The 130,897-nt window shown below is 40.5% G+C and overlaps 1 protein-coding gene across 3 annotated transcripts; it reads left to right on the forward strand.

The window, feature by feature from the left end:
- The first annotated feature begins 2,542 nt into the window (after positions 1-2,542).
- GADL1 (glutamate decarboxylase like 1) lies at positions 2,543-121,185 on the forward strand. 3 transcript variants are annotated; one of them, XM_076331132.1, is made up of 15 exons: positions 2,543-2,587; positions 48,542-48,711; positions 49,536-49,662; positions 51,343-51,433; positions 52,124-52,230; positions 53,685-53,800; positions 59,597-59,676; positions 59,791-59,845; positions 63,249-63,365; positions 67,699-67,763; positions 68,434-68,515; positions 75,679-75,878; positions 80,181-80,232; positions 83,336-83,425; positions 118,206-121,185. In XM_076331132.1, the coding sequence occupies exons 2-15, from the start codon at positions 48,562-48,564 to the stop codon at positions 118,377-118,379; spliced, it is 1,506 nt and encodes a 501-aa protein (XP_076187247.1). In that variant the 5' UTR covers positions 2,543-2,587; positions 48,542-48,561; the 3' UTR covers positions 118,380-121,185. The 3 variants fall into 3 exon arrangements, with proteins under 3 accessions (XP_076187247.1, XP_076187248.1, XP_076187246.1); XM_076331133.1 differs by lacking the exon at positions 2,543-2,587 and adding an exon at positions 23,257-23,307; XM_076331131.1 differs by lacking the exon at positions 2,543-2,587 and adding an exon at positions 35,892-35,983.
- Positions 121,186-130,897: the final 9,712 nt, after the last annotated feature.

Raw genomic sequence — 130,897 nt, forward strand, 5'->3', positions numbered from 1 at the left:
TCCCAAGCCTGAAGAAACACAAATAATGCTATAAAAGTTGCACACATTTTACCACCGTCTCAATTTTTTACTACAGAAATGTTGATTTAGTTAGACCTTTAACTGTCTTTTCCCTGTAGTACCCTCAGCATCCCAGTAACAAAGAGCCAGCTGCTTTTCCCAGCCTCCATTTAACACTCGAACAGGAGGAGTCATGCTGTGCCCAGCATTATCAGGGGTCACGAGGAAGAAATGGGAATATGTTCAGCCTACATTTTAGGGTTTGCCTAGCAGCTTTGGAAATCAGCGGCAAGATTCACCCTGATGTTAGAAGCTTGTACATATAGGCATTGCTCATCTAAAAGACAATTTTTAAGGTGTTCCCCATAGCTTTCTCCTTCTACCACAATAAAAACCACAAGATGTGCTCCACAGAAATTTTTTGGGGAAAAGTCCACAGGTATGACCTGTGCTCATTTTAGAGCCTGTTAAATGTTGAACAAGGTAAACTAATCTGCAGTTATTTTGTGGGACTATGATATTTTGTTAATACTAATGATGGGTGAAGGATATAAACATTACATTTGGTGAGGATCTGACAAGAACACCTATCTTTGTTAAACTTAGTGAGTTGGTGTTGTGAGTGGCATTCTGGGAATCAGAATTTGTGAAAAGGAAAATGATTCTCTGTATTTGTTGATCTTTTGAAAATGTTCACTCCTAAGCAACACACTCAATATTTAAGATGCTCTGCTTTGTCATTCCTGCAGTAGAGCCTTACTTACTTAGGCCTAATTAATTTTTTGTTTAATCTCCCTGTGGTTGAAAAGATGCATGGACTGAATTTGGCTCATCATCCCTCCCACTGACGCCACTTATGTCAGGTTTGAATATGAACAAGAAATCAGTGTTGTGCAAAAGGGATACAGTGTAATGACAAAAAAACCTGTGTAGCAGAGGATTTTTTTTTTAATATTAGGGCTAAAAGGATGACTGTTTTGCAGAAACTTGTTTAAAATGGTTATAAAATAAATGCTCTACTCAGGAAAATGATAGAATGCAATTGGAATCAAAAGGAGAATTTCAAGGGGATAAGAATCACTGCAATGCTAAATGGAAATGTCTGATGTATTTACAAGGAAAGACATTAGCAGTATGCTGTCTGACATTGCTTCTCATTGCCCAGTATCTCAAAGTCTAACTTAGGAAAGGTATGAAGAAATGGAGAAGATTTGTAACCCATAGACTGTGAGGATCAAGTGGGTTTATCAGAGAGGGAAAAACCTGATGTATTGTAAGTAAGTCTTCTACAGAACCGGTAGGTGAAAGTAAGATTTTAATAAACATCTGCCAGCAAGCACAATGTTGAAATACACGTGGTGGTAAACATTTTGGAATCTGTAAGTCTTTCTGGGCTGCATTCCGGTAAACTAATGAAAAGAATTTTGATGTACGTTTGGCTGGTGAGCATTTGGCCACCCACAAAGTCATCTGCTTGAAAGCATTGTCTTTGGCATTGCTAAGTGCCTATATCTCTAAACAAGTGCTTGTTAGAAGTCAATCCAGCATGGACATGTGTAGGGGAAGAGAGGTAAAGATTTGGGGTAAAACTTAAACAACATTTTTAAGTAAGACAAGTATAAAGCCTAAAGGCTATCTGACATTCCCCTGAACTGGCAAATTCTTTGAGGTGAGTTATGAAATGTAAGCGAGATTGGCTTTTTCAAACCGTGAAGCTTGCAGGAGAGTGACTGTGAGGAAAATAAGACCCCTTTTTTGTGTCTATGTTGGTGGCAACAGTGGGAAGATATATCTTCAGAAGGCTGTGATGCTGCAGGTAATGGAGCTGAACACAGTGCTCACTGAAGCCTAGCCAAAACCTCAGTTTGTCAAAGACACCCTGTTTGCAAATATTAAATGGATATTGAAAGCATGGTTGTGAACAATTTGTATTTTTAGCAACAGGAAAGCAGGATAGAGAACTGTGGTGCCAAGACATAATATATGTAATATACACTTCTTCTGGAACTAATTATTATTTTCTGAAACTACTGCAGAGTTGTATGCTACCATGATTGAAAAGAGAGGGCTTTGTATAATGTTAACATCAGGAGATACAGGTTCTAGTCCCAGCTTTTGCAAGAAATTAAAATAATTTTAATTCCAGTAGTGCTAAGTCTCCCCATCAACACTGGATTGGCTTTTAGACTGCTTTGCCCTCTTTTAAAACTGCTAGCCTAAAAAGATCAAAGTGCTTTGCAGGAGTTCAGGAAGCAGACACCTACATTTATTTTTACTACTGTGAAAACTGAGGCAGATAAGTATGGTAGTCTGATTTTCTAAGGACTCCACTCACTTTAATGTGTCTAGTAAGATGGATGTCAGCATATGAAGGAAACAAGAAGCAAAAGTCTTCTATGACACAATAGGCTAAATTTCTGGATTCACAGCAGAATATCAAAGCTTGCTTTCACTGAGTATTTTATTTTCCTCTGTGTATTTTCCTCAGCAAGAAGATTGCTTCCTTGTGGTACATACATAAACAACTAAAACAAAGATCTACTGTGGGTTGTTAAAAGGTGTCCAGACCTGATTTCACAATTACAAGGTATGGATAATCTTGTGGCCTTTTGAAGGCGGAATATAGGATGTGCAATCTGGAAAAATGGGTTCTGATGTACCGCAAGTATTAATTGGTGAATGTGTTGCCAACGTAATCTTCAGTTTTCATTATGTTGCTAAAAACCAGGCCCAGGTAAGGAAGCACTTGAGAAATCAAGCTGACAGTGTGCGAGATATCCTACATCATCAAGGAAATCTGCCGAAGCAAAGCGAGTGGGCTGATACGATTCCAGCTCCCGGTACTGCTCACAGGTGTCCGCTGGAATATGTCATGCGACTGAATATGAATGGGCTCCGGTGGGAGGGATGGCCTTTTCCTTGCATATATTTCTTCAGCTCTTATGTTGCCCTTCAGCAATAATGGTTGGCTTTTTATAGAATACTGTCTGATTCGTCTGCAACCTTTAGGTATTTTATTGATTTAACATTTCTTCAGAGACGCAGTGAAATATATGACCCATGGACAATGTGATTTTTTGAAAGCTGATGCTGATGTCAGGGGTATGTTGCCTGTTTCAAGCTCTACTGTCTCTGGAGTTCATTAGAAGTTGTTTTAAATATGCTTTCTACTCTGTTTATGAACTACATTTCTTTTTTCACACTTGATAAGGGTCCTGTTTTACATTGCCTTTGGTATATATTTCAAACCCACTTGCTGAATTCAGTCATTTCACGGTGAAGTAAGATGAATGTAAGAGAAATATGCCTTGGTTGGGACACTGTGGTTTAGTATATCAAAGCAATAAAGAGTGAGGAACAGTCTGGGAGAACTTTCAGAATCCATTTTATTTATTACTTAAAAGTAATGAAGCAAAATGTAGTTGTTTGTGCCCTCTGAATATTAATCTGCCCAGCTGCTGAAATCACAGTGAAAGGTGATAGCAGGCTCTGAAAGAATTGTGTGTAGCTCATCTGAACATAAGGCTGGTTGGCAGGATACTGAATCAGAACCTAATGAGCAGCATTATGGGATGGGATTTGGCCAGTGGGTTCACCACACAAGGGTTTCAGAAATAGAAGTGCAGATCTGAACAGCCAGGTTTGTGTTGAGACACAGGCGGGCTAACTGTGAAAGCTTCTGAGCATGCAGCAGCCACCACTGACCATTTGATGCCAGTGTCTAAATGTAGCTCTAACTTTAGGTTTCTATTTCTGAAAACTCTGGCCCAAGTCTTCAGGGGGTTTTTAAATTGTGCTGCAAAGGACAAAACATGTAGCAGAATAGAGATAATGGTATTCACTGTCCTTTGGCAGATACTTTGTAATACTGACATGTCAGGCTGAGCATCCTTCAGCTCCTGTTCCTGTACATCCGTATGTATCAAAAGAAGATGTGATTGAAGGAGCTCCTACTTTCTCCCTCCCCTTCCTCACACTTCCTTTATCTTTCCAGGCATCCCCACAGGTATTAGCATTGCAGCTGCTGCTATTTAGCCAGTATTGCTGCACAGTCCCCGTTCTTCTTTTCCATTGTAGAGATGGAGCAAGAAGACATTTGATAAGCTTAAAGTTCCTCCTCATCCACTGAAAGCTTGAGCCAAGAAGCTAGGAGACCACGTAGTATGGCAGCACTCTTCCACACCACGCAGGGGATGGCTCAGTGATGGCACTGTATAAGCGGGCCAGAGGACTGGAGTTGGTGCTTGCTGGATTTGGTGGCGGGGGCAGTAGCAGTTGTTGCTGGAAATGAACACGACTAGCAAAATGTGGAAATAGCTCCATGTAGAAACAGAAGGATTTCCAAAAGTGATGGGGCAGTTTCATGCTAGAGCCAGCGCTAGTGTAATACAGACTGAAAGCAGCTGGCCAGCTGGCCTTTCCAAATTCTGGCATGAGCTGTAAATCACAAGGTCCCCCTCTTACATAAGCAGACCTACTGTAACACACACGGCTCATCTCTGAAGAGCTCTAAATAGCCAAGGCTGGAATAACTCCTGTGTCACTCCAGGTTTCTGCTGACGCATGATAAAGTTACACTGAGATGGAAATGCCATGGTGAATCAGATTGGAGCACAAACGGTAATGACTTTTGCGTGTTTGCTTAAAGCCAGGTGATAGCTGGTTCTACAGAAAAGCAGAGTGTAAGTGAAGTCTTCCTCATCCTGCTCTCTGCAGTGGCCAACTTTTGTAGCCGTGAGGACTGCATGCGTTGAATAGCTGCTGGTGGTGGTTGGATTAGATTTCCCAAAAGAAACTCTGATGAAAACAAAACTGTGGTCTCTACCCATCTCTCCAGCGCAGGCAGCAAAACTAAGGCATGTGAAAGGCAGTGGACTTTACAGACCCTCTAAAGTGGCTCAGAATTTGTCTGAGGACTTCTGCTGACACAGGCACCCTCCTCCCCCCCCCCCCTTTCTGACAAACCTGGTGTTTTAGAATTGATTCTGATGTTTTAATCTTTAAAGCAGGAAGCAGTGAGAGCAATAAAATTTAATCAACAGAGTACTTGTTTTATCAAGTAAATGGATAATTGTGACATTTGACATTCTTACGAGACTATTTCTTGAACATTTGCTTGATTATCTCCCCCCTTTGAAAATTCTGTTCACATTCTAGTTTAGCAGTTCATCACATAATCAGATTCAGTTTTTCTGAAACATTTTTTAATTATTGTTGTTGTTGTTGTTATTGTTAGATAGTGCATTCTCTTGGAAATGTCAAGTATGTTGTCAAATATTGTACCAATTTCAGTTTCCTTTGTCACAGCCCTGGACTTTATTAAGAACTTACATACTGTGAGTAGGTCATTCCAGTAACCGGCTCCATCCTAAAGGGCAATGAGATCACTCAGATCAGAGGCCAGAGAATCTCTGTATAGTTAAAGGGACTCTCTTAAGGTCCCTTTAAACTCCATTTTCTGGGTTTCTTGGATCTGCCATTTACGGCAATCTTTGCATTCCAGAGGCATGCTTTTGGCAATGAATCTGTGTCACCTAACTATAGTTGTCGTAAGCTAGGCATTCATCAGGCTCCCTCCTAAGTTAATGGAGGAAGAAACAGCATCTCCAGGAGGCAACTTATCCCCCATGTCTGTAATACTTAATCTTAGGATGAGCGGAATTTCCCTCTGAAAAGCCTGCTTCTCCCAGCTGATAGAGGAAACAGAGAAAAAATGGCTTAGACTAGCTATCCGAGATCTAGACAGCAGAAGTTAGGTAAAATTAGGCCTGCCTGAAAGAAGTGTCGTTCTGTACCTGACAAGTTTGTTCTGAATCTGACAAGGTTCCAAAAGTGACAGGACAAATGCATGGACTAGGAAATAAAAATACATCATCAGTTGTTCAGGAAGCTGTAAATTGCTGGTGGCTGGCATGGTACTTGGGGACAGCATCGCTACATGTTAACTCTGTTTTTGTTTTCTTTCCTAAGCATCCCATTCTGGCCCCCGTCATAGAGAGGATTCTGGCAGGAAGGACCTCTGGTCACACCTGCTGTGACTGCTACTACATTCCTGAATTCCACCTACATCAAATATTTCTTAGTATTCACTCGGGTGTAGTCACAAGGGATAGATTTTGTGCGTTTGGAGGATTAGTACAAAGACTGTGTATCATGAGTTTCCTTTCTGCTTCAAATAGTCCATAGACCATGTGCCAGCCCTCTGCATGAAGTTGGTATTGAGTCCACAGAGTGTGAGCTGGTTTTCTGAATGGATGAGAAGGCAGGTGGCAAGCCAAAAGAAGCTAGTTTTCAAAGCCTGTGACTGGAGAATGAAAGACACAGATGTGTAAAGAAATATCCGTACTACAGACCTAGACAGACATTGAGTGTGTGTCCTAACTATCATACCAAGCCCCTGCTTACACACAAGACAAATCTAGTTTGTCTAGCTCAAACACTGGCAATTTAAACTCCCTCTTAATTACAAGATTTATGCCTTTGCCTTTATCCAAAGGGCTGATCTAAAGGAATGAAAGAGTACTTCAGTCTATTAAGTCCCCTTGCTTCTTGTTCTCTTTATCATAAAGGTAAAGATGCCAGTTAGAGTAGGTCAGACATTTTTATAATTAAAGCTTTAAAATTTAATAGTGAAGCGCACGTCTTACACTTCAGCACCTTTGGTTGCTCCATCATATATTGTTTGTGATCTTCATAATGAAATGAATGTGGTGGGGTGCTGAAATACTTCAAGTAATTTGTCCTCAGGGTTTCTTCCTCTTGATCTCCCTTTTTGTCTTATAAAATTGCTTTCCCATGGTGCAATGTTTTGTGAAGTTCTGGCAGTGTCACCCAGTAGGTCAGAGATTAGTCCTGAGTCATCCACAGGATAAGGAGTCACAGGTGTATGTTATGTGTGTCTGGAACTCCTCTGAATCTGCCAGCATCTCTGCCACTTGTCCCAAGGCCAGTGGAGAGTAAGGATGGCTCATTTGTTGTATTGATGGCAGGGCACGTGGAGCTTTTCAGTCATTCAGGACCTGATTTTCCTCATTTTAGAGTTTACTAGTCAGTCAGAGTGATTTCATGTTGAGGCTTGTCTCACAGCTTCCAATTTATTCCAATTTATCTTTAAAAAGACCAGGAAACATTTTGGTACCAGTGAATTTGGTAGGAAGAATCTCAAAGGTACTCCAAGTGGAGCTACAAATGTCTCTTCTGTTGCACCTCTGACCTCATAGATGATCTCGTCCTTTCCCCTATTCCTCCTCCTGCCTCCTTTTCAAATACACTCACGTTTTCTTGCAGGCATTTTGTCCCCTCAGCAGTCCCACAAACACTTTATGTGCTCTGCACTCTGCCGGTAAGTGCCCACTTGGTGGTGGTTTATGCTGGAGTAGTTTGCTCGCTACCCGGTGTGTCCTGGCAGGTGGGGTGTCCTTCTTCACAGAGAGGTGAAGAAGCACGGCTGTCCTTGCACACAGAGATCAGTAATTTCCTTACCAGTGGAGCAGTGGCTTTAGTGCTCCTTCACTGCCTGCCTACTGAGACTGACAGTTCAGACTATTGTGTACATTCAGAGAGATCTAGGAAGAACATAACAAGTTCCTTGTGCCTTGGAAGTTACTCCTTTTACAGCACTGATTCTGCTAGATAGGCATATACTGTTTATATGAAGAAAATAAATCAGTATGTGTTTGTTTTGAGAATACAACATCGTAGAATAGGTTTAATTTCATTGCAACATTATCAACGTTGATAGCAAATATCTTTAAGGCAGAACAGAAGGGTAATGTATTTCTTCTTTTTCTCTTATCATCTTTGTATTGTTTTCCCTTCTATTTGATCCTGCTGCTGTAGACTGAGAACCTTTGTGCAAAGCACAGAGACAACTTCAGCTCTGTTCAGATTACTCAGTGCCTAGCAAAACTGGATTTTAGTGGGCGTTTTATGTCATGTTGGAAAAATATTATTTTGTGCTGCTCCATGGCAACATTATTTTCACATTCAAATCCTCGAAAAAAAAATGTGCTTGCATGCTGATTGGATCAAAAACTGTACCTCACTTTTACAAGATCTATGAATCTTTTAAAAATGCGCTACTGAAAGCATTGATTATGGTAATAGGTCCAGCAAAGTTAGCATACCTTTTCGAATTAAAACAAACTATGAATCCCTCTTGAACCACACTTGCTGAAGTAGCACAGGTAACCCTGTGCACATGATACTTTTTGGATAGTATGTTTCTGCTCTGTTCCACCTAAGCAGTCAAATGGAATCGAAAGGAAAATCCTCTGGAGTAAATAATACAAAAAAATCCACATAGCTTTTATGGCTGTGCCTACCAAGCAGTGAAGAGGCACAGCGTGAACACACTTACCAGAAAGTATCCTGTACACTAAGGGCACTTCTGCAAATGGGCAGGCTTCCGAGGAATTCACAACACCCCTCTGTTTCAAAGTCTTCATTGAAACAAATATTTTTCTGCTCACCTGTGGCATTTCTGCAGTTTTTCAGAAGAGTATTCATATTTACACTAACCTCTTGGGAGGCAATTCAGCTCCATTGAAGAGCCAGGAAAAGGTATAGGCAACCACTTGTGTCTCACTTAAAGTCTTGTTTTGAAGGTTTAAGTGCAATTTTCTACACGGAGATGAATTTCATTCTCCAGTAGTTCTAAGTATGCTGTTAAAATTGGCTATATGTCACACTGAAGGGACAGCTCATCTCATGGTCCCTGTGATGTTCCTTAACTTTTTTTACACATACAGTACCTATAAACTGCCTTTAGCCAGAGCACAACTGCATCTTGCTTGCTTCCTTCCTTCCTTCAATAATAAATAGGCCATATTTGGTTGGTCAGAACAATTCTTGAATTTGAAATTAATTCAGCAAATTATGTTGGCGGAAACAAACAAACAAAAAACCTAAAAAGAGATAGAAATGTTGACAGGAATAGTTCTGATATTTTCCAAACATGAGTATTTCAGCATTAGAGATTTGATTCAGAAAGGAACTTAGATACCACTTACAACAATAAAGAAGGGAGTGATCCCTTCCTTTTCTCCATTAATAGCCCATATTCCAGTGGTTCTTGCTTGGGATTTTGATGAGGAAGATTTAAATCCAAGCTGAACCTAAATCACAATAGTGTTCTCACATCTTGGAACAGCCCTTGTTGCTCATCTTTAGGATGTTGTGTGCTGACTCCTTCTGTTCTAACATTTTTACTGCACAGTAATACAGAAGCATTTATTGCAGCAAAGAAGAGAGGCCAGATAGCTTCCTTTACAAGTAAGACTTGAAACCATCCAGAGTGAGTCTCTTTGTCCCTCTCTTGCCAAACAACTGTTTGAATATGCTCTATACTAAAGATAATATTCAACTTGAAAAAAAAAAGTTTAGCGTTGAGTCAAAATATTTTTTTTCCATTTCTTGGTTTGGTGGCTGAACCAGAACAATTGGATATTTTTGCTTTTTATTCATGACTAGGAAGAGCTTCAGAAGACTATGCTTTTAGTAATGTACATATTAGGTATAATGTGCACTATTAAGTGCTAGAGCAGGAAGCTTTAAGCAGGTTAAACATTAGTTTGAACAGCGTGTATTATGCAGACATAGCTATTTCAGCTGCAAACTCCCACCAAAGGTAAAACTGATGTAAAAACTTATAGACTTTTAATTAACAAGATATAGCTGAATCACCTTAATGGATCGTGGGGGTAATAGACCTGGCCTGTAAAAATCTTTTGCTAATCATTTTCCAGTTTTCCAGGAACCTGGACGTAGTAAACAAACCAAGAAGTGGACCTGTTAAAATAATTAAGATAAACCAAGTACTGGACAGCCCTCAGCCCCAGGTTCAGTGAAAATTCTGTCATTAAACAACAGGCTGGAAGGAGAACCGTTAATATGTAAACGGATGGTCATCCTCTGCTGCAGCTCTAGCCCCTTTTGTGGCTATGGCAAGAATAAGGTAGAATTCAGTGCCTGGGAAAGGGATCTGGTGATGATAACTATTGAAAACCAGCTGTGCTATTTCCTTTGTTAAAATCCTGCTACGTGGTAACTTTTTGCAGGTTCCCAAGAAGAATTCCTTTTCATACAGAACTTTATCTTTGGTGCAGAATCAATACGTTTCCTATTGTGGCTATGGAAGTTTGCTGACGTAGGAAAAATTGCATGGCTTTTGCATTTTTTTTTCTTAGAGAATGTATCCTGGAAGATCCCCAAAAGTATGTTCCTTAATATAGGCTAATTTTCCCCATCTCCAGTCTCTAGCCCCAGCATTTAGAGCTCTCCTCTGTCCAGCAAGGCCATTATGTTTAAAATTAAACTTTTGCTAGCATTTTGGGTAGCATGTCCCAGTTGTCTTCCAAGACTTCCCTACATACAAAGTATCCTCTTTTTAACAGTTGTATCAGCTATCTTAGATGAAGTTTACTATATACCAGCTTCTCTTTCCCCGCTTGTCACCCTCAGGAAACAACATTAAGGGCTTCTGCTTGAATTGTTACCATTTCCATTGGGTTGCTAAGCACATTTAAAATGTAGGCTGTAATTTCTTCAATTTCTTTCTCCCTCCTCTCTTTTCCTCCCTTCGTCTCCAAGTCCATTTGTGATATGTTTGTGGAGTTGTTCTTCTTCGGGTTCGTTAGAGCATTGATTTTTTTTGGTTAATTTATCTAATTCCCAGTCAAATGAGGACATGGTACTTGTAAATCATTTAGTTTCTCATTAATCTCTTCCAGTGCTGGCTCCATTTTTCAGCTGTCTTCCTATTTACTATCTCTAGCGAAAAATATCCAGTGTTCCCATCACTTGTCACAAGCAATGTCACGGTTGCTGTGGATCCATTGGCCTCAATAATCAACATAATTTTTTTTATTAGAAATCAAAATATTTGCTGCTGGTGTAGAAAGCCGCATCTTAAATCCCATGCAAGGAAGTTCACTAAATGAGATGCAATAAACAGAAGATCTAAAGCCTGCCCTGTTACTTTGTGCCAAATCTTATTAATTAGTTTTTCTTTAACAATAGCTGTAGAATTTTAAGATGCTGTTTAGAAGAGCAAAAATCCTGAGAGCTGCATCATTATGCCTTGATACCTCTCTGGCAGAGATCCCATTGAGATGAGAGGAATAAGGACTTCAGCATTCACTTGAGAGATGCAAGTATCAGCTTAGTCAAACCCACAGGTAAGAATTCTCGGCTGCTATCCTCTACTATAAAACACTGGTATCACATCAGACTTACAAGCTGCTTACAGGTAGACTGGCAGGCCAGGCAGGGTACCTGCTCATGTAGCAAATTAGCAAGAAAATAATTTTCTCCTGAAATGAAGTGGTGCTTTTCAGGGCAATAGGTGGTACTGTCCCCTCCGGGTCAGCACCAAACAGTGCCCTAGCAGGGTAGGAAAGAGAATTAAGCTAAATCCCCTATTGAAGGGAAGGGTTTAATTGCTCATAGCCATTACATCAGTTTTATTGTTGAGGTAGAATGGGCCTTACCTTTAATATTCCCTGGCCAAATCTATCCTTCAGCTGCATGAGAAGAGTAGACTGTTGTCTTCTTCTACTCTACATTGCTACTCTACAGAGCAATGTCCCCTAACATTGCTTTGTACTATATGACAGCTTTTCAAAGTGGCTTTCATTGCATTTCAGAGATGTTTGCAGCTTATTTCTGTATAAGCATATATGTGCCTTGTGATCTTTAGATCATTAATCTCAGCCACTGGTATTCTCTTATTTTGAAAAGAGACAGATTTTGCCAATAGTCTCTTTCTTGGTGTCACTCATCCTGACTTTTTCCATAGGCTTTGTGCAATAGTCACTGAAAACAACTTCAATGCCACCGTTATTTTAGTTGCCACTCAGTGAGTCATCTTCCTCTGACTGTAATGGGATTTAAGGAGCATTTGATGTTCTCTGCCATGTAAGGGGCAGTTATTTAGCCAATAGAATGATAAGCATCTTAGACTTACTATAGATAGAGACGTTAGGCTGATGGGAAGGATTAAAACATGTACACATTACGTATGTGAGACAGCAAATAATAAATACTGCCTCTTCAAGAACAGAAGTCCTATGTAGGGAAGATCAGGCCACAGTGTTTCTTCATGTGGGAAAAATATTAGAGGAGATGGAAGAAATTGGCGAAGCTTTGTTTGTAAAGTGTGCATTGGTTAAATTGCTGCCCCTTGCTGATCAGTCTAATCCTTTTAATGAGGCTAGGTAGGCAAAAAGGAGGCAGTAATGATGCTGATGACTCAGAGATTTCTCTCTGTGAAAGAAAACAAGCAGAAGATGGTTGTCTAAACAGTACAGTACAGTGACTCTCCAGGTGTCCTTTTTACCTGTAAAATGGTGCTGGATAGCAAGCTAACCAAACTCAGAGGCTCCTAGTGTCCCTGGGTACAAGTACTAGAATACAAATCAGTATATTTTAAGAGTGTGAGATTTGTTATGTTTCAGCCACCCTTCAGCTTGCAGTATGCATTTTTTTTAAGCCTGGATTTGTGTCGGTCCTTTTTGTCTAAAGAATGATGCAGCAGCACAACAGCTCAGAGGCTAGGACCAGCACACAGAGACACTGGGGCACTTTGTTCTGCTCTGATGGATAGGATTTAACCCATCTTTCTTGATGAAACTGCCCTGATCTGAAGATAAGGGACGGTACTTCTTTTACACCCCCTCATTCTGGTTTTTGTAAAATAATTAAAGATTTGGGGGGTATGCTTTGTACTCAGTGATTCCCCCATGGAAAGTCCTGGGACACCATCCCTTCACCAATGTTGATTTGACTGTTTATTGTAACTTTTCATTGCAAAATTTGTAGTCACTTCTATTGACGTGGGACTTGAAACTCCCTGGGGAGAATCCTGACCACTAGGTGACAGAGTCAGGTTACTTTCCTTCACCCAGTGAGCTTTTAATTTTTTATGCAAAGTGAAGCAGACTCAGCCAGAGAGATGGTAAGGACTCCTGCCCCATAAAATAGCCAGACACTTGGTAAGAGAAGTTTTTTGGAGAGGCCAGTTGAATCCCATCAGGCAGAAGATGGCTTTGAATGTGTGTTTACTGCCGCTTCATTTGCTGGATTTACCACTAGATTGTGGTATGGAGCAGGAGTTCATCTGTTAGCTGTGCTTCAAAAGGCAGGAGTAACACTCTTCCTTTAGACGTGCTGATAGACCACCACCTGGATCACCCGCCAACTGGAACACCAACTGGTGGGACCCAGCAGGGCTTGGCACTCAATTGCCAAGTGATGTTAAGTATTTGTGCGCATGGCCAGAAGTCGTCTAGGTACTTGGGGAACACTCACCTTTACACTTGAGTCCCTTGAGGGACTTGAGGATTTACATGCCAACTGGGGAAGGAGGCAGCCAGCAGTTCTATGTATCTTAGCTTCAGGGTTGGGTGGCAAATACAGAGATAAGTGAAATGCAGATGCCCTAGCCTTTTTGTGGATCTGGTACTCAGTAGCTTTATCACTTGAACAATGTGGCCTTCTGCCATTGCAACCTCATGCCAAGAAAACCACAGTAATGCATGTTTGGTGCCAGTTGTACAAGTTACACAAAGAAAACTAGTTAGAGGAAAGTTTAGAAAATCTGAATGATTTCTGCAGGTGGTTTTTTTTTCACCTGCAAGGCTTAATTAATAGGACTCCAGATTGTAACAGTGCAGTGCTTGAAAACATGTTGGATTGCATTGAGACATGTGCTTTTTATGGGATGCTTTCATATGCAAGTTTTGATGATGTAGTGAAGTTGTTGAAAAATCCAGCAGCACTTCCTCTGACAGCTCCAGCTCATGCACACTGCTTTGGATATCAGAACCCGTTTTGTTGCATGCCAGAAAGTTTCACATTTGACTTCTTTTTCTTCATACAGTTCTTAGAACAGTTTTATTTTTTGATTTGTCACTATAGAAATCTACATGACCTTTACTATAATCTTGGATAGTTGTAGAAGGCTCAGTACAATGTACGTTCAAATGTACAAGGCAGGTGAGAATGTCACATGCAGCACAGAACATCTCTGTGCTTTGCCTGGGGAGCTATTAGCCTACTATGCACAAGAAAGCAGAACAGAGCACAGTGCATTTCACAGTGCATAAGGCTAGCTGAGCACTTGGTAATATTTTTCACTTTCTATCAATACACTATAAAGCAAAAATGTTAGTATACATATTTCTAAGCAACAGTGCATTTTTGCACATTGGTAAATACCATTATTCTCTTCTGCTTGTCAAGATGTGCTACCTACAAGCATGGGGCTTCAAAGGAGGCCATTAAAAAACGTAATTTTCCAATCTGGATTGGCACTTACGTGCCCCCTTAAAAGCGAGTCATTGAGACTGCAATTTTGAAATCCTGCTAAAAGAGGCAGTGTCTCTCTCCTGACGTGTCTGTGCACTTACTGCTGGAAGCCAGTTAAACCAAAGGAATATTTATAGCACCAGTGAGAGAATAAAGTTGGTCCCTTAACTGTGACAGACCCCATTTCACTCCTGTCAGCTGTCTCCTTTCTTAGTTGAACACCAGAAAGCAAGTTCCATTCAATGGTGGCTTCATGCTGCTCTCTGCTGCTAGCTGAAGCTTCAATGTCCCTTGAGTCGGTTATTAGACCCTTCTGTCTGTACTGGCTGCAGCTCCTGCTCTTGATCCCTTGATCTTGATCTCTTGCATCTAACATCCACCTGCCCTCTTGATTGTGTAATGCTTCATGGAAGTTTTCTAGTCCATCTGTGCGTAGGAGACTTTAAGTATATGCTAATTTTATTGTAAATTATTGACAAGATGAATACGGAAAGATCTGTTTGTATAATGCTTTTGATACTGGAGAAATCTGATCAGACGTTTTCCATCAAGGAAGCCTCTTGTCCTGTTTTACTCTCTTTGTATACTTCATTGTGAGTGTCTCCTGCTTTGCAAGTGGTCTGAGAAACTGAGAACTAGCCCCCACAGTGTTCGTAGCTGCAAATACATGAAGGGTATAATCAAGTTTAGGCAGCTCAGGCTGACTCATTATGTTGGTGTCTGCATATTTGGCTCTATGGTGACTATCGCCAATTCCTTCCCTGCAGGTTAGGGTGGGGAGGGCCAGTGAACACCTTCTGAGACATGCTAAAGAGAGCCCAAAGTACAGTGTTTAAGGCAGTTGGATATCATTAATTAAAACCGTAAGTGAATTTCCTTAGCTAAACCTAGTAGCAGTCCCTCTTTGACTTTTCAGTTATTGTGGGTTGTTATTAGGATTATTTTTAGGATGTTATTAGGATGATTGTCATCAGGATTAAGGGCCCCAAGCTCTTTTCCTCCTTAAAGGATAACATGTTCTTTCTATTTTAGATTAAGGAAATCACAGACCTGTCAAATCTCATGATTGCTCAAAGGCTCCTGGCATGACATCACATCTGGTTTTCCTCACCTGCCTGTCCTTTATCTTAGACACCCACTATATAAACACCCTGCCCTTTCTCCTGCTTTGTGGAACCTGATGACGGAGGATGTGCATGACCTATGTGATCTGTAATTTGCCTGTAGTGGCACCTAATGCATGGGTTGGTGAAGGGGCAAGGCCACGGTGCTACCATGAAGCACAGATATGCCCTCTCATGAGGTCCAGTATTCGAAAGAGACTTTCAGGACTTCTTCAGCAGGAGCCTTTTGCCAAGATCCCTCCCTGTCACAGGCTTACCAGATCCACTCCTCTATCACACAATGAAGGCGCTGTGACTTGAATATCGGGAAAGAAGCAGCTTGCAAAGACTACAGAAAAACTAAACCAAAACAAACCAATCTCCTTCAGTGAAGGCTATGTGAATACTTTCCTTAACAGCCAGAAGTGACTCTGATATAAAATGTTTGCTATGCTAGGAATCTGAAGGCACAATGCACAGAAAACAGGTACTTTGGCTGCATAAATCACAGAATTTGAGAATATTACCAGTGTCCCCTGTTGATTATCTGTATTATAGTGAATATAGTTTTTATTTCCCTCCTGCAGATTGATCTTGTACATATCTGTCTGACATACGAACTTTCAAAAAAATTTTGATTTTTTTTTTCGGGTCCAGAGGCTGTAGCTAACTGAGGTCCTCCAGTTAGCTACCAGAAATTAAATCCAGGCTCTTTGGCTCATGACCATGTCTCTTTTCCATTATGCCTGAGCACTGATACCCTAACCACTGAATTCTGGGAATTTGATTCCGAACTTCACAGTCTTGGCCTCTCCATCTGTGTGCACATACCCAATGGATACTATGTCCTTATATGCTCTGAACTGGTATCTCTGTTTAGGGATTCCTGTCTGATATTTCTGGGACTTGGAATTTGCTCTTTTGGATTCTCTTGGCAGAGAGACCTGAACTTGGCCCTCTGCCTGCTTCCTTTGGCCTTTAGCCTTCACAGTGGTATGTTCTTCTTTCCTGAGACCTGTCTTCATCTCAGCTGTCTGGGAGAACTCTCTGACTTTTCCCATCCTTTGCCCTCTGGTTTTGCAGGGAGTCTGAGCTGACTGTGATCTGCACAGGTCACTGATATTTCAGGGAATGGGATTTCTGAGAAATCTTGCTCTTGATGTTCTTTTTTTTTCCATTTCCTTTCCCAAGTACCCATCTTAGCACCTTTACTTTTCACTTGGCCTCAATTTAATATCTCATGCAATTTCACATTTTGCCCACTTCACAGCATTTAATCTATTTGATGATGTTAAACCAATTCAAAATGTCTTGCAGATTCCTGATTCAGTTGCAACATTATGAAAATATCAATATGGAGAACATTTCCTGAAGAGGAATCAAAACAAGAGAGTTAGATACTGTCTTCTTATTGTTTTAAAAAACACTAAATATTCACATCCATTGCACTTGGGCATAGATTGTTGGAGTTGAAAATGTCCTTGTTAGATTAAACATTGTGGAAAAAGTTCACATGAGATCATTAATGACTCCAAAATACAACAGTTAATTTTCATTTCCCGTCCTCTTGAAAAAAATGTAATTTGGTAATCTAAACTGTGATGATCTGAACTCTTTCAGTACAAGTTTTACAGATTTCCTGAGCAGTGTCAAATGACTTTCATTGTTGGAAAATGTTCTAGTTTTATCACACCTAGATACATACTTACTCTCTTTCAGATAACTTTTTTAAAAATAACTCCTCTTGACCACATGTCAATGATTAAAATTGCTTCAGTCTCAGTGAGGAGACTCACAGAGCTCAGAGTGAGATCAGAGCCCTTCATCTGGTAGATAAGTACACCTGTAAGTGTACTGTGAAGCCTAAGATGCATCCGTGGTCGGTCGGCTTCCCTCTCTGACTATCAGTGGATTCAACACAAAGCCATCTAGAGGGCTTTCCAAGTGGCAATTAGTGTGGCAATCTGGCCTTAAGATGGGCCTCTGCTGCACAGTACTGTAAAGATTGTGTAGGGGCAGTGTCTCTAATGCTAGATAAAACAGGCCAGGGAGCCTTCTCCGCCCTTAGGCCAGGTAGTGTAGCCTAGCTCATGTTCACATGGCTAAATTCTCTTTCCCTCCTCAAACATGATGACTGAGCTCAAATGGCTTAATAAGTACATGCCAATACTGTTCCATCCTAAAACTGAGCCCAGGTAGGATGTGGGAGAGTGGGAGTTAGCATGGGTGAGAAGTCGGCTGGGAGCATGCTAACACCTAAATGGCATCGATGATCACGGTCCAGAACTCAGGCCAGTACCCAGCCCTGCTTAGTTTACAGTATACAGTTATTAAGATCGAACTTCTTGAGTATTTTAAGTTGCATTGTAACACACTGTAATGAAGATCACTGTGATGGCAGGGTCATAATGATGACAATTAGCAACAAGGCTGACCAGCAAGGAAAAGAGCCTTTGCTATTAATGGCTAACAATTTCCAGCAATAGTAAAGAAACTTCGTGAAGAAAAGGTGTGAATACTTACTCCACTTACTCCATTGGCTTTGAAACGGTTTCATATTCTGTGACTATGAATGTGTAAGTGGGGTAAGATTGGAAAACCTTTGCTTCTTCAAGGGAAAAAAAAAATGATGACCTCATGGTGCCTTTGCCTTAGAAGTGTTGTCCCAGTTTGAATCCCAAGTAGCTTCTTTTTGGACCAAAATAGTTTATTCCCATGGAAACTCTGCATTTGCACGTTGCTGCTCTGAGCCAAGTCCTTTCAGGCTTTTGCCTTGAGGTACTCCGTCCTGTGCAATTCTGATCATGTAGCCATAATCCTGTGCTTCAGTACAAGCCTTCCTTTTCATTCCTAAAAATGCATGTTTTCCAGCTCAGTTATAAGATGACCTAACAAATATATCTCCTGTAACCTCATCTATTTGTTTAATGGTCAGTGCAGCCCAGCAACAAATGTCAGAAATTTCACTCTTTCAGTTGCAGAGGAAAGAAGCAGAAGTTCAACACATGGCATGTCAGGGATGGACAGAGAAGCATAGGCCTAATTAGCATTCCTAGGTGATTTTCATCCACTTCATTTTTTTATATCTTGACAGGACAGTACTGTTTTCATAGGTCTCTGATCTGAAAGTCACAAGTGTCAAAATGGATCAGTGTTCTCTTCCTCTGTGTCGTGACTTATCTTAATTTATTTTTCTGCTTTTAGAAGAATAATGATCATCCACTCACTTGGGTTAAAATATAAAGGCATCTGGGAATTCCAGGTCATATTTTTTGCTGGAAAGTTCCAGTTAAAATCTTTTCTGATAAACAATGAAGTTGATAATATCTTTGAAATATGTGGGGTTTTTTTAGTAATATTTGATCATTTGGAGGTAAGTTTTATTTTTCCGGGAAGAGCTATGAGGAAAGAGCTTCTTATGGTACAGCTTTGTGTGTGATTGTCTTTGGCCCCAACCCTGCAACTTGATCTTTGCAGATGCTGTATAGAGGCACTTGAGGTCACGGAGGATGTTTCTGTATCAGGTAAAGAAACTCAACACATAGACTATTGGCCTGCACTCACACATGCAGATGATGCAGAGATGCTAGCCTCGATCAAGCAATACTGCCGAAGAGCCACTGGTTATGATCAGCTGCAAAAGGGTTCACTGAAGTGAGGCCTAGACTAAAAACGTTGGGAGTCAGTGGTCTACAATGTGCCATATTGAAGACTTTTGTAACACTTTTGATTCCCAGCTGAGTTGTTCACAGGAATGCCCAAAGTGTTGTCAAATGCATGGGGATAGTCCTGTAAAGGGATTTGGCTTTGATATGGGCCTCCTCAGACAGAGAACAAAGGTCCCTCCACTCTCCATCCATACACAGAGCCTGTACAGTTTAGTAATTGGTAATAAATAGTAATAAGTAGTAAGTAGCGAGTAATAAGTAATAATTCCTTCTGACAAGGGGGAGGGTCCTGACAGGCTTGTTTAGAGCCTGAAGAATTGCTCTATTCAGCCTGCCCCTGAAGAGAGAAGAGGACAGGAGGGCGCCCCACTGGGAAACTGCAGAGCACAGTCCTGTTGGTGAACCTGAGCTGGATGCAGTGAGCAGTACAGCTGAAGGAGTAGAGAGAGGCAACCTTGCCCACAAGCCTTCTTCATCTGGAGCTAGACTGCTATTTCCTTTCATCACAGGTAGCTCTACTCAGACTATGGCCAAGCAAGGGAATGTGACAAGTGCTAACTTATTGCCCATTTGGTGAAGCTGCTAGAACTGTGTGTTTGCAGTTAAGGCTAAGTCAGTTGCTAAGAAAACAGCTGCATTGGTTTATGCTCTTATAGCCTCTTTGCTATTTGCTACCCTCCCTCTGCCAGCAGTTACTATTCCTGTAGGAGACCTGGCAGAAAGAAATGTGTACCTGTGGCTCCGCCATTCCCTTTCACAGTCTGTCACCTTAGTGGAAACCCACGTTCTTTGGTATTGCAAGCTATATCAGGTGCATTGGGAGATAACGTGATTTTGTTTTAAACTTGGTGAGCAGGGTTTAAATAACACACTTCACATTTAAATTAACTTTAAATTTTAAATTACTTTAAAATAATTGAAAATCATGCTTTTGGTTAAACTAATGTTACTTCATTGTGAAGTTAAATCTTCAGATTCATATCTGAATACTCAGAAATGTGAGCTGTTGTGGAGTTTTTTTTTCTTTACCATGGAATTAAGAATTTGTTGCAGACAGAAGTAACAGGTTTTGGTACTGCGCCATCATAAATGTATGTTACTTGAATCTTTATTGCACCAGATCAAATGCTTCTATGCAAACCAAGAAAATGAAATCCAAGAAAATTGCCTTCATTAAGGTATAAATGAAACCATTTGCTGCACTTACAAAGACATTCCCAACCTGCTTTTGGCATAAAATGTGTCTTTTACAGCCTATCTTGGCACACACATCTCCTGCCTCCCAATTATGAATGCCTTGGGGTGACCAAGTAAGCAATAATTCCAGCTGCTCCTGACAGAAGAAGGCACTGCTGCACTGCATTATTTTTCTGATGAATGTATCTTCCCAATGAGCTGAACAGGCTTTGCATCAGCAACATCTGCAACAACAGGGATTTAGAAAGTGGGTCAGGTATACTGATGGGTTGGAGAAGGAGAATGGATGAAGGAGGGTGTGTGGGAGCACGTGTATAAATGTGGATCTACTTTTGTCTTCATATTTTCCTCCATATACCTAGCTAATTGATTCAGGTCCTGTGGCAGTAGTCACAGAGGGAGCTTTCAGTATAAAGGGCTTTATTCGGAGCCTTAGTCACCACGGCTGAAAAATCTGACTCTGTTACAGTTAATAATAATTCATTTTCTTGACTTGTATGGGGACAGCATTTCTCCTTGTAATTCCTAAACTAGTTCAGGGCAGGATCTAGGTAACACATTGATTATGCTATTTCTCCTCAGCACTGCTCTTTACTATTGGCTCTGGAATTGTGTATGTGGCAATGACAGTAGGTTGCTTGAGGTTAAAAAATGTCTAAAATAAGATGACAAATTTCAGGAGGGAAGGGACTAAAATCTGTAGACCAAGGATTACAATCAGCTAGAGAAAGAGGTAGATGGAAAACCTGTGTTGTTTTGAGTCTGGTGTTAATATATCAGGCAGCCGGGCAGGAGGACGTATAGTGAAAACATCTGCAGTACGAAGTTTGATTCCCTGGGGTGAGAAAGGAGGTGGTGGAAGCAGCAGCAGCTGCAGTCAGACTGAGAAATCTCTGCTTTTGTTGTTTATTTTAACAGCAATATTGAGCTTATGTCGTGTTGATGGCCTGGAGACTGTCTAGTTTTCTTCTCGCTGGCCAGGCAGGGCAGATTTGGAGCATGCTTCCTGGGAGCTGCCCATTAGGTTGGCTAATGCATAAACTGGAACGGCCACCTAGAGGGAACAGGGATCTTGAAGGAAGCACCTCAGCCATCAAATTTCGTCCTTTGCAGTAGCAGGGAGCCCTGTGGTAAATGTTTAGCTCAGATAAGTCAACAGAAATGCTACTCTGTGTAGTCAGGAGCCACAGAACACTTCCCCCAAACTTGTAATAACATTAAAGTCCATAATACAAAAGGTAGAACCACAAAAGCACACCACACCACAGGAAAAGAGCAGAAGAGATTGGGGCATTACCAGTGTGTTCAGACTCTAAAGTTTCAGGAGAATTTGTCCCCTAAAGAAGTCTAGACAATCCTCCAAAGTAAACAATCCCTCACGCTATTGATAGAGACCAAAACCTTCCAAGCTTTCCCTGCCAATCTGCTCTGAAAGAATTTTTTGGACCCAAACGTGGTGACCAGCTTAACCCTCAATGCCTGAGCAAGATGCATCATGATTTGGACAGGTGTTTACCCTCCACATCCATTCAGTTTTCTCACTGGCCTCTATCTTCTGAGACAGCTAACGAGGTTCTCTGTTAGTATCAATTACGGATACAGTGCTAGTGAGACACACTAGAAACTGACTGGACACAGACTTTCAGACCCATCTTATGTTGACCATTCACCCACCATTACAGAGATCTTGTCAAATCTTGTAAAAAAAATTCTGAAAATAAGCTCACTTTCTTTTTATGTTTGTTTGTTTTCCTGTTGGACCTTGCTGCAGGGTGAAGGAGAAGGGGCTCATTAGAGACTAGCACAGGAGTCTTGTTGGTTTGCTTTCCTATGTTGCCACCACATGTGTCTATCTTCTTTTTCACTGTTGTTGTCTATAGTAGCAAGGATCAGATAGAAAATCCGGCATTTCCTATGCATTTGTATACATTAAACCGCTCCAGGTGGGACTGCTGTCAAACTAGGTTAACTTTTAGACTCTTTATCATAGACGATGTCTCTTAAAATTACCCTGTGGGGTTTCAAGGCCACTGAGGGCCATGTGCTTCTGGCCTTTAAACAAAACAGAAGATGTGTAGGCATTGTAAATGAGAAATCAAGTGAAAGCTTCAGCCCATTCTTCACACCGAGAGGTTGTACATAACACTCTGGAGCAGGGCACAGCAAAGAGGGGACTGTGAAAGAATCCATTAGTAGTTATATTGTCCTGGAGCAGAAACTGGCATTTCAGTGCACAAATCACCAGGTACTTTCTAAACAGACGAACTGAACTCTGAGTTGCAAACCTTTGAAAGTCTCATGCATAGTTCCCAATAGGTGGGAAAGATTGGGTTTATAATGCATTGATATACCAAAAGTTCCATATTCTTTTTAGTGCTGAGTAGATTCTGGAAACCCCCTGAATGCAGTCCTCTTATTTACCATTTTGCTGTAACCTTTTTATTGAATTGATTTTTTTTGGACTGGTAAGGGAGAAATACTAATTAGCTCTCTCCATTTTTGATAGCTTGCCTTATTATAAAACTAATTAGTGTCTGACTTTTATTGCTGTGAGAATGAGAACACTGAAAAAAGCCTCAGAGTAGCAAAATTAAAAATATGAGATTTTTCTAATGATTCTGTGCTGGGTGAGACACTTACGTATTTCTTCCAACAAACTTTCATTTTCTTTGGTGTCCTGGTTTCAGCTGGGCTAGAGTTAATTTTCTTCCTAGTAGCTGGTACAGTGCTGTGTTTTGGATTTAGGATGAGAACAATGTTGATAACACACTAATGTGTTAGCTGTTGCTAAGTAGTGTTTATACTAAGTCAAGGACTTTTCAGCTTCCCATGCTCTGCCAGGTGCACAAGAAGCCGGGAGGGGGCACAGCCAGGAACGCTGACCCAAACTGGCCAAAGGGATATTCCATACCATATGATGTCATGCGCAGTATATAAACTGGGGGGAGTTGGCCAGGGGGTGGAGACCGCCGCTCAGGAACTGGCTGGGCATCGGTCGGCAGGTGGTGAGCAATTGCATTGTGCATCACTTGGTTTGTATATTCTTTTATCATTATTATTGTTATTATTTTCTCTTATTTTGCTGTCCTATTAAGCTGTCTTTATCTCAACCCACGGGTTTTACTTTCTTTTTAACTGATTCTCTCCCCACCCCACCGTGGTGGGGGGAAAGGGTGAGTGAGCAGCTGTGTGGTACTTAGTTGCCAACTGGGGTTAAACCACGACATTTGGAAAGGAAAAAGAAAAGGCAGTACTCTTTGGGATACTGCACTGTTACTGCACCAGTTCTTAAAACTAGCCTCTGAGAAAATGGGAGCAGTAAAGTGTAAAAGATACTCAGGGCTAGAATTGCTAAGCAAAAAATCCCGTTTGCTATCAACAGAGGTTTCTGCTTGAAAACTAATGGCATGATTATTACATTCATTCTAGTACTGAGAATAGTCATGAATTTGTTTGACATCTGAAAAGAAACCAAAGCATCCAGAATGGAACAAAAGCTCTTATTGCCACTCTGCTGCTGCAAATAAACTAAGTAATAAGGGACTAGGATTAAAGAATGTATTAATGGATTTACAAAGAAGGGTCAAAAATAGTAGCAGTGTTGCCTTTTGATGGCCAAATACTGTAATAAAAAGCAAATGGCCTTAAAGGGTCATCTTGAAAAACTGGAAGTAATCTGAGATACCTAATTTTGTTGCAGTGGGTCAAGTTATGTTAGGGGACTATATTATTGAAATTTTATTGAAAAGTTCTAAACTATAGGGATTGACCTTTGAAGAGGAATCAAACAGCTACAAGATTAAGAAGAATTATCTATATCAATATAAGTAGCCTTTTTTTAACAGGCAATATGCTGATTTGAGCTACTGATTTAGCACTTCTAAATACCAGAGGTAAGAGAATCTGTTTCAGTGATTGTGTTAGTTTTTCTATGTCTGAACTGCCACACTGACACTAGAACCGTGTCTAGACAAACCTTTAGAAATGGGTTGCTTACGTGCAGGATGCAACACACATGATGTAAAATTACATATTTTGGTTTTATGTTGCTGTTGACATTAAATGTTTGAAGACAGTTATGATTCAGGAGGGAATGTAACTGGTTTTAATGGACCACAGTTGGTTGTGAAGTGTATAATTTAATGGCATCTTTATTCCTGAATGTGTTATATACCACTCTGTATTGCTTTACATAAGTAGGCACTAAAAGAATATGTTAAAATGATGCATTTTTCTCTTTGTTTAATTTTTAACAGTATGTATGTTTATACATTTTAGGTTTATATACTTGTCAGATATTCCCTATAGTTCAGTTTATTTGTAAAACTGTACTGGCTTCTTTTCTAAAACAAGGTAGAAGTTAATTTTGATTTCTTTCCATTGTACTGCTGGCCAGCCTTGTATTTTGTGACTCATTTGGTTCCACTCTTTCTGATATGCCTGCAGAGTAAGTCTTTGTATCTGTATTCTTCTGTGTTGTCAAGTGGAGGAGACTGTGCAGTCTTGTCATCTCTACTATTTTGAATACAGTGAGCAATCACAGTCTGCATTTCCTTACCTGTTAAATCCAAAGAGACCCCCAAGAGAAAAGATGTCTTGGCAAAGAATGCCTTAGAAATTTGAATGGAGGGTGTTTCAGGAGAAAATCAGTTCTTAATGATTAAATTAAAAAATGTTCTTGGAAATAATGAATCCTTCTTCCTGCCTTGGCAGCCCGATACCAGCACACCTTGTGAAAGAGTCTACATAACTGAAAGATCCAGGACTTTGAACCACTTCCCTCAAGTTGCAAATTTTGCTTTGCAGCTGACTAAGTTTTTCTCTAATTTTCTTCCTAAAAAAATTCTCAAAAATGCTGTGTGAATTGCTTTTTTCAAAAGAGCAGTTCACATAATCCTAATATCTAACAGTGCTCCCAAAGTGTTTGATGGAGAAAAAAATAGCAGCGCACAGGCTCCCGTTCAGCTATTCAGTTGTGAATGTCTTTGCCAAAGTGAAAATGTGGCTGAAAATGGTCAAAAGGCCCTCTTGTTCAAAGTTCTCCTATTCTGTCATTTGTTTACACACTGCCATTTCTACACTGGAAACTCTAGTTTCTTTTTTTATTCATATACTGATCATATTGCAAAAGGTCTGTAGGTCTCCACGTCAAAACTCTACTCCAGCATAAAGGCTGTGCTATACTCCACGTAAGATGTACCACATCTTATGTTAACAGCGCCTTCCTCAGGTAGACCTGCCCTAGCTTTGCCTCAACTCTATCAGCAGAAACAGCTGGTGCTTTTCCTGGGTGCCTTCTTTGGAGGAAGTGGTCTTTCTAGTCCTTAAGAAGCAGAAACAGGGGTTACAGTGTTTCAGCAACACGGATAGGCTTTTCTCCTAGTTATGGGCTGGGACTTCCATTTCTTTTGCTGTGTAACCATTCAAAATCACTGGCTCATTCTCAGTCTCAAAACATGAAATGTACTCCATGTGCAGGGCACTACACCGGATGCAGGAGACGGGAGTTCCGATCCTCGCTCTCTCAGGAGTGTAGTAGGTAACTTTCAGCAAGACATTGGCATTGACTTGACCTTTCTGTACGCTATACTGTCTGTACACAAGCTGTTTTCTTCAATCTAACAATAGGGACTTTTGAAAAGTTATGTAAGAGCTGAAAATGCTAAGAGGAGTGAGCTGCTTAGCATAATTCTTGTCCTGAGAGGTGCTTATAGTTCTTGTTTATATCCTTTGATCTCAGAAAAGATGCTTTGTCACAAACTAACCTTTTTCCTCGGTAGAAAATTGTTGCTGGAGAAATAACTGGAAAGAAAAAAAAAGTTGCGACATATGTGCTGTACTGCGCCCAACTCCCAATCACCTCTGCTTCTTGGTCTTAAGTTTGAATTTGCAAGGCCAGCTTGTTGCATACGTTGCCTATTTGTAGCTGATGATGTAGTTCAGTGTTCTGAAAACTGCATGAAAACCAGATGAATCAGGACAGCCTCGAATTGCAATTGAATGTGTGTCCGTTGGATGTAACTGGTCACTTTACTTTCTGCAGGGGGGCCTAAACATTAAAACCACTTCCAGTTATCACAATAACAAGCTTTGGCATAGCTGTGCTTTTTGACCAACAGTGTACAGACAGACAAAAGGGCCATTGAACCACTTAATTTCTGCCTCTGCTATCATGAGAGAGCTGATATAGGCCAGAAGTGCCTTTTGGTTTCACGTAGCTAATACTGTCCTGAAGAGGTTAGTCCTCTCCCTATTGCTGCTTCGTTTTTCCTGAAAGACAGAGGAGTAGTAAGCCACCTAACTGAAACCGATTCTCTAATCTACATGGCAGTATTTACATTATTTAAAACATGTTACCGTTAAAAAAATACTTTGTTCTGGGTGTGGGCTGGTGACATCTGTTTGCTTCCTGCCTGTGCCTAGTCTCTGTATCCCAGCCATGACATCAACTATTACAGTCCCTGCTTAACAGCAATTGCATTTTACCTCAGACTTCTTTAGCCATAACAGGTCTTCGCACAAATACAAGAAATAGTGCTCATTGCAGTGAAATTGTACAAGGTCACATCAGATATGAAGATGGCTCAAAGAAGCTTTTTTTTCTCCTTGAATGCAGTTTCATGATGCTTGGTGTACACTCTACACAGAATTCTACATTTGCCATGCAAGTGAGTGTTGGAGTAATTTCATTTGCAGAACCCACAGGCTACTTTTTTGCTAAATAACGTTCCTCAGTATGGTTCTGAAATTGCCTGCTGCTTTGTATCCTTCTGAATGTTATGTGGTCCATGACGCTTGTTTTGCAACAGGAGAGAATTCATACAAAATCTGTCTTGAATTGATATAAACTTCATTCTTTTCCTGAATGTTAGAGAGACGGGAAGCTCATGCATTAGGCCTCCGTACTTAATATGGTTACATGCTCTGGAAGACAATGTAGATGTGTTCCACTTACACTCTGTGGTATCTGTATCCGCTTCCAAACAGTACCACGCAATGCCCTGCATTGGGTGGAGTGTTAGACTTGTTCGAGTGCATTTCTCGCGCTCATGTTACCTTCTGGTGGCTGCAAGTTACAAAGAACAAAAATCCTGGTTCTAGAAACAATATTCATGCCTTTTATTTTATGGCTTGCTAATGTGACAATTACAGCTTTTGCCACAAAGGTATTTCAGGATGGCATATACTTAGCCTGCTCAAAATTTCCTAGTTTTTATTCTTTTGGAAAATCACGAGAGATTTTTTTTTTTTAGGTGGGGAACAAACATGCAAGCTACTTCATGTGGAAAACCAGATACACAGGGTTTTCTTAAGATTCCTGACACTAAAAAACTTGAAAGTGGAGAGTTTGCCCCTTCTCTGCTTCATCACCTCTACTGTTGTGCTCTTCAGAGTTTATTGTCTCAAGAATATCTAGTGAAGCCTGATTCAAAAGTATCTGTAAAAGATTTTGGAAAAGAGCCATTGTGGGGGAGTCTAATTGAAGCAGCTGACTGATGAGTGAAACCCTGTCTTTTTACTAATTGCATCTTCAACTTTTGTAATCTTCATACATGGATTTTATCTCCTAACTTCCAAGATAAACCAAGGACTGATCTTTCATCTGTTCTGCCAGCACATATGATCATCTGTTACAGCCCTGTGCATGATAGCACTCTGGCTGCAGCAGTGTGTAGCTCCGTGTGGGCCACGTGCCAAACACCCAGCCTTGAGGAAGAGCCTGCAGCTTGCCTTGAGCATTGTGTTACTTTTGCTACTTCTTTAGCAATATCCAAGCTTGCTAGTTTAAAGATAGCTCATACATGCCCACACTAGCTGCAGTGACCACAGTAGAGCAGTATCTGGTGTTTCTCTAATTTTTCTCTATCCCTCCTCTGTGATCCCCTTTCTCTTTCTATGCTTAAAATCGAATGTTAAGATTCTTGCATTTGAAAAAAAAAAGAAAATAAAAAAGCTATGTGCACTTCTAGTATCTTTTTTTTAATTAAAAAACATCAAGTACAGACACATAGTAAGGATGAAAACACCTTGCTTTTATTAGCCATTTTTCCCTAGGCTTCTCTGTCTAGAACACAATGAAACAGGCAAATGTGAATTATATGGCTATCAAAAGATTTTGGTAATGTTATAAACCATAAGAATGAAGCTTGTCTAGTCTTTTTCTTTGTAATCAATGAGATCTTGAGATAAAGTTAGTCTGAGATTTGAAATATCCTCATTTGTTGCAATTCTTGAACATGACTACTTCTGCTCCCTCTTTTGTCTGCCTGATTCAAACAGCAAACAGAAGCCCTGCTCTAATCAATCGTTCGTCCTATTTTTAATTTGCAGGAGAGATTTAATCCCTCTGAATTACAGAAGGGGCAAGTGACTTCATAAACCTGAGTAATGAGATTTGTTAAGCATTATTTTATCATGAGGATCTTTCCTAGAGCACATATCTACCCCAGGAAAATATTTGATTAAAACATAATGGGTGAAACAGTATGCTGATTCCTAAATCCTGCAAGGTTCCTCCTCCTATGAGGTTTTAAATTCTTTCGCCTCCCACCAAAATCAGCATTGGAGAAGGGATATGACATGACCTGGTTTGCCAACAGTGATTAAAGGAGAATGTACAAGATGTATCAGTTATTCAAAAACAGTATTACAGTTTTGAGATCAGGCACCTCAGGTAGTCTACCCTTTAATAATGTACGTTGCAAGGCTTCTTTTGTTAAACATGGGAATAATAACAGATCTGTAATTATCATTATTGACTTGAATCAACAAAAGTCAGTTGTGCTGGTTTTGGTTGGGGTAGAGTTAATTTTCTTCATAGTAGCTAGCATGGGGCTATGTTTTGGATTTGTGCTGGAAACAGTGTTGATAACACAGGGATGTTTTCGTTACTGCTGAGCAGTGCTGACACACAGTCAAGGCCTTTTCTGCTTCTCACACCACCCCACCAGTGAGTAGGCTGGGGGTGCACAAGAAGTTGGGAGGGGACACAGCTGGGACAGCTGACCCCAACTGACCAAAGGGATATTCCATACCATATGACGTCATGCTCAGCATATAAAGCTGGGGGAAGAAGAAGGAAGGGGGGGATGTTCGGAGTGATGGCGTTTTGTCTTCCCAAGTAACCAATATGCATGAGGGAGCCCTGCTTTCCTGGAGATGGCTGAACACCTGCCTGCCCATGGGAAGTAGTGAATGAATTCCTTGTTTTGCTTTGCTTGCATGAGCGGCTTTTGCTTTACCTATTAAACTGCCTTTATCTCAACCCACGAGTTTTCTCACTTTTACCCTTCCGATTCTCTCCCCCATCCCACCGCGGGACAGGGAGTGAGCGAGTGGTGAGTGCTTAGTTGCCGGCTGGGGTTAAATCATGACATCAGTCTTGAAAGGTTGCATGTTCAAGGGTTATAAATTCCCCTATTTGGATTCCCCTACATTTTTTCTCAAGAAAATATAAATGTGATTTAATAGATTTAAATACACAACATGGGTATCTAAACTGGGTCTACGAAACCACAGAAGACTTGCCAGCAATTTGAGTGAGCTTCTGTTTGAGCAGCAAGTGGGGATAAAGCTAGCAACATGAGGTTGCCACAGGCCTGAGCGGGATGTCCAGCCCAGGCCTGCAGTGGAGTGGTGGGATGTCTTTTCAGTGCCTCTGACTCTTTAGGCTGCTGTTGTTGTCTCCTGCTCATCCTGCCCCTGGCACCACCAGCAGGGACAGCAGTGGGTTCTGGTATTTGACAGCTCCGTGCCCTGCCTCCTAAGGATGCAGAGGCTTTTGCTGCTTGTGAACTGCTCCCCGTGCTTTCCTCCACCTAGACTCTTCATAGCATGTGCGACCTTTGCACATCTGAATATGTGATGTCCAAAAGAAGATATGGCCTATGTGTGTCTCAAGGGAATGACATTTGATCACCTCTGATATGCAGAATATAATCTCTGGAAAGCGTGCTGTAGCCATATTTTGCTGCTTAAATTCAGTATTCCTTCTGCTGGCTTTGTCGTCTCTGCTGATGCCTTTAGGGTCTGAGCCTCACCTACTGATGTTTTGTTGTTTTGAGCCTTGATGTTCTGAACAATGTGTTGTGCCAGCCAGCTAGTGTAATATTGTTCCTTTGAAGACATCAGATGCTGCAACTTGAGAGCCTAACTACTTCTTCACTTTACTGTGTAGAATGATCAGTCTTCACCTTTGGTTGGCCTCCAGTAGCACAGCAACGTTATTCCTCTAGGCATCAAAAAGGTAATGAATGCCCTTCAACCTCTTAATGCTTTTTCTTCCCTGTCTCAGTTACCAGCACTAGACTACTAATGTTTGAGTTCCATAGGTGATGTTGATACCAACAGAGGTAACCATGACACTTCAATTATTAATGCCCCAGGATCTGATTTTCACAAGCGCATGGATCCTGCAGCTTTTGTTTACTCCATTTGGAGTTGGGAATTCTTTGTAATTCTAAAAATGGAGCCCACAGCTTCTCCTGGGGAAAAGGCAGAGAAAGAGCTAAGACCCTACTTTATGCACCTTCCAGGTTAGATTTGCAAAGTATCTGGTAATTTTGAAAGCTTCCATATTTAAGACCATCTAAAGGGCCTGGCATTTTTCTAAATAATTTCTAGAAGTTAGAACCGTTCACAGGGTGTTAAGGTTTGCATACCAAAATTAGGCAGTTCAAAATCTTTGAGTCTCTTTTGGATAAAATTGTTTTCTTGTTTGGAAAGCACCCTTGTTTTGAATTTCGGGGTAGCAGAACTGAAAAAACGTTTACGTGCTAACTCCAAAATGAACTCTCCCTCTCCCACTTTATTCTTTCTTCCTTCAGTTAAGGAATGTATTATTATTCTACTGTTCTGCTTTAGCTATTTGTTTACGGCCATTGGTTTTCTGCATAGTTTAGATGAGGTTCGTTACTTGATAAAAAGGTTGTGTCTTCATATAACAAACTTCAAGGAGGGGGACAGGTGATGAGAACAGAAAGTGCACTGAGGTGAACATTGCCGTATCAACTTTGTGAGCAGAAGAGAGAAGATGCAGGTTCACATCCTGGCAAATACAACAATTTAAGAAGAATGTTAGTTCATTAATGTTTAAATGTAGTTCTCAATAGTTTATGTGCAACACAATTCAGTTGTGTCATCCTGGCTGCTTTCAGAGAGGTAGGTATTACTTGTCAGTGTCAAACCTTTTAGTCTTCATTGCATACCACAGCTCATTATGGGGGATCATAGCTTCAGGTGAGGTAACTTAATTCATTTATACACAAGCTGGGCAATAAATCCATAAATATTTAAAACTGATGTATATTTACTAGTGTAATATTGCATATAGAATTAGTTGTCTGGTTTGTCTGCCAATGTTTCAAAGCTTGCAGCCTAATTATCATGTTACCTAAGTCTGATGGCCAGTGTTTTTAATGGATTCATGCTTCTGCCCTTTCCTTCAGCTTCTCCTTAAGCTCTTCTGAGCACCTGTGTGACCCAGATGAATTGAAATCTTGTCAGCTTAGTGCACTGACAAATGAAAATAGGTGACTAATGTTGATTGTCTTTTGATATTTCATACTCTGCTTGCCAAGAATGTCTCGTGTACTGCGATCACTTAAAATCCTACACACTCAGGATAGTCATGTTTTTCACAGAGACTGATTGCAGTCAGTTGACAAAGAATATAATCTTGAGCAGATGCTCACAAGTAGCCACCCCTTCTTATATTTACTTAGTACAACAAGAAATAATGAAGTAAGACCACAAAGGACCATTTAGTCATATGATCTGATCTCCTCTGTATTCTTGTGTTCCCCAGGGCTCAGTTTTGGGGCTGGTCTTGTTCAATATCTTTATCAATGATCTGGATGAGGGGATCGAGTGTACCCTCAGTAAGTTTGCAGGTGACACCAAGTTGGGCGGGAGTGTTGATCTGCTTGAGGGTAGGAAGGCTCTGCAGAGGGACCTGGACAGGCTGGATTGATGGGCCGAGGCCAATTGTATGAGGTTCAACAAGGCCAAGTGCCGGGTCCTGCACTTCGGCCACAACAACCCCATGCAGCGCTACAGGCTTGGGGAAGAGTGGCTGGAAAGCTGCCCAGCAGAAAAGGACCTGGGGGTGCTGGTTGACAGCCGGCTGAACATGAGCCAGCAGTGTGCCCAGGTGGCCAAGAAGGCCAATGGCATCCTGGCCTGTATCAGAAATAGTGTGGCCAGCAGGAGTAGGGAAGTGATCGTGCCCCTGTACTCGGCACTGGTGAGGCTGCACCTCGAATACTGTGTTCAGTTTTGGGCCCCTCACTACAAGAAGGACGTTGAGGTGCTGGAGCGTCTCCAAAGAAGGGCAATGAAGCTGGTGAGGGGTCTGGAGAACAAGTCTGATGAGGAGCGGCTGAGGGAACTGGGGTTGTTTAGCCTGGAGAAAAGGAGGCTGAGGGGAGACCTCATCGCTCTCTACAACTACCTGAAAGGAGGTTGTAGCGAGGTGGGTGTCAGTCTCTTCTCCCAAGTAACTAGTGATAGGACGAGAGGAAATGGCGTCGAGTTGCACCAGGGGAGGTTTAGACTGGACATGCAGAAAAATTTCTTCACCGAAAGGGTTGTCAGACATTGGAACAAGCTGCCCAGGGAAGTGGTTGAGTCCCCATCCCTGGAGGTATTTAAAAGACGTGTAGATGCGGCACTTAGGGACATGGTTTAGTGGGCATGGTGGTGTTGGGTCGACGGTTGGACTCGATGATCTTAGAGGTCTTTTCCAACCTTAATGATTCTATGATTCTATGATTCTATGTCATTAAATTTCATGCATGTACAAGCACTGAGGGCAGTAACCTGCATTTGGCTACAACCTGTCTTCCAGAAAGACATCATGTCCTGGTTGGGGGACATAAAAACATTAAGAATTTCTTGGTGCCCTTGTTAGCTTATTCCAGTGATGTATTGTCACCTTAAGAAGAAAAATTGTGTGCTTCATTTGAATTTGTCTGACTTCAGTTTCTACCACAGCTTCTTGTTATGCAATTCACCGCTAGGTTAAAGAGCCCTTCAGAATTCAGTATTTTTTTCTCTATAGAGGTACTTATATGCTGTAATCAAGTCAATCTTTTTGATACGATAAACAGATTGAGCTCTTTAAGTCTCACTTAGCAGCATTTTTCTTCGATTCTCAAATCACATTTTCAGCTCTTAATCTGTCCCCTCTCCAATTTTTCAACCTTTTTTTTTTCAAAATATGGGCAGGAACACAGTATACAAGATTGATCTCATCAATGATATATCCAGAGATAAAACTATCTCCCCTACTTCCTACTCCCCTGATGCAGATTAATCCTGTTACCAGTGTCAGAGGAAGCGTTTATGATGAGTTGGTGACTACAACCCCTGTATCTTTTTCAGCAAGTGCCATTTCCCTCTCAGTACACAGCACCTACAATCCTTCATGCTTGTTACAGGGATTTAGTTATAGTAAATGTATTTTGCTTGACAAGGCCCAGTTTGCCACTCAATTCAAACTACTTCCTGTGGTTGCTTGGTCCTTATTACCTTTACCATTTCTCTTCTCTTTGTGTAATTTTCAGATGTGACCCCCTTTTCACAGAAACATACCCGTTTGATGAAGGTTCCTTACTGTCAGCTACTTTTTGTCATCAGTCATTTAGGCAAGTCTTAGTCAATTCAGCATGTGCTACAATGATATCATGGGGTACGACATTTTCTTTTGGACTGTCTTAAAGGTCTGAATCATCACTATGCACTTAACCATATGAGCAATCTCATCAAAGAATGAATTTAGAGAAGTTGGATTAGACCTGATCTTCATAAAAGAGATTGGAATTATTTCCATTCCTTTCTTTGAAATCTTTTTAAATGAAATCTGTTATTCCCATTATTATTTGGGGTTCTGATGTTGGCCCGTATTTTCCTGTCATTGCAATTGCCCTTTTTTGACTACTGGTATAACATTAGCACCCCTTTGGAATTTCACAAGTATTCCAAAGTTTACTAAAACAGGTGAAAGAGCCCAAGTATCTATTCTGGAACTGGGAGTAAAAGTTATCTAAGTTTGCTTATAGGAGAATGGTCATGATTCCTATCTTTCTTAATTAGTAGCAGGCTGGAGCCTTCATAGTCCCCTTGAGATCCATCTACCTGTTTCTTTTGTAGCACAGAAGCACTTATTGAACATATTTACATTTTCCACATCAGCACACTACATTTACTGATGGGCCAGAATCACCACTGGATTTTCTTTTATTCCTAACACACTTAAGATGTCTCATTTGTCTAGCTCTCACAACCACAGTTTTTTTCCTGCCTATTAACTTCCCTTATCAATTTTTGATATTGTAACTTGTAATTTATATCAGCTGTAATTTATATGATTTCTCTTTGTTTTCCATTTTATTTCTAACTGCCACCTTTGTGCTTTTATGGGAAAGTTGCTGCCTTCTGTCACTGCAAAATCATAGTGGTTTGGCCATTTAAGAGAGTCCTTAAGAGACCCTTTTTTCGGTGTTCTCACCTTTTTGCCCTGTCAGTTCCCCTTACTGTTCTTCTCAGTTTGTGGAAATTAGCTCTTTTGAAGCAGCGGAAATACATAGTTTCGATTGGGGCTGTCCTTCATTTACCACGACGAATGCAATCAGGCCATGATTGCTTGTTCCCAGGCACCTACGAACTTTTAATTTAGTGATATCTACCATTTTTATCTATCACAATGAGGTTCAAATACTTACCTCTTATGGCTTCGTAGAGGCTGCAGTTGAAGCTAGGAAAGGGCTACTTTTGTTTCCTCACAAACAAGGAAAATTAGGATACTACGTGTGAATAAATGTTTGATTCACGCCTCAATATTTCACCAGCTTCCAAAAATCTTTGCCAAACTTAATCAGACCTTAATTTTAATGGAAGGCATGTGCTTTTGGGGGCTTTGGTAGTTAATTTTTGGACACTTTCAGACCTTCCTGTGACAATAGCACTAACACCTTTTGCCAAAAAGAAAGCTTGTTTTTTTAAAGGTAGCAATTACGCGGAAGAAAGGGGATGAGAATTAAGAAAGCCTGTGTCGCGTTGAATGGGGCTGGTGTCCTGGAATAAACTGGAATAAGGAGGTGAGCCACAACTCACTTGCGAGGCCTTAAAATAGCCCTTAACGGCCGGTGGTGCCAGGCCGGGCCTTGATGAGCAGCAGCGCGCCGGCAGGGAGGCGCGGGCCGCGCAGCCAGCTAGCTGCCCGCAGGGTCGGCCTGACTGCGCCTGCCGCCGCCGCTCACCCCCGGGAAGGGTTTTTAAGGCACCGGGTCAGGCTTTTGAGGCACCGAAACAAACCCTGTCACAAGCAGCGACGGCAACGAACCCCCGACTTCGGGACTAAGGGCAGCTCCCGAGCATTAAAAACTCCCTCCTTATTTATCGCGGCCTCCCCGCCGCCGGTCCCCACACACGGGGGGGGCAGCCGGGCAGGGAAACCCTGCGGGCGGCTCCCCCCTCCGCTGCGCCCGGCCGTGCCCCATCACCCCCACCCCCGCCGGAGGAGGTGGCTGGCGGCGGGCCAGCGGCACCGAGGGTATTAATAGGCGGCCCGGAGACAGCGGCCGGGCGGCGGCAGGCTCGGCTCGGCAGAGGACGGCTCGGCGCGGGAGCGGCCAGGGCCACGCCGCGGAGGTGCCTCCCCTCCTCTCCGGTCCGCACCCGGCTCCCACCGCGAAGGCGTGATGGAGGGTAAACGCTGCCGGGGCTAGAGCCGCCGCCTTGTCCCTCCTCTCTCCCTGCTTCAGCGGGGCTGCGGCCGCCGGGGCGGCGCCGTCTCGGCCGGGCGGCGGGGCTCCGGGAAGAGGGAAGCGCCTCGCTCTCTGCCCCGCTCGGGGTTTTTAACCCCTTTCCCTGCCGGCCGCCGGCTTGCGGGCGCTCCCGGGGCCTCCCCGCCGTGGCTACCACCGGGCCCGGGGAGGAGAGGGACCTCGGGGCTGAGGAGGGAGGCAGGGTCGGCTCGCAGCCGAGGTGCGGGAGGGGTAGGGCTGCCTTCGTGGAGGGCTCCCGCCGGTTCAGACACTTCCCCAGTAACGTGTGGAGATGAGCAGAAAGGCTGCCTGTTGAATATCTGTCTATAACCTCCTTGTGTTAAAGTGCAGCAGTAATGTAGCCAGAACGGTTTAATAAGGTGTAGAGTTTGCAACAATTATTATAAAGGCATTGCAGCACAGTATTTTTGTTGAAATAAATGATCTTTAAAGAGTGGTACTTTTTTTTTTTTTTTTTTTTTTCCCCCCAGGCACCAGAATAAAACAGTGATTTGCTTTGGAGCAAAAGGTCTCAGGAAGGGAGAAGTTAATCCTGTTTTATAAATGTATGATCAAGTTAACTTGTTTGCCTGCATTAACAGGAAGGCCTTGCATCATTATGTAATGAAAAATAAAAGTTGATTATATGTTTATGAAAGTTGGGAACATGGAAGACCTATGGCTAATACAATAACGGGACTTCCTCAGAAACTTGGAAAATGAGAAGCGGTTAAATTTTGGTACGCTTAGGCTTTAGGTATGCCATTATTTCCAAGGTTAAGAAATGAGGAATTCCATGGTCTTGTGAGTGGAAACTGGTTGCTAAGTCAGAGAATAGTAAAAGTGTTTCCAGGCGGCAGTCCCCCCTCCCACAAGATCAGTATTCTTGATGAGAGTTTCTCCACCTATCCCAAATTGGGAATCTCTTAGGAAAACAGTCAAAAAGGCTTGGGATCTAGTAGGTTTCTTCTAGTTTTACCCTAAGCATGGATGAGACACTAAAAAAGTTCTTACTTCCAGGTTGAGAAAGTCTCCTAGCTTGTCTCCAAAAGTTCAGTGTCTAGCATTCATGGGTGACCTAAGTTATTAGCACTCTATTGGTGGAAAATCTCCAAACAAAAATAATATATTTGAAATTGAGAGAATATAAGAACTCCAGAAACTTAATATTTAAGGACAATGATTCCCTTTTTCTTAATTTGCTGTAAATTGAATGATCTTTGTAAAGTTACATGACAACTCTAGTATGCAGTAGATATGTTCTAGAGTGCACAGTAGCTTAAGGCTGTACTGTATGAGTAGCGGCAGCAGTACTGTATGAGTGGCAGCAGCTCCAAAAGTGATTCCCTTCAGATGCAGCTTATCTTAATATCCTCTGCCAAGACAACACCAAAGATAAGCTTCTAGCGGTCACTGAGACTGAGATCCTGGTGTTCCCTTCAGCTGAGTGTTCTTGTTCAAATATTGCTCAAAGTATGCTGCCAAAAGTCCAATTTCCTTCCAAAATCATTGGCTTGTGCTGGTAAGACAGAATGAGTCTAGTGATAATATGGTCCCCAGCCTTGTTGCTGCAGGTTTTTCAGTCCCTCTGCCTTCCTTGTGAGTAGCATCTGTAACTTCCACCTACTTTCCTCTCATCAGAAATCCTTTATTCTCCCTGTCCCCTCTTCTTCCCTTTACCTTTGGTGATTTGCTGTGTTTTCTGCCTGGTGAATGAACTTCACATCAGTGGGATGGTGAAGGAAGTTGGGCTGCTCTGTAGCCTTCGCTGGGGATGTTGATTGTAGCCTGATTATTTGTGGATTTAGGTGACTTGGGATCTGGGGAAAGATTTTGCTCCGTATTCAGAGCCATTGGAGAAAGGAGGCTCAGGTTCCTGAGGTGGTAAGGTCTTTGCTGCCTCCTGAAAGCTTTTTTTCTAGCAAGTGTGCATCCACGCTTAAAACCAGGTCTTTCTGGGCTGCTATGTGCAGTCTTTCTCCTTTCAGTAGTGATTTTATGTGCTCTTAACTGGATCTTGTTAAGGTTGTATGGGAAAACATCTGGGAGAGAAAGGCTGAAGGGCACTTGCCTGTTGCAGCAGTAGTGTTGTGTTTGCTTTGCACAACTGGAGCAGCTGGCAAAGTGGACACAGTTGCAGTGGAGACTTGGATGTGTTTCCCAGTGCACAGAGTTATCCTTGCAGTGGCTGCTGTGGCTGTGAACACAGTGGGAGCGCTCTTGGGCAGTGACATTGATTTTTAACACCCTTAATGTATCTGAAAGTGAGTGCTTGTGAGGTTCATCTTGCTTGTTGCTAATTGAGCCTAATTTCTCTCAGACGTTATCACCACTGTCCACAAGGGCAGCCTTACTGACTGTGCAGGGATGGGTAAGAGGATTCTTTAGGCTATGCCTCCACTAACACAAAAGATAGCAAAATCCCATGTGTGAGTGGGGACCAAGTTGTAGACTCCTACTCCTAGCTGTGGAAACAGGTCTTGACTGCATATATCCTTCAGTCATTTGGCACCAGGATAGCTTTCGAAGATTGTTTTGGCAGGGAGAAAGCCTGGAGAATTCTGTATTTGGAGAAAAAAAAAGGTGAGATGTTCCCTTGTGGGGCATAAAGGCTGAGTCTGTTAAGCAGAGTCTCAAGCAAATTGTTACTAGCTCATCAAGTACAACAAACAGAGTTGGAGCTGGAAACCACAAGAGGAAGGGAGCAGCCAGCATTTATGCAATATGCTGCTTTTTTAACTTCTGAATTGCTGGCTGCTCAGTGTGTATATGTTAAGTTTGGGGCGTTACGTTCGCATCTGCCAGCAAACTGGGGAGATGAGTCAGCAAACATTTATTTCATGTAAGATGTTCCTGTGTTGCCATCTGAAACAGGTGTAATGTGAAGCATGGTAAAACATACTGGAAGTTAGGGTGACTTTAAGGCTCTGGTAATGTGACACTCGGGTTAGTATTTTGGTCAGAGCAGAAGGATAAGATCTCTCCTGTGTCTTAAAATCTGATCTGATAAAAAAGATACTAGGATCTTTGCTAATATCACTTCATCAGAGGAAGGGAAACATAGGTTTGCAAGAAATGAAGTTTGTGTCAAATAAAACCTGTGTGAGTGCATTCATTGTGCTTTAAAATTAATAAGAATTTTCTTGGCAGTTAATGAACGTTTAGTGAAGAAGCTTAATTTGACATTTGAGAAGTTCAATAAATAATTTTTCCTTTCTTGATTAAGGCATCTTTTAAGCTGTCACTTAGACAACCAAGAATTGTCAATTTTTAATGCATTGGGAGATCTTGTTGCATACTGATTCAGCTATTATTGCCTATTAAACAGTTTAGATTTCACGTGCCTTAATTTCCCTGACCTTGATTATTTTAAGCAGCCTGCTTGTATAAAGACCATTTGTATTTGCTCATTTGCTCATGGCTTGGACAGGCGTACTCTTCGCTGGGTAAAAAAACTGGCTGGATGGCTGGGACCAAAGAGTTGTGGTGAATGGAGTTAAATCCAGTTGGTGGCTGGTCACGAGTGGTGTTCCCCAGGGCTCAGGACTGGGGCCAGTTCTGTTCAATATCTTTATCAATGATCTGGACGAGGGGATCTGAGGGTGCCAGAGTGTACCCTCAGTAAGTTTGCAGGTGACACCAAGTTGGGCGGGAGTGTTGATCTGCTCGAGGGTAGGAAGGCTCTGCAGAGGGACCTGGACAGGCTGGATTGATGGGCCGAGGCCAATTGTATGAGGTTCAACAAGGCCAAGTGCCGGGTCCTGCACTTCGGCCACAACAACCCCATGCAGCGTTACAGGCTTGGGGAAGAGTGGCTGGAAAGCTGCCCAGCAGAAAAGGACCTGGGGGTGTTGGTCGACAGCCGGCTGAACATGAGCCGGCAGTGTGCCCAGGTGGCCAAGAAGGCCAATGGCATCCTGGCCTGTATCAGAAATAGTGTGGCCAGCAGGAGTAGGGAAGTGATCGTGCCCCTGTACTCGGCACTGGTGAGGCCGCACCTCGAATACTGTATTTGGTTTTGGGCCCCTCACTACAAGAAGGGCGTTGAGGTGTTAGAGCGTGTCCAGAGAAGGGCAATGAAGCTGGTGAGGGGTCTGGAGAACAAGTCTGATGAGGAGCGGCTGAGGGAACTGGGGTTGTTTAGCCTGGAGAAAAGGAGAAGTTTAGCCTGGAGAAAAGGGGAGACCTTATCACTCTCTACAACTACCTGAAAGGAGGTTGTAGCAAGGTGGGTGTTGGTCTCTTCTCCCAAGTAGCTAGTGATAGGACAAGAGGAAGTGGCCTCAAGTTGTGCCAGGGGAGGTTTAGATTGGATATTAGGGAAAACTTCTTCACCGAAAGGGTTGTCAGACATTGGAACAAGCTGCCCAGGGAAGTGGTTGAGTCCCCATCCTGGAGGTATTTAAAAGACGTGTAGATGTGGTGCTTAGGGACATGGTTTAGTGGTGGACTTGAAAGTGCTAGGTTAACAGTTGGACTCGATGATCTTAAAGGTCTTTTCAAACCTAAATGATTCTTTGATTCTATTTCCATAAGCGTTTATTACATGTTCAAGACACAAAAAATGGACACATTGCAATACATGTCTTTGTATTTCTCTGACTCCCCCCCCCCGCCGCGGTCAGATTTGGGATAGTCAGTCCTCATGCTCATCCCAAATGTTTACAGAAACTACGTCTTCAGGCTTTGCAAAAATCAAAAGTTAAATTTCTTACGGCCTTTTTTGCCTTGTCTCGTGTCACAAACTGTAGAGGTTGTTGGAGGTAGTCGTTTGTAAAGCATTGATAGCTCAAGGATACTCAGTAGGACATGGCTAAATTGGGGCCATTTCCCCCCTTTTTTATTCTCCCATCTGTGCACATAAGTTATCTTACTTTAACATTAATGGGGTTTATACATGTGCAATGAGGGAATAATGAATTTAAAAGGCAAATGGTTGTTTCTGTTGATCATTATTGTCAGGGCTAGTCTAATGGTAATAAAAGATTACTTTGACCTGGTTCAAATGTATATATGTCCACCTCTATTACTGTTTCTTGAGTATTTGTAATCTTGATTTTTTTCTTTTTTAAATGAAAAACTTGTCAAGTGTCAGCAAATAGAGGTATCTTTAAAGAAAAAGTCACTGGACCAGAGGTTTTTCAGTGCCATAAATATGATGAGGAAAGTGGTTCTTAGTGACCAAGGTCTTTTGTCAGTGAAGTAGCTACTCAGTTGCTATGCATCTCACTTTATGTAAGCTGGAAAGCCTCATAAATATGATGTTATCCATTGGCAGGTGTCAGGGTTTCAATAGGAAAGGTTGCCTCATAAGCAGCTTGGCATCCCTCCGCTAGTTACACTGCAAGACAGCTTGTGTCTCATTGAGCTTCTTACACTCATTTTTCTCAAGCAGACCTACTCCATTGTTCATTGAGCCCCCTTTGGGGCCAATATATCATGTTAAAAAGCTGTTACACCTGCCTGAAGGAGAAAGAGCAAGCAACAAATGCTGTATGTACGTGGTATTTGGTTGCAGTGCTGACACTGATCTCAAATGACTGATTAAGGTTTTGGCATGGTCAAAAAAACCCAAAAGAAGTTATCCATCTTCTGCCTTCCTTAGAGGAAAAATGGAAAATTGGGATCATGGGTGAAGTCAGATTGTAGGTGGTGTGGGGACTCTGGGCCTCTTTCAGCTGCCTTGCTGGGGGAGGGATCACATGGTCTCATTGGTGAGCTCTAACATGCATAGCATGGTCAGATCTGTGCTTCTACCAGGCATCATCCAGGCTGTTGCCCTTGAAAAGGACTGCCAGTGTCTTCTGCTGGGACTTGCCACTGTGTATTGTCACCCAGCAGCTTGGCCTCTTGCAGCTCAGGAGTGGTTTCCCAAAGCCACATAGGAAAATCAAGGCAAGCACGATCTGAAGTGATGGGTCCAGAGCCCTGGTGGGTCCCTCATCTGTGTGACTGGTCTCTGCTGATCTGACCAGCAATGTTATAATAGTCTGTGCAAGGCAGCTTGCTCCATTTTGAAAGTGGATTGAACTACTTTGCTATACATAATATGCTAATAAATTATGAATGTCTATGTAGGAACTAGTTCAGAGGACCTAGTGGGCTGGAAAGTTACATCCCGATTTATTATGCACGAGCTTCCCTGTGTTAGTAACTAAGGGCATATCTCGGAACAATGTTGTAGACATGAATTAGTGAGCAGTAATTGGAAATCCTTTGTAGGAAACAGAAAATGTGGAAGCGTTTATGATGTTAAGAAAAAGTGAGAGGAAAAAAAAGTTGTTTTGACTGTAACTTGAATGTACAGGTAAAACTTCCTAAAATGAAATTTAGACTTTTCACCTATTTTTACATTTTAACTTGCATTGAATCCCAGAAAACTCAGTTTTAGTAAATTACTGCTTTCTTAGTTGATTTTTGAAAGACTGGATTTAAAAATTGTTTTTATGTTATGACTAAAAATATAGTTCTTGCATGAAATTACAGGCTGTCGTGGACTCTTTTAAATCAAGTTGCAGGACTTCCATTTGGAAAAAAACCCCAACTGTATTTTCACTTCAACTTTTTCCAGCGGGAAGCAGTGAAATCTCAGGGATTCTTTATATTCTATGTGGGTCACACATATATTCATCACTTCTGTCTGAACTCAGCCTCCTGAAGTTGTTAACTTTGCTATCCCGTGCACAGTGCCTGTGATTGACTTGGATGTTGCAAATATATTCACTTTCCCCCAGAAAAAGGAGCGTTCATTAAATGTTCATTATCAATGTGCAACTTCTAATTAAAATAAAAGCCGTTTTGTTTCTCACATGCTCCCTACACTGTTGGCAGATGTTAAAAATTAGAACGTGAGCTGAGAGAATCTCATTGGGGTCAGGGAGTTGGGATTTCCATTTCATAGTTGGCATCTGCCGTTTCTCAGTTTCTCATCAAGGTGAATTCCAATTCTCTACAGCCTTTCTTCCTAATTGGAAATGTTACAGCATGAATCATTCCTGCAGTTACTTGGTTAGGGCACCGAGAAGTCATTATTAAATATTATCATCAGTTCCTGAGGTTTGGCTGCATAAAAATTCCTGATTCTTGTTTCTTAACTTTTGTCTGTGGTTTTTTTGTTGTTGTTGGTTGTTTTTTTTTGTTGTTGGTGGTGGTGGTTTTTTTTTTTTTAGCATATCCTGCCAAGTACTATTGTGTATAGCAAGTGCTTGGCACACAGTGAATGGGCACAACATGTCATGAGCGTTCAACTAAGAAGGGTGCTCCCCAGGACTCTGGAAACATCTCTGAAAGCAGAACCTCTGTCCTCGCACAGACCTTTCATTCCCTGTCAGATATGTGTCACTAGGGCTCCTCTCCAGGTTTCCCTCTCTCTTCCCAACCTTTCCTTTCAGAATGGGAAATTCAGGTGTGGGATGGAGAATAGGACCCGTTTGTTGTAGTGTTGCCGTTCAGTGCTAGCAGTGTGCTCAAAGAGTCTATTGAGAGGCCTTTGAGACCGGACACAAGCACTTTTGTTTTCCTCAGGTCCTGCTCTATAAAGGTCACGTTTGCATTTTCACAGTTGGAGGATTCCTGTGTGTGGGGGGCTGTTGCAGACCTTCTGAAGGGAAGCACTCAGCGTGTTCCCTGTCTACAGGCCTTGGTCCATAAACCTGCAAAACAGGAACACATAGTATAGGGACAATTGCACAAGCCCTGCCATACCCATGCCTACTTTTTTTCCATGTGGATGGCTTTGTCAGGACACCAAGATAACATATGTACTGGATTCTAAGAAATCTGCATCTCCTTTACTTGGCAAGAGGCCTGGGAAATCAGTTTACTAAGAAACAATGTATTTTGCCTTAAAACTGGAGTGGCTTTACTTCAGTCATAGACATACAGAAAGCCGTGATTAAAGAAACAAAAATGTCTTTAAAGATTATGTATGCCAAGGGACTCACATAGCTGCATAATATGGGACAGGTTTGTGTTTTAATACTTTGATACATGATATGGCACCACAGTAAACATGGTGGTGTGGAGTCTTGACACTGAAGTTCACTTGCTTTCGTTTGCTGGACATACTGAAAGAAAATACTGAGCTCTTCTGAAAGAAGAACCATGACTAAATCATGCAGAATGAGAAATGTAAAATTTGTTTCTGATTAATGCTGGCAATTATTATTGCATTTGTTACAAAGCAGAAATCAACCTTTGGTCAAAGCCAGCCTTTTGCATTCACTTGAACAGTCAATGGTGCTAGTACAGTGTAAACTGAACAGGATTTGGCTCTGGCATTCAAGCACAAGCTACTCTTTCACAACCACCCCCTTTCTGTTTCTGCCTTTTCCTTGTGAGCAGTAAATCTTTCTGGGCATTGTATTCTACTCTCCCAAATGTTGTCAGAACGTGCCAAGTACAAGGCTCCAGTTTCTTTCTGTAGTGCAAGAATTTAGCAGTGAAAGTTTCTATATGTTTATGGAAACACAGATGCAGCTTTTAAAGTACTTGGTAGTGCTTACATAAAGATAGAGAAACATCTGAAAAAATGTTTACTTTTCTGTATGTTATTTCAGTTCCAATTAACTTATGTTTTCTGCTGCAAAAATAATATTGATCATAAAAATTAAAAGCTGATGGAAGTTCTTAGGCTTATGTAATAGAATATTTCATTCAGGATGAAATGTGAGAATTACGGGCCTGATTCTGCCATTGCTGAAGCCAGTGGCTAAATGCCCAATTGCCTTCAATTGGAGCGGGATCGAGTCTTCTCTTTTGCAGAAGGATATCTTGAACAGTCAATAATCCTTAATCTCTGATTTAAAGCACTTCCATTTGGTAAAGTTTTAGTTCTGTTTCAAGCCTGGAACCATTTGGCTGAAATTACATTTGATATACTTTCTGGAAGTCTGTTTTCTGAGTCTGCTTAGGAGTCTGTTTCTGTATTCCTGAATAGAAAAGAATGTATTTATTGCAGCCACATCTCTAGATTGTTTGCCTATCATGTTTGAAAACAAAAAAGGTATAGGTGACAAGATGCTGTTTCTACCAAGTGAGCTCCATGTGGAAGGTATTCCCTTAGTGCAATCAGGTGTGTTTGAGACGGATATTTTGGAAGGCCCAAAATTCTTGGAAAATAATGTTTTGAGCATTTGAGGTATGATTTTTTTTTTAGAGAGACAACATGAATTATTGGCTTATAAAGGTAGTGTGTGTGTGTTTCTTAGCTTGGATGCTGAGCTCTGAGGAGGTGTTAAAGGCATGCTATTTAACTTGGGTACTGTGACATAAAAAGTGAACCTTGAATCTTTCTGGACCTTCACACATCTAAAACAGTAAATTGGTCATAGGATCTTTTAAAAAAATGTGGTGAAAAGAGAAGTTATGGAAATTCAGACTTTTATCATCTACTTAGTTTTCCTCTTCAAGGTTTTTACTGCAACCAAGAGGAAGCACATTTCTTTTTCAATAACGAAGAGTTTGGAATTCTTATAAGAACTCTAGAAGTCAGACAGTTAATAAGTAGAAGATAAAGTATCACAGGATTTGCAGCAAAATCATGAGGGATGGGAATAGTGTATATATGCAACAGTGGTTTGTAAAACCTGAAGACCTTTACCTCAGGAAATGTGTATGTTTGGGGCTTGATTTAACTGCTGTTTGTGGAATAGTTGTTCCTATTAATTTACAGTAACAGTCTTATGGTATGTTCCAGGGTAAAATTTAGCTTGGCAAGTTCAGGTTGAAATGGTAAGTGATAACCAAAAAATTATTGAGAAAGAGGTAAATAATTGCAAGGTGTATTATTTCATGAAACATAATGTGGGCTAAGTCCTGAACTCTTTGCTGGAGCCTTACACAGGTAAATTGCTGTTGAAATGAAGGCTCTTTTCCCTCCCTTCCTTCTGACCCCTCTGCTTTGCCTTTCTCTTTTATAGGCTGTGCCTGAGACGCAACACAGGTGTGTTGGGACTAGGGGTAGACTATCACCCATTTTCCAGAGGATTTCTTCTTCCTCAGGCTCCACAAAGTGTCCTGTGGAGACTGTAAAACTGTGTATAGAGGTGAACAGACCTGCTTCAAATAGCAAGGTGTTGTTAGACCTATCACCCACCCCCCTAAAGACCTTGTAGAAAAAGTAATGTAAAGTTCTGCTTTTGCTTTTCACAGAATCCCTGGAAGAGATCATTGTAAAGTCATGGAAGTCCTGGTATCACATCTCTGTGCAAAAGTGTCAGAAATAGTGCTGATGGAGATATCAATAGAAAGCTTTTGCACAGCTCTGGTTCTAGAAGAGACCTGAGAGGTGGAGCAGAGCAAAAAAAAAAACAAAGAGTTAGTGAGTTATCTTGCTCCACCATCTATTCTTGTAACCAAAGGAAGTATCAACATCTGTGCTCTGTGACAGATATTAATCTCCCATATAGTTTTTTAGATCCTATCCTTTTTTCCATAGAAACAAAACACCTTTGACATACATGGAGATGGTAGCATCTCCAGGTGATGTCGAGGCTGAGATTCTTTTTTGTGTTTATGTTAAACTCTGGTTAGTACTTAAGGCAGCTATTTATGCATCAAATAACTAACTCTCAATCCAAAAATAGTGCCTGTTCTGTCTGCCAAAAGAGCTGATGCCTTCCAATTCCTAGTTAATATCTGGTGTTTTAAGTCTTGTAAAGTTGAGCTACTAGCTTGTGTTTTCAGAGAGAAACCTCTAAGACTTCTTCAGAGCTGCAGTTTCTGTACAGTGCCTCTTCTGTGGTGTGCTGGGAAGCATGATGAGAATTTATGTTTTTGATGTCTGTGATTTTCCCTCTTTGCCTGTTGAAGATGTAATACTGTTTACCTGCTTGTTCTGTATCTGTCCCACAAGAACATTTATGCCTCTCCTATAACAACGTGCCAAAGGCTACTCTGTTCAGCAAAATTTAGTATATTGCCCCTTTGGATTAAAAACAGGAGTAATTTCAGAAGTGCAGAGGGTGCGGGCCTCACTTTTGTCATCAGCGTTACGGGAAGCCTGAGGTTCCATCTCATGTTAGAATTTTATCTTGTTTGTCATATCTCTCCTTATAAGTGAAACTGAACTGAATAGCTTCTCTGAGTCATCAGTAAATAAAAGCTCATGGGATTGACAGGGTTTCTTTCAATTAATGGACCTTGAAGTCATGCACCTTTGTAGGCAGCATTGTTGTTGTTCTATATCCTCCTGTGTGCATGAGCAACTGTAATTATGATAAGCATGATGAATGTGTCAGACTGCGGTGTCTGGCGGTCTTCTGGAAATTCAGTTATTTGTTTGGACTTGTGAAAAAGCTACCTTTCTTCTGTACTTTGTAACTGGGCCAAAAAGTAAAGCAGAAAATGAAGTCATTTGGGGCATAGAACTTTCTCCTTTATACATCTTTACCCTTCCACCATCCTCACTGTAGATGAAGACAACCCTTCAAGGTAATGCTGCCTGGCTTCATAGATCTTAGCTATTCTAAGGCGAGAACAGCGGATGGATGCTGTCTGTAACCCAGATAATTTAGATATGGTAGTTACCGCTTCTCCTTTCAACACTATACTGTTTCAAATGTCTGTTCCCTTGATATCTCCAAATGTCTCACTTTCGTCTTTATCCTCACGTTGATTAAAACTGGAGTCCTGATCTTGCCGTATGAAATCAATACATGAAATAGATACGTGGTTGCCGCTATTGGCCAGTGTCTTATAAGCATCTTGGATGTGCTTTCAGAAGTAATGTAAAAGAGGAAGTAACAATGTGCTTATGGAACACATCAGGAGAGTATGCCTGTACTCTCTGTAGTTCTGTAGGTGAGGGAGAGGAAAGAGGTTGTCGTTGGAGAAGTGAATAAACAAGATAATCTGCACAGCAAATTACTGTAATTAGCAACTGAGGACACTTAATAGGATAAGGGCAGAAAGGAGAGAAGTACAGGTACGTGATATTGACAGCAGTCTCAAAAGGTTTTATCTTCATGGAGTGTGGGTCAGTGAAACACTTTGCAAAGGATGCGGAAGACTCGGAGTAATAGGACTGGCTGGTGGGAAGGAGCAGCATAAAGATATGGGAAATGAAGCTGAAAATTATTTAATGAAAAAGGGAATGGGAGTGATGGCATGTGGAGGGAAACACTTTCAGCTAAGAAAAATGCCTATTATCTTGCACTTTATTTCTGTTTATCCAGCTGTATTATGTTCTAAGCCAGAACTGTATTTTCCTCTGTTTTTGGAAGGTGCCTTGCATGCTTTTGTATGCTACAGAAAGCAGTAGATACCATACAGTAGGCTGTTATTACCTACATAATAACAGTCTAGGTTTGAAGTAATACGTCGAGGTTTTTTGTCTGTAAAGATTCTTCCAACAAAATCTAGGATTTTTGTACATGTGAAAAGTCCATGTGAATTTTTTCCTTAAGTTGACTAAATCTTCAGCAATGAAAGAGTATTTTTTTAGTTTATGATTTAGTTGTCCAGGCCTTGCTCTAACGGTGGGTTATTTATCTTACAGTTAGTATTTGCAAACAGGAGATGCTCCAGAAGAAGAATGCTGTTTTGGTGGATGGAGTCATCCTAAATGGTCCGATAACGGACTCAAAAGCAGGAGAGAAGTTTGTGGAAGAGGTCTGTAAGATTATAATGGAAGAAGTCATCCGGAAAGCTGATGATGTAACAGAAAAGGTAAAGCCATAGAGTGTTGTTGAGAATTTGTAAAAGAGATAATGAACAGTAAATCAATTTCTTTCTAAGCTGTGTTTTATTGCACTTTAAGTAGCCTCAAATATTGCTTCTAGTCTGTGCCTGGCTCTGAAATAAAGAGGCAGCCATACAAATTAAGAAAGATCATATTGTAAAACCTTTCAATAACATAATTAGCATACATATTTGCCAGAAAATATTAAGGTTTTTCATCTCGGAGTACAATGGTCACTTTCTTGGACATGACAAATGGGTGTAATCTTTTTCCTGTTTGGGGTGGCGGGAGTTATTTGTTTGCTCCTCAGAGACACTGGTATTAGAGGAGGAGGAACAGTGGATGTGGTACCACTGTGGAAGGGCAACATTATTGGATTGCTATGGGTTTTGCAGAACCTCTGCTTAAGAGGCTATATGGGAAGAGGAGCTGCAAACGAATCATGCTTGCCTTTGGGCAAGCACTGGTTGCTCCCACCCCTTGGCAGAACAGCATCTGAAAATGCTGTGATTACAAATCCTTAGCGAAGCAAATCCTTAGCTAAGGACAGAATTTGACCTGCAGGCCTCTTGCTTTTCTGCCTTCCAGCATTCCCCACTCTAATTTTTACGGTCAAGCAATGCCCGAGACACAATAAAACCAAGGTCCCATGAGACCAGTTTACCAGAGATAGTTTCTGGTGGCATGCTGCCCTGCAATGGGCAGTTTTGTGAAACCAGGGCTGAATGTGGTGCTTACCTTGTAACTTTATAACCTCTTCCTCTTGGGTCACCTGTTCACTGCTGGTGTCTTCCCCCCTCCCCATCACTAGGTTTGTGAATGGCGAGCCCCCGAGACACTGAAGCAGATTCTTGACCTGGAAATGAGGGACACCGGAGAATCTCATCAGAAACTCTTGCAACTCTGCCAGGATGTTATACAATACAGCGTCAAAACCAGTAGGAGTGTGATTTCTAGTGAATTTATTTTGTATGCTAACTTAGGAAGACAGGATAATGTTTACAAAGTTCTGTCACCTTTCAGGAAACCGGGAGTGTGAATGTTTGTTTTCTGCCTGCCTATACAAGTACGCAAACATTTGGCTGTGTTTCCGTTGTTTGAATGAATGCTGGTCACCATAGGTTTGACTGAAATGTGTAATCACGGCAAACTAATCGAAAACTAATCACTGTAATGCCATTGACATTAATGGTAGATTCTGTCATTTTGAAGTCTTGTGAAAGTCACCTAGACAGGTATGATGTAACAGTTTAGCAAAACAGGCGGGAGAAGGACCTTTGTGTGTGATTTCCTGCTGTCTGAGTGGTGAGCAGTAGAGTTGCCATCATTGCCCTCATACATTCTTAGTGATGATTACCCTACATTTACTATTGTTCTTTTTGAGCAATAGTCTTACAGGGTGTTAATTTGCTGATAGGCAGTAATTCCTGTTCCAGACACTGTGAGAAGAGAGCCTGCAGTGTTTCAGAGACAGTACACCACATCTCTGCAGGATTAGTTCTCTATGGCTAACCTTTCTGCAGCATGTGTAGTATAATTCAATCTTAGCAAAAAGGGATGAACAACATCTGTTCAGGAAATAATGCTGCGGATCAGTAGCTCAGGATTTCAGATGTGGCATAGCTTAGGCTGTGTTTTGGAAAGTGAGGACATTTGATATAGTTAGTTGTGCATTTCCAGGGCATGTTCCCTGCTACAGTCACTGTTGCTGCAAAGTAAAACCGTAAAATAATTTTGAGAGTGAACACATGCCTTGGAAAACCGTAGAAGAGTAGCAATACTGATCTACAGGGGGAGTGCACTAATAATATGCAGATATAATTACTGAGTTACTGGAAGGTGTTCTGTTTGTCTTACTTTTGCAAATTGCCTTTAGATTTTCATTTGTTACACTATGTCACCTTGGAAAGGATATTGTATATAAAAATATGCTGTGCAAATAGTCTTTAATCTAAGTATAAACATTTATTGAAGCCCCAGATATAATATAAATGGAGCCATACAGTTTACCTGGTTTTGCATGTAGAAGTACTATGCTGTGGATTAAAATTTAGGTGGTGATCCCACTGCTGCACTGACTTGTTTTTATACTATCTCAGTGTTTCAAGGCAGGTAAACAAATTCTCTTAACTTGTCATTTTAAGTCTGCAGCAAGTTTTTCCAAGCTGTTATACTGCCTCTCTTTCTCTCAATACTGAGACTTAGGTTGGGAGTGCAGGCACAGCTGCCTGGGATCAGCAGGTTTCTGTATTCCACTGCTTAGCAAAATTGGGCTGAGCATCCATCGTGGCCTCTCAAGACCACTGTTAAAAGCCACTGTGTATACTCAATTGTCAATCCCTTTTCTTTTTTTGATTTGTAAAATTTGTGAACAACTCTCATTCATTCTGTGCACTACCTGCATCTCTCAAACCTTGTTTTGGGACATGAAAGTGCTTATTAAATTTACTTTCAAAGGACTGTCTAACCTAAGAAAAGGACGGTAAGTCCAGAAAATACGGAGAGAATGATGGAGTGAATTGTGGTTTGCAGTGATCAGCGTTCAACTGAGAGGGCCTGTGATGTATTCTCTTCTCATGTGTATCCTGTCACTGCTTGCTTTTCATCTGTATTTTCAGGTCATCCAAGATTTTTCAATCAGCTGTATGCCGGAATAGATTATTACTCGTTAGTGGCTCGTTTCATTACAGAAGCACTGAACCCAAGTGTGTAAGTGTAGTTCTTTGTCCTCTTGATGATGAATTAGCATGCTTTTTGGAATAACAGCTTTTTTTGCTCCTCCCCCCCCGCCCCTTCTGATTTCTGTTTTCAGTGTTACAGAGGAGGTAGGAATTGTGCAGGAATTCAGGAGAGAAAACAGTCTGGATTGGCTGAATAGCTCACCAGAAGGTTGGCTAATCTGATGAGGCCTTTTTTTCTAGTTTGTGAGGTGGGACTTAAGAGGAGAGATCTTTGGTTTTCAGTGCTTTTAAACTTAGACTTTTATGTTACTTAGTCCATAAAAATGAATTAATCAGACTTAGTTGTTCATTTTCTTTGAAGCATTCTGCACAGAGTTGAATGCAAATGGTTACCTGTCTACTGTTTACTTGCAAATGTAAAGCCTAAACAAAAAGTAATTGTTGCTTGCAATAGATCATTATAGCTGAAATTTAAGCGTGTGACCTACATGAAAAGCAAACTGATGTTTTACTTTGAGAGTGGAAGTGTCAATGTGATGCTGTCAGGAACTAAGCAATTGCTCTACTGGGTCAGATCCATAGTGTTTTTATTTTAGAATTCTACTGCTGATGGTGGTCAGCTTCTGACAGATCAGAGAAAGGTGCAAGAAACCTTTACCTAGTTTTAGCAATATGCTGTAGTCTTAATACCAAGCATGATGCTTTTATTTTTGTTCAGATATACATATGAAGTATCCCCTGTGTTTCTGTTGGTGGAGGAAGCAGTCATCAAGAAAATGATTGAATTCATAGGCTGGGAAGAAGGTGATGGTATATTTAATCCAGGTAGGAACAGCTCTGATTTCAAGCTGAGTCGTTATAAACCAGCTAATACCAGTAATTCCATGAACATTGGATTTGTGTAGAGTATTTGAAAATGCATGCAAAAATCCAGTGATGCACACACACAACTATTTAATCCAGGCTTATCTTATGTGTTTCTAGTAATAATTCTGTGAATCTGATCAGCAAATGAATGAAAACAGTTCTACATTAAATATAATTATGTGGAAATTAATTGTTTGTAACTGATGCCCTTCCTGACCTTATTAACAACAATACCAACAGCCTCATTGGACTGAGTCAAATTGGTTGACAGACAGGGGGCTGATTTACGTGCCAGACACCAACCAGTGGTGCCTGAGGGCACTGATCTCTGTATCCTGCCTATCAACCATGGGAGCCAGGGTTTGTCTTAGCAGGAGCGTCATGAGCTCCCTATCAAAACTGCTTTGAATTTTGATAGTTTTTTTAAATGTTACGGTAAGGCCAACCAACCAAATATTTCTTAAGCTTCTTGATAAGCCACAATTTTCAAATTTTTTGTAAAGCAGCGTTCCAGCCCGCTGTATTGAAATAATGAAGCATAATGATATTATTCCAGAGATTATTCGGATAACAAATTATTAGGATAGATGTGAAGTTTTTCTATCTAATTTGGGGGTGAGAAGAGAAATTAAATGAGTAAATGGATTTAACCCCCCCCTCTAAAACCAAAACAAAGTCGCTCATTCTAGCCTACATGTAAGTAGCAGAAAAATAAATAAACTAAAATCACCTACAATTTTTTTTTTAAAAAATATATTAATGGTATGGAGTTTTTTTACGTCAGATTTGATGTGTATTTTCAGTAGAATCCTTGCTTTTACAGCAGAATTGCTTAATTAAAACTTACTGAGATACTGTCAAAAGACAAGTGAATTGTACTTTTTTGTGCTAGTTTTATGTGAGGATTTTTGTTATTATTTTGGTTTTGTTCATTTAAGTGAATAAAAGCCATCCAGATCTTACCTTGCAGATCTTCCAGTTCCCACTCACTGTGGTTTTTTTTTCTAATGGCTTTTTTCCTCCCCATAATAATACTCTGAGGCCTCGTTGCCCAAGAGGTCTCCTAGGCTCTGTACGGTGCAGCCACAGCTGAGCTCGGTGCAGGCAGCTGAGCTGGCACTGGGAAGGAGCTGTTTCAGGGTATTCTCTGTTGGGGAGGACTGTCTGGGCACAGTTCTTACTCTTCAGGAAATATCCCCAAAGAGCATTCAAACGTGCTCTGTTTTCATGCATGCTGCAGAGCCTGAAGTTCATTTTATGTCTGTAGGCTTTTGGGGAGGAAATAAGCTATGATGGATGCATCTATAGGCTAACTGTATTGTTTATTATTTTCCCCAATAGGTCAAGCACTCAGACACAGGACAGTTGCTAGGACTGTGGCTAATACAATATTTGTATGTCTCTTTTTGTAGGTGGCTCTGTTTCTAATATGTATGCTATGAACTTAGCAAGATACAAATTTTGTCCTGAGATAAAGGAAAAAGGACTTTCAGGTTTGCCAAGACTAGTCCTGTTCGCTTCGGAAGAGGTAAAAACAAAACAAAAAAAGCTTTTTGAACTTTATTTTTCAATGGCTGCAAAATTATATCATTTGTATATCTGATGGGGCACTGGTACAATAAATTTGTCATCAGTGTAAGTGGAGAAGTCTGATGGTAAATTTTCCCGCAGAAGCTTACTTGCTTTCAGAAAACAAACACAGATGTTCCTGCTCTTGGAAATCACTGATGTAAGAATAGGTTGTACGTGGGGCAAACCCGAAGCAGAATGCATGTGGTGTGTTGTGGAGGTCTGCAGCATTTGATTTCCCACAGCATAAAGTCTAGCAGGAACCATAGACAGGTTTTGGATGTCAAATGCACATTTAACTGGTACTAAGCTGAGCACTTGTGGACCTGTGAGATGGCTGTCTGCAGTGCCCAGTCTGACCTATGTCTGAATACAGATTGGTTGTGGTACAGAACCAAACCCACCATAAAGCATTTTGGAAAAAAAAGCTGGATCTTTAGACAGTTTTTCTTTAAATAATTGAAAATATGTGGCTAGTTTTAAATTTTTTGAATAATATTTGTCCAAACTGCCTGTGGGAACTTGAATTTTATTCATATATTTATTCTGAAGCTAATTTTTTTGAGGCTTTTTTCTCTCACCTCTCCCTCCAATTTTAAGAGTTTATCGTTTGATTAGTACAGAGTTGTTATTAATTCTGACTCCACTATATAGAGGCCCCAGTGGAAGTGAGAACCCTGTTGTACTAGGACGTATGTAGTTACTAGAATAATTTTAGCTCTTAAGTTTATGCTCCAAACAGTTTGCAGTGTAAATAGTCAAGAGGCTTATTTTGAAGAGGCCCAAGGGATGAAGGCATTGCATAAGTTGTCCAAGACAGCACGTATATTTTGGAACTGAATCCAAATGTCCTAAATAAAGGGATTTTTTTTCCCCAGGCAAAATATATTTAGGTTTTTTCTTTCTGAAAAGTGTGTATATGAAATGACATATCAGTTCATACTTAATCCATCACATTACATCTTAAAAATAGCTAAGAAGGAAAAAATTAGGTTGAAACATGTTCTGTTAATGCTTTTGAAGTGAAGCGCATAGAATTTTTATCATGAAGTAACATTTTATTTCATTGCAAGATTTAAGTAAAACATATACTCTCATACTCAAAACCAAACAAGCATTTAATTTCATGACAAAAGAAATTTTATTTGACCTCTGGAGTAAATTTGTTTTGATGTCTTTGCTTCACTAGAAAGACCAAAACTATGAAACATAGAACTGACCAGGAAAAATAAATTGGTAAATTATTCGTAAGGCAATGCTCTTGATCTCTAATACTTTGCTTGATTCACAAAACCATGTTGTCTTTAGTACTCAATAATCACTTGCTGTAAAACTGCCACTTTCAGTAGTTAGATGTTGTGGCTATTGTCTAAGGTCTCTAGTGTTTATTCATGGTTACAAGGGAGGAGATGTGCATATTCATATATACTTATTTTAGATCCACCTGTACTGAGTCGAAGTTACGTTACCTTTTGGAAGTTTGTTTAGTTCAGATATGTCATATTAAGAATATATGTAATAAATGGTCCACACTGAAGAAAAGTACATAAGTGCTTGTGTCACACAATCTTAATTTTTTATTATTTGTTTTTATTTTGAGCCTTCTTTTATTTAGCATTTTGCGCCTTTTTTTTTTTTTTTCTGAAGAGGTACCTGGTGAAGCAAATGATTAAAAAAAAAAAAAAAAAAAAGATCCTGGAGAAGTTAACAACCTGTGTTTATCTTTGACATGAATCAGGCAAACAGTGTTGGCATGGAGAAGCCATAAGGCTATAATGAACTGAGAGTATTGATACAGAGTCAAAACACATGGCTGCTCAAGGCATTTGTGTCATTTTAGGGCTTGGCTTCAACACTGTGTTCAAATGAAATGATTTTTGCCTTGAGTTGCCACGTCCCGAAGTTTCAGTCTGGCACTTGGTAGACCGAAAGAGTTGCCTTGCTGTAGAGCAGGGGAATGCATGGACTTGTCAGTGACTTAATTTTATGTGATCTGGGGCTATGTATTTTTTGTATGTTCTTGGATAACATGAAGGTGTATGTTTAATGCATGGCCCACCCAAGGTCCTCACATGCTCTGTTTGGCCTTCAGGAATAAAAAAGGCTCCTTGTTCCTGCAAGTAAAATGCTTAGCTACTTAATTATGGTGATACACAATGAACACTGTTTATGCTACTGCTCCGTAGTTCTTTTGCTGGACCATTACAGAGTGATTCCGCTTGAGACAGTAGCAGCAGTAGAGAAATTGTTATATCTCTTTTTTGAGGCATGATTTGTAGCTCTGTAGGAGCTGAATACAGTTGTGGTTATAGATGTCAGCCCACCTTATTATCACTTTTTGCTATTTGAGTCCCATCTGAACTTTATTCTGACCCAAGAATGTATTGCATTGATCTGAAAGGTAGAAATCTGCTAAATTTGAGGTAACCGAGGGTAGAAGAGGATGTATAAACAGTTGAAATGTGCATGCTGATATGAGCAGTTTTTTAGATGCAATGAAACTAAATTCCTCCCCAGTGCAGCTTGATCATGAAAGTAATAAAGTGAGAGAACACAACATAAACTCACCATGTCGTCCCCTGTTGAAATTACAACAGACAAAAATGAGTAATAAAACAATCTCATAATAATGTAATTGCCTTATGCAATCGTGTTTCTAGGAAACTTCTCAAAATCAAGAAAATACAAATTTATCTTCTGTTTTAATGAGCACAGGGGGAAAGTACCTTGTCTTTGCAAACGTTATTAGGAAATGAAAACTATGTCTAGCTATAGTTAAAATAGTACAGCAGCACATCTTAAATGCACTGTTCCAATTTGATCTTGTGCTCAAAGGCATTCATTTCTTAGTACAAATGGCTACAGATTTAATAATGTGTCCAAACAAACAAAACTGCAAAAGACATGGCAAGAGTAGTATGAACTCACAGTATTTAAAATTATTATTTAAAATTACGTATATAATCTAGATACAAATAATACCTTTTATTTGGATATTTCTTTCCCTTTTTTTGGAAGGGGAACTATGAACAAGTGAATTAGTTGACGCTGTTGTGACTGGAGCTGCTATATGTTCTCTGGTATATTCTTTCTTAAAATGATGTGGTGTAATTTAGCATAATGGTTTCTAGTAATGATAGTGGAGAAAAAAAGAAATTATTGTGTGTTTTCAATCCATATAACTGAAAGACTACTTTTTTCATCAAAGAAAGCATATTCCAAGTCTATGTAGTGGTGTAAGTCTTGTCCCTTTTCTGTCCTACTGAAGACCTGACAAAATTTTCCAAGAGGCGCACAAGTACTTGTGGAGGCGAGAAATAATGTATCTTGCAGCCTGTTTTGTTTTGGTATTCCCTTTATTCTTCTCTTTCCTTCTGCTTTTTGGTATAATCTCTCAGGTGCTCAAGCCTCTTTTATCTTTCTTCCAGTCTCCCATACCATTTTTTTTATAATAAAATACATGATTTAGTGATTGCCTGTTTACTAGTATACTGAATTTGCAGGTCTACTGCTTTCTCAGTTTGGAGCAATCTGATTATTCCTGGTGATTCATACCTTTCATTTGAACCTAATGGATAGAAACCAGTGAGGGAGGCAACTTGTATTTTAAGTGATTCGCTAATCAGTTGAAAACATCTCCAAACTTCTACTGAACGACATACAGCCACTCTACAATCATTATTACTATTATTGATGTAATTTGATGTAATGTAAGACTAATTATCCACCTATGTATGTTATTATTCTTGTAACAGTCTAAATGAATGAGCCCTAAAGGCTTTGTGGATGTGTCATGTTACAAAATTAAGCTTTCTTAAAACTACCTGATAGTATCAAGTAGTGTTTTTGTATGCCTTTATTTAAAAAGTGGGTGACAGTAGGGGAAACCTTTTTGTCAAAAAGAAAGAGCCCTTTGAGGTGATCCATCTCATCAAAATGAACGTGACAGGCTTTAATACCCTTAATATATTCATGCCCACACATTAAAATGTTGTACATTTTTCATAATTATGTTCTGCAGTAACTGCATTTGTGTGAACTCTCTGGAAGAAAATGGAATTAATTAACCACCTGGCTTCACCTCCTGTATGAAAAGTAACAATTCTAGACATCTTCACGGTTGCTGGAGTATGCGTTATTTTAACTCTTCAGTAATAAAGTGAAAAGGAGACAGTTTCATTTTTTGAGAAGAGCAGTGATAAACCAAGGCTTGGATGATCTTGATTCTGAGAAGAATTGTGTAGTCCTATGAGATGCTGCATACTCTCAAAACTGACTCCATTGCTATGAGTGGGTAGGCATTTGGTATGCTGCAGGTTATTCAGAGTCATTTTGACGTCTAAAAATATCTTCAGATTAAGAAGGTTACTGTATCTTGAATTCCCAGGCTAATCTTGAAGATGGATTAAACCGAGATCAGCACACACTTATTCTGGAATAAGACAAAATGTTCTTATGCTGGAATAATGATATCCACAGTAGAGCAGGTCCTTATAGACGTGAATGTTGGAAATATGGTAAGATATACCTTGAATATTTGTTTAACAGAAAAAAGCTTGTAAAAAGTACAGAGTGGACTGTGGGCTTGGGTATCCTTCTCACCAGAGCCATTTTACCACATTCTGATTGAATAAACACCCATTTCTAACATCCTTTGAACAGGTGAAGGGGCCTCTTGTTTTCCACTCACTTCACAGGGCTTCATACACTAATGCCCTTTATTCAGTGCAAAGTGAGAAGTGGGCTGCATGTATCTGTACTCATTCCAAGACATCTCTGTGATGAGACCTCGCTAAAATTCTTTGCTGAAATAGTAACTTCATTTTCTGAAAAATGCAGACTGGTCCAGACTGGAACCTTTTGCAAAATCCGTATTAACTTTTGAAGATGTGCTGAGTCTGTCTGAAGTCTGCTTGCTTTCATAGTGGCTTCTAAGATTCACGGTGATGTGAACAACCTTCACAACACCATGATTTTCAGATCCTTTTGCGGAGATAGGGCTTTGAAAGCCTTGGAAGTCCCAATTGTACCACATCTAAAGGCTTTGGTAAGTCTTGGGACTTGAGCTCCTTGATCCTATGAACAGAGATGCTGGATCAGGCCAAGGGTCAGTTTAGCATAGTATCCTGCGTCTGGCAGTGGCCAACAGCTGATGTTTAGAGAAAGCATATAGAAAAATTACGAGGATAAAGTGGTAGAGGCTTTAGATATATCATAAGAGACATCCTAATTAAGGGTCCAGTTTCCAAGGAGTGGTGCTTTTGGACTTTCAGACCTATCGGTTGCTTCTAGGCTGTTGAGTTCGGTAGCCTTCGGACCTTTCTTCTCATGCGTTTCTTAACTCTTACACTCATTGATACTTTTGACTCAGTTATATTAAAACATTTTGAAACAATTAATAATTCTTCCCTGATGACACTTCAAGATTTCTACTTTTCATTCTAATGCAGAACCAGCTTTAAAAAAAAATATATGGAATAGAGCTTTTTTATTTTTTTTTAAGCCCACATTTTAAATATGGTGTGCATCTTTTTTTGTCTTATTTTCCCCAGTCTTCTGTGTGTGTCATTGTTAAATACAAGATGGTCTTGGTGCTGTGAGGCTTTCAGTTTGCTTTTTCTGTTAGGATATGCTGTTGTCATGAGTATTAGCTGCTATTAAATTAATTTCAGTGTCACTGTTCCCTGTGCAAAGAAATTTCTTTCTTTCGTTTTAATTGCCTCCTTACTTTTTTTCATGCCTCTTTCATTTACAGTGTCATTACTCCATGAAGAAGGCAGCCTCCTTCCTGGGTATTGGTACAGAGAATGTTTACTTCATCAAAACAGATGAAAGGTAAGCAAGCAAAAGCCATGGCTGTAGTCTCTAAGCCTTTTTAAAATGCAGTAGTGCTGTACACAACCAACCTGTTTGAATGTAACTGAAAAGTTTTAAATCTGTGTCCCTTAGAGGTAAGATGATACCTGAGGAACTGGAGAAACAAGTCCAACGGGCCAGGAAAGAGGTGAGAGGGGGAGAGAGAGCATGAAGGAGACAGGAGGAGTGTATGCAGAGTGTTTGCTTGTGTCTGAGTAAAAGGAAGAAAAACTAAGAGTGAGTGAAATTTTAAAAATAGGGCAGTTAAGGTAACAGTGTCTTTCTTATAGGTGCAATCTGTTTGCCACAAACTTGTGAAACAAGCCAAGACTGCTAGGTGCTACGCTCTTATGAGGGAGAAAAATTCCACAGGGTGTTTGCTACTGATGAAAGTCCTGAGTACAACACTGCTCTGAAGTATTTAGCACATTTCTTCTAGGATTTCTTTTGCCCTTGATCCTTTTTTAAATGAATGCAGTATTTGTTTTCCTTAAATGGTAAATGAAAACTGTAGGGTTTTCAGTTAATTACAGCAGCTATTGCTCTATCCTCTGCAGTGAGCAAGAACTGTAACATGTGGCTTAGTCTCCAAAACTATCATACAAGCTACAAATGCTAAATTTGGTCCTTTCTAGTATTGTAGGAAGAGCGCAGAGATTCCATCCTGTGCCTCTCCTCCCCCAGGGACTTTGCCAGTAGAAAGTCAAAGGCCAGCATTTAGAAAGGTACTGATGTGTGTATTTGGACAACATTCCCACAATCTGTAAGACAGCACTTACTATGGTCAACATAATTTATTTTAGAGAGCTTGGAGGACTGAATGTGAATTCTAAGGCACAGAGCATCTTCTTTTGGCCTGGTTAGCTCACCTTATTTCCCACTTCCAGTTTGTGCATCAGAGCAGTAGGATTCAGAGCTCAGCCCTTAGTCCACGATCTGTGAATACCAAGCAACTAGTGCAATGTCCATGGTGTGGACAATGCATACCATGGAATCCTACCTTTGGAAACCTACTTTTGTGACTGATAGAAAAGCCAAGGCAGTGCTGTTCTGTCATGCACTGGCATGGCCGCAACAGCTTTCACTAAGATCTGATTTAGATACATCTTCTGCCAAACAACCATCTCTTCTTTGAGTTTCGTGCTAGATGGCGTAACTATTGATACATGGTGGCCCTAATGACCTAGCAAACTCTCTTGCTTGCCTCTTTCTGTACTTTGCATTATCTGTGGAAGACAACGTGTACTTTACTCATTCAAGCAAGCTGGGGGGAAAAAAAAAAGGGCTGAAATAAAATGGAGTAAGAGGAAGCAGGCTGACAGGAGAATGAGCTCTTTGCTCTTGCAAAAACAGAATTCTTGTTTGTTGATGTAATAAGAAATTTAATGGTTATTTGAAAGAAATCCTCTGGCATTTATGATTTTTAAAAAAAAAGGTCAACCTCAGTATGGTGTTCTGCAATTTGAAAACAAATGTTCTATATTAAAAAGCTCAGCTTACAGGAGAACACTATTTCACTTGCATTTTAATGGAAGTTACAGGTATATTGGAAGGTTTTCATTTCATCAGAGCTTCAGTAAGTGTGTCTGTCCTTGGTAAAGTGCTACTTTACAACTTTTACAGAAGGACACTTCAGTGAATTACAGTAAATATTCTAATTACTCTAGACAACACAGGATGTATTTGCTAGTGATAGGAGCACAAAATGATCACTGACTATGAATAGCAAGAGTCTTAGGCCTCTTTTTAGAGAATTTAGTCAGGAAGATTTATTTAACTATATTGTCAAGAAGAATAAAAATTTAATTCCCTTCTTTGTGGGAAAAATGTAATGGTAACAATCTTTGGAATTTGCAGAGATCCTAGACTTGTCCCCATATTCAGTCATGTTACCTACTGGCTGCTGGGGGACCTTTGACTTTGATGTAGCTGTGGGAGAAAATTGGTGAGAACACTGACAGAAACTAGGTGCAGCAGATGCATCTTTGCCTTACTTGCAAGCGTTTTGTACTTGAGTTTCAGGCTGGTTTGTAAGTTTGACTTTTGTGGTAGGTTGTACTAGGAATGAATGACCAAGAAGTGAATGATAGGCTGGTAATTCTTTGTGAATGTATGGGATTAATTTAAATTCATTCCAAGGTTACTTTTCACTGCTTTAGCAATTTGTAAAGAAATTTAAAAATATAAATAAATCATAATTATGTACCATTCTAACCGTCCTCTACACTGTTAAAGAAGTATAAAATTGTCAGAATGTAAATGTGAATCAAGCCTGTCTGTAGTAGATGTTTAAAAGTGGCAACGCTTTTTTTTAAAAAAAAAAAAAAAGAGATCAGATTTCAGCTGAAGTGAAGATACGTAAGACTCGTATGTAGAGTTTGATTTTTCAGCTGATGTCTGACTTCGGTGAAGCTACATTGAGTCACATCAGCAGAGAGACTTACATCATCTGAGAGATTTAATTCACTGCAAATGAACTCCAGGGATCCCAGATTATACAATTTAATAACAACTTTAATCCACCTTCAGTAACTGCGTTGTCATGCTGTGGGCTAGGTGCTGAAACGTGCAGAGGAGTTCCTTCAGCATGCATTTACCAGCAAATGAGACTGCACAGTCATTGCTAGGGCTGATACCCTCAATTTCATGAAGTTGTTTCAAACTCCACCAATTCTTTTCATTGTTTCAGTTTCTGCCCCTAAGTAGGCACAGGCACATACATCTGCAAGGGTAGGTCCCAGCTGGTATATGTGGCCTAGTCTGCTATTGTAATTGCACCCCTGGTATTAGTTGAGTGGGAAGGCAATGAGCAAAGCCACTGAAACCAGAATGGATGGCTTGTGATGTTGTCTGAGACTGCAACCTGACAATAGTTTTCCTTATCCCACCTGTCTAACCTTAAAACTGTCTGAGATTTCCAGTGGTCTCTCTCCTAACGTTCAGTTACCATCTACAGCCCTTCCTGTTTTCTAGGCAGGAGTAGGAGCAAGAGAATAGCACTTTGCTGTAGACCAGGCACTGGGGTCAGGTGGTGATGACTGTCCCGGTCACTGTATGTGCCGTGTTCTCTAACTGAAGGTTCCTCTTCACTAGGCAGAGAATAGGGACATTGCAGGTAGAACCCCTAGGGGGATGAGCCCTTTCCTTGCGTGGGTAGCCTGCTGGTTGAGCTAGTAGCTTTATTTTATTCAGCAGAATGGCAGCAAATACGGTAGTAAAATGTGGAAGACTGAGAAATTAAAATCAGTGTATAAAGAGAGATGTCAAATATCTGGTATGTTTTGATCTTGACAAAACTAGCATCTGTCAAAACAGTCTGAAGCTGGTAAAGTCTGCCCTGGGATGGTGTTAACTGGAAATGGAAAATGCTGCTTTTTTTTTTTTTTTTAGAGTCAGCACTTTTAAATGCAGTACCTTCCGCTGGGAAACTAAAACGTAGACTATTGCATCTTTGTCCTACCTTCCTTGACCTTTTTATACTTAGCTCTGCAGATATACTGGAGGACACGAGCAGTGCAAATGACAATTTTTTGTTTTGAATCCTATTGCAGGGGTCAGCACCATTTCTTGTCTGTGCTACAGCAGGCACAACAGTGCTGGGAGCATTTGATCCTCTGGATAAAATTGCCGATATCTGTGAAAAGCATGGCCTATGGCTTCATGTTGACGTGAGTTTGCATACTAAGTAGTTTTGTTTAGCATTGCTTTTTTATAATTGCTGTTTTTCTTTGACTGTTGGTGTTTCTTTGTAGAAGTTGGGTTCTAATAACTTATTTTTTTGCATAGAGAACAGAAATACATTCTGATTAATCTCTGTTACATGTGCTGAAAAAACAGCAAATAATTTGGTTGTGACAAGCAGTCAAAGCTATTTTGTCATTGTCAGGTTATATTTCAAAATTATTTTAAAATCAATTTCTTCTTGCTACCTCCTAAAAATGCTTCAAAGGTGATTATATACAAATATAACTTCGGATTCTTTCCACGTTCTGTTGGAGAATGGGCACATTAAAATTGTGGTGTATGGTTCATACAGGTTAAAATAAAGGTATTTTTCTGACTCAACCAGTCGTAAATTATTCTGTTTCATATTTACAGGTTTGAGTTTCCTGTAGATCTCCTTACATTTTCCGAAATTGTTCAGAAGCTTTTCTTTTCTCATTTCTTTATAATTTTAGGTTTGAATATCAAAATCCATTCATGAACCTTTTTGGAATAATCATTGAGCCTTTTTATTACCTGAAAGAGTTAGCTGTAAATGTATTTTTGTAAAACTAGGTCTCTTCATATTTTCTAAAATTGCATTCTCTTTATAATTTGCAACGCCACAAATCCAGAATGGCTAGATTAAAAGCCATGGAGCAATGAGAGAATCTGGAGCAACATTAATGGAGACTTGTAGACCTGCTCTAAATTTTTGAAGTGTTTGTTTAATGTTGAGTATCTGAAGAAAAAACACGTAGGCAGCGATGTGTGTTTCAAATAAATGTCTCGCAGACATTAATAAATAGAGTCACTGTATGTGTGAGTCAAAAGAGTTTTCTTACTGACTTGGAGGCAAAGATGCAGAATTTAGCCCTAGTATTTAAAGTGTCTGCAAAGCATCCTCATGGCTGTGTGCTGGTGAGAATGACTCATGATTTTCAGCAGAAGCGCAGCATTCACATTAGGCCCAAACAGTCTTGCGTGTCTGTGTATAGTCGGTGGAAAGAGCAATCTATTCAGAATCTGTGTTGAATCTTAGGTGAGCTGAATAGACGTGGCTGGAGCCATCTCCAATGGCTGTAGGAGGACAAAATGAGTAGTCTCCTAACATACTCCCTGTAGCTGAATAACTAAAATTAGGTGGGATGAGCCTGGGCCATATTGTGAACTATATACTTCATAGGCAGTTGATAGTGTTTTGTAAAGAATTTACTTTCGTCTTCCAATTTTGCCTCATGTTAAACTAAGGTAAAAATGTCAGTAAATATCTTAAAGTTAATTTTCTGTTTAAACAGTGACTGTAGTTGTCAGATGTGAATTGATTCCCAGTAGAAGGACAAATGTCCAGTAATAAATAAGGTTTATTATCTGGAAGACACATCGTTCTGTTAAGATGTGATTAGTGTTATGAACCTCTCAGTGGTTCTCAGGAGTTCTATCAGTATTTTATCCATCTTTCCTTTCACCATCTAGGAAGAGTTGAGTGGATGGCTGTTTCTTATTTTTTGTTTAAAGTTTCTAGCTGTATTTATATGAGAACAGGGTGTGGGGAAGAGACTGAAACCTTTCCGTGTAAGTGACATCAGGCATACATGTATATACAAATGTGCTATGGTAAAATGAGCAGACTGTAATTCATAATGTGACCTTTTTTCACTCACAGCACCATTAGAAACAGGTTTACTAGAAAGATACGTGAAAAGGTACAGTGAGACCAGGCATCTGCCATTCAGAAATAGTGTACAAGAAACACAGTGAAGAGTTGGATTTTTTCTTTGTTTTTAAGCAAGCCTACCTCCTTCTAGCCTTATAGGCAAGAATAGAATATATTTGAAAGCTTTGAGGATCTACATTCTTCTGAAAGGCCTGGTTTCTTGTTGAATGATTTACGTGTTATGCAAGTCTGAGTTATAGCTAGTGAGTACTGCTGTTTGGGCCTGCTGTAACTTTGGAGGAAAAAAAGATACAGTACAAATAAAACAAAGATTAAAAAGCAGGGAAGGTTCTGTCTAATTTAGGACTTTTCGTGTATCATTGATGGGAATCAGGATTATCTACTGCAAATCTGAGGAGCTGTTTATAAGAATATATTATATGAATGTCAGTGGTGTTATTTCCAGATCTACACTGATGTATCTCATTTCAGAATATTTTCTGATCCCCAAAATTGATATGTTTGCCTTAGGGAGACTCTTTTCATTAAACATGAAATGATAAAGCTCATGATTCTTAGGAAGGGCAAAAGGGAGAACGTCAACATAAAATCAGTGGGCTTCAGGAAGATAAATTTCAATAAAGTCAGAAATAGTAGATAAGCTCTCACATGGAGACAAACCTAAAGAGGAAAAGGGACTTTTTAAGGAAAAAGTTGTTTTAAGAAGATGATACCAATAAGCCCAAACTGTCTCAGCAGTCAAGCCATTCAATAGCCTAAGTGCAGAGACTATAACCAGGCTTATTTTGTGCACATTACAGTATTCATACACATGTTCAAGTTGCTTATTGCATTCTATCGTACACCTATGATGCCTTTCTTAATGACTTGTTTTGCATCATCAATATGCACTCAAGCTCCAGCACTTATGTATGTCATGTATTGTGTTCATGTAGTTTTAAATACTATGTATGAGTATTTCTTCCCTGCTGGTCCTTATTTTGACTTTTTTTTTTTTTCTTATGGCTAGACCAGTACAGAAAATCAGGTTTGACCTATTGGCCTGTGCTTAGGTAGTTAGTTTAATCACACTGTGAACACTGTGATTCCCATTGTTCAGCTGCAAGTGGTTTGTTGCATATGAAACACAGTAATTTTCTCATACCTAGTTACCAATTACATTGCATGGAACACAGGTGGTAATCTTTGTGTTTTGAGCTACTCTGCATTGCTCCCAGCTGGACTTGTCATAAACAAAATGTGTCAACCTAGTTTGATCAATCTACCTTCCTTCTGTAGTCTCATGGATAGAGGAGAAGCAGTTAACTTTTATTGTGTCTTTGCAACTTCTCATCAGAAAGCCAGAGAAACATGCCAAGCTGCAGCTGTGGTAGTGAGCGAAAACCTGGCTGGAAAATCACACCCAGAGAGCAGTTACCAGTGGTTCACTGCTGAAAGGGGACAAAATTTTGAGCAGGATTCCACAGAGATCCATCCTCGGTTAGAAGTTATCTGGTATTTTCATTAATAACTTGGATGAAAAAGAATATGCTGACTAAATTTGAAAATGACATAGAACTGCTGCAAGAGGCAGTGGGAGGACAGGATTAGAAATCAAAGATATCTTGACAGTTTGGAGAAAAAAGTGGGAAAAACTAGGCTACAGTTCAATAAAGATAAAGTTCTAAGTTTAAGCTGTAATAATCAACTGCACAAACACAGGCTCGGGATTGTTGGCTAGACAGCAGACCTTCAGAAAAAGATCTGGGGTTTGCAGTACATCACAAATCGGTGATTGTAAGCATTTCAAATAGGGTTAAATGCCTTTCAGAATTGAATAAAGAAGATACATAAAATAATTGCCTCTTCCTGCTTGGTGCTCCATCTGCTTTATCTAGGTTGTGTCCAAATAAAAAGCTGCATTTCAAGAAGGTTAAGGACCTACAGGAGAAAGATTTGAAAATAGTAAAGCAGTGAGGATAAACAGAACCATATCTATAAATTATGACCAATGAGGAAAGATTGAAAACACTGCTGTTATTTAAACTAGAAAAGACAAAAAGACAATACCTAATAGTCTACAGATGCTTTAAAAGCTGCTGCAAAAAGAAAAGGAATAATCTGTTCCCCTGACCACTGCAAGTATGACAAGAGTAAACACTGTTTAGGACTGACAGTTTAAATCAATAGGGTTGATACCGTTAAACACAAATTAAGTGGTTAAGTTGTGCAGCCTCCATCATTGGAGGTCTTTAAAACCAGACAAAGATACGTAAAATGGGGCTTTTCTGCTCCCACTGCTTAGGTTTAGGCTGGGGGAAAGGAAGCACTTCTGATTCAGTATCAGGAATGGGTCTGGTTATGCGGGGACACTTCAGTCAATGCTCTTGCTTACACAGAAGAGACAGTGTAGTTTGTGGCTCACATAGTGGCACAAACCATCAGCTCCTCTATTTTAGGCATAGCCCCAGGCTGCCATCTTTATTTCAGTAAATGATACTGAAGGCAAAATTTAGCCCACTGACCATGTAGTAAACTAAATTTTAAATGAGATAAAACATCTTCAGAAATTATTAGTTGAAGCATTATGAAAAGAACTTTATACAAATAATATTGTCTTGGCTCTATAAACGTTCCAACAGGCTTCTTGGGGTGGCTCGGCTTTGATATCAAGGAAGCATTGCAAACTTCTTCATGGCATCCACAGGTAAGTCAGTTTAGTTCATAAGCACATTTACCAGGGACTGAGATGAAAGTTGTGTGGCCTATTGACCTCCACTCAGCGTAAGAAAGACACGGACCCGTTGGAGCGGGTCCAGAAGAGGGCCACGAAAATGATCAGGGGGATGGAACACCTCTCCTATGAAGAAAGGCTGAGAGAGTTGGGGTTGTTCAGCCTAGAGAAGAGAAGGCTTCGGGGAGACCTTCTTGCAGCTTATCAGTACTTAAAGGGGGCTTATAAAAAAGATGGCGGCAAACTTCTTAGCAGGGCCTGTTGTGACAGGACAAGGGGGCACAGGTTGCCCAGAGAGGTGGTGGATGCCCCATCCCTGGAAACATTCAAGGTCAGGTTGGACGGGGCTCTGAGCAACCTGATCTAGTTGCAGATGTCCCTGCCCACGGCAGGGGGGTTGGACTAGATGACCTTTAGAGGTCCCTTCCAACCCAAACTATTCTATGATTCTGAGAGTTGCGTTTTCCAAAATACATATTACTATTAACTGGAGAGATTTCTGAACCTATGGCTGTGTGTGTGTGGGGGGAAATGGGAAATCTGATTTGTCTGCTTAGATTGTGTTTGGCCATTTTTGATTCTCTAGTACCCATGATTATAGGTGCAATTTCCACCTCCCTTTCTCCATTTATAAATTTCGCAGGGCTGATTCTGTCGCCTGGAATCCCCATAAAATGCTGTTGGCAGGAATCCAGTGCTGTGCTCTTCTGGTGAAAGATAACTCTGTAAGTCCTCTTGTCTTTATTTTTTTTTTTTTTTTTTTAATGTGGTAGGCTGTCATTGCTGTAATATGGAAGTGGAAATAATTAGAAAACAACTGCAAGTCAGTTTTACTACACTGCAGTGCAAAGGCTGAATGATATTAATTCAAAATTAATAAAGGATGAATAAGAGAGCAGGGTCAAACTGATCCAAGTCAGTGTACTCACCAGTGGTCAAACTTTGCAGCTGGTGCCCTTGCTAGTTAACTTCTGTACATGATTTGCATTCAGAATTGAGTATTTTGTCACCTGGGTCTGCAGCACTTAAACACCGAGCTCATCAAAGTCCTCAGAATAGCTGTCATCCATTGGGACTGCAGCAGTACAGCATCTCTGTTTGAAGTAGGCAGAGCTCCTCTTCGCATCCCCTTACATGGGTGTACCAGAGTGGGAAAGGAGAGGGATAAGGAGTCAGAGCACATGCAGGTAAAGGTGCTGAGCCTTCTTTCCTCACTCTGCTAGTTCTTACTCATCACCAGGGTGATTTAGGCTTTCTAAAAGCTATGACTAATTAAAAGATCTAGCAAGCAAACAACAGAGCTCTGATCTTTGTGGAATTCTTCTATCTTAATAAAGAAACCAGTAAGAGGTTAATTATTTCAAGCCCCATACCAAACTCAGCCCTGCTAAAACTTATGTCCATTCTCTACCATCAGGGTTGAGTTTTAGCTTATACTTCATAGGTTAAGAATGACTGAACATCATGAGGATATGGAGGCCCTGAGGTTTGCATCACTGTTGTGGCCATGGTTTGTAAATCATTTTTATAAATCTCTGTCAAAACAGCTGATAGTTTCTATTCAGCTGCTAGTGGTTAGCTGTCCATGTAATTGGTTACTAACTCCTGGTAGTAAGAACTGATGAGAACCAAAAAGCATAAATGTTAATCAGCGCTCTCTTGGAGCCGATTGTTCCAAGTCAGGGGTGAGACATGGCAGGACAGCAAGGAGAAGTGTGCCTCCTCATTTCTTTAGACTAGAGTCTGTGGGATTAAAGAGGATTAGACTCCAGGACTACCTGTCCATCACTTTATCTTTATTCCAGGATGAAAAACAAGCAGAATGAAGTTATTGACTAAGATTAATGTGGTGTCTTAATTGCAGGCCTTGGGAAGAATTCAGTGCTATATTTTTAACTAATTGGGCCCAGTACATAGATATAGCCTCAGGTAATGATTAGACTACTTGGGCTGCATAGTGGAAATTTCTCAGGAAAAAAGAGGAAGGAAATGGAGAGGAACGAAATATTCTAGCTGCCCTGGCATTTAGAGTTACTTTACAAACACTGTTCCAACTTCAGGGCTCTGGCAACCTTTCTGTATTCTCTTTCCATGGAGCGTAACGTCTGATAGAGCAATCCTATTCCGTTTCCAAATCACAGCTAGGCGATGTTGCGCTGGAAATACTTGTAGAGCTGAATCCTAGGCTGTTGAGGGGTGAAAACACAAGTATTACTGATCATATAGCGAAATCCTGTTGTACAGTGAGACACGTTCTGGCAAGTAGAAGACTTCTCTGCATGGGGAGGAGAGAGCATTTTACTTTGTGTTTAATTCCTGGAAAATGGGCACTTACATGTTTTGTGTATGTGCCAGTGCAGTCTTTATATGCAAACAGAAGCACATACAAATTTGAGTATTTTCTTCTCAGTTTTTTTTAAAGTGTTAGAATATAAATCTTAAAGAAAAAAAGATCAAATGCATATTTAAGACACTTTGGCAGAAGGGCCTTGCTTCACTTTGATCCTCTCCATACCAGATCTGGACCAGGCAGCTGGACCCAGTTTTCCATTAAAAATGCTATTTTCACACCAGTAAGGTATGGAAGAGTACGTGTATCGGTTCCTCACTATGGAGCTTGTTCCACTGCTCCTAAATGACATAAATACCTATGGCTGCAGATGAAGCATACATTTTTATGTGAACATAATTCCTTCATGCTGTGGTTAGGATGCTTCAGTGGGAGCTGGATGCTGAGATGAGAACTGGAAGTTTGGCACACATTGCTCTGCTAGTGAATGTTCAAGGGACCTCAGGTAGTTTCTGAAGTGGTGAATTCTGCAAGAAATCAGAGCAGCAAAATGTTAAGCATAGATGTTAAGTCCCATTTATGAGTCAAGCCCTAGCTCCCTTTGGAGGTCTGATTAAGGAAGTTTTGTTAGCCTGTCTTCCCATTTGCTTTGAGGTCCATTTGGAAACTGTGGACTACTGCAGGATTCGGGTTAGGTGATTATAAGTGTACAAATAATCCCTTCAGTTTTCCTCTATTTTGTTTGTTTGTTTGTTCCCCCCCCCCCCCCCAGTATAGATTGTTTGACAAGCCCAAGCTTTGTATTTTACTTTATGCATAAAAAGATAATCTTTAGAAAGAATTGCCACATTTCTGATGTAGTGGTAACACCCTGATTTTCCATTAGCAAAAGTAATAGTGACCAGTTTTGTTTGGTTTGGGTTTTTTTGCCACATAGTATCAATAAAGCTATGTGGTTTAGCAGTGTTAATAGGCTTAAGACATTGCAGCTAGATAATTAGAATGAAACATTGTATTTAAATATTTTCCTATACAGATTAAAAAAAAAAAGATAAACTGCCGTGAAATGCTGATAAAAGAGTATCTTCCAGCCTTAGTGAAACAAAATTGGAATGATTTCCAAAGAAGGAAGAGATAGAAAAGAGAAATATGTGTTTGGCTTGATTAGAAGGGAGAAGCATTTTCACCAAAGGGAGAGAGAGATTGGTTAATCCTCTGTAAAAGCTCAGATCAATGATAGTAGTTCTTTGGTGCTTAAAGCACTCAAGAAATGCACAGCTATCCCTTTTTCACTGCCATACCCTGAGTAACTTTCATCACGTTTGTAAAAAGATAGACTTACTTGGAAAACACTTGTATTGCTGTGGCGTGAATTGCAGTGTCTGTTTAAACACAAAGCTAGATGGACCGATATTCTCTAAACATTAGTGAGTCAACTTTGTATTTATATGGTCTTAAAATGCTATGAATCAGTCTTGGGTTGTACATACTCCCTTAAGACCACAGAGCTACTCCAATTTGTCCTTGCTATAATCCATATAAACATGAATATTATCACCATATAAATAGAGAACTAATTTATCACCAATGCCAAAGTTCTGTCACTCGGTAGAGTGTAGCACTAGGTTAGGTAATTAGCAATCAATTCTAGGTAATGAGCAGAATTTTCACTTATTAGTTAAAAATAAAGTCTTAAATGTAGCTAATGAAATCCCAGTTTAGCACAGAATAGAACTGATTGAGGTGATCATGGTAGCCATTTACAGTGTAATCTCTTCCTCATCATTAGCAGTATCACAAAGATATCTACTTCCCTGATTCCTTTCCAGGGCAGCTGCAGGAAATACTCTATTCCCATTGCTTTCTGCTTGGGGTTAGTACAACTGAGAGCTCTTTCTCACCTCTTGAAGTGAATTACAGGGGTGGCCTTTTGCACTGCACTGCTTTTGAGAATTTTCAAGTATGCCATTTAAAAGGTTGTCCTTATTGCTTCACATGAGGCAAATCAGGAAGGTGTTTGTCTTGGGGAAAAAGCTTGGGGAAAAAGATGTTTTGTTAATGAAATTGAAATTCACTTTTAACTAGCAATGGAAAGAGATCAGAAGGCTTGCTGTAGATAAGTGTGTTCAATGAGAAAAATACGTTGAATTATGAAACTGGGGCTCATATATTGATTTCAGTATCAATAATTATTCATTTATTTGCCATTAATTAGAACATACTGCAACTATCCATAGACTTCATCAAAACTAGAGGCTATTTGAAAGTTCATAGTGGACTGGGGCCTCCATGAAAATAGTATTTCCATTTTTCTAAACTTTAACAGACCCAGTATAAGGCAGAGTGCTACCATTAGTCTCTGTACAAAGGGTAAAAAGATAAAAGATGCTGAAGAAAGAATCTCAAACTTGTCAAATGGGGCAGTTCTAATGAAATTTTTGCAATTCTTCTGAACAGATGGAGCAGCTCAGTTACTGTGTGGAGAAACATTTGGGTCTTCTTGGGACTGAGAATGTTGAGTTACAAAGCCTACTTTTTTCCTTTTATTTTTCTTCTGCTTTTCCATCATTTCACGAGGAAAACTGAGATGACATTTTGTCTTCAGCATGTTTAAGTCTATTACTTTTGAGACAGCAGCAATCAAGGAGTAACTGCTTTCTTGAGCATAAAATTTATCTTGTATTTTTTGCCTTTTCTGTTGTCCTCCCTGCCCAAACTCTATTCTGCAACGTTCCCTTTCCCTTCCTTTCTCTTTCTCCTCCACCTTGCTTCTTGCATTGGTCTGGCATATTTCTTTCTTTCTCAAAGCATGATTTTTGTTTCTTCTCCTTTCTGCTCTAGTGATATGCTGGAGGATGTCACTGTACTTGCCTCTGGAGATTGACAGTAGGCAATATCTTCAGCAGGATTTCTTGAGTGTGTTTGTATTATTAGTAAGATAAGCAGATGGAAAAGGATCATCAAGCCAGCACATCTTGTCAGCTGTGGATGCACCAGGAGAGTAGGACAGTACCCGCTTTTTTTTTTAAATGAAATATGTTCCCAGGAATTTGAGTTCACTCAGAGATACTGAACTATTTGTTCTTGCTGCATTTTCACTCTAGAGCATTTCTTTTTGAACTATGAAACTCTGCAGCTGTACTGTGATCTTAAGTGAACTTTTCAGACTTTCTGTAATATTACCAACTGAGTTTAGGTTTCTTGTGACAAACAAAAGTAGTTATTTCTCAGATGACAGGTGTGAGGGGAACTAATGTCCTGTGATGTCCTCTATCGTGTAGCTGTATTACATTCTGATAAGGCAGAAGATAGTCCCACATTGATCAACCCTGCTATACACTCACTGCAGAAACACCGTGCAAAATTTTAAAGTCAGTAAGAGACAAAGCAATTAACTTACATTTGTGGATGTTGCTGCTTTTTTTTTTTTTTTTTTTTTTTTTTTTAAAAATACCATGTCTGGTAAACTTGTATTTCCCCTGAAAATCAAGGTATGGAGATCTAAATGAATAGGGCACAATGGCTTGACCAACAGACTCCTGTTCCTGTTGTGCAGCTGCTAGCCAGAGAACACAAAGCTGTAGAAAAACTGTAAAGGATGGATGCTTCAGTGCTTGACTTTTCTTCAGTTTCTAATGTCATCTTCTTGCCTTTCTTTTTCTGAGAATGTTGGAAAGTAGGTGTGAGAATCTTATATACTGAAAAAAATTGTGCCTGGCATTGGCTTTCTAGCTACGGCTACTGTGTGCTGCAGCAGCACGTTATCACTCTGACTGCAGAGGGAGAGCAGCCGCTGCCCCTTTTTTTCCCAAGCTTTCACATAAACTGTCTTTTCACAAGGCTGAACGTGCTGGTGCTGTGGCTAAAGAGTTCAGGCTGAATTTGCTGTCCTTTTTGCAAACCAGCAATATTACAATGGGATTCTCAAACCCCTACAGAAGTTGTGGAGAAACCTTTGGTGGTGTTCTCCTTTTGTGCTCTACGAATAGGTGCGCAGGTTGGTTTTTTTGTTTGTTTTGTTTTTAGTATTGATGGAGGGTATTGAAAAGGCTAGGAGAGAGGGAGACTTATTCTGTGTGTGCCAGTGGATTATTTCTCCTTTGGATTTCTTTGTCTTGACCTTTTTTCTCTGTTTTATTGCCAGTTCCAAAGTTATCAGTAGTGTATTGTAATGTAGATCAAGAATTGTACCTCTGCTATGGGAATATGACACTTTGATTAAGAGTGATGTCAGACACTGTCTGCCATTTTAAAATCAAACTTGCAGCATATGCAGAGAAAAGGATGAGATGTGAAATGCTTTCTCAGTTGGTTCAAATTGAAGAGTGATGTTGAATTGGAAAATGAATTGTGCTCTTTGAGATACTGTTTAGCAACTTCTGTCGTGCTGTCTGCGTCTCTTCTGCATGGAAGACTTCTGGTTCAACTGTCACTTAAATACATGTTTGCAGTTCTGAATCAGATGCTGTAGCCGTGTTTTTAACCTCATCTGAATTTCTATTCTGGTATTATCTTATAGATTGTGGTTTATTTTTCTTACCCACTTTTAATATCACTGACAAATCTACAACCTTTTCTGTCTCCTGGACTCCTTGTAGAGCCACCCTTATCTCTGTTCTTGTAACCTGCTTTCTGCCAGCCCTTCTCTCTACTTCATAGTATTACAGAGTATGCTTTGATATTTCATTCTTCAGCCAATGGACAGTCCTATGCCTCTTCTCTTCCCCTGCACCTTTAAACCTATAACAGCCTCTGTGCTTTCTATTTCACAGCTTTGTTCTTTGCTGGAACTTGCCGTGTTACTCCTTTATCTTTGTCTGTTTTCTGCTGCTCATCTCTGCCTAGGCAGCCTCTCAGAAGTTGGAGGCTGGAGATTGCTGAAAAAGAATTTCATTAACAAACCCTAATTAGGGTATTCTAAAGTACCTTTTCTGAGGTTTATTTTCAAATGTTAAAATTGTCTGAACTGTGAAAAGAGACAAAAAATGGGGTTGCACTAATCTCCTCATCGTGTTTCCACTCAAACAGTCAGATAGCCTATGCTAAATCCTCAGTGGCTTTATTTTCTGGTAAGGGCTAAACATTTATTTCTTTGGGCTAAAATCTTCCCTACCTGCAACTAACTGTGCCGTATATGAAGTTCTTTGTTTGGCAAAGGAGGAATAGATTGAGCCATTTGTGAACATGTAGAAAGCTTCTCAGAGGCTGTTCTTCCAATCCGTAGACTGGAGCAGTGGACATAGGCTTCTTCTCCTCCTCCCTCTTTCCCACCCATGTATGTCTTTGGGCAACTGTTCCTGTGGTACCCACTCCCATGGTTTCTTGAGAACTGAGTCAGAATTCCTCTTCAACCTGCAACTCTTCAGTGACATTATGAAGAAAATAATAATAATAAAAAAGTTTCCTTGCTGACTTCACTGGGTTCAGGTTCATTCAGGGTTCTTAAACCACACCGTAAGCTTTGGATAGTTTCCTGCACATCCAGTTCCGTTTTACTAAGCAGTTGGTACAGACACGAAAAAAAGACTTTGGCTTGTGAAGATAAAAAGGTTTGAAAATGCTTATCAGCAATCTAAGTCTCTGTTGTGTTTCTAATAGGGCCTCCTGAAGAAGTGTTACTCTGCCAAGGCCGCATACCTGTTCCAGCAGGACAAGTTCTACGATGTCAGCTATGACACTGGTGACAAGTCCATTCAGTGCAGCAGGCGTCCAGATGCGTTCAAATTCTGGCTGATGTGGAAAGCATTGGGAACCGCAGGCCTCGAGGAGAGAGTAAACAGGGCACTGGCTTTGGCTAGGTACTGCCTCACAATTTTGAGTATGCCTAGTCTGTTTAATTGACTGAAGTGTTGACGCTGCTGATACTCCGTATCCTGGAACAGACCACTTTATTACTTTTTTTTTTCCCCCTCTCCTTTTTTTTGTGTGTAATAGGAAGAACTAATAGCAGTAATAATTAGTGTTATTACATTTGCTACATATTTAATAGTAATTATTACTTTTAGCAATAAGCATAGGTGTTGTTAAACATTGAAGTCCAAATTAGACTACCAATCTACATCATTTAACATTTATGTTATCTGAACCAGACATAGGACAGGTTTTACCAATACACCCTCTTCTAACTCATAACTGTGTGTTCTGGTGTTAATGTAAAAGCAGCCCTACGTGAGCTGTGTCTAGCAAGAAGTGAATTAGCCATTCTTCTGTTCACTTCATTCCTTGTGACTGGGGAAACGCAGAAAGCCGATGATGTGGGGAAATTCTGAGATACTGCTTGTTTTTTCTCTACAAGTTTGCTAAAGTTCTTAATGCTTACAGTATGTTCTGTTAGGGACTGAAGCACCTTTTTATTGCGATCTTCTCCTCGCCCGCCCTGTGCAATTTTACTAAAGTTTTGGTCTTGCAGAACTGAGTTTTACAAGTGAATTCTGCAAAATTCATGCTAGAAGGTGTTTCTAAAGTGATGGTGATGTCTCAGTTTCTGGGGACCCGTACACAGGTTGTTTTGTCTTCTGATAGAAGAAATAATATTGAAATAAGATAATGGCCCATTAAAAACAATTCACTTGAAGTATCATATTTGTTCAGAATTTATACAAGATAAACCACAATGAAATCTTCACCAATTCCTGGGCTAGCTGCACACTACCCTAAGTCAAATCATTAATATTGAAAAACAGTCACCCATATCATATTGCCATTTTATTTTTGATATGAACTACCAAGTTGAAAAGAATCAAATGTTTACTCCAGTGAAAATTAAAGGAATAGTCTCACTTTAATGAAGTCACTTAAAGAAAAGGTAAAAATACCCATGACCTAAACCCAGAGTGGATTAGAAAGGAACAAAAAGAAAGAAGCAAAACCAGAAAAGCCCAAATGAGCTGTGGCTTTTTTCTCTATTTTGTTTCTTTAAAGCCATTAATTGTTTGGCTGGTTAAGTGTTCCTTAATGCCTTCTGGTTAAATTGCACCTTGATTTTGTTCCGAAGCATTGTACTGTTTTGTGTCTGTACAGAGTAAGTAATTCATTCTACTATCAGTGGGAGAATTCAGCCTTATCAAGGTCACTGGCCAAGGTCGTTTGACTGAGTGTAGTGATTAATGACCTTTCTGGGATCGATATTTCTTTGAAGGTTAGGATTCAGCTGGTAGCGCTTCTAAGGAGTGACTGGGTTGTCTTTTTTTTTTTTTTTTTTTCCCCTCTTTAAGAAGAAATTTAATTCTTAGTCACTATCTGATGAAGTATATTCTTTACAGTAGTTGCATTGCAATCTTGAGTTTACATGGACACTTTGCAGCTGAGACATCAGGTTTACTGGGCACTATGCCAGGTTTCCTACCTACTCAACAGCTGTGCAGCCTTTCTCCTGATTTATTACAGTAGGTTTTCCTTTGATGTGGCAAAGATAGTATTTCAGCGTTCCTGAACACAGACCTGGATTAATTCTGGAACTAGTCCACTGACTACAGAACTTAAGAGCAAGATTACCTTTTTTCCCTATATGGCCAGGCAGAGTTGCAAAGGTTTTAGGGTAATTGCAGGCATGTATTTCTGTTGCATCAAACTCTGCTTATTGGCTATTCCATTAATTTCTTCTTGTTCTGGGTATGAAGCAAGTTTTCAGTGTATTAGATATCCCAGGAACATTGTGATGCTACCTATTTGGAAAGGCTTATTTTTGAAATACCTACAGTAGAGCATCCTGCTGTTCACTTCAGAAAATTTGTTGCTGTTTTTTTTTTTCCCCGATTATTTTTGATGCAGGGATGTTGCTTTATGAAGTACACTAAAAAGAAAATAGAAGTAAACTACTTTTAGAATACAACTATAACCACCTCTGCATTTTATGCTTCAGCATCTTTGCAGTTTTTCTGCCTGATTCCTCTTCTGACACCCACTCTTAGCAGACATATGTCTACTTTCACTGCAGATCTCCACCCGTCATTTTCTGCAAGGCTTAATCATAGCAAATATCACTTCTCTGTGCACTCTAGTCTTCACTGAGACTCAAGCCCTTCTAATGTTCTACAACCGTGAAACAATAATAAAACTCCACTGTCAACTGTGGAAAGATGCACAGAGTAAATTGCTCCACTGCCATCAAATGGTCCTGGCAAGATAAATCACGGGTGATGGATTTTCTAATGGCTGCCTTCTTAGGTTATTGGCAATATAGTTAAGAACATGACTAAGTGTTGTGAGCTTGACTGACATCAGATATCCTATGTCAGATGGTGGTATTAAAGAAAAGGCAGTTGTGGTAAGAGGGAAGGGTATTAAGCATTGTAAAATAGCTCTAACAATTCAAGACCTCAAAAAAAAAAAGTGATTATACACAGGCTTCTTTTTCATGATTTATTAAAAAAAAAAAAAAAATTGAGGGTCACTGTCTTGTGAATAGCCTGCTGATTTTGCTGAATGTTGGTTTTATGGCACAGACAAGTATCTTCTAATAAAAACAAGCTCAGTGCTTTTGTCCTGTTACATAAGACAATTTCCCTACAGAAGCTGGTTCCTCCCAACACACTCACATGATATCTAGCCTCCTACTTACCTTTCAGCATGCCTCTCTTTCAACCTAAAGAGTAGTGTGGGCATTAACAACCAGGTAACAAACAAATGCATGCAGTAAGATATAAATGGTCATGGCAAAAAAGACCCAGAACCTCAACTTGTTATAGTGAGAGGAAACATCTCAACAGTGCACGGTGTGGCACAACTCACAGAGCTGCGTGTCATGGGAACTGGCACTCTACCACAGCAATCGTTTTGCAGGGATGTGTGCTGAGAGGTAATTAGTCACGTGCACAATACTTGTTAATGATAAACAGCGTGACAACTCCCCATGCTCTGTTTTGAAAAATGTATGCCATCTAGGGTATTGTTTACTGCCTCCCTAGACAACCTGTTTCTGCAGCACGTCTGCCAAATAGCAGGTGTTGTAGATACAATTTCAGGCATGTGGATAGGACCGAGGGGGGGTATTTTGACCATATTTTTCTTCCTCAAGTAGTGGATAAAAAAATTATTTGTGTGATGACCAGTAATGCAGCCGCAGGCAGGAAAATACCAAATAAATGCAACAAAAGAGCAGATTTGTACACAATCAGTAGTTTAACTGTCTCAGTTTTATTACTGTTAGACAGCAAAATCTTCATGTAGAAGACTAAAATTCTGTTGAAATGGAAAAGCTGTGTGAATTTGAAGTGATTTTTTTTTTTTTTGAGTTTTCCTTGGGAATGCTTTGAGGGGGGAGAATAAAGAGAGAAGTCCCAGCTATGTCAAAGTGTCCTCTGCTTCAGAATTCCTGTGTGATGTGTGCCATGGCAAAGTTGAGGTCACGTTTTAAAAAATTTCTATAAATTGAAGCTGTTTGGATCCAAAGTTTTGATTCAAACCCATCTTCCCATTGAAGGCTTCTGTTTTTCATACTGACAGATGAAAGAGAAAAGAAATGCTTATTTCAATGCATTGTTAGTGTAGGATGCCTGGGGATTATTGTGCATCAGCGGTGGCTCACTGAAGGGAAATGTGCACTGTTGTGTACAGTGTGGAACAAGGACAGTACTGGGAAAATTGCTGGGTTTGAAGTATGTGGAAACTTTTAAATTCTGGGCTAAACTAAGAGGTCCCGGTGACAATAGTAGTGCAAGAGATGTCAGGGTGACCATGAAATAACATGGCAGCACAGCATCAGCACTTGAGAGAAAGAGTTGGAGGCGTTAATTTGTAGAGAGCAACATCAATGGAAATTTGCATTGGGAAAGTTCACAGCCTGATGCAAATAGGATCAATTTGTGCCATGTTGCTCCGCTGAAAATCTGTGCCCGAGGACAGAATTTGGCCTCTCCTCAGTGCTCCTTGGCTGGCTGTAGCCTTCATTTGTTTCCAGGAACTGATAGCTACTGCATTTTCACAGCAGGTAGAAATGAGGTTTAACTCTGTGGTTTCTTCGGGGGGGGGGGGAGAAAAAGAAAAAAAAAAAAAAAAAGGAGAGGAAAAAAAAAAGTGTATACATGTTCAAGACCTTTTTTGTTGTTGTCTGTATGTATTGTTTTGTTCTGTGCGTTAAAACCCTGCCTTTTTAATTACAGATATCTAGTGGAGGAAATTAAGAAAAGAGAGGGATTCCAGCTTCTTTTGGAGGTAAGTGATAATGGAACTGAACTGTTGTTGTTGTTAGGGGGTGTCTGTTGTTTGATTTTGTTCTTTTTAGCCAATTGCTGATTTGTATTTGAAATATATCATTTAATAAGTTTATGTATTGGAGATACTCATATATAATTGAACACGCATAACATGCTCTGTATTCCCTACCATCACTTCACCTATTTTCCTAGCTCCTGGGCCTGTATTGCCTCAGGGGGTACAGATGGAGCACTTTTCTGTGAAAGTGAAGAGTCTGGCTGCAAAAAAGCAGTGCTTGCTAGACTTACGGATAAGACTGTGTGTTGGATGGAAGAATATTTTGATCCTAAAAATGGACTTTTCATCATTAAAGTCTGTGGTTTTTTCCTTAATTCTGTTTCTACGTCCATCTTGCTAAAAACTATCCAAAAGTTGTGTTTTTCACCCATCTTTGCTAAACCTGTCAGCTTATTACCTGTTGATGATCTTGCTTAGGGGACAGTGAGTAAAGGGGGCAGAGCTAAAGCGCTGTTTTTTCCACCTATCCTCAGCTCTTTGATTAATAAGGCTAATATCTGGGGATGTTGCAAAGGCCTGTCATTTTTAGAAAAACCTTCTGCATTGTTGGAAGTGTATGTGTGTGAAAGACAGCTGGATATGTAGTGTGGGGAGGAAGAGAGCACATCGAGGTGGAAGGGAAAGGGAGTAAGTGCTACACATGGAGACCGACAACACATAATGATGCAGGTTTGGTTTACACTTGCTGATACCACGAGCATTCCAGGTTAGGCTAGAAGAAATACGAAATATAAAAAATATTTTATACTATTCATACAATATAAACTTTTCCCTTTAACTTTGAAAACTGCTAATTTGAAAGTGCATACTGGGAAACTTTACATGGAGTGAAGAATTCTGGGCCAGCAACACCTGATGGGGTTACTGAAGTGGCAAGTCTGTTAAAAAGCTCTCCATTATTGTAGAGCTTAGCAGAGAGCCCAGATCCACGGTAGATGTGAAAGCTGTCAGTGAGAGCAGAGACTACTGTTTAGTTCCTGCAGGAACAGGACACCTGGATTAAAAGTGGGATTGGAGGGAGTGCTATAGTATGGGCTATGAGAAGGAGGTTGAGCAAGGGTTAAGAAGAGGTTTTCAGGAGTGCAGGAGGACAAGTAGGGAGAATTCAAAGAAAGACTGCTGGGAGGCAGCTAGGCCCGGTTATGCGAGCCCTTTCTGAAAGGAAGTTGGACTCTAGACAAGAAGCTCGGGAAGATGATCCTCTGATCATCACATGCAGTGAGGAAAGTCCTGTAACGAGAACCACTCCACAGCCTGGAAATGCCATTCGCGTTTGAGTCATCTTGAACTCTTGTGTGGTATAATTGCTTACCTGCGTGGATAAGAGCTGTGACAAGATAACCAGAAATAGAGTGAAGCATGGCTGGGGGTAGTTAAGTTTTTCTAGGATGAATGGTATTTTCAGAGGGCGATGATATTTTTGATGTGTGAAAGGAAACTGAGATAATCAAGAAGGCAATATAGGCAATGGCAATATGGTAATATATGCCATCTGTCTACTCCTGCCATCTGATTTTAAACAGTTTAAAAATAAACCCTGTAACAGCAAGCCAGTGCTTGCGCTCATGAGGAAGTCGCTGCCTTTTCAGGGTCTGTGTTTGTGTGTGCTCAAGGCATGGTCTTTGGGGAGAGAAATGGGACTTTAAGAGATGAGCTTTATTTCATTCAGTGGCAGCAGGTGGCAGGTTTGCAGCTCCGTTCCTGCTGGCAATGATATTCTTCTTGATGATTAAATTGTATTTAATGCATTCTTTGAAGTGAGGCGGAAAGTGATATGAGCAGTTCCCAGTGCCCTTTCATGAAAGAACGTGTCTCAGCTGGTGGGCTCTCCTCGTTCAGGAGACTGCCTAGGATTGTAATAGCAGCCGCGTTCACAGTGGGGCAAAGAGATGGTGTGACCCAGCTACGAAGCTCCCTTTTAACTTTTTTTTTTTTTTTCTTTCAACCAGTACTAATGAGGATGGTGTGTGAGAGGGGAGAGGGGTGTGTGAGTTTATAATCCATATTATAATCTAGACCCCAGTTAAATACTGTGTTGCAAATAATGTAGATCAAGATTGACTGAGTGGTTTTATGGGTAGTGTTGGACGGCATTAGAAGGCACATCTATTCCTTGTGCTATTACTATCTGTACAGGTTTAAAAAAGAAAAAATGTTCCAAATTAGCAGGAAGTGTAGAGACGCTCTGGACTGGTCTGCTGGGAACATTTTCTCAATCATATATGAAACAGAAACCCCATAAGCACAAAATGCTTTATTTTATAATACATGCTGGACAGCCATTCTTGGCGGGAGCCTTGCAGCTAACTCTCTGCTGAGTTTAAAGGCAAAATTTCTCTGGAGAGAAGCAGAGATGTGGAGTCTCAGTCTTTGCTCAGAAGGCCTGCTTAGATATTGGATAAGACATATCCAGGATATGGCACATACCCTGCAAGGGGTCCTGAGATTCTTATAAAATGTGGAAATTGAGAAAGCCAGCATTAACTCCAGCACTGTGTAGTGTGCTGTATGATATAAGGTATAAAAGGAGATTGGCATTGTTCAGTAGAAAAATGACTAGCTGTGCAAGTGTTAAATGGTGAAAAAAAATTGAGTTTGTGTTTTGTGTAAAATGCATCACTGGAAATTTCTATTTAAAAAAACACTAAAAAGAAAATGTATTCTTCTCTTTAAAGTTGCTTCAATTTTGAAATCTGTAAGTTACCTCTCTATGCCTCTCTTACACTTTTTTCCTTGCCAAAGTTTTTAGTGAGCAAAGCAGTTAAATATGTATATAGGAAGAAGAAATGAAAAAGAAACCCCAACAGGTTTCCTTTTTCCGGCAGCAGGAAGAGAAGTGGATGATATGAAAACTATTTCTAGTTTCAAAAAAGGGAAACAACAGGTGAGTTGGAGAAGGAAATTTTAATGAAAAGGGTATAAACTCAAAGGTGTTTTTTTTTTTTCCCCACAAAAAATAAAGCAGAACTTTTTGACAAGCTATAATATGTATTCCTGTTCCATTTTTTACATCTCATAAGCAAGCACTTCTTCTCTTGTTTAGCCAGAGTATGCAAACGTTTGCTTCTGGTACATTCCACCAAGCTTAAGAAAAATGGAGGACGGACCTGAATTTTGGCAGAAGCTACACCAGGTGAGTGTCACACGAACAGTGTAGCTTACTGATTTATCTGTGTGCCAGATAAGAATGTGAAATAACCCTTGGCTTTGCTCACCATTAACCTATCAGTAGAATGGGGATTTAATCCTTAAATAGATGCTGGTAGGATTTAAGTTTGTTCGCCGTTTAGACAAAGCTAATTTTTTTCATAATGTAAGAGGTGCAGGCATTTACAAGTATTGAGCTTACTATCAAAGCTGTTAGCAGCTGGCAGAACTGAGAGAAGAGGAACAGTGTTGTCCGCATCTCTTGTCTAGGCAGAGCATTCATTACCTGTTTCAGACACTTAACGCTGTCCTTGGAACTTGTCTTGCATTATCTATGATAATCTATGATAATGCAAGTGAGGAAGTGCTTAAGAATACATTTCTGATGTTAAACAACCCATAAATGACAACAGGAATACAATGGGAAAAACTTCATTGGTGAGCGTTTTGGTAACTCTTTGCCATCCTGGTAGAAAATCATGAGCATCTTGAAAAAAGCAGCAGTAAAATTTTGAAGTTACTAGTGGGGAATCAGTAGTTAAGACTTAATTAAGAAGCCAATAGACACTGTGGTATTATGTTTTACTGAATAAGCTACTCTGTGAGGAATTGAATTTAATTCCATTGTTTGCTCCTCTCTGTAGCAGCTTTGGTGTTCTGCATTTATTTTTTTTCCTAGAATTTGCCACTAGAAATCTAAACTAGAACATAGATGTGTATACCATATGCATGCTTGCATATGGTATACATACTATATATATATAAGCATACTTCCTATAATGTCTGCTCTCCTTTCAGCAGCTTTCCTTTCACAGGAATTGCTTTCAGTTTACGTTGGATGCTGGTGTCTTCAGGGGTGAGGTCTTCCTCAACCCTGTCTGTATTGTTTTGGAAAGTATATTTAACTTTCGCAGTACAAAGCCACGCATAGCCACAGTGCGGATATGGGGGCTTTGCATTTACCATGCTTTCACAAAGCATGGATGGGTTATGATCCTTTCGTATGGGGCTTCCCTTCCTCTCATTAGAGTGGAAGGCCTATATATATATATATATATATATATATATATAAAAAATATATATGTATCGTGTGTGTGTGTGTGTGTGTATACACACAGAGCTGTGTAACAGCTCCTCTACCCATGGAGGAGTGAGGATTTGGAAAGAAGCAATGGGAAGGCATAGAAGAAATAATGCTGCAACTACCACCTTTTGATTTATCTATCTAGGGAGGGGACTGAGAAGGGAAGGGATGAAGCACAACAAATGGCTTTGAGCACGTATATTGCGAGTGGCTTTTTGAGTGTAACTTACTGGTTCTTTGCTCTGATGCTCTATGGTGCTTCCAGTCAAGGTGGGGAATAGATGCCTGGCTTTATTTTATGTACTGATATAGATAGACTGACCCTGGAAATGCAGATTTCCTAGTCAGTGTTTTGTGGGAGAGGACTTGGAGGGAAAGGAGCTTGTGTGCAGTTTCTCCCAAGAACTGAGCACCGCTGCAGATCTCAACCACTCTTTTAATGGGCAAGGTGGCATTTTCTTGATTCTTATGCCTCCTCTGATGAAGCACTAAGAAAACCAAAATCCTATTTTCCTCCTCCCCACATAAGCCCGAAAGAAAATCTACCACAAAACAGACCAAAGCTCCTTAGCAAAGCAAGGCACTGAATGGCACAACTTTCTCTCCCAAGGGACGGGGAGAGGAAACAACAAATGATGATTGTTAGTTGCATTGCTTTAGGCACTGCTGGGAAGTTCTTAACATTACAGAAATGAGCCTGTTACACAACTAAAACATGTTATTTCACCTCCCTGATTCTCTACAGGGACAGGTCTGGGGTTACTTTCCTTTTTGGATGCTGAGGGCCAGTTTGGGGCACAACATGTATCAGTGAGCAGATGAGATGACAGCGCTGGGTCACAAAAAATAAGGCTGACTTGGCTTTTCCAGCCAATGTCAGTTTGTTCTAACGTTGCTGATGCAAACAGCATAGTCATTATATTAGTATTACATTAATCAGTACAAATATATGGCTGGGCAAGAAGGAATGCACCCTGATCAGCAAGGTGTAAGTGATAAAAAGATGAAGACTAGAGAGGTTGTAGCACTATGCCATCGACAGGCAGATGGGGATGCGTACAGTTTCTTGACTGCAAGTGCTTCCTGAATATTCCCATCGCTTCACTAAAATGAGCATTAAAATGTTTTAATTCACAATTTGTCTTTGCACACAACATTTTAACATCACAGTTATTCTGTTTATCCAGAAATCAATCTTCCTTTTTGTTGACCTGCGTATCTGACAATAATTAAGGAAATGTATGTCTTAAAAATGCCTTGAGCAAGTAATTGATTTTATTCAACTGCTTGTTCGGCAATATTGTTCAGAATAACATGCTGTCTTCTAAGGTTAGTTGTGTAAGTTTTAGTGCTGGTGAAAGTTGATAAGCAAACAGCTCTGATCTCAAGTCCTCAGCTTCGTGAAGAATTTGCATAATCCTATGCAAAATAACCCTGAAGGTTTTCTGCTGTACTGGCTCTTCTCCAGCTTCCATGGCCCACTTTGTGTGGAAATGTGTCAGGGCTGACTGGATCGCAGCGTGATACCTGATTCTGATGTCAGTCTTCTAGCCGTCCTACATAAACCGTGTCTCTCGGAAGCTTTTTTTTTTTGTGGTACGCTGTTTTTGTTTTAAATTTTGGGGCCTTGGACTTCAGGTATAAAACTTGCCCTCTTCAGAGTCTCCAACATGCAAAACAGAAAGGTCATAGGAACGAGTGGCCTGAAGGATTTGGAACTAACTGGTCATTTGAGTCATCACCTGAACACTTTAGGGAATGAGAAACAATATGGTGCTGGGGAAGTAAAGAACAGCATAAATGGTACATTACTCCATTACCCAGTGAAACTGGGAATTCTGTGCACATCCACAGTCTTACAACACTTTCATCTTTTGGGATTACAGCAGGATTTGGCTGTGTAGTGAAACTGGTTCTGTATACGGTACAGCAAGGCTTTGGATGCAGTTGGGTGGTCCAAGATAGTCCATGCCCTGAACATTTTGCAGTACACTGAGTGCATAAGAGACAGCATAACCCATAAAGGAACCTGCGATGTAAGGTGTTTTTCAGTGACAGTCTTCACAAGTATATGAAGAGGGATTTCTTCTTGTAGAAACCATACAAATGGGCACTCTGTGGTAATTGGGGAGCTGCTGTTACATTCAACTAGAAATATTTGTAAGTGGAGTTATTTTGTCATTGCAAACTGGGGGCAGTTGTCTCTGACCTGGAACTGACATAATTGATGGGATGAAGGAACAATTGCTTTGCTAGTACTGTATATGCCCCCTAGTGGTATTTTTGCTCCTCTTCCTCTTACGACACAGTGTAAGATTTACTTTGTTTACTGCTGAGGATGGTCAGTGTGTCACAGAGTCACACTGAGAAAAGTGTACCTGGAGATTAGAAGCCAGAAATGGAAGTGAGGGGAGAAGTAAAAAAATTTAAGCCCAGACCATTCCAATTTTCATTTTTTTTCCATAACTACAAATATCCATGCATATTCTTACTTGTAACAATCTTCTCTTTAGAAATTCAAAGGTCAGCTTTCTCAGCTCATGCTGGAGTGCCTCCAGATGATGCAGAACTAGCTGATTGTTAGTAATACTGTCTCTGGAAAGCCTCCTGGCAGCACAGAGGGTGCTAGGGCACAAGGAAGGGTTTGGAGGGATGCATCTGGAACTATTGCCATCCTGTTGCTAACCCATGCCTTGTGCATTCTGGATCAGCTTGTAGTCTGCTCAAACTCAGTGTGGTCTAGAGGACTAAGCAGGAGACACAGAAGTAACCATCTTTAACAGAGCCCTCCTCCTGTGGGAGCCTGGCTTTGCCAAAGGATCCTGGAGCGTAACTGTAGGTAGACTACTGCATATTGAATACTGCTCAATAAAGAAGGCTAGTGGTATATTGCTAAGTACCACTTTAGACCTCAAAATTGGGGTTAAACAAGTGTCAGTAGGTTCCTGGTAGGTCTTTCATGCTTTGCTAAACTTTGCCTGGTCTGTAGTTCTAAACAACATATGCTGGAGTATCAGATTTCCAATGGTTCGGTAAAGCTTTTATACACAGTTAGTTCCAATTACTCAAAATTCTAGCATCTCAGTCTCAAACTCTACTTGTGTGGCATTTGGGGTTTTTTTTGTTTGCTTCCTGACCTTTTGTGGATTTTTGGCCAAATAATACAAAATTTATTGGCTGTATTAGAAGGCTCTGGATACAATTTCATAATAAAGCCTATATAGCTTGGAATGTAATTTTTTGCCCCTCCCCTCTCCCCCTTAGTAAAAGGTAACCTTATTCCTGCCTTTCCCCCTGACTTAAGAATATAGCTGTCTGCTATCTGAAGGCATATTTGCAAAATAGCCTGTCATGCTGATTGGTGTTGTGATACATTTATAAAATTAGAGGTTTCATACTGAACCAGAAATGTAAGGAGGTTGAAGTGGTGTTGCCTTGGCAACCTCTGAATCTTGTGGTCTTTGTGGTATAAAACAAACTCTAATCAAGGACCCAATTCAGTATTCTTTAGGTATTCAAAATACCTATTGACTATGGTATGAGGTTTGGGAAGGGAAAACAAGACCTCCAATTGGTTATATCAATAATGTTTGCCCTGTATAGTTTGGAAGAACAAGAGAAAAATGACGTAGATTATAACCATAACATTAATGCAACGAGCCCAGGTTTATGCACAAGAAAGGTCTTCAACATGTCACTGCAAGTGTATTTCCCTTAGGATTTGTGTGCAAAATGTTGTTACTTGAATGCCTGGCATCCTTGTGTACTATACTTTGAGTTTTTCTTACACTTGAACAAGAAAACAGTTCAACAATATTTTAATGTGTGTGTTTGAAGAGTAATGGTAGATAGCCATTTCTGTGAACTTTGCTTACATGAGAAATTTTTATGGTAACAAGTAGCCTACTGCCTCTAGCATCTAGCTCTGTTTGGCATGAGTTTCTGTGGAGGGCCACATCAAACGACAGGAAAATCAATGGTAAGATTTACACAGAAGTATATGGGAGTTAGATTGGCTAAATCATTGTGACTGACAGATCTGGAGCTGTTCATCAGTCAGTTGTGAATACTGTATGTTGATCTAATTGTTTCTGATCCCATGTGGTTTCTTGTTGCATTGAAATAATGTGATCAGGTAGAAATGCATTTGGAAAAGAACAGAAAGAAAAAGCATGGGTCAACTTCTGGGTTTTTTTTTGCCAACATGTGAGGATTGTTAAGAGATGGTGCCATCCCTTAACCTTTTTGCTTTCTCTTAAAGCAACCTACAAATCTGTTGTGGACTTCAAGAAACAAAAATCTACAAGTGGAAGAGATTGCTTTGGCAGGTCTAAAAGAAGGACCTTCCAGGAGGATGGATTGTCATTTCAGTGAATCAGATGGGGACCTCCAAAAGGGTTGTCTGAAGAAATTTGGTTTGTCAGGGAAATCCTCAGGGTCAACAGAAGCTTACAGATTCATCCTATATAACTTGAGGAAGTTACCCAAGGAAGCTATTTGCGGAGTTGGCACGGTTTCCCTCCAGCGTTAACATGGAGGAGAAGGGGAACTCCCAGATCATGACTTAAGCAACCTAAAGTCAGAAGCAGCCTTGGGAAGGACTTCATTATTCAGGAGGGGAACCTTAGGAATGCCAGGATCCTACCTCGGCTGCTTTAGTTCATAAACACAAGTAAGAAGAACCCAACACTAAATCCTCAGCATGCTGTGTGCTGTTTTAGGCCTCTATTTTAGAGGCTCCTGGAGGGAAGAGCTGCAAAATCTCCTCCTAATTCAGTGGGCCCAGCTGAATTCTCAGTATTGTGTTCAGGAGGGGCAGAAATGCAGTATTCTTGGAGAGGTGAGAGCAGGAGGCCTGGTGGAGGCAGGGTTGCAGGCAAGGACCTTAGGGGAGAGGCACAATAAGCCCTGAAACCACAAAATGAGTAATAGAATAATAACCAGGACTTACGTTGTAGTGTGACCATTCCTCAGCAGAGAATGGTGCTCAGGAATTTAATAATGAAATAAGCAGTCACTTGTTAAAGTAACAACATCTCTTATTTTGCAACTAATAGCACATAATATACAGCAGCAGATGAATAAAATCTTTGTAGTTTAGCTGCATATAAATGACTGTTATTGGTAAGAAGAACGATCTGAGCTCTGATAAATGAGAAGGAACAGTACAGCAGAATATAATAGCAGAGGAAAATTATAGCAGTGTTTCAGTACCTTGTTAATGAGGGATTTGCACACTTTCCCTTTTAATATGTGTTTTTCTGCAGTTTTATATAACTTATCAGCACAAAATTGTCTGTAGCTGTTAACTAAAAAAGATATTTAGCATGACTTTGTTTTAAATGTCTCCTGTAGATTTGAATTGTAAGAACACAAAAATAATATAGCTTTTTAAAAAAAATTGTTCATTCAAAATAGAATACTTTGGTTTTTGACTGCATATCTGCACGTAAGTGGAATTTATGGCTTTGTTCTCTGTTATATTTATTCTTGCGTGAGTATTGAAGTAGTAGTGCTAGACTAAGGGGCCAGATTCACTGTTAAAGTCTCCATCAGGAGAAGTAGGCATCAATGCATTTTACATTGACTGTGTCCGTCTCACCTTAGTATCAGATTCAGGTGCTAGCAACAGTTCAGTATATATTTTACATTGGTGGGGTTGTACACCTGCTTTCAGCCACATATAATGGTTTGTGGGACTGACCTGATCTCACACTTGCTCTTTCATCGGATGACTGGCATATCAGATGTGTGTATGGGAATAGAAAGGATGTATATTTGTATGACTGTATTGTAACCTATAGTAGATGTAATAAGACAAGGCAAAGATGTGAACTGTTTCCAGCCCATGCTTTCTATAATAGTCCTAAGTGATATTTTAGTAATTCATGATATGGCAATTGTAGAGATTTCTGTTCTAGCTCTCTGCTTTGCCCCTCTTGCAGACTGGCTTTTCAGGAGTGGGTAGTACCAGTTGGGCTCCAGTTAAAAGGAGTCCTATTCATGCAGAAATCTCTACCTTCTTTTAGGTTGGTGGTGCTGTTTCAATTGAGGCAAATAGGCAAGAATCAACATCACTAAATTACCTTCCACTTCATTTTAACCATCTAAGTTCTGTCCTTTGGATAGTTGAGTATTTCTATTCTACCCCTCAGTCCCTTCCCAGACTTGTGATATCAGGTGACATACAGAACTGATGATGTTCACATCCCATGCAGCAATAATAACTCATCTGTTGTAAGAACACTGTTACACAGCTGCTAAAACTACCCTTCAATTCTCGGAACAAAGAGAAGAAACCCAAATGGCTTTGTTTCTGTATGGTTTACTAGATGAGAGTGCGGGGCAACTTTTGTCAGAGACTTAACATTGAGCTGTGCATGTTCAAGGCCCACTGGGGACTGAGGTCTATTGATCCCTAGGGCTCAGCCTATAGAAACAATCGAAGCTGTGGGGAGGGAGTCTGCTGCAACTCCATATGTTGCATTTAGGCTGAACAAGGATTTCATCTTCCCTGAGCCACCTGCAGAGCAAGATTGCTCAGATCTCCAGAGGTGAAGTAGGTTTCACACTAGTTGTTTCTTGCTTGAAATCCTTTTAAGGATAATGGAGGGTCCAATCGTTTCTCCATGTGGTAATACACGTAATGGCATGAAATGAAGCTGGGTGGAATAGACAAAGTGGAGAAAAATATTGTGAGGAAATAAAATCATGAGAGACTGACAGATTCAAAGTAAAGGACCCAAACCTTCCAGGGAGATCAATGCAAGAGGTATTTTCATCTCAGTATGTAATGCTCTGTGAAGGTACCTTAGCTAGCTCAGGTACTAGGAGCGGTATGGCCACATGTAAGTATGGTACTTAATTCAGGTTGAAAACTCTCTCACTGGGACTAGTTAGTTAACATGACTGTTCTTTCAGGACCTAAGCACATCACCTACAATAGTGGGGTATGTTTTGTGTAGATGTACTCCCTTCTTACAGGGGAAGCATAGGTTCCACTTGTCCAATGTCTTAAACATTTTGCATGCTGCCTCGCTAAAACCTGAGGGTCATTCTAGCTTTAGTTCAGATACAGAAAACAAACAAGCAGATTTCGAACATTTGCATTGTTGAAAGCTTCACACATAATCTTTCTTTTTACATATAGGAAGCATCTAAAAAGCCTTATTTTCTAACTGAAAGATCACAGAAACAAAGGCCGTGGGGATTCAGTGGGACTGCATTCTCCGCTTCATTGCCACAGATTCAATTGACTAAAGGGTGCTTAAGCACTGCATAAGTGCTTCTTGCTATTTCTGTGTGAACAAAGACAGTACTATTTAATTTGTATGGCTTTCAAATAGATACAGCATGTTACTCAGAGCAGTGGATGTTTTGCATCCATTGTTACGAGTCTCACAGACTGTAGAAGGACAAAGGGGATAAAACTAAACCCCATTTCTTTTCCAGAAAAGTCACTTTTTTGGGGGAGATTAAGTGGAAGTGGCACACTTAATATAAATTAAGTAGGCAGTTGGTGACACACCTCAGAAAATTGCTTGGTCTGTGTTTGTGAAGACTTGAAAGGGTTAGATACCGAAGTGCTTCTAATTTGGAGATAATGGTCATCTTGGTTAAAGGGTTATACTAGGGTAAAACTGAAGCATTGGAATGGTGTATCCTACTATGAATGACCAAGGTAGAAAAGAAAAATAAAGATCATTGCTGTGAACACAGGAACAAAGAATAATTTAACATTTTCTGTTATTATTAGCCTGTCCTTATGCTAATAGGCAAACCCAGCTAATCTGAAAACTACATCAACCCTGACATTTTTTAAAAAAAAGAATTAAACTATTTTCAGAGTTTAGGAAGCCAAAGGGAATTTACATTGAATCTGTCCCAGTAGTTAACCCTTGTTACATATTTGAAAGGCAGGTAAATTAATGATGAATTATCAGTATTTTACAGATAAAGAAAACAAGGAAAAAAAGGCATGGATGTAAGTTTCTATCACCTGTATTTTGCATTAGGCGTACTTAAACATGTCATCCTTATTTGTACCTCTTGTCATTTCCAAATAGCATAATAAAAATAACGACTTTTTACTTGGTCATGTTGCCACACAGAACAGTATTGCATTTTTGTTCATTACTGCTATAGAAATGAAAAATTACGTATTTTTGTAATGCAATACTGTGAGACTTTTCAGAATTGTTCATATGCACTTTTTGAATATAAATGTGTGTGTGCTCATGCATACATATGTATATGATTATGTATTTACGTATTGCAATCATGTAAAAGAAAGTTATTCTTGAAAAGGGAGAGGATGGAATAAGGCATAGTATTACTGAAGTAACTAGATTCTTAGAAAAACTTAACAGAGTCACAGAACAGTTGAAGCTGGAAGGGACCTCTGGAGGTCATCTTGTCTAAACCCCCTGCTCAGGCAGGGCCACCTAGAGCCGGTTGCCCAGTACCATGTCCAGGCGACTTTTGAATATCTCCAAGGTGGGAGACTCCCCAACCTCCCTGGGCAGCCTGTGCCAGGGCTCCGTCACCCTCACAGTGAAAAAGTGTTTCCTGATGTTCAGAGGGACCCTCCTGTGTTTCAGCTGGTGCCCATTGCCTCTTGTCCTGTCACTGGGCACCACCGAAAAGAGCCTGGGTCTGTTGTCTTTGCACCCTCCTTCCCTCCTTCAGGTGTTTATATGCACTGATAAGATCCCTCCATCAGTCTTCTCTTTTTTAGACTGAACAGCCCCAGCTCTCTCAGCCTTTCCTCATAGGAGAGACGCTCCAGCCCCTTAGTAGTTTTCATGGCCCTTCATTGGACTCTCTCCAGTAGGCCCAGGTCTCTCTTGTACTGGGGAGCCCAGGACTGGACGCAGTACTCCAGGTGTGGCCTCACCAGTGCCGAGTAGAGGGGAAGGATCACCTCCCTTGACCTGCTGGCAGTGCTTTGCCTAATGCAGCCCAATAATCCACTAGCCTTTTTTGCTGCAAGGACACATTGCTGGCTCCTGTTCAACTTGGTGTCCACCAGGACCCCCAGGTGTTTTTCTGCCAAGCTGCTCTCCAGCTGGGTGGCCCCCAGCATTTATTGATGCATGGGATTTTTCCTCCCCAGGTGCAGGATTTGGCATTTCCCTTTCAACTTCATGAGGTTCCTGTCAGCCCATTTCTCCAGCCTCTCTTGTCTGCATGTTCCAGCTTCTCTTAAACATGGTCAGCATTTTTGCTATCTTAATAGTCTTTGGCTACTTGGACAAAACAAACAAAAAAACCCCAACCCTACAAAAATACACTTTCTAAGAAATGGTGACCTCTAAATCTATGGTTTATTCTTTGACAAAAATACAGTATGCATTCTTAGCCTATTTACAGTCAAATATTTTTCCATTCTGAGCTATGGCAAATTGCTACACTCTTGATGTATTTTGTTGATTTCAGCTAGTGCATCCAGATTCCTGACTACATAGTACTTGTTTGCCCAAACAGCATATATTTTCCTCTGCTTAAATAGGACTAATTACTCTTCCTTTCCTTTGCTTCATTTTGGAGTTAGAACATATTGACTAATATTTTAAATGGCCTTTTGTACCTGCTTGTGAGGAGAACTGCTTTTAATAAGAAAGCAGAGTTTGAAGACACTCAACACAGTTAATTTAGTTCTGGTTGACCCTATTAACTATGTTCTTATAAAGCAGCACTGTGCTCCTGCATATCTGTGCATCTCTTCATTATGCACTCTCAGTGCCATATGCACATTAATAACCAATGATGGAAGAAAAAAAAAAGTTTGAGTTACAAGCTGAACTCCAAACTACAGCTTTTCTGAAAGTGTCGTAGATCATGTTTAATAGCCTGTGGATCAAAATGAAACCCAATATACATCACAGGGGAACTCAATAATTGAAGCATCCCGGGAATGTCTAAATACTGGAGTCTTGAGGTCACTGGAAGCTTCATTCTGTGCTCAGTTTTTACCTGAATAAAAGCTGTCTCCTTCCCCCATAATCTTTTCTTTTTGTAACAAACGGTAATCATATTTTAATGCACTGACTTAAATGATTTTATCTGGCGTTTTGGGGAATAATGAACTCCCTTTTCCCCTTCTACCTCCTAATTTTCTGTGAAATGAGGAAAAACAGTCATTCAGAGGTATTAGCATTTCAGAGTGTCTCCAGTACACTTGCCTCACGGCTATCTCCTCTCTGTGCTGGGTGTCTGCAGAATGGTCCCATAGGGGCACTGAGCATGCTCTCTGGGTCTGTGAAGCTGGTCTGCACGCCAGCTCTGAATTTACTCCTTTCATATGAGAAGCCCCGGGGGCTCTCTGAAGGATTGTAACTGGTCCCTTGGTGATGAGAACGCAATAATTTGCAAGCTCTGGGGCTGCACAGGTGGTGGTGTGTGGGTATGGGGAGGATGTATAATCTTGTCTCGGGAAAACAGCAGTCACTGAAGGGTTTTGTGGACTCAGTGCTCTGTGGTTTGCACAGGGGATAAATTCTATTCCTGTGTGAAGGAGGTGGAAGGTAGGTTGACTTTTGCAGCATCCTACTGACAGAAAAAAACCTTGGAATGAAACTGGGAAGCCTGGCCAAAGTGAGGCCCTTGGGCCTTTCTTGAGTTGCGATCACGGGGCTCCTGTGCCAGGGCTGCATTGTGTGACTGTAGCAGAACTGGGCTGGTGCAGGGCGTGCTGGCTGATCCAGAGCCCTCGGGGTTAGAGGTAGCGAGGCAGCCGTGCAGCCCAGACAGTCCCATCCCACGGTGGGCGATGGTGCTCCTCAAGGACCATCATTGTTTCACCACATTGTTTCACCTTGTGCCTGTAAGCTGCTTCTAGAGCTGCCCTTCCTGCAGCTGTCCAAGCTGTGGCTCCCCATCCCTGTGAGGCTTTTGGTATGCAGTTCAGAGGATCAGGAGTTTTGTCTTTTCTGATATACAGTGGGACTTTGAACTGAACGGCGTTGATGACTGAGGAATGGAAATGAGGGAATAACAGATGATTTTTGGGTGAACGCTTGCAATGAACATCTTAGGGTGCACTACTAGGGATTGATGAGGTGATTGCCCAGCAGAGCCTCTGGCTTGATATGTGACAGTTATATATGTTCCTTAACCTTGCAAATACTTGGTATTTCAGTGCTGAAGGATATATGTAGGATAAAAGTAATGTCTGCCTCTCCCGTTGGTCCTTTGCATAGGATGAGTCTCAGTGAGAGTGAAAGCAAAGAATGTGGCCAAACAAAAATTATTTTCAGCAGTTGTTTAATTGTTAGTGCATGATTTTTCTTGCTTTTGCACACAGCAAAACTGCAATGTGGAATGGAAGCCACCATTTCTTGGTTGGCACTTTTTTAATTGCAGCCTCTCCCTCCTCAAGGGTGTGGTAACAGGAGCTTCTCTGAATGCTTTAAATATTGTATGAAGGTCCTTGAGTATCAGAAATTGCAGGTGGGCTAAATGACAATCTCATGAATGAATAATGAGTGCTAGTGTGGTCTGTTGGTTGTGGCCTTTTAAACAAACCCTTTCCACGCTACACAATGAAGTTTCCTTGTAGTTACAAATCTTTCTGGTGGCATCATAACCATTTTGCTCTGCCAGCTGGTACCTACTGTGGTTTCTGAATGAACCAAGTGTTTTCTAGCATTCTGTTGGTTTTGGCATGTTTAATAAATAACAGCAATGAGTTGGCTGTAGTGCAATAATAGTGATTACAAGATAAATAGCACAGTGATTTTTTTTTTTGTAATTTTATAGGGAATTGGACAGAAGGAAAATAAAATCTTTGAATTTCACCCTTAATTAATGGACGCCTACAGCAAGATTTACTATGTATTTGATGAAAAACAAAGATATCTTTCTGCCTTATCAGCCTGAAAATAGAAGCTGCTTAACAGTATAAGCCTTTATTTTACCTCAGAGGAAAGGTAAACTTCCACTGTAGTCTGAAACATAGGTGAAAATTTCAACACTGGTTTAGCCTATCTGGGGTAATATTTCATGGTATTTGTTATATTAGGTATAAGTGGGGAACTCCCATGTCATCCGGAGTTGCAAAGGATATGGGCATTTGGGCATATGTTTCTAGAAAAGAATGACAAACATACCTGGGTAACAAATATTTGATGAAAGAATTGTTTAGTGGCTGCTTTAGGGTACGAATGAAACATTTATGGCTTTACACTTCTCCTTATGTTGGACAGCTTATGTAGATTTTGTGGAAGAGCGGTAGTGCATGGAAGTGTCCTTACTTTGTTCCTGGTAGTCCAAAAGATGCATTTTTTTGGGCACTGGAATAGGTGTGAAAGTACCACAGAGGGAAAGCATGCTCTCTGCCAAAGAAGAACAGTGAAACTATTGTACTTTCCTTGCTATTCCCCTCTTTCTCTGCCCTTCCTTGCTGCTTCCTGCAGCAGCAGCTCTTTACCAGTACAGCGTTTGTGCTCTTACTCTCTGAACAGACTGTGTGTGCTGGGAGAGATGCGTCCGGACAGGGGGTGCAATTCCTCTCCCCTTTTGGGCAGACCAGATGAGCCAGCTGTAGTCAGCTGGCTTTACCTTTTTCCCTTGAAAGTACGCTTAAACTGAATTGTGCCTGCCAGACAGGAATGTATAAGCCATTGTTTAACAAGCTTTAGGTTGCTGCATGTGACTTATAAAAATAAATGAATGAACTAGTTTACATGTTGGCAGCTGATTTGCATCTAGCCATAAAACTGAAGCCTATGATCAAAAAGAGCTTAAGGACAGAAGGAATTACCTGGCCACCTCTGTATTTTAGGGACTTTTCTCTGGGTAGCCCGGTGACTTTTGTATAAGCACATCTTCTAGAAAGGCATCTATTCTTGACTGGAAAATATCAAGGAATGGTAAAACTACCATTTTCCTTGGCACCTTCTTTCAATGGCTAATTAGCCTTCCTGTATGAAAGGAGATTGATTGAGAAGGGAGAAAAAAAGGTGGTGAAAAAATACCTTTCCACACTAAAATATCCTTCTGTACTCTATTTTTCCCTTTTCACCTGCTCATAAGCTATCATCAAGTCACCTCTCATTCTTTTATTTATAAACTAAATAGATTCACATCTTTAAGTCTTCATTAGTCGTTGAATCATTTCTGTGGCTGTCATCAGCATCCTTCCAGTTTTTCATTATTGTTTTTAAAAAAAGAAAAAAGTGAACATCTGAACTATGCATTGTTTCCAGCACCTGAGTTTCCACTACTGCATGTGGAGATAAAATTGCCTCTTCAATGCCTGTGTGCTTGTTTATAAAATCATGGATCCTATTAACTTTTTTCTTCTACTGTATTTCTTTGGGAGCTCAAGCTGATGAGGCTTTGTAAAATACATATATTGTGACGATGAACGCTGAATGAAAACTTCTCTTGTGTGTATAAATGACTATTTCAAGAATAAAAAAAAATTGTCAAGACATCTTGGGGTTTTTTTTCCCATTGGCCCATGGAAAACAGACTGACATCCCAGATTAACCGGTGGTCCTAGGATCTGGGGATCTGTGTTTAAGAGCAGCCCTGACTGTTTTGAAGCATCCACATAAATGACCTAATTACAAAACTTTGTAGTCTGTCTCTTGACAGACCTTTTTAAAGCTGATTTTGGCTCTGATGTAGAGTGAAAAGAATTGCAGAGAACTGAGTTTCTTGCCAGGAAGGATTCTTGGTTTCTGATATGTGACCTGGAAGCTCATATGAATTTTGTTTTATTGTTGACTGCTGCAGTCTTTTCTGAGTTACTGTTTTTAGGATAGTCATCCATTCTGAGCTGTCTGTGTTTTTTTTCCTACATGCACAACTTACCTTTTGGCTGCATTAAAAAGCCATTGCTGGAGTGGGTTTGAGCACTCCAGGTCTGTCTTCGTCCGTTTTCTCCCTTTGTAAGTCTCTCACTTGCAAATGGTATCAGCTGTCATTTATTGACTTCCAGAAAACCAACAATGGGGACTAGCATCAAGGCTAATCCTGATCTCTGTGGAGCCTCACTAGCAGCAACATTTGATTGATGCCCTATTTACTGCATGTGGAGATATCTTAGTTATTCAAATCTTGTTTAGTTTTACTTTATTGCTATTGTGTGGTCCTAATTTTTTTTGCTCTTGCTGTGTGAATTGTTCCTGCTATTCTTCATCTAAATGGCTTGTGTAAGGCTTTCTTATTAATGCTCTAAGTGCAAGTAAATCATCAGGAAAACTTGTAATATCAGCAAAATAATGAAGGCAGGCTGACCCAGAAAAAATGGTGTTTGGCAAAGATATAAAATGTAACTGAACACAAAAGATAAATTTTAAATCTGTTTCTATCAATTTTTAAATGGCTATATATTCTTACGCTTTAATTCATTATAAATTATATCCGGAACAAGTGTTTCTTTTTTTTAACTTTATGTTTATATTGGCTTAAGTATCCTTATTTCACTAGGTCCATCTCCTTACCACTTCTAATATTGGTGCTTGTTTTCTGAAATTTCCATGGTATCCCAAAAATTATCCAAAGATTCAGTGAGCTTTTTTTAATGTTGGGTACAAGCCATCCAGGCCTGTAGATCTAAAAATTTGCCCTCAGTAGGTCTTTAACATCCCAATAGCTGCTGATGGCTGGGAAAGTTCATCAGATTTGCGGTAGGAATGCCTCCATGCAGAAATTGAAAGCTTATTGAACACTTCTGCCTTGCCTGCATTTTTAATGAGTAACCATAGGTAGGGCTTCACTCATCCCTAATGTACATACTAAAGTGTTTCTTCTTTCCTTAGTCCTGTCAATCAAGGATTTCTTTTCCTTCTGATAAATTTTCTCCATGTCACATTTGTATTGATTGCTATCTGATCCGTTTCCCCCTTTCAACTTGTTAAATACTGCTTTGCTATCTTCGCTTTGCCAATAAACCAGGATGGGCTTTTAGATAAAGCCGTCGTCTTTCTTGATTGAAGGATTGCAGCTGTTGGCCATCTAATCTCTTCTTAAAGAGCTTTAAGCTTTCATCTATATTTTGTACCTGAAGTTTTTTGGAAATTAAGTCTTTTGAAACATCCTTTGTGATTGAGACCATCCTTTTCCTTTGGCTGCAGTGAGTATAGTCAGGTTGTGATCAGTTCACAGAGGGAAGTGCTGATTTATAGACCAATGATTAATTTCTCTGTGCCACGATAAGGTTGGAAATGAAGATATATCATACTGGGTCCGTGCCACCGCTGCTGGTGAGTTGGGACAGGATGCATTGCTGTGCAAAACTGATTGTTGTATGAGATGGGGACTGTCTGGACATGCTAGGTCAGTGTGTGTGGTAACGGGATGTGGCGACTGGGGAAGGGAGGGAAGGCACAGCCAGTGCTGGGTAGCCGCGTGTCTTAGCTGCTTGAATGATGCCTCAGTTCAATTAATATAATGCAGTTTTCTACAGAGACCCTGGATGTAGCATCTGTGCTTGTGAATTTTCACAGTCAACAGTAGCTATGAGGTAGTTGTGTTGACCTGGAGGGCTCGCTGCTCAAGCTGCCAAAGCGCTCTGCTGCAAGTGGTTAGGGGTGGGGGTTAGTACCTGGCTGTAGGACCTGCCCTGCATGTCCAACTCTGGAAGCCCGTATGGGGAATCTGCGGTGCCGGTAGCTGTGTCAGGGCCCAGAGCTCTGGTCCAGCCAGATGAAGAGCTACTTGTGCATTTGGGGATTACACCTGGAACAGTTTTTTCCAGCGGAGGTTTTTAAGCCGTAGCTAGTAGTAAAGCCAGGTGACCATTGGGGGGCACCAGAACAACAGTAATATGTTGGAACTGCTAATTAGTGCACACGCTGTTAATGTCTGTTTGGTGCAGTCAGGAAAAAAAACTATGTTTGAGGAGGGGAGGAAATTTCTTCCAGTTCTTAAATCAACATGATTTCCTCAGTAATACTGCCAGCTCTGTTTTGAAGGCATGAGCTGTTAAAGAATAAACTATAGCAAGCATGAATTATCTCCTACTTTCCAGGCAGCACTAGCTTTTTCTCTTTCTTTTTTTTTTTTGTTAAGCCTTTGTATAAAATCATGTATTGCTTACAAGGTTTAGACTAGAAAATTATTTTGAATAAGATATTTTGAATAATTATCACTGAAAGGTCAGTGCTTAATAAAATATGAAACTGCTTGTAAAGATTTTACAGTTCTCTCCTTCCTAGGCATTTGAATGTTCTATATGGGGTCTGAATTCAGTAATGTTCAAGGATTTAGTATACCGTTTTAACAGCAGTTGAGTGTTGGTTTTTTGGTCGGTGTTTTTTTTTCCTGAGTGACAATTCAGCTGATGGTCTGAACTTCAGACATGGAGGGATACCTAAAGACATCCCTTCTGGCTAGTTGCTCTGTGTGGATTTTAGCATGGGTAGATACTGTATAAGAGTGACTATAGGCTACTGGTAAGTCGTGATGTCAAAGTATCTTTGCTTGCTCTTTGACCTGGCCCCACAAGGATTAGTAGGAGTGTGCCTGCCTTTATTGTGGGGAAAACTAGTATTTTTCCATTTAAAAAGAAGGCTCTTCTGCTGTCTACAGGCAAAGGCTTCTTCCAGATGTGTCTTCTGTAATCTCCTGAAATTCCTCCTGCTGATCTTTGATGAAAATTTACATTACTAGTAGTACATTAATAATAATTAATATTAATATTGAAGGTATGACCCTGTTTCAGTAAAGATGTGTTTTCTGTTTTGTTTTAGCCTTTTTAAGTTCCTCAGTGTGAAGACATTGAGCTCCTGTGTGTTGAGTCACAGCATGCTTTCTGAAAGGCAAGGCTACTTGCTTGGCCAGTGCTGTTGGAAAGCATTGTGTAAGTTATCCTGAGTCACCTGCAATGATCAAAACCTAAAGCTGCCAGGGACTTTCATCCCCAATGGTATTGGTGGTCTTCCTTTGTCCAGTTGTCTTACTGATTTACTGGTCTTGAAGTCCCCACTGCATGTATCGATGTTGAAGGACAATAAGAATGTGAGTTTTTGTTTTAACAAACAAAACACAATCCATTTTTGTAAGTGAAAAATTTTGCAAATAGTATTTCTGACAATCTTGACTTAAAAATCAGACAACAATGAAATGAATATAACATATGGACACTGGGAAGAGACACAGAGACTTGATGAAAGGGCTCCTTGCCTGAAACCATGTTGCTTTTTCTCACTATGTAATTTGGCCTGAAAAAGATTCTACTTCCCTGTGCAGGTCTTGCCTTCCCTATATCCCTAGACCATCACAGTCACAGCACTAGTAGAAAACGATGTCATTATGAAACATCTGGCTTTCATCAGGCAGCTAGGGGCATCTGGAAATTCCAGCTTTTTCAAGTTCACTAAGCCTATCTGAGGTCTTCTAAAAATGATGACAAGAACTGTTAATACTACTGCTGCTTAACTTGAAATTGGGAAGTCACTCCTTAAATTTGTGCAGTTCCTTAATTCATACACTAGATGGTGATCAAAAGCAGCCCAAGTTGTATGCTCTCTTTCGCTCACCAAAGTCACAGTTGACAGTGGAAAATGAAAGCACACGAGACTGACCATTTTTCCTGCCAAGCTTTTAAACTTTTTTCTCTGTCCCTGAATGATCAATTTATTTAGCAGAATCCTCTTAAAGATTAAGGTAGAAATGAAAGTGTTTAGTGGTGCTGCTAAATTCATATATCCTGTTGGAATCAGTTGTTTGATAAACACATAGTTAGTACTTTTGTCTGTGTGATCACCAAATATTCATAAAATATCCCATAACTTCAAGCTGGGACTAGTGTTGTTTCCACAATACAGAAATTCAAATATACCAGTTCTTAAAATAGTTGTTATGGACTGAAACCCAGTCTCTGAATGTAGAAATTGATTACTGGTGGTTAGTACAAGGTAGTAATGGAGAAGGGGGAGCACTACTCTGAAAACATGATTACAGATTTTTATAAGATTAAAGACAAACCAAGGAGAAACCATTTCCCTACTGCCCACCCTGAAATTATAAAAGCTGCTCTAATCCTGTACCTTGGGAACGCTACTGGCTTCAAAGGGAAAGATTGCAAGATGTATTTTGGATTCTGTAACTGGAAAAATTAATTCCACTGAAGAGAATCAGTCAAAAATATTCCTTTTACTAAAAAATCCAAGTATAATTTTCAGGAACGGAAGCTGATAGATGGATTTAGACAGATTAGGGACATAGGGAAAGCTAGTACAATACTGTGTACAGTGATGTTAGGTAGAAAATATTAAAGGTGCAGTGTTTAGATAGTACAAGGGGAATGTACAACACACAGGACTGTACGATAACCATTATGGGCTAATAGCATAGTTCAAATAAACAGTTGAAAGAAGGAGGGTGTCACGTAAATAGTAAGGCTTAATAGCTAGGAGCCTTTTTTGTCCTCTGTATACATCTATAAGTTAGGCAGCAGAAGCCTGTCTCGGGACTAGTGCTCTGAGCTGCTCTTGTGCATACATCCTTCCTCTGGCAGGGTTAAAAGCTGGTGGAACCAGCCCTTTTGCTGCTTCAGTGGTCCCACAGGAGATAGCTATGGCAAAAGATACAGTGCTGTGGAGCCACCTTCACATGTGGAAAGGTGGAGGACATCTGACAGTGCATGGAGCAATGGTATGGCTTAAATTAGGCTTAAATTGAGAGTCCTCTTTTTTTCTTCCTGAGCAGAGCACAGACACTCAATGCTGAGGCCTTACCCCAGAAGCTGGATAAAGAGATCCCCCTGGGGCAATAACCTCAAGTTAAATATTTGTAACTCTTTGCAACTTCTGTGAGGCAGGCAGTGAAGGCACAGATCATCAGTGGTTAGGAAGCTGGATAACAGTAAATAAGTATCTGCTCACAGGCAATTGTAGGGTTAAAAAGAGCAAAAGGAAATTTGATGCGGCTACAACATGTTTTACACTGGTGATCCATGTAGCAATGAGGAAATGCGTGGAAAAGCAAGATTCTAGACAACTGAGTTGATGATATGATTCATACACTGACTTTTTAACTCAGCACTCAGCCCGGTTATAATGAGGATCATCTGAGGGAAGTAAAATAACAACAGTTTGAAGCTTGTAGGAGGGCAATAGCCTGTAGCCATGCTGGATGTGGAGAGTCAATTGCTCTGTAGCACGTTGGAGAGACGGAGGTTGTGCCATGTACTAGATGGAGTTTTTTCTTTGGCTTGTTTTTTGTGTTTGTGTTTTTTGGAGGAGTCCACTGCAAGTCTGACTTTTGTTCTAAATTGGTCCTACACAGCTGCATGTATACATTTGCATGCGTGTAATATATGCATGCAAAGAATCTTTGTATACATGAAAAATGGATCTGTGCATGAACACACAGCCAGCTTGGCAGCAGTGCACTAAAGGGATTTGTATGCACTAAATTTATAAAAACTGGCTCTGAACGTATGAAAGGAAGTAGCGTCAAGAGAGCAAAGGCACGCCCTTATTATGCTGTTAGCATGTATTCTCACAAATGTTCTTAGTTAAAGATGGCTCTTCCTCAAACAGAATCAGAACTGCAAACCTCACATTGTGTCATTCTGTGCATTTTAAGTTTTGGAGCTCAGGGAACTTAACATACGATAGGGTAAATGAGGTAAAAGCGTCTGTGGATTTAATCCTAGTCTGAAGTTCCATTTCAAGTTCATGCCAGATGAAGCCAGATGATCCTCCACCCCGAAGGCAGAGTTTTCTAATGATCAGTATGCGTGTGTGGGACCAATGAGATGCTCGTGGGATCAAATGCAAATGAGTTCTTATGTATAGAAAATGATTCAAAGCACATGTCCCCACAATTTCAGTGAAAATTGTCAACCACAGAAAAGACTTCAAAGCAGTGGCTATTCAGTGCAATGTCAGAAGGTGGCTGAATTCAGGTGTCCTCGGGACCCAGGGGGCTTCCTCCTTTTCCAGCCCAATAGATACAAGGCCACTGTGGTTCCCTGTCCCCAGGTCCAGTGACTACACACAGTAGGTGCACATGTGCACACGTGCATGCACACACACACACACACAAAATACACAATATACACACAGCTGGCCGCACAGATCAACACAGAGAGCAGTGTCTTTACCGGCACCCCCATAAGCACATATAATGGCCATACAGATATGAACAGTGTGAACCACCCAATTCTTTTCAGCTGATAAGGACTGAGATCTTGTGGGGTAACTATATGCACGTTATGGTCTCTGGTAGCTAGACTTAGATATTGAGTCTATCCAGCTGCTGGCACCTTGGTCTGCAAACCTCCCAGGTTGCAGGTACTCAGACCTCTTACCCTGCTGGCTGGCTTGTCTGTCTTGAAGTTCACTTATGTTCACACATCCACAAAGAAGAAAGAAATAGGATTTAATAAGAATATAGGATAGTTTGCTGTGATCAAGTGCAGAGTTCAGCTAGGTGAGTGTACTGACCAGCACTCTGTTTGTATCTGACTGCCCTGTTTATCATCTTTTCCCTCTATTTTCGCCACACTTGTTCCTCCCCAATCCACCTTGACCTCTCTCTGTCCATACTTTTGGTCCTTCACCTAAGCATCCCATAATACGTTTTCTACAGTCCCAGAATTTTCTTCCTTCTGTATCCCATAGTAAGTACTGTACCCCTCGCCTGGCATTCCTGTGAGTTTTTAATTTATTTCTCTTTGTGGGTTTCACAATAAGGACAAGTGTCCTCCTTTTATAGTCAGAGGAGTAGTCAATGTGATGTGCTCCATTTTCACTGATCAGCTTACTAGAGTTCCTCTGCCTGTTGCTGTTTATCTGATCCTTGCTGGGTCTTTGTGTTCTCTGTGGTTAGCCTTCAGTCACATCACCTAACGCACAGCTACCATGTTAGTCACTGGAGGAGCACTTGGTTTCCCTTGATTCTGCTTGTACTCTGGATATCCTTCCTCTGCACTGTGACCAGTGCAGCTCTTGGGCCTATCCAGCAGTTCCATAGCCTAGAAACAGCAGAGGAATGTGGATTTTAGATATCTCTGATTTGAGATAAACTGTCTGCATAGACTTCATCTTACCTTGCTTTGGCCATCTAAAACTTAGGCAGAGGTCTTTCACTGAAGCCCATGAAGGAGGAGAGAAGCTTTTCCAAATTGAGCCCATCTATCTTAGATGCCTGCTCTAGGATGAGGTGAATCACTCTCTGGAGGTGCCTCATTTTCTCCGTTAATTAAAGGCAAAGCCTAGATGACTAGCTTAGGCTAGATGTCCAACTTTTAGACTGCCAAAATGATGGCAGTTGAATCCTGCTTTCCACATTCTACCTTCAGTGCTGGAGGCCATGTCTCTGGGTAACACATGATGTTACAGTTCAATGCACTTAACACTTCCTCTCAAACTATTACTCCCCTTATGTTTGAGACTCTTACAGAAATAATCAACTACCGGCTGTAAACAATGCAGGTCCTGATGGAAAAATGCTGTCAAGGATCAATATAAGTCAATATACGGAGCTGAAACTTGGGAACTGTAGTCTATATTACTGATGTGTGTGGCATAAAGAAGATAGAACAACCAGGATTTGATTTTCTGTGATTCCTCATGTCCTCACTAAGTCTTCACCACCAGTGAAGTTCACACCAGTCACCAGCCCTAGGTGTGTGCTGTGAGTGCATGGAGTGCTAACCACTGGAGGAGCTGTCATCTGTACTGCAAGTGGGGCACTCTGCATTGCACCCTGCTGCCTGAATTCAGCTTCTTTCAGGAAGGGAAACCACTTTGACCCAAATGGTGGTGAGTTCGTGTGTATTCTGCAAGAGTATTTGCAAGACAAATTTGCACTAAAAATACCCTGTCCTGCTCCCTAACTCACTAATGTACCCGAGTGATGTCTAGCTTTGGCATAGAGTTGTCGTTAAGATCTTGGTCGTTATTTCCTTTCTGTATGCCTCAGTTCCTTCCAGAGATTAAGATGGAGATGATAGTATTTCCTCTTATCTATGGAGTACATTGAAATGTGAGGATGGAAAGCACTGTAAAACTCCAAAATAGAAGGAATTTTTCATTTATATTTAGGAGCATGACTCCTTTTGCTTTTGCCTTTTTCTTTTTCCTGACAGCAGCTACTTATTGATTTGTGTCCCTGCTCCTCACCTGCCTAGTACATGAATAGTAGATGGATGTGGCTTTAGGAGTATCAGTTTTTTAAGACAAATGAGAAAGTTTAAAAAATGGTGTAGCTCAAACAGAGCTTTTGATTCCTTAGCTGTGCTGGTCCTGGCAGAAGAATGGAAGGAAGGTCTACAGCAGCGTGAAGGAAGAACCTAATGAAATGTACAATAATATAGTCATGGTAGAGAAAAATAAGTATTTCTATCCCCAGATATTTAATTTTATTGGAAATTATATGATTTAATTATCAAAGCACAGTAATTATGACCCATGCAACATTAATGACTATTGGCAACAAGGCTCATGAGGACACACAATCTAATTAGCTTTAATGGGATGGATTTAATAATACATTGGATTAACATCTGTTAGAACCAAGTATCAAGATTTATTGTTCTCTGAATAAATATTGACCTCTTGCTCTCAGGTCAATAAATCTTAAGCTTGCCTCCACTTAAATGAGTATCTACTTATTACGTTAGCACTCTTCTGTTTCCTATCACCAACTTCAGTAGGAGGAGAGGGAGCTGCACTTCCTTCCTGCTGCATCAAATGCTTCTTTAAGAGATTGCAAGAAAGCATTCAATTTTCAAATAGAGGAAAAAAGGGTTGGGGCCTAAACTCTTTGTCCTTTCTTCACATAAAACTGCCCTTCCTTACTCTTGCTTGAGAAGTAGACATTTCAGAAACGTTCAGAAAAAATCAATAGTAATGCCACAGAAAGTGTGTAGCTTGCATCATCTGCTCAATTAAGCAGTCTTTATATTTTGTCTAATGTTGTGAGGGGTGTCAGAAATATTTGTGGGGGTGAGTGGGAGGAAATCCTGCTCCTTCATGTATACTGAGATACAAAGTTTTCTCTAGGACTTCAGATTTCATTTTGTGCTGCAGATATTTAAGCACAGATTCCTTTCTAACTGTAGGCATCTCAAGAGGATTGAGATGGAATATGTTTCTTTTTCATGCCTACAAGGGACGAATTTCTTGTTACTCTCCAAAGGGGTCAGTACAGTCAGAAATATCTACAAGTCTTGCAAAATCTCTTATAACCAAGAAGAGTTCCTCTAAAAGCAGTAGAAAATACTTGAGATTGATATCCATTCAGCAGATATTTAGACCTTCCTTTCAAATTTAAGAGAGTTGTAAGGAAACGTGTGTTAGTCTAACTCTGCTGCAGGTAAATTCAGCTATAAAACTCCCAGTGACTTCAATGGCAGACTTCTGTAGGTGAATGTTGATTAATGTAGAGAATTTTTTCCTGAGCCACTGATCAATTGGAGACTTTATAAATTTTGTAGGAAGATTATTTGTATTTATTGAATTCTGTGGAACCTTTTCAATAAAGGAAATGAAATATAGCAGACTTTAATGGATGAGTTTTATATGGTAGATCATAACTGCTTTCAAAGATCAAAAGATTATTCTTGCCCGCGTGCACTCTCTCTCGTAAAAATATATATGCTGGTGTGGAAGCTTGACAAAAACGTGCAAGTTCTTCACCTTTTTTTACTCTCCTATTCTTTTGCTTCTGATTGTACAATTTTTACCTTTTTGTTGTGATTTATAGGTAGCTGTGGCACTAAGGGAAATTGTGCCATTGCCATTTGCCATGGTCCAGAGTGAATACCTGGTCAGACTGGCGAAGAAATAAGGTTCTCAAAGCAATTTGGTGTACAGGGTTAGAGGATTTAATCTGAGCCTCTGAATGCTAAGCCATATCTTTAGGGGTGTAGGGTAGGCCCGAGGTTAGCAAATTTTTTATTCCATGTATTCCTTCTGAGGTAAGTATATTGTTAAAAATCTCTGAAAGAGGGATGCTAAATTTTGAGCCCAGTGTGCCTTTCCCCCTCCAACTGCCCCTAAATTATCTAGGGATTGAATGCAGTCTGGTTCCATTTAGCTAAGACTTTTATTAATCATAATTACCTGTATTTTGGTCTTTAGCTTGCAAATACTTGTAGGTGCAAATCATTATTTTCCCTTCACTTTCCGCCCTTTCGGACTGCAAGAAAATTTGCGAATTTTGAAACCCTACTCCTGTTTTGTTCTTTCAGTTTCCTGATTGTCCATGCATTTAAGCACAGTGGTTTGTAACACGTTACATTTAAGTTGTGGATAAAAAAAAAAGGAAAACATCCTCACTGGGGATGAGGAGAGGAGGAAGGCTGAGCTGGAATGAACATTGTCTTCGGACAAGATGTACATGAGGAAAGTGTTGTTGACTTTGATACGACTCCATGTGGAAGGGTTTGGCGGCCTTTATTTCATGTCCAGATCGGGCTTTAAATAAACGAGTCTCAGGTAGGCAAAACAATTCTAATAACTGACAGTTATTGGTCCTATAATTCACTGGGTGGAGGGGGAAAAGGGATAATTTTCTTTGTTAAATTGGGTGATCAGATCAGACAGCAGCCTTGCTTTTGTGGTAGCAGTCTGGGCTATGGTAGACACCATCCCTTCATCCACCCCAAGCCTCTGAGAGGGTCATTATGATGTTTTTAAAGGAGAAAAAACATCACAAAAGATAGCCAGTTTTGTTGTAATACTCATTTTCTTTTGTTCAAAGAATATGAACAAAGATGCATTACTGTTCTTTAATCATTACTGTAATGCAAATACAGAAGGTGCTGCTACCTTATGCCAGAAGCTGACTTGTGCAAGTTGTAAATAAGATCCTAACAATTGGGAATCGTTCCAAGTTTCTGAAGCGACATTCCTTTTCTACACCAGAAGCATGTCGAGTTTTTGAACTTGTGTCACCATATAATGTAATCTTCCTATTGTAAAGCGTTCCTCCCAGCCCCAGACATTCACATTGCACTGTGATTTCTTTTTTCCCCCAATGGAGTAGAACAGAAGCTCATCCCTATGCATACAAACTAAAAAGGATTTTTTTTTTTTTTGTTCGTTACTCTTGCTTTCAAGATGACAAGCTACCCTTTCATCCTGGATGGAGATGGGGAGCTTGTCTTTGGCAGGGTGGAACGACTGGAAAACCTAGTCACTAAAATGGGAACTTAACAAAATGTTGCACAGAAGAACCTCATGTATGCTATGAAAGCTTTTAAAATCATTGTTTTTATAAAACCAGTAGTGCTCAACTCTTGTTTAAACAGATCAGAGTGCTGGATTCATAGTGTGTGCTAGCCCTTGGAGTTTTCTTAATGCCTACACTTTCCACGTGGCTTGTTAATAAGACCTCAGGAAAGCAACACAGAAATGACAGAAAAATAATAAGAAATCCACATGAATTGTCTTGAAAAGCCACGTGTGCGCAGACAGAAGAAGACATGGGACTGTGCACCTGGAAGACTGTGTTGTTCACCAATGTACATTTTAGCTGTAAGTAAAAACACACACAAACATCTCTTAAGTGCTGATTCTGTTCTGGGTGCTGTCTGTTCTGGCTCCTCCTTTTCAGAGGCAAAAACCATTAGTGTAAAAGCCTTTGTCTGAAGGCTATTTTTTGTTGCGTAAATGACCAGCTAAAGAAGTCGTTTAAGGCAATCAAAATCTGAAGGCAGCCCACCATCTTCTATTAGTCAGGTCATTTTCAGTGATTTGTGGAGTTCATTAATGTGTCTTATGGCAAAAAGCAACAGATGAGAAGAGGATGTGCAAAATATGATAGCGTAGACATACTGTACAGCCCTGAGTTGAAGGTGCAACGGAGAATGTCGGTATTGGGACAAAAATACAGCAGCATCTGTTCTCCTTTGCTGTTAGTTGCTCCGAAGAATGTGGAAGTGGTTATTGCTATTTTGACAAATGCGCTTATTTCTCCTTTTGTTGCCTGATGTGGCACAAGGGGAACACTGGCGCAATAGCGTACGGCAATAATTTATTAGTGGTTTAGGGATGTGGGCCCAGAACAAATTCTAGACAAAAGAAAAACATGTTTGGGTTTTACAGAGTGCCTTGGCTACAGGAACAAAGCTGTGATTGGGTGTGCAAATATTTGGTATTTCGATTGTCCCGGTTGGGGTGACAGCTGACAAATGGTCTGAGTTTGTTTTTAATTATCACCAAAAGGGAAAAAGCCTGTTGTTTTAAAGCCAGCAACTGATGTTGCAGCACAAGGCAAGAAAAGATATTTAACAGTGGAGGATATACTTTCTCAGTGTTATAATATGTTGAAAGTGCTATTACTTCCAAATATTTATAGTATTTAGCTAGTTTTGTGATTAGAACCAACCAAGGAAAGTGTTTTGTTTGCTTGTGTTGCATCCAATGATTGATATAAAATGCCAGCTACTGTTCTTACTTAATATTGACTGGTATCATTGATATCAAAGTTATCTTCTGCAGTCACACTGGGAAATGCAGCAGATAGGTCTCACAAACATCTGTCACAGCATATTTGGCACAGAAATTATTTAATATATATCATACTAGCGTACAGAGCACTCACGAGGTATCAGGGCCGATTACAATAGCTGTATGAACACATAGAGACTTCACTGCCCTGAAGGGTTATATGCCTCCTGTGAGGGGAAAAAGAAACCTGTTACCCAAAAGCGATGAGGTGATTTGTCCAAACAGCCTCTGGCAGGGTTAGGGACCAGTCCTATTTGTTGAGTCTGTATCCAGTACTTCAACCACTGTGCTATCTTTTAAGCAAGATAAGAAACAGTATTGTGAAGACCCACTGCAATTAATAACCCATATGTAAAAGTTTAAAATTGTGTACAAATACTTCACTGAATTGGTTTGTTGTTTTTTTTTTTTCTTTTTTGGTGGCAATTGCTGTACAGTAGTTGTTTTGTTATGAATATACATGAATCCAAACTAGTATTTTCTTGCAGGAAGCATAACTTGTCAGACTTTGAATAGCCAATAAGTTGCCTTTTAAGTAACAATCGTGAACTTCCAAATGAAAATTTGCCCCTTCTGGGGTAGCCAAAACAGATTTTTGTGGTCAGATGAGAGAGACTGTTCTGTATAAACTTGTCTTTCATTACAAGGAATAATGGAGGCAAGAACACAAAATGTGTTTTCCATTTTTGTGAAATCATGAGAATGTGATCTTTCCATTTTGTCAAAAGGGCAACTTTTTTTGTCTTCTAGCTACAAATCTTCAGCCAATTTCTAGTGCAGTATTTGGTACCTTGGAAAGTTTCATCAAGGCTGTATTTGAGGAAGAGAAATAGTTTGAGCTGCTAATATGCTCCTGTCCTTCCAACACTGTCTAGCCTGCTTTTGTGGATCCCTAGAAAGGTTATTGATTTACTGCGAGTGTGGCTTTCTCTAGTAAAAGCTGAAGGCTGTTTGCAAACTGCCACCTGAAGCAGGCACGTAAGGAGGAAATTTAGATAATTGCATTCTGCTTCCATTGAAGTCCCTGGCAATTTTGAAGTGAATTTCAGGAGGAGCAGAATGGAGTCCGGTGACTGGGAGTCGCTGCTGCGAGCAGCTGGAATAGCTCTTCAGCTTTATGTTGCATAGATGCTCAGTGACCTGGGAACTGTCCAAAAGATTTGGAAAAATGTTTCTGACAGCAGTTGCCAGTATTAACACCAGTTTTTATAGGCATTCTGACTTTGTAGTACTTGCTGGGCTAGCACATTTAGAGTCATCCACACTACTTGAAGCTGTTCGCATGAGATTTCCAGCCAAATTTTGCCGACAGAACAGGCAGTCCCATGAATTTTGTCACACTTTCTGTCTTTTCTGGGAGCCAAAAATTCTACAGATGTTTCAGTTAAGCAGTGTCAGCACTTTTGATCCCACATATTTATGGTTGGACAAATAATGGATTTTTTGGTTTGGCCATTGAATTAAGAAGCTGGAAGCAATTCTTGGTTTTAGTTGACCAGAAAGAACTTTTGTTTTCAGACAAGCTAAAATGAAGCAATTTGCTTAATTTCAGTTTCCTCAGTCCTTTTCTACTGGCTGCAATAAAAATGGGTCAATTTCCAATTGAATTTAAGTTTTAATTGAAAACAGTGTTTTGAAACAAATACTCAAAATACTTTTGTTTCAAAAATTTAGAAAACCTTTAGGCTTTTCTGGTTTCTTTATTTTTCTGGCTAATGCTATCTTTTCACTTGGGCTATTTGTCAAATTCACTTTTTTTGTTTTTCCCCCCGAAGCAATATATTTTCATAAATTCATTGCTTAGCAGAATATTTTTATCCAGCATTTTTATCAATTTGCAACTCATTCCTGTTGCCTTAATGTTTAAATACAAAATTGACAGAATGTGGCTTTTAAAGAGTATAGCCTCTAGCCTACAGGTTGGAAAAGCTGTTGTGATATATCAACATCTGGCACGACTAGACTAATACAACTAGAGTCTGTGAGAATGACAGCAGTACAGGTAGCATTCAGGTAACAGAGGTACAGTGTCAGAGGCATAGAAAATCATTTGTGGTGGGACAGTTTGAAAATACTGGAGTAGGTCTAAAATGAGATCCTTTACAGATTAAGGGAGGGCATGGAGAAAGAAATTTATAACCAAGGTTGGACATGGTCTTCCATTATCAGCAAGCTATTCTGCAGTTGTCCAACCTGAGCTTTCTTGCACTTTCAGCGTATGTGTTAATTGCAATTGTCAGAGACAACATTAGAGCAGAAAAATAAGAGGCTAATTAAAACCAGTAGGTGCTTATTTCTGTATTTCAGCAAGAAGAACAAGGTAGCATATTTGTTGGGAAATTTTGCTGCTTCTTAGGACAACTTATTTGGCTATCCATACCCAGCAGCATTAGTGCAGTTGGGGTTGGGTGCTCAGTGGATTCACCTCATAAGAACAAAAGAGCTACATTACTCTTTTCTCTGCCTTCTGTGTCATCAGAAAGCATCAGCTATTTTGGACTAAATATAGGACTTGAGCTATAAGCTGGCAATAGTGGGTATGTATTTTAGAAGTTAATGGGATTGTGTGATTTGAAAAAGCTAGGCATCCAGTTATCTTACTATGATTTTTTTTTTTTTTTTTTTTTTAGTTAGAATAAAGTTTTACAAAGCAATTCTAATTACAAATGTCCATAGTGTTCAACAGGAGGCAGCTTACAGTGAATGAATTCCAAAGCATAACACTGTGCCGTGACTAATGGTGTGGGAACATCACCTATTTAACAGAGCTGCTCTGGAGATTTCACTTTACACAAGAAACCCATGCGCTAGGAAATTGTTCTTAGCTTAAGAACCAGGCTTACATAGCTTGACCACTGTGAGAATGGATTCGCAGGCCTTGCTAGCTGTAAGAAGAAGAAATGATCTCAAGTTTCAGCAAATCTTCTGAAAGGATTTTAAGTGTCCAAACTTGGGAACTAGCTCTTGAAGACACTAGGTACATGCTTCTCCTGCTGAAAAAGTGCTCAACTCTATAGATGAATCAGTCTTTAATGGTGGTTGCTGAAGTGTGTTATGCAGTCACAGCCTGAGCTTGGTGGAAATTCTTGAAGTGTTGGAGAAACTTGCATTGAATGCCATTGACGAGTCAATTAGGGGGAGCAGAGTGGTTTTTAAGGTATTACCCTGTGGTATGGTTGTGCAGAATGACTCTTCTCAAGGATACGTGAGATATGGAAAGGGAGATATGTTGCTTTCCTGATCCTCCTGGTGCACTAGATACTTCAGATGGCCCTGGCTGCTTGTCACACTGCTTTGTGTGTGTGTACGTGCTGGGAAGGAATGTTGGCATCTTCCATGTGAGTATATATGAGGGTCAGCTGTGGTCTGGACTCTTGATATAAACAGCTTAAACTTTAGGGCTAAAACTTTCTGTTGTTTGTAGCGTGGCTAAGTGCTGGCTGAGAGCGGGAGAAGAGATTATCCTGTCACTCAGGTAGATGGAGAAGGAGCTAAACTACTATGTCATTTTTGCTCTAGTTTAAAAAACTCTGCTATTAATAGTAAGAGAAGCACGAGATGTTACAGCCCCTGTGTAGGTCTGCACGGGGAGACTGTGATGCTCTGATCAGTCCTCAGGCAAAGCAGTTTCCTGGACCTCTGGTTGCACAGTGCAATGTGAGCAGCTCTGCTGCAGGATGGTCTTCCACGCACTGCACCTCCTCCCCACCTTCCTAGGTGGAAGAAGGGCATGTCCGATAGCCAATACGCTGCTGTAGTGAGCGTTTGAAATAATAATCTCCAGGATAGATTGGCAGGGGAGGCCAGTGGTGGGAAGGAACAGGTGAAGGGAGCAAAGGAAAGAAGAGGACTTCGGTTTTAGGATACATTACACTTAAAATTCTGAGACTGCTGCACTGACAGGCCACATAAAGAATTAGATTTACAATTTGAAGTAAGTTCCGTAGTAAGATAATTGGACTGGTGAAGCAATCTCACTCTCACCAAATTGCTTTCCGAGGAGCCTATCCTGAATGGGGCTGTGCAGCTCTTTCTGATATTTGAGCATCCTCAGGTCTCATTGACTTCAGTGGGAATTAAACTCATTGAACTCCTCACTAGGCAATTAGTTCTTTATAGGTCTAATTTTTCTGCTGCAAAGTGGTAGCTGCCTTTACTTTCAGTTAGCAGTCATACCCTGTGCTCCTCAAGTCCAAGCCTTAGCATGCTTATATCATTTAATGGTTCTTTTGGGAGACATGTACTTAAGCATTTGTGCATATATTCTGTTCCTTACTGCTTTCTGTGGATAGGATGCCCAATAGTTTTGTTACACTGACTGTATCACGTTAAAAAATAGAACATGCAAAATACTTGATGGAAAATCTTTCCAAAAATAATCCTGTCAAAAGCCCATAGGACAGTTTTATGCTTTTTTTTTTTTTGTTTAAGTAGGAAGTGTTTGTTTTGCCTTCAAAAAGGGATGGATGCACTTCAAATTAAGAGGACAACTTCATTAGCATGGAGGATGAATGAGATAATAAATGAGATAACGAAAGTGAGATTTTTCTACCTTTCCTTTCCATGAGAGAAGACCTACTGAAATGCAGTATATTTACAGTCCTCAAATTACCGAAGCTCTAAATGTTTTTGCTTTCATGGTCTCCATTTGTGCTGTTGCACATTTTGGGATGATGGATTGTGGAGCACTGGGTGTTGAGATGAAGAGAATCAATAGTGTGATACAAAAGATGAAATAACTCTGATGGAACATCAATAAAGGCTATAAGTTGCCATAGGGATTTGAATCTTAAAGAAGAGCTTGAGAAAGTATATTAAGAAGAATTCGATTCTCCCCTTGCACTTGTAGTGTCTTTATTCCATGAGCAGAAGTCGCTTGGGGGTTCTTGTCAAGTACAGGGGTGGAGGAATTTCTTCTTTTCTGTACGTATACGGTGCCCAGCACAATGTCTTCCGAGCATTGTCACAGTGTCATCGCTATCTCAGCTTATAGCTGGTGTGAATAAAAATTCAAAGTTATTCACTGTTTAAGAGAACGTGTGGTGCAGGTCTGTTCACTAGTGTGCATAACCAGGAGCGTTCCCAACCAAGAGTCTTCCCATTTGATTCCACCACTGCCAAATTGTGCGAGAACAATTATAAGGCCCAGATTTTGCCCTAGTGTTAGCACTGCACAGTACTGTGTTCAGCGATTTGTTAGGATGCAGTGTGGAATATTTGGTCTGAAGCAGAGAGGATTGTTTGCCGAGTAACACACTCTTCAGGGTGAAGAAGGCTGTCTCATGCAAAATAGCTACCACCTCTATCCAAGCAGAACTCCAGTGTTTTGTTTTGTTTTAGTTTGGTTTTTTTTCTTGAGTATGGACTAAATGAGGTTAGTCTGATGTAATTCTGAGCTATAAAACAAGAAAATTGAGGACTCCTTGAATCATTTGCTAGGCAGACAGAAACCCAGGTGGGTGATGGCATAGGGATATATGATTGACTACTTCTGTTTCTAAATGACATACGCATTGCAGATACACAGCAGAATTGTGTTTTCATTGGTAGCTTTCATTAGGATCTTTACGCAGGAGGCACACCTGGAGCTCCACATTAGATTTTATGGATTTTGTGGAAAAAGGTGCTATCGAATGTGACTGAAGGTATCACAGTATGCCTCTTAACCTTTCTGTTGTAATCTGAGTGTTCCTGTCCTCATTGTTATCTTCTTGTTTCCTAAATGTTTATCAGAACTACTTTCACAACTTATTTCTTATTTTTTGCTTGCAGCAATATGCAAAAAAACAAAATTCTGATTGCACATTGCCTTCTGAAAGGATATTCATTGCTTTCATGTGCATAATTCATACTGATGTTACACTCTGGACTTTAATTAGAATTCTGACTCTATCATTCTCATAGTTTAGAAACCAAACACTAAATAAACCACATAGCTTTGTCACAAAGATAAACCAAAATCAGAGAGGCAAATTAAGTTAGAACCATGAACATTCTTCCTCTGAATTCAATATACATCTTGAAACAATGGTAATTTAGACATGTACCACTAAACAAATATGGGAAAGCTAGGCTGTTAGTGTTGAAAACCTTAGCTGTTTCCATCTAAGCAAACTGTATGGGACTTGCCTCCTAAAATGTGCCATGTAAAAATAAAGCTATTAAGGCAAGGTTGGCATCACCATTTTTCTTTTGCAGATCAGGTGGTAGTTTCTGGCAGTAACTTTTAAAGCTGAAATAAATTAATGCAGAAACCAAGGTCAGGTCATACACCTATTTGCTTAGTTCAAAGTCAAACCGTCGCAGAAGGAAGAAAAGGAATGCACTGTTCTGAAATACATTAGTGTTATTAGTAATATATTAAAATGCAACGCATTTTTAAAAATACTGCTTCTGTCAAAATACTTACTTATGTTGAATTCTGTCTTCCAACGAATAGAGTACTTAATCCAGCAATGTATTTAAGCTTATGACTGATTTCAAGCATGAGAACACAGAACTACTCACACACTTAAAGTTAAGCAGAAGATTAATTGGACAAGGTTAATAGCCCTGCTGGGATGAGATCAAGTGTTCAGCTATAAGGACCTGACTCTGCCAATCTTACTCATGTTTTTTTATTCTGCAGTGAGACACCTATGAGATTTCATCCCATTCAACACGAGTGGTGTAGCCAAACACCTTAAATCTAAGAGATGAAATCTTAAGCTCCAGGATCAGGCCTTCTCCCTTAATATTGCATCACATTGACTTCTTTGGCAGCTTAAGTTTCACAAGGGTTCAATGGAGAGTGTCCTTTAGGGAGACCTACTTTGCAGGTACGGAGAAGATTTGAAGGGCCATCAAAGGCGAGTAGTCAAGCTTAGCCTAGTTAGCACAAGGAGAGAAACCCTGACTTTTACCAGCTGCAGCTGATGTTCTTCCTGAGTTCAAACCTTTGATCTAAATCAGGAAGACTAGGGACCTTAACCCAAGCTTTGCCATGTCACAGGTGAATGCCCCAAGCAGCAGGCTTTTGAGGGCTTTAGATCTTGCTCTGATTCTGCCAGGAGTCCCAGAACCTGAGGGTCTCAGTGCACAGTCTGCCTCTAAACCTGTCGGTCTGAGCTTTAATGTTTCTTGGGGCAGGCAGTGGGAAGGCGGGGAAGGGGTGCAAAACTCAGACACTTCAAAAAAACTTAAGTCACAAAATACAGTTCCTGCCCAAATCTGCTGTATTTCTGAGTGTGACATCAACCCTTTTTTATCTCTGCATTCAGGTTGCTCCTGTAATTAAAGAAAGGATGATGAAGAAGGGCAGCATGATGCTTGGGTACCAGCCTCACCAGGGCAAAGTCAACTTCTTCCGCCAGGTGGTGATCAGCCCGCAAGTTAGTCGAGAGGACATGGACTTCTTGCTGGATGAAATTGAACTGCTTGCTAAGGACTTGTAGCTGTAGCTCCACAGCACCAGGCGCTGCTCATATGTGATATTTATGGAGAAAGAATGGCAGCAGCATTCTGGTGCTATTTTGTGAAAGGTAGTAAAAAGCTTGACATATAGTTTGGAAACTGTCATTTTACAGAGTGATGTTGAGAGCTTGGCAGGTAGAACACCCCTTCACAGGAAAGTATTTGCTGATGGGGGCTGAGAGTGACCGGGGGCAGGCTGGTGCTTGCAGCACCACTGCCGCCATTCTGGGAAGTGTTCCCTCGAGAAGGGAGCACTTCTGAAAATGGTGTCTACATCCCAGGGAGGGCAGCTATTTATGGGGTGCCTGTGCACAAGTGTAGCTCAAACTGGTCACTTACATATGCAGGCAACACTCCTCTGAAGTTACTGTTAGGACTGGATTTAGCTCAGTGAGCTTTAAAATGCTAGTAAATACTCGTCTACTCTGTCAATATTTTAGTTTGGTGTGTGTTTAAGGATAGAGACCTGGTTGGTAATGACACTGATAAGACTGAACATCGTGGACTTGTATGAAGCATTCCTCAAGGCCCCTAACTAGGTGGGTTGCCCAGGTTTTCCTCCGTGAGCACAGTCAACATGGGGTTGTGCAAGTCGCCATCCTGGGAGGTTTGCAGGACCCGCCTGCACAAAGCCCCAGGCAACCAATATTGACCTTGCTTTGGGCAGGTGGAACTAGATGACCTACTAAGGTCCCTTCCAACCTAACTGATTTTGTGATTCTATGAAATACAACGATTGGGCCCAGTCAGTGTTTGCCAATGTTGCCCACCCAAAATATCACCACCACTTTAGCAGAGCTGAGAATTTTGGAATAGCACTTAAAACTTCTTACCTCTTTGTTAACAGGAGTTACCTGGCATTTCTGAACTGCTGTTCACCTTCCTCTGTTTTTAAAGCATAAAGATTTATTTAGCAGCTTTTAGATGCATTTTAAAATTATAACAGAGAAAAAATAAATATATTTACCTGAAAGATACATATATATTTATGCATGGTGACTATATATTAAGAGCATAGCAAAATACATATTTGTCATCGTCTGTCTGTATTTTCCTACAGATTTGAGATGACTCACTCTTATGATATCAGTATATAATTTATATTTTGGCACTGAGATTAAGGTGGTGGTGATCAGGGAAAGCCTGCCTGTGATTTTAGGATATGAACAGTCTGAGTATTTTTGGTCAATCTTAAATTGCAAAATTAAATTATAAACTTCATGTTTGTGTTAAGAATTACAGTTTACTTTTGATCTGTTTGTATTCTATAAAATGATCCATTTTTTAAAGATAGAAATTTATTTCTTGGGGTGAAGTTCTTGCAGCAAAGCAATGGAAATAACCATGTCTTCCACCTTGTAATCAACGCCTACTTAACTTTAATGTTGTGATGTTTGTTCCTTATTCTGTATTTGAGGTGGCACTGACCAATATGAATCTTTCTGCTATAATGTTTTCTGTCATGCTGAAAGCTGTCTTTAAACACAATGCTTTCTTGTTTTCATTTCCTACGTTGTACTAGGATCCAACATTGCATGACATTCCTACTTCCAGTCTCCAGGAGTATGGTATGGAAAGTCATGATACCCAAGGAGGTCATGCTGTCAGAGCAGTAGATAGGAGCAAGAGTCACCCTGCAGCACTTGACAGATGCCTTTAACAGTGTCCTGGAAGTGAATATTCTTCTGCTGTTATAGTGAGCCACTGGACTTTAAGCCAAAACCCACATTGATACTAACATAAAAATGAATATAATGATGTGGTCCCTGGATTCTGCCCTGTAATACCTGCGGTTCACTTTATCACTTATTATCTTGTGCTTCTGGCTATACCAGCTTGGAAAATGCTTAACTAAATTCAGGGACAATAAGGCTTATTTAGCCTCCCAGCCACTCTGGGTAGAGTGCAGAGTGCGCAAGGGGTGCTGGATGGATGGAATGACTTTGCTGTTGCTTCTTGAGTTAGATAGGACTGTTACCCCTTCTCCTTCTCTTTTTTGACCTTGAAGGGAAAGACAGAATACAGTGTCAGGATGTTTTGATTATGGTCCAGATTCTCGGCGAGTACTTGATTTTTGATTCAGGGGGAGCTATGTCACCTTCTGTCAGCTAAGAATTTGGTCCATGGTGTTCCGTGACACCGCTACTATCAAAAAAGTGTTACTGTCTTGTTTCTCATCATGTTGTTAGTGCATTTCTGTTTCCAGCTACCATGACACTTACGGCACATGTCAGACTGAAGTAACCGGTTCCTTTCTGTAGCAGTAGTGGCTATAGTATTTTCAAATGAGAGCAAAATGGAACTTTTTTAATGTTTGCAGAAAATAGGTCTCCGATCAACATGTGCACTGATTTCTTCAAAGGTATAGGTTAGCCTTCCAGTGTGACGCGAGTACCTTATCTCATCTCCGTATAATTTCTTTTATTGCTGACCCCTTATCATGTCCCAGGTGCGCGATATGATGGTCTCATTTCAGGACTAACGTCATTTTCTCATAGTTGCCTATTTAGGACTAGTATGTACAAAATGTCTATTTTGTAGCTGGTGATTTTAATAAAAAGTGAAGTAAATGACACCCTTATAAATACAGGTTGTGTTTGTCATTTGTCAATCTAAAACTGCCAAGAGATATATAAAGAAGGTATGCATGAGCTCTCCAGATGGAGAAACAGCAAACTGCCAGCACAGCTTTAAAATGTGAAACCTAGTCTAACCCTGCTTCAGGATGTGGTTTATCTGTGTGCTGTGCCCATATCATGTTTAATAAACATCTTGGATGGAAATGTGTCACAATTTATCTTACTCCTCCTTTCAAATGCAGAAGTTAAATTGTTTTTACAGAAATGGCCATTTTATTTATTTATTTACTATTCTAGCTAGGTGGGATTGGCCCATGAGCTCCCTCTCCTAGTTACTGAGAAGTGCCATCTCTCAGGATGCTAAGCCAAGTTCTGGAAGTAATGAGGTACAGGTATAAATCGGTGAAGAAGCTGATCCACTGGCTGTTTCAGTCTTTGTAATTTCTTGTGTCTACTTCTAATAATCTTTTTTCAATATGGAGCTTTAGGAAAGGAAGGAAATATTTAGACAGAAGGGATGCTGAGGCAGTTTTTGCTCTCGGTTGTGTGGATGCATCTTGTGAGAACTTTGGGTGTTTTGTGCTGGGTCTACGTGCAAAATCACTCACACAAATCATCGTGCCTGGAACAAGCAGTCCTGGTCTCAGGACTTCGAATATGATTTTCTGTGATAGATTAATACAAATCAGTAAAATCTGGTTATGTATGACTTCAGTGCTTCTAACTCTCACTGAGTTAACTGGAAACCCTTGCTGGATTGGGCCCTGAGTTTTATCGCTGGGATCTTTCATTTCAACACCAGCAGCTTGGCACTCAGAATATCTCGGTTATCTATTCAAGGTTTGTGCCTAGAGATTCAAATTTATCTTTATTTCTGTGAGACTGAATTGAAATGTATTTTCATTTGTATCCTTCAATGATGTGTTAAGATGCTTTTCAAATATTTGACCCTTAAAGGACAAGTAATGTCCTTTAAGAGAGGCCTGGTAGAACTGGTAGAGTTGCATTCCCAGAATGCCAGGTAAAAGCGTGTAAAAATGCTATGTGCCTGAGGTTTCCTCATTCATACACAGAGATCACAGCATTAGTTCATGCTCAAATAATTTTTATTTTTAAATTCTTGGGTAGCATGATTGGGCTTACAAAACTGATACGAAATGTTGAAGGCAGAGGAGAATAATAATTCAGAAATACTAAATGCTAAGTCTGCTTTCTCCTATTATGTCACACATGAGCTCTATGACAAGCCAATGGAAGCTGAAAGTGTCGTTTGAGTCCCCCGTTTTCAACAGTGCCAAATCTGCCCAGCCTCTCTTCCCTGCTGCCTAATTCCATGGGTTTTCAACGGGAGAGTGAAGTGTGTTCATCCTGGAAATCACTTGTAGGTAAGGCCCACTCACACGCCTGCCCTCCATCCTGTGGCATAATTGGTAAATGCTGATAAATCGTTTCAGCTTATAAGCACTGTGTCTAGTACAGTAACTGCTAAATATTGCTACAGTTACATCCTGAAATAATGCAATTGCACACATTCATTATGTCTTAATTGCACACGCTAATTGCAGGTTAGATGCAATCAAAGCAGCACTGCCTGGCAAATACACCGTGCAAACCATGAGAAACCCTGGTGGAGGGGTTTTCTTTCTTTAAATTGAATCTACTTTCCCACAATTACATGTTTTTGCTTCAGATGTACAATTAGATGTTATTACTCTGATTCTGTAACTACACAATAATCAACCAAAAATTACTTTGAGAAGCAAAACAAAACAAATTTGCACAGCAAGAGGTACAATAAAGAGAACGTCAAAGGTTTCGAGGCAAACCCACAGAAGGAAACAATGGTCGTGCAAACGATTAACCTCTACTAAATCTAACATGTGAATGTGCTGCATGGCTGTGCTGCAGACGTGGAGCGGTGAAGCAGTACCCATCATGGAGCCATCAAAGAACTTGCATATACCCTGACACTGCCGCAATCTGCCCCAACGTAGCACGGTCCATCCACTGATCCTAGACAAGCCCTTTCAGAAGGCAGGACACTTTGTAGTACAGCAACGATTTTTGTATCTATCAAGGTGAAGTTTGCATTCTCAATAATAAAAGTGATACTGAAAGGGTAATCTTGCAAAAGTCCAACAGCGATGACCACTTTAAGCCTTAGTAGCTCGTGTACAATTGAAGTACAATGGATCACAGTTTTTAAATTCATTTTAAAAAAATTAGTAAAACCTTTATTTTATGAAGCATAAAGGCAAATAATAGAAAGTGAGGGACGTGGACCCTTAATAGTTTTGTCAAACACAGATGTTCTGTTTTGATGAAATAATTTCTTGTAAGTAACTCGGAGAGTGTTAATTTCTACTGGGCTATTTAAAAATGGAAAGTATGATGAAAGCACTTGCCATGAAATAGCAGAGGCCTATGGAAAATAACATCTGCCTTTGGGACTGTGCAGTCTATATTGTCCTCTGCAAAACACTGTTCTTCCAAGAAACTTTCACCCAGCTTGTCATTCTGGGAATTGACTCCTTAAATCTGGCAGGCGCTGGCACTGGCAGCTGCAGCTTTATACATCCTGCCCCTTTTGTGCCAGGTGATACCGATTTTTACTCTGGTTCTGTTTCTGTACCCTCTCTCATGCCTGGACATTTTTTCAGAGGGAGATTTTCAGTATTTGGCACCATAGGAAAAATGTCAAGAGTAGCAGAAGGGGGAAGATAGAAAGCTGAAGCAAAAGCAGTGCTCAGCTTGGTATCTTGAAGTGACATTTTGCCTTCTCTTTCTCAGCAATGGATTTGTCCAGATGTTCAGATGATGATCACTCGCTGCTCCTGTCAGAACTATGGTAACACCATAGAAGATCAGGACTTCACTGTGCACTGTACAACGTGGTAGACCAATCTGGCCTTGGGAAACTAAGTAAGACAAAGGGTGGGAGAAAGAAATGTTGGTTGAGCTGTTTTACAGAAAAATGATGCACAAGGAACTTAAAACTTTTATTTTTGTGAAAACTTCCACTGTGGCTTTAGAAAAATTGTTGAAGGAGTCACTGCCAGGAGACAGCAGTGAGTGAAAAATGGGACATAGTGTGATATGGGCTTAGCGGAGGGAGATGGTGCTAGGCTAACCAGAGAGCTTTCTAGGAAAAAAAAGAAAATTACTTTCTAGACTGGACTCTTACAGTATTTGATGTGGCATCACTTGGGAAAACCTGCATAAGATGGGAAGCAGGATGGAAAAGGTAAGGTGGGTAGGACTATCCAGTGAAAGATGAAAACGAGTGATGGAGAAAGGAAGATACCACTCAATTACCGGTATTGATTCTGGGCTAATCTAGCTTTATACTGTCATCACTAACCCTTTCAGAAAGATCAGACGTATGTTCATGAAATTTGCTGATGAAGCTATGTTGGAAGTTTTAGAGTTTGACAGGCATGAAGAACTAGGTGATTTTAAGAGCTTGTGGGAGGGGAGACTCAGTCAAACAAAGTGCAAAATCTTTGGGGACTTGTAAAAAGCTGCAAGAACTTTTTGGTTAGAGGTAGGATGTACTAAACACTTGGGAAACAGAAAATTGTGGGGATAAGCATAATGATGGCATAAATAGCAGTGTATGAGCTAAGCCTAAATGCCACATAAATAAAGCCAGCCAGCCAAGAAATTCGGTGGTAAACAACAAAGCAGATCTAGCCTCTCATCTGGAGCATGGCAGCAAGGAAACCCTAGCAGGGCGGCAGACTCGGTGGCTGGTCCAGGCCTCTATCCCCCAGCTCTGTTGTCTCAAGCTGCGAGCAGTGAACAGTGAGAACATTAACTGGTTTTACAGAGCCGAAGAGCAGCGCTGCCTAGTCGTGTGCTCCATCTACTGGTGTGTCCTCTGGTAACCAACTTGTGCTACACACAGGATGTCTCTTCCGAAGAGCACTCTTGGACATCTCATATGTGGCTGAGGAGAGAATTGGAACTAAAAATTCTTGGGATTTTTCAGACAAAAATGTTTTGTCAGAAAATGTCGCTTTGTTTTAGGCAGTCTCCTGTGAAAACATTGGATTTCAATGGACTTTAGGGAAATACATGCAGACCTGTGATCGTTTCTTGTCATCCTGCCTAAACAGTGATGGGAATGTGTTTCCATGCTGTGTAACCCATGATGACACTGGTGTGTTTGGGGCATCCAAGCTGAGCAATGGAGAGCTCAGGGTGCCATGAAAAATGCACTTCCCCGACTCTGAGCCCCTCAGCTGGGCAGTGATTCCTTACTCTGCTCTTTACCAAGGTTAAAAATGGAGTCAGGAGCATGCAAGCCACTTCTAAGCCGTATGGCCTCAGAGTGCTGAGTTTCCAGGCTTGATTTTATTCTGAAGCAATCCCAATGCCTTGGGTTTTTTTATATTTTCCTTTCTATGAGAAATACCGATGTTCTATGGTGAGTTACAAAAGAGGATGTCCTGCCCTCGTGCCCCAGCACATTTTGGAATTTCCCACAGAACAAAATTTCCAGCTTCTTGACCACCCTGAACTCGGTCCTTTAGAGACACAGACCGAACACAGAACTGCAACCCCTGTGGCGGGAAAGGATCACAAGATGTCATCGAGATGATATGACCTCCATCCTGAGATAGGATCAGTGATACCAGAGAACTAGTGTCTAACCTTTGCTTAGTCTATAATTCATGACCAAAAATTGCTGGACATCCTGCAGCCTTCCCATGAGGTTTTCTTAATGGATAATCTAGATTTTCCCTGCTGTGCTTGATCCATCCACCATGATTAGGGCCAACACATATTTTTCCTCTTTGCAACTTCTACATGTTCGAAGATTATTATCTTATTGCCCCTTAATCATCTTCTTTTCTAGTTCTGAATAACAGTCACTCCTTCCATGTTTCCTCAGAGGCCATGGTTCTAAGTCTTCTGATTATTCTGCTGCCCAAAACAAGACAGAGCAGTCCTCTGAAACCTTCCCAGGGTTTAAAAGAGAGGCAGGATTACTTTGTACATCTCTCAGCCACCACTGCTGCTTATACATCACAGTGTGATGTTCACCTTTTGTAACAGCAAGATGCTATTGACTCTTGTTAGGTTTGTGATCCACTCTGAGCACTAGAGCTTCTTTGGCCAGCTGCTTTACATGGCTTTTCCCCATTAGATATCTGTATGCTTAATTACTCCTTTGTAAGTGTCCCCACTAAAGAGGATCATGGTTTTTTTATTAAGCACAGCATAGCTAGCTGGTCAAGGGAGGTGATTGTCCCACTCTGCACTGCACTGGTACCGCTCCACCTCGAGTACTGTGAGCAGTTTTGGGCGTCTCAATATAAGAAGGACATCAAACTATTAGAGTGTGTCCAGAGGAGGATGACCAAGATGGTGAAAGGTCTCAAGGGCAAGACTTATGAGGAGTGGCTGAGGTGACTTGGTTTGTTCAGCTTGGAGAAGAGAAGGCTGAGGGGTGACCTCATCGCAGTCTACAACTTCCTCAAGGGGGGCAGTGGAGGGGAAGGTGCTGATCTCCTCTCTCTGGTGACCAGCGATAGGACATGAGGAAATGGGATGAAGCTGCGTCAGAGGAAGTTCAGACTGGACATTAGGAAAAGGTTCTTCACTGAAAGGGTGGTTGGTGACTGGAACAGGCTCCCCAGGGAAATGGTCACGGCACCAAGCCTGTCAGAGTTCAAGGAACGTCTGGACAACGCTGTTAGCCATATGGTTTAGTTTTAGGTAGTCCTGCCAGGAGCAGGGAGTTGGACTCGATGATCCTTACGGGTCCCTTCCAACTTGAGACATTCTATGATTCTATGATTTGTTCAGTCTGTCAAGAACAATTTGAATTGTCAGTCCAACCTGCAGCACACATGCAGTCTCTCACAGCACAATACAGTTTGCAGATTTAATAAGCATATATTTTAATCCATTACCTAGGCTATTATTTAAAATACTGAATAGGGGCTAGACCTGGGTCACTGTGGAACTGTACTCAGTGTCTCCTAGGGACCTAGGGATCTACATAGTAACTATTGTGTATTTCAAGCCAGCATTGCACCCACTCTATACTTGAATTTAGACAACAGTTCCCTAGTTTGCTAATAATAATATCATTTGAGGTGATGTCAAAAGCCTTTCTAAGCTCAAGCCACATGATATTTACTGTATCTTATCTTCTCCATTTTACAAAAGCTACCGTCCTGTAGGAAAAAAAACCCGAACACATGATGAATCCATGTTGACTGCTACCCTCTTCTCATTGTTTTTCCAGTTGCCTTCAAATAGTTTGATTCCTCCCACCCCCTGTAATTTCCTGAGATGCAGGGACCTGAACGGGTCCCCAGCTCCTCTTGCCCCCTTTCAAATGGTAAGTACCACCTCTTCCCCTTTGGCAACACAGGAGCAAGCTGTGCAACTGCAGGAATCCTTTCTGGGGCACGTTGCAGCTCAGAGAATTTGGTCCTCAAGTAGTTGAACCTCAGGTTGGCTGTGGACGGAGCTGAGGCTGGAGGGTGCTGAAAGGCCTGTCAGGGCCATGTGCCTGGATGCTGAGGGAAAGCAGGGGTCTGGGAAGGGGAAGATGGGTGAGCATCAAAGTCTTGCCTCGGTACGGAGCCACGACATGGCTGGGACATGAGTTTGGATTTGGAGTCGGACAAGTGCTTCCATTTTATGCAGGAGAGTCAGAGTAGTCAAAGACAAGCATGAATGGATCTGAGACTGTGAGGATGAATTTCATCCAGATCAGTCAGGCTGAAACAATACAATATACTAAGCGTTTTCCACCCTTTTCTTATCCTGTGCTAGTTTGAGAATTAATCTTTTATTATCTGATTGTAGCTAGAGAGAAGACTGATACAACCAAACGAGTACTAAACATTTTGGCCTTTCCAGCCACCCTTCTTTTCAGTTGTGCAGTTCTTCCTGAAGGGATTTCTTTTCTGGTTTTTTACATTTTTCTTCATGAAAAATACCCTCACTATTTAGTTTGCTAGGTTTCTTTAGAACTGGAAGACAAAGACATTGCTCTGGTCCTGGAGTATTGAGCCTGATGAGGCAATCATGTAGGAGATATTTGCATAAGACATTAAAAAAAAAAAAGAGCTCCAGCCCCCTGCCCGATGAAGAGCCCTTCCCCCATAATTATTGTCTTAATGAAAGCACTACATGCAGCTCACCATACCTATAATTTCATTTTAACTACTCCTGGAAGACAATTAAAGCAGTTATTTAAAAATGCAATTCTTACCATAAAGTATAGCAAAATGGAGTCACAAGCATATACACAAGGTATTCATCAGAGCATTTAATATCCTCAAGTTAATAATTTTATTATTATTTTCAGGATGTGTGGTTCAAGCAAGAAGTGTGTTGCTATGATGGCGAGAGGAGTCATTCGCTCTATAGCATTCATACATTCCAATTGCCAATGCATTGGCCTCACGTATAGAAAAGGAGATGAAAAAAGATTAACATCATCATTTGACCTGTCTGACCCTGTATCCAAAGCTTTTTTCATGCATTTGTCCACGAAATAAATTTCCATCTCTTCTAGAAGCTAATATGATTGATTTTGCACACCAGGAGAAGTAATGCAAAAATACAGAGCTCTAGCCTAGCCAACCAACATGGCAATCAAGACTCACTAAGGACTGTCAAAATTCTCACTGGAAACTTGAAAGGCAAACATTTATTTGCAAAAACCCATTGCATTTCTCACTAGGATTTTTGAACCTGATACTCTGTATCATTAGAAGTAATGTGAAGACACGTAAAGAAAAGAGCAACCACTTTTTAAACTAGTCTGTGACCACTGTCCATATATTGGTATGAAAAGCACATTGTCCATTCTAATAATCTGCCTATAATCCATAGATGTAATAGGTCAAAGTGCTGAAGTCAAACCTATTGACCTCAGTGGCGTTACAGTGAGGCGAAGGGATGGTCTTACTAAATGTCTCTTAATGCGAGCACATGAAGGCACATGGAGTAGGCTTCACCTCTCCGCGCTTCAGCTGTCTGACCGTTCGCTGCCCATGCTCAGGCTCCCTCGTGGCTCCCTGTGCCGCCCTGCTCCTGCCGGGGAAGGGCCTGCCCTGCCTTAGGAGCCAATTTTAGGCCAAGCTGCTGATGCGGTGAAGGTGGCGAGACTCTGCGGCATCGCTCGCTTGCTCTTGGGAGAGTTTTCCTGAGAATGTTTCACATTGAAAAGCGAACCTTCTTCTGCCAAAATGTTTTCCTCTAGAGCTAATAAAACCAAATTAGACTGTTGCCCAGATCAGGAATGAACTTTGTCTGGTTGTGTGTCATGGATATAATAAACAGTTTATACTTGGGCAAAGGCTCTGTTTAAGTATGGCTGAATCCTGTTTGGTTTACTGTGATTAACCCAAACAATTTATAAATGGATGAAGTAGGTTAATTTAAATTCTTTCTTCCATTTCCTATGGCTTTGTTAAGATTAGGTTCTTAAAAGCAACCATTCCAGAAATTATTGCAAGACAAGCAAATTAATGTTAACATTCCTACATTAAAATGAAATTGCCTTGATTTTTTTTCCTTATTTAATAAGGCTTACATGTCCTTTCCAGAAGTACTTAGGCTACATAACCTGCTGCTTAATGGGAGATGCCATTAATGCCTTAAAACATGGGAGCATTTCGCTATGCTATTCAAAGCATTACAAGAAAAAATTCAGCCTAATCCCCTGCAAGTTGCTTTTGCAAACTCCTCCTCAGTGGTGAGGCTGAAGTGCCGGTGACGTTGTCCTGTTACAGAAATACTGCTTCTGCTTCTCACATGGGGATTAGATGAGCAAAAAGGGTTGCAGCCAAAGCACATGAGCAAGTCTGTGTAAAAGTGTACGAGCCTTAACAACTGGAAAATTAGAAGTCTTGGTATGAGATTTATGTCCTGTTCAAAACCTTTTAGCTAATTAAAGGTATGGCCTACTTTCTTCTGCCTCCAGGAGCACCGGATGGCTGATGGAAAGCGAGTATCTCAGTTGAAGAGAATCGATACTCTGGCTTTAATTTCACCATAGGAGGAAACCTCACCTTTCCAGAAATAAGGCTGGATTCAAGTATCAGCAGTTATCATCTTTCACTTGCGAAGTGCCTCTCTTATGGATGGGCTGCTCCTGAATACGCTGTCTGTTAACCCATGTGCTGCAAGTTATAATTCTCCTTGGTGGCAGCACCATGTAGCTGTTTTTCTTGGTGGTGTGAGCAGATGGGCTTTGTGTTTTCTTTTACCGGATCCTTTCTCTGACAGCCTTAGTTCAGTTTTGTTGGATCAAAGCTGAAATACTGTTTTTGTCATTTCAGGCATTTATATACCTTGTATAAAAGGCTTTGCTCTTTCAAAAAACAGTATTTTATTTCAAAAGATTCTCAGACAATTGTTGCAATGATGCACTGAAACAGCCCTGAGTAGGCCTTGTATTTTCATCCTGATCTCTGAAGCGATGACCCTTGCCACTTCTGAGTCTGGGGAGGCATTTCTTATACGTTGCCAAATGATGTATTCCCAATGTAAGATTGATATTTTTATCATCTTATTTTACTGGGTTGTCATAGCATAGACAGCCTCACTAGATTAGTGCAGAGATCCTCTCAGTGTTCACATACATGTATAAGGAAGTCAGTAGATAAAGACAGGCCTTTAAGTGCTAAACATTTGCAGCCACAGACAGACAGATGTTTATCTCAGAAGTTTATACTGTCTTCTGTTTGAGAACTAGAAAGACAGTTTTCACCTTCAAGCGAAAGCAGGAATTAGATGCAATCAATATGTTCTGTAAAACATTTTCTAACCTTAAATAGTCTCCCGCAAGGTTGAAGCGTGAAGACCCTGGCATATTTCTAACAGAAGGAAGTCTATTTCTGGAATTCTTTGTGTGAGACGGAAAGCGCCGGGTTTGGGCTTTGTCG

Source organism: Aptenodytes patagonicus, chromosome 2 (assembly GCF_965638725.1).
Source record: "Aptenodytes patagonicus chromosome 2, bAptPat1.pri.cur, whole genome shotgun sequence".
NCBI classification, from domain to species: domain Eukaryota; kingdom Metazoa; phylum Chordata; class Aves; order Sphenisciformes; family Spheniscidae; genus Aptenodytes; species Aptenodytes patagonicus.

Coding starts and splice junctions, on each gene's coding strand:
- GADL1 (XM_076331131.1), top strand. Junction 59,677..59,790: donor TTCATCAAAACAGATGAAAG/GTAAGCAAGCAA, acceptor TGTGTCCCTTAG/AGGTAAGATGATACCTGAGG. Junction 75,879..80,180: donor AGGGCACTGGCTTTGGCTAG/GTACTGCCTCAC, acceptor TTTTAATTACAG/ATATCTAGTGGAGGAAATTA.